The sequence below is a fragment of the Odocoileus virginianus genome, chromosome 10 (genome assembly GCF_023699985.2).
Source record: "Odocoileus virginianus isolate 20LAN1187 ecotype Illinois chromosome 10, Ovbor_1.2, whole genome shotgun sequence".
NCBI classification, from domain to species: domain Eukaryota; kingdom Metazoa; phylum Chordata; class Mammalia; order Artiodactyla; family Cervidae; genus Odocoileus; species Odocoileus virginianus.
Genome location: NC_069683.1, coordinates 7,596,724 through 7,719,322, shown reverse-complemented (window position 1 = coordinate 7,719,322; position 122,599 = coordinate 7,596,724). Strand labels below are relative to the sequence as shown.

The window sequence follows — 122,599 nt, the reverse complement described above, 5'->3', positions numbered from 1 at the left end:
GGAGGGGATTTTATCAGTGGGGATCAAGTAAAATAAGATTGCACAGCAAAGTTAAATAAACATTTACCAGGGAAAATTAGATGCCATGAGGTTCTCGAAATTGGAGATTTGGGAAGATCTCAGGACATATGTTAGGCAAATAACAGAAGTTTACTGTTAGCTTGTAGAGCACAAAAGTTATGTTAAATCACTTGTCAACCTAGCTGGGTAATTACTATCATGGGGGTAGGGCTTGGGGCAAAGTCAGGACTCCTTATCTATTTAAAATCTTCTAATGGACAACTCACACAGAACACCAAGTTCTTAGCAATGTACATCGTAATTAGGGAAGGGAGAGAATTCAGGGAGCATTCTTTGCAAAACCAAGAACTGTGCAGGCAGGGCAGGGTACATTGTCTTTATGAGCACAGCAGAGCTATTAGGCATTTATTTTCATCTTCATTTAATAGACTTTAAAAAAACCCTCTTAATTTTTATTTTGGAGTATAGTTGATTAACAACATTGTTTCAGGTGGACAGCAAATTGAGTCAGTTATACACACACGTGTATCTAGTCTTTTTCAAATTCTTTTCCCATTTAGGTTGTTACACAGTATTGAGCAGAGTTCTCTGTGCTATAGCGTAGGTTTTTGTTGGTTGTCCATTTTTATTTTTTAAATTAATTTTATGGAAGTATAGTTTCTTTATAGTTTGTATTATACAGACTCTTTGGAGAGCAGATCCAACGGGGCGGTGGGGGTGGGGGGGGCGGGGGTGGTGTTCTTGAAAAAGCCAAAGGTTGTATTAGGCTTTAAAAAAGGCTAGATCTTGCTTTTGGGGAGTGGTCTAGATCAGGCCCTGAGGTTCTCTTTAATAGAAAGAGAAGAAAGGTGTCTTTTTAATGTGATTACTTTCAGGATTTCCCTTCAGGTGAATTTGAAAATAAACTGACCAAACCACCTTTGCCCAATTTAGGCTTCTTTTGAGATTGAAAAAAAGAAAATGTGAAGACTAAAATAGAACAGGAGATTATATCCAAAGGAGATTAAGAGATTTCTGGCAACCGCTGCAGAGAACGAGGGACACACATGCACCGCTGGAGACAGGGAGAGAGTGGGACGCAGATCACACAGAGAGAAGCTCACGGCCCTGGAGTGGGAGGCTACACTATTGTTGGGAAGAGACGAAGTGTCGAAATTTCCTTGTAAAGGGACTGTGTCATGGAGGAACTGTTTATCTGATTAGGTCCCAGACCTTTCCCCGGTATCTTTCAAATCAGAAAAATATGCACAAGAGAAGGAAAAGAATTAAGGACATAGGTGATTTTATTTGTACTGCAGAGCCTTGGAGTCTCTTTGGACTTCTGAAGTCAATTCAGAGTGAACTGAACATCCCCTTTAGAGCATGCAAGTAAAAGAACCGAGCAGCGCCCTCTAGCTGGAAGATGAGAATGACAAGAAATCCACACTTTAGCTTTGGGGACTGTAAGTCATGGGATGAATCTTCAGTTTCTTGTCTTTTGGGGATCATTTCCCTATATCAGGTTGCTTTGTAGCTTTATATCAGGCAAGTTTACTCACTTGACTAGTTTGTTTCTCCTTCTAAGAATTTATGGATTCATGAAATCATCAAGTATTGCTATTGGATGCATCTCTTTCAAAGCTGGCAGCAACTGTTGCCTGGCCCTAACAGAAGCCTACTAACTCTATTGTTATCAGAGTTATATTGTGTTATTTTATCAATTTAATTTAATCAATTTAATTTTAATTTAATCTTTGTTCTGCCCCCCCCATTATTGAAGATGATTTCACGGATAGCCACTCACTTTCACCCCTGCTCTTAGAGACCCTGGGGTGTAAATCTTGAGGTTAATCTGACCTTCGGCCCAGACCTCATAGTAAATCTACTTCTTGGTTTGAAATAGCTTCTATTTGTTAAATAAAGGGGTGGATTACAGGGTGGGTATTTATTACATTTTATGCTTTGTTATTTATATGTGTGACATGCATTCTTTAATAAGTAGTGACAACTGCATAAGGAAAAAAAATGAAAAAGAAAGAAGAAATCTTGGGATATTTTCAGAAGAAGGAACAAATCAGTCCAAGTGTGCCAGGAAAACTAGGTGAGGTGGAAGAACCAGTCAGGGCTTTCAGAATAGAAAAAACACCCTCCTCTAACTTATTTGCCTAAGGTTATAATGCTTTGAAAACTTATTCTTTGACACTTAATTGAATGACCTTGACTAGAATCCTTTCCTCTTTTAGGCCTTAGTTTCCCCAACTGAAAAAAAAAAAAAAAGAAAAAAGTGGGGCCTGGAGTGGAAAATCAGGGTTGGTAAATGCATGCATATCAGCTCTAGTCCATGCCCATGGCAAACATGAGTAATTGATCACAGCACTCATTCTAAGTTGGGAAAAGATTTCCCAATTGTTTTCAACATAGAACTTCAGTTGTTCACATATAAAAAGAAGTCTAAAGTTCCTTCAAGATTTGTCATTCTGTATCCCATCCCTGCCATTCTGTTTAATCCTCCTAGTCTGGGAGCTCCTTAAAGGGTGGGACCCATTCCTTGTACCCAGTGGACACTAGAGTTTCAATAAAAACCAGCTTTCTCGAAAGTGCCATTTCTTCTACCTTTTGCACTATTCGTATCCTAAATCAAGAATGGAGCAAATCTTCCAGAGACCAGTAAGTGGAGTCTGGTTGTGAACTAAATCCATTCCACCCGCTAGGCCATATTCAAGAGGACCAGGATCTAGTCTCTGCTGGAGACTTGTGCAAAATGCAAGGGGGCCTGGAAAAGCCAGGTGAAGGAGAGAGCAGCAGAAGTGCACTCAGACCTGGGGGAAGAGAGGACGCGCTGTGAAGGTCTGCATGGGGCTGCTATCAAGGGGAGATGAGGGTAGTTGAAATGGCACCAGGCAGATTAAGGAGTTTTTTCTCTGTTGGCTAGCTCACACACCCGTCATCTGTTAACTCTGCCAAATGAGGGAGGTGGTTTCTCTGACGCTCTGATTCCGAGGCAGTGGACTGAAAATGAAGTTGTGAGCAAGAGAGCGAAAACCCAGAGGGACAGTTTACAATCAAGCACCGCACGCCCTCCAGTGGCAGAAAACCAGTAACTCGGGTGAAAATAAGCCCTCAATTATTACCTAAACTAGACTTGGAAGTAGTATAATTTTTTTTCTTTTGCTCTCACCTGGATACTTAGGATAACTATACAGATTTTTTTTTAATGCTTGAATGAAATCTATGAGTGTTATGTAATGTTATCAATATATAGAATGTCAGAACTGAAATTAATCATAAAAATAACATCCCATTTTTTATTAATCCTAATAAACGAAAGCTCAGAGAGGTAGAGAGACAGAACTGATGCTTCACCACCATCTTCTGGCTCCAAATTCAGTGCTTGCTTTACTCTTCATCTTGGCTTCTCTATAGCAGTATTTTTTCTTCTTTTGTAATTGTTCTTAGCCTTTATTTATGCTGTTACACATGTTATATGTTGTCACACATATACTATTGTGCCTTTTAAAGCTGAAAATACATTATATAATAGTCATGAATTTTTTGACATTACATACATAAAGAAGGTTTCCCAGGTGGTGTATTGGTATAAAGAATCCGCCTACCAAAATGCAGGAGATGCAAGAGACGAGGGTTTGATCCCTGGGTAGGGGAGATCCTCTGTAGAAGGAAATGGAAACCAATTCCAGTATTCTTACCTGGAAAATTCCATGGACAGAAAAAAAAAAAAAATTCCATGGACAGAGGAGCCTGGCAGGATATGGTCCATGGGGTCACAAAGAATTGGACTCGACTGAATGACTGAGTGCACACATGTAAAACCAGGAAAATGTATAACAGAAGCTATCATGACAGACCAGAGAAGGGCATTCAGTAGATGGCATATAATCTCAAATACTGAGTTTTTACATATTCTATTTCTCTATCTCCAAAAAACTAATTCTTAAGATTTTGTCTCAAACCAATGCCATAAATTAGTATATTGTATATTGAATTTTCATTTTTCCTTTTAGAAAAACCTCACATTAAAAAATATACCATCAACTAGCCTCTTGTAATACACAGGAAATGCATAACAAAATAGGTCCATGGTCCTGTAAAATTCGCAGTATTTTATGGTTTGGAAAATTAGCAAAGAAATTTCCAACTGATGAAGTTGATGAAAGGTTAAATGATAAAAGTTTAACTGCTGAAAAGATAATTTACTAAGCATACAAATGACTATTCATTGGAAGGACTGATGCTGAAACTGAAGCTCCAATACTTAGACCACCTGAGAAGACTCATTGGAAAAGACCCTTATGCTGGGAAAGATTGAGGGCAGGAGGAGAAGGGGGTGATAGAGGAGGAGATGGTTGGATGGTATCACTGACTCAATGGACATGAGTTTGAGCAAACTCAGGGAGATGGTGAAGGAAAGGGAATCCTGGTGTGCTGCAGTCCATGGGGTTGCAAAGAGTTGGACTGAACAACAACAATGAGAATGACCAAGTTCTGGATCTTAGCAGATCCAGAGCTCATTCAATAATTCTAATTTACACAATGATAAATGGAAGAAGAAATAGTATTTTTCTTTAACATTTGCCATGGACATGGCACTGTGCTAGGCATCCTTGAGGAATTATGATAACAGTTACCCATTACTGAGTCTTACTCTGGGCAGAGAGCTGTTCTAAGCAAGCAAGTCACATTAATTTCTTGTTAATTCTCACAACAACCTTAGAGATAGCAGTATAATTCTTATTTTGTAGATGAAGAAACTGAGGCTCAGTGTGATATTAAGGGAGTTAATAAAAGAAGTAGATGATATATCCCCACTCTTGTTGAAAAGATAGGTTTTCTTACCTCTGCTGAAAGAAAAGATACATCTATAATTAACTGTGGCTAATTTGTCTAGGACACAGAGTTTTGGAACCAGAAATTTAAGGCCTGAGAAAGAAAGAAGGTATTCCAAGTGGATTCTTTGCAATGTTGATGGATGGGACTTACATCAGCACTGCAGGACAAGGTGACCAGCAGTAGGTTTCAACTCACATAATCTTCCTTATTGAGCATTACCTGCCCTCAACTGCTTCTACCTGGTGACCCTATCTAGGCTCAGCAGGAAAGTGTGTTTGACTGACTAGTGATCTCTATTACAAGTAAAGGGATGTGGGCAGTTGGCATGAGAGCACATATTTGCCACAGTTGCTCCACAGGAACTAAATTCTACAAAACCTACACTTTCTGAAGGGTTATATGCAGGTGTAGAGGCATTGACATCACTTGGGAGCTTTGTAGAAATGCAAAAACTCAGATGTCATTCCAGACCCATTTTATGAGCATCTTCATTGTAAGTAAAGCCTGAAGTGACTTCTGTGCCCACTGATGTTGAAAAGTGTTGGGGTAAAGCTTGTTTACAAAGACAGCCATGCAATGTATGACAAAAACTACTGTAATTATGTAAAGTAATTAGCCTCCAACTAATAAAAATAAATGGAAAAAAAAAAAAAAAACAAAGACAGCCATGACATTCAGAAATCAAGGACTGTGTTCTCCTGCATATGATTCAGTGATGTGACTATTTTTTCTCTTTCCTCCTTTCATTAATTTTATTATTAAACAGTCATACAATAAAATGGACTCATTTTTGGTCTATAGTTCTATGAGTTTTAATACAGATACAGATTTGTAGAGCTTCCCAGTCAGCGCTGATAGTAAAGAATCTGCCTGTCAATGCAGGAGACAGATGCAGGTTTGATCCCTGAGTTGGGAAGATCCCCTGGAGGAGAGCATGCAACCCATTCCAGTATTCTTGCCTGGAGAATCCATGGACAGATGACCCTGGCGGGCTATAGTCCATAGCGTTGTAGAGTTAGATAAGACTGAAGTGACTTAGCACATAGGCTTGTAAGCCACCATCTGAATCAGGCCATACAGTTCATTCATCCCCCAAACTCTCTTGCTATCCCTCTCTGGGCTCACCTGCCACCATCCTGAACCCCCGGTGACCACTCAGTGAGTTTCGGCCACTACAGTTTTGTCTTTTTGAGAATGTCACATGAATGGAACCATAATGTGTAACTTTTTGAATTTTGCTTCTTTCACTCAGCATAATGCCTTTCATAACTGGATTTTGATAACACCTTTCTTTGTCTCGCAGCTGTAAAGAAAATAGTGTAGAATTCTGTGACTCCATAGAAAAATGGTGATTTCTCACATCAATGTTGACAGTCTAAATTGTTCTAGGAATATATCAATGTATTTGGCTCCATGTTCTTTCAAGTGTGAAACCACACACCAAGTTTACTTCCCAGATACATCCATCTGATGTCTTGAGTTAAACTGTCACTCAGTGTTTGCTCTATTTTATAAATGCTTTTTCATACTCACTTTATTAGGCTAACATTTCATTTCCCCCCCTTTTTCAAATAATATTTTTAAAAGGCAGTATTCCTTAACCATCTTTGTAAATTATCTTTTGGATGGAACCCATAAGTACATCCCTGCCCAATGCCACCAAACATTCCCAAATGGAACAGACTTTTAAAAATGTTTTGAAATGCAGAGTTCTAAAGTTTCCTTGGTAGGAGGACTACAGCATCAGAAAACAGGAAAGAAATCTACTCTAGAATATAATTGTCATCATCCTATTCCTCCTTCATGTTTGCAAATCAGTTTCCCATCCCTTCCCTGTTAGAGATCAACAGTCCTGGGAAATGCAGGAACCGAGCCAGCTGTTGTTACTACCACTCTGCAGACGAGGAAAGTGAAGACTAGATGGGGAGGCGAGAAGTCAAAGGTCACACAGCTGGCTGTGATAGAGCCAGAAATAGGATGCAAAATTCTGAGTTCTACTAGGCACCTGGTATTAATATTAGAGGATTTTTTTTTCTATTAGATAATCACAAAAACTATTCAATCTATTGCATTCTAGAAGACAGGGATAATTTCTTTACGCATGAAAACCCAAGTTTTCTAATCACTGTAATCTTCTAAAACTTCATGAATATTTTGGTAGGAAATCTGTTCTGTCATGCTATTTTTGTTTGACTGTAGTCACACAGAGCAACCTTGTTTGAGGATATAATTCACTTGTCATTGCAATCCCACAAATAGACATTTTTCTTTCTAGAGAGTAAAATTCTGAAGACTGAGGCCATTTTCTAGTTCAATTTCCCCTGCTTCCATTTTAAAGCTTTCTGAGGTTGGAGTCTATGATGAGGTAGGTCCTTTTAGGACATGAGACAGACCCCTTTCCTCCCTTGGAATTATCTGGTAGCTGCTGCTTTACATCCTCTGCTAAGATTTATTGATACATCTTAGGATCCAGGGAATAACTGATCATTTCAGTGGAAGTGGTCATAATTTTTAGTTCACATCTTTGGGGACACTTTTTAAGGCATGTAATCTGAAATGTGCAGTGCATTTGTAAAGCAGGAGTCAGAGTCTTCAAAGCTGTGGAAACTAAATCTGAAAGCATCTGCGAATTGTATTAGGATGGTTAAACTTCATGCACAAGGCTTGCATTCTATTGTCTCAGCCACTTTTTACCCAGCCCCATGCATGTCCTGCAACGCCCCTGATTAACACCAGTGCCCAGGTGTTGTGTGGCTCTCCTATGAGGATGACTTGCCAACATCCCATGCTGCAGACGTCTATTCAGAGTGAGCACCAGGCCCAGAATTCATTAATTAACAAGGGTGATGGGAAGTTGTAAACACAGCTGTCAGCTGCAGGCTCCAGGACCTGCCTGCATTCAACAAGTGAAAAAAAGTTGGTGGTAACATAGTCTCATTGTCTGGGGCCTCCTCAACCAAACTTGAAAGCAGGTCTCTGGCAGAGGAACCAACAGCATGCCTTAGTCTCTCCAGTCTCTCCAGAGATACCCAGAGACAGGGCTCTTTTTTGTCTGGAGTGTCTATCCTTAGAGCCAACCCATCATCAGATGTCAGAGTCTTAACAAAAGTGAAAGCAGGGAGAAAGTAGCAACCTTGTTACAAAAGGGCACATTTTCAGAAATTCAGCACTTTTGTTTTGGGTGAGTTCTTGCAGGAGACTTTGGCTTCCCAGGTGGCGCTGGTGGTAAAGGATCTGCCTGCTAATGTAGGAGACACAGGAGACACGGGTTTGATCCCTGGGTTGGGAGTATCCCCTGGAGAAGGGAATGGCAGAATCCCATGGACAGAGGAGCCTGGTGGACTATAGTCCATGGGGTCACAAAGAATAGGACACGACTGAGCATGCATGCAAGCAAGCAATAAGTGTAAATATAAAATATAAGTATCTTTTAGTATTTACCTATTTATAATTGGGCTTCCCTCATGGCTCAGCTGTTAAAGAGTCCTCTTGCAATGCAGGAAACCCCAGTTGGATTCCTGGGTGGGACGTCTGCTGGAGAAGGGCCAGGCTACCCACTCCAGTATTCTTGGGCTTCCCTTGTGACTCAGCTGGTAAAGAATCTGCCTGCAATGTGGGAGACCTGGGTTCTATCCCTGGGTTGGGAACATCCCCTGGGGAAGGGAAAGGCTACCCATCCCAGTATTCTGGCCTGGAGAATTCCATGGACTCTATCATCCATGGAATCACAAAGAGTCGGACCTGACTGAACAACTTTCACTTTCTTTCACTTTATTTATAATTGTTCTTTGCAAGCTACAGATGTATTCTATATATTATTATGTTAATTATATATTATTGTATATCTAATTCTTCTGATCAGTTTTATTGGGACATTATTTGGCTCCAAGTCACAATATACTATTGTGCATCTGTAGTTTGCAAAGCCCAATAGTAGAAGTTGAGGGGGTATCAGAAATGATTAACCAGGCTCCCTGCTTCTGTGTTGCTTCCAATCTCTAGGGAAAGACTGACCTGTTATAAGTAACTTTTAGAACAAGAGGCTGAAAGAGGCAAGTGCTATAACTGAATGAAAAGCTAAGTCTATGTAAGCAGAGGAGGGAGACCTCATTCTGATTGAGCTAATGGAAGACTTCAGGGAGAGGATGGACTTGTGGTGGGAAAGACACTTCGGACTCAGGGCCTGAGGAGCACAAACTGGGGTGTCTGCAATGTTCTATTTCACCAGGAGAATGACTGTAGGGTGAGGAACCTGTGAAGAGTTGGGAGCAGAGAAAGGGGGCCAGGCTTAAGGAAGAAAGGTCGCACAGGTGTTCAGATTTGAGGTGGGATTATTAGAGGTTTTTTGTCCAGGGGCATGGGAAGGCTTAGATCTTCCCCACCAGTCACTTTTTCTCCCAGTTGATTTCCCGGTAGGAAATACAGTCAGGAGTAGCAGTTAACTGGGATTCCAATTGACTTGCATTCGGGCGTATCCAATAACCCTCACCGTTACACTCTGGGCTGAATGCTGACTTTAGCTTAAAGACTAAGTTGGGCTTCAGGTCTCAAAAACTTGAATTTGGATCCTTCTAACCTGCTGAATTATGTAGAGGCAAAGGACAGCGGGCCTAGGCATGCATATGGAGACAGTGGCCTGCCTGGATGTCTACTTGCAGTCACCTGGAGAAGGTAAAGGGTTAGATGGGTCTGTACCTTCAGCACACAGGAATCTGACCCCAAAGAAAACGTGATGTGAAAAATGATCTAGAATTTTGATCAATCAGATGAATAACTCTTCCTCTTTTGAAAAGTTAGGGAGTGAGCTAGGAAGAGAGGGCAAAAGCTTGCATGATGGAAGGAGAGGGGTGGAAGTGTTCCCTCTCCTACAGGCAGTGATGGGTGGGTGGTGGATACAAAGTGGATGAGAGTCCATGAACCAGGAGGGCAGATTTTAGTTGACAGCACAAAACAGGAAGGCTCAAGTCATTGCTAACATTGAGGAAGTGGTCAAGTTGATGGAGCCCATGAATCAGAAAAGGGTGGATGATCAAAGGACCAGGAGGTTGACAGCAAATGAGGAGCAAAGCAAGATAAGTAGGAGAAGAAGCAAATGGCCCTGACAAGGAAAATGGAAGCACTGCTGTCTACCTGCCCACTTAACCTGTTGAGACCAAGTCCCTGGTGACGCTCAGGCAGTGGGGACCGCAGGTAGCTGACCTGGTAGTTAATGCAGCATCACATGTGGAGAGAGATCTGTCTGTGTGGTGGGAAGTAGGGGTGGGCAGGAGCCCCTTCAGCTTCGCTCCTCCAACTCTAACAACCTCTGCTGTGTTATATACACATGAGCAATGTACGATACTGTTTTCTTAAAGAGGTCATGTTCGACGTGTTTGGAAATAATCGGTATGGCAGAAAAGACTGGACTGGAATTTAGCAAGCAAGAGTTTTAGTCCTGATTCTGCTAGTTTGGCTCCTTGGACAATAATAAAAACTATAATAAAGACCACGATGATACCGGTAGTGTGCTAAGCTATATGTTACACAGTGCGTGTAATCATACCTTCTATGTGTTATTTTATCTGATCCCCACAATAACTCTACAAAATAGGCATATTATTCCCATTTCACAGATAAGGTGCAGAAAGGGAACTTAATCAGGGGAATACAGAACTGGTATCAGAGCCAATTCTCAAACTGAGGATTATCTGATATTAAAGACTATGATCTTCTAGCACTCACTTGACTGCTATAACTTCACTCTTACCTCTAATAGGTGAGTAAGTGTTTTTACCTTTGAAAAATGCTATAGGTGTTTTGATGGGGATTGCATTGAATGGTAGATTGCCTTGGAATTAACAATATTAATTAACAATTTTAATTATTTTATTTAATTATTTTAATAATTTATTTAATTAGCATTTATTCATTTTAAATTATTTTAAAATAATTATTTAAATTATTTAATTTAATTTTAATCACTAATTAACAATATTAATTCTTCTAATCTAAAAATATGGTGTATCTTTCCACATAAGTCAGACAGAGAGAGATAAATATGGTATGATTTCAATTATATGTGAAACCTATAAAATACAACAGATAGTGAATATAACAAAAAACAGCCACAGATATAGAGAATAAACTAATGGTTACCAGTGGGGAGAGGAAAGGAAGAGGGGCCATATGTAGAGGTAGGGGATTAAAAGGGACAAACCATTATGTATAAAATAAGCTACAAAGATATATCATACTACATAGAGAAGATAGCCAACATTTTATAATAATTATAGATGGAATATAAACTTTAACAATTGTGAATCACATAACCATTTACAATTGTGAATCACTATATTGTATACCTGTAATTTATATAATACTGTACATCAACTATACTCAATAAAAAAAAAATCCTGTCTATTCTCACATAGTATGATGGAATTTCAAATGAATAAATGCTTGTGACAAATCATTATAAGCTGAAAGTTCTCTAAAAAGGAAGCAATTATTATCCTACTCCAAGTCTGGTGCTTTTAAATGTTTGTTGAATGAATACAAATTGGAAATGCAATTTATCTATCTCTCTGTACATTTATCTCAGCTTTTTCTTTTTCCGTTCTACTTATGTGAAGAAGAATTGTTGTAAACTACCAGAAAAGATCTTATAGAAAATCTCTAAGTAGAAGGGCTGCTTTCTCAAGTTTGGTTGCTTTTAGAGGATTTAAAAAATGACTGATGACTTCCCTGGTGATCCAATAGTTAGGAATCCCCCTGCCAGTGCAGGGGACGTGGGTTCGCTCTCTGCACCGGGAAGGTTCCACAGGCTGTGGGGCAACTAAGCCCATGTGCTGCAACTGCTGAAGCTTGTGCACCACAACCAGGAAAACCACTGCAGTGAGAAGCCTGTGCCTCGCAACAAAGTGTAGCCCCCACTGGCTGCAGCTAGAGAAAGTCTGTCCATACACGGCATCAGACCCAGTGCAGACAATAAATGAAAACAATTTTTTTTTCTCGGGATTTTTTGTTTTTTTGTTTTTGATCTTGGGATACCCTTCATGAAGGGTTTCTAAGGTGGCTCAGTGATAAAGAATCTACCTGCCCATTCAGGAGACACAGGAGATACGGGTTCAGTGCTTGAGTTGGGAAGATCCCCTGGCGGAGGAAATGGCAGCCCACTCCAGTGTTCTCGCTGGGATAATCCCATGGGCAGAGGAGCCTGGGGCACTGCAGTCCAGGCGGTGGCAAAGAGTCGGACGTGACTGAGCGAGCACATGCACACCCTCTTGAAAGGAATCACAAAAGACCTCCTTCTGTTAAGCACACTGTATGTTAGGGATACTTCCTAATCCCATTTAATCTTCAAGTTGTGGGCATTATTATTTTCATTTTCTAGGTAAGGAAACTAAACCTCTGAGAAGTTGAGAAATCCACCCATATTTATCTTGCTCAAAGTACAATCATGAAGCCTGAAAATACTGGATGCCTTGACATAAGAATCTAGCTTTGAAGGCAAAGCTTGTGAATAACTTATTATGACCTTTAACTTCTTACCAAGTCAAGAAAAGGAAAAGGATTCCAGGGCCTATTGGAAAAGCTTTTCCCAAAGGTTTGGATAAACAAATAGCTTCAGCAGTCCTGTGACACTGAGGAGTGAGGGCCTGTTTCTCCCTGGAGCCCTGGGAAGAACCTCCAGCTCTTCACAGTAGCCTTGGCTGCCACACTCATCTGGCTAGAATCTTGTTTTCTTCTGCAGCAGAGCTGGGCTGCAGTTTTTGATAGTGTTTGACTTCAACAAGTTTCCACATGAACCTCTGATCTAGTCCTGGAACAAAGCAATGGCAGAGGGAGGCCCAGCTTGGAATGAGTCAGGTGGAGACTGATGCCTTGTTTCTTGTTAAACACTGTTCTCCCTCCAGGTATGTACTTTTCCCCAACAGTTGAACTCTGTCAACACAAGTCTGGGCTTCCCTCTCCCCACTAACGCAAACATTGTTAATAGCAGGAAAGGAAAAGAAATCCATGGCTGAAATGTGAAAACCTATGCTTTCAGGTAGAGGATCAAGAGCCCTTCACCTTGCCAAACATTATTTGAATTTTGTAGAACAAACACTGGAGTTTAAGTTACATCCTCGAATTCAATATTTGGCATAGGATGATAACCACTGCTGATCTCTCCCACTTGATGTACCTGTTAATTGTTTTGAGATAAAGTGACGAACCCCATCAGAGGATAGTGGGTTCAGTTGCCTTACCCCACCTTTTTTTTCTAACTAGAGAAGAAACTGAGTTTCAGAGAAGTTAAGTGATTCAGCCAGGATTATATAGCTCTTGAAGAGTTGGCTGCGTAGAAAGAATTGAGGGCTCCTAACTTGTATTAAAGTGACTTTTTAACCTTACTAAAATTAATTCTGTTTTTGTTAGTATCAATATCCACTGAGATAAAGCAATTTGTCCCGGATCAGCTTGAAACCATGTTCTTAAGAAGTCATCTGCTAGTAACTAATAGTATTTACTATTGCTAAATATTTTGATGCAGTTTGCCTGGCTTCCTAATGCTGTGATTGAGAGTAGAACTTCTGGGAGTCTGCCTTAGTTTGTAGGTCAACTGCAGCAGTTATTAGCTCTCTTGTGTGTGTTAGCTACCATGTCATGTCTGACTCACTTGTGAGTCCATGGACTGTAGCCTGCCAGGCTCCACTGTCCATAGGATTCTACAGGCAAGAATACTTGAGTGGGTTGCCATTTTCTTCTCCAGGGAATCTTCCCAACCCAGGGATTGAACCTGGGTCTCCCACATTGTAAGCAGATTCTTTACCATCTGAGCTACCAGGGAAGCCACCATTATCTTAGGAAATGTTTACCTCTTTGCACTCCCATTTCCCTTTTCTTAATGTGGGAATACTGACAACATCCACCTAACCCCGAGTGACTATGAGAATTAAGTGAAATTATACATATACAGAGGTCAGAACTGTGCCAGGCACACAGTAAATACCCAATAAATGTCAGAGATCCCTATTATTGTGTGGAACCTTAAGACATTTTAGCTTTGCTTCTCTCATTAACTAGCCTCATACTCCCTGTGCCTCAGTTTCCTCATCTGTGAGATAAAATTCTTATTGCTTCACCATTCAAAATAGATTGAGCTTATTTATATGCTTGCAGTGGAGACACTTATTCATCTGATAATTTATTCTTTGTTGAATGAATCTTTACTGAGTGCCAGCTGCGCTGGGCACCCTGTGAGCAAGACAGAGGAGTCCCCTGTTTCCAAGGAGTTTATAGCCTGTGAGGGAGATAGAAAACCATACAAGCAGTTAGAGTAATGGATGAGAAAGTTATGAGAGTGCGGTATGGGAGACACATAGCAAGGGTACTCACATAGACTTCTTGGAAGTGATAATTAAGCCAAAACTCAGAGGATGGGTAAGAGTAATTAGGCAAAGAAACAAAAAAGTGTTTTAGGAAGAAAATCCAGTGACTGGAAAAAAACAAGAGAATCAAGTGGTTCTACCATATTTCATCTACTTTGAGACACCATTCATTTCTAAGATGTGCTCTTATTTTACATCTGAAAAATTGTGTCTCAAACTAGATGAAATACAGTAGACCTTCAGAAGGGAAAAACACTGCCAGTCGAACTTCGACATAACATTTTAGCACTTATGGTTTTAATGCTGTTTGAAAGAATATATAAAAATGTTATTATACAGTGCTCTATCAAATATAACCAAATAAAAATATATGTGAAATAGTTGGCTTTCAGTATTCTTGAAACTTACTGTTAGAGTTAGGTTTTTCTGAAAGGTGTTTTGATTCAGAGGCATGGATGTCAAACGTTTCCAGTATGATCAAGAGCCATGGGCTTCCCTTGTGGCTCAGCTGGTAAAGAATCCGCCTGCAATGCGGGAGACCTGGGTTCGATCCCTGGGTTGGGAAGATCCCCTGGAGAAGGGAAAGGCTACCCACTCCGGTATTCTGGCCTGGAGAATTCCATGGACTGTATAGTCCATGGGGTCGCAAAGAGTCAGACATGACTGAGCAACTTTCACTTTACATTCACTTTCGAGAGCCTTGGTGATACAGTGTTTCATAAAAGAATTCATGGCTGAGCTGAAAGCCATCTGAACTGGGCTCTTTAGCAGGATTTGTGAGTCTGTGGGCTTAGCCGTCTTTTGCTTCCCACTTGGGAAATGTTGCTGAGTGCCTCTGATTCACCCCCTCCCACAGCATTTGATGAGTAGAGGTTAGAAGGGTGGCCTACAGTTGTTTCTGGGATTTTCTTCCAAACTGACACCCATTCTGACAGTTTTGAAACTGTGGCTTTTCATGTTTGTGCATGCAAGGCCAAAGCAATTAGTTAACAACTGTTGCCTGTTCTAGAATGATTTTCAGATGCAATCCAATCTCAGAGGGCGGGTGTTATGATGGGGGAAAAAAAAATGCATCTGTGAGCTGAGGAGGACCTCCTTAGAGAAATCTTGTGACAAGCAGAAATGGCCTGGCTCTAGTTCACTGCCATACTCATTCACTGGCTAAAAGCTGCCTGGGGAGGGTGTGGCCTTGACATGGATGCTATCACAAATGCCCAAAGTGCGTCTGCTGGAATCTATTGGCTAACTGTGCTACTCCGTGAAGTTTTTCTTTCTAAGGATGATCTTAGCAATCTTCCATGGCTACCACACCCTGTAAAGTATACGGAGAAGTTACTACTAGCCCTATTTTAAACAGGTTTCGTATAATTAAAGATGTTCAGTGTGACAGTGAAAAATTCCCAGCTTTCATGTGTCTTGTTAAGTGGATTTTTAAAATGTTTTTCAAAATCCTGTTGTGATAGATGGTCTTCAAAGACAGCCACCATCTATTTCTTTCATGGCTGTGGGTCAGTTGGCGCCTCGTGTCCAGCCCCTCCGCTTGCATCTGGGTGGGACTTATGCCTTGCTTTGACCAATGTAATGCAGTGATGTAATGCTTGGCAGGATTTAAGAGGACAGGTAATTTCTCTCTTTCCTTTTAGAAGCCAGGTATCAGGTGAGTAGTTTGACCCTAATTTCTTTCCAATTATGAGAAAACTGGTCTACAAAATAGCTGACTAGTACTTGTCAGAAGTGTGCCAAGACCATGAAAGACAAAGCTGATAAACTGTCACACACCGGAAGAGACTAAAGAAAAATTACAGCTGAATATAATGTGGGATCTTGGCTAGGATCTTTGGGTAGAAAAAAATTGTTAGTAGATCACCTGGTGAAGTTTAATAGTGTCTGTAGTTTGGTCAATAAGCATTATACCAAATTAGTTAGCTGTGGTTATGTATTAAAGTTGTGTAGGAAGTTAACATTAGGGAACCTTGGGTGATGGTGTGTAGGGACGCTCTCTACTATTTTTGTAACACTAAGTGTCAGGATGATCTGTGATGTATCAGCAGATAACCTGGAACACAGAAGAGAGGCAGCAACTTAGATCACACTGCAGGGCTCCTCTTGAGTTGAGGCTCTTGGAAAAAAATGTACTGATCTCAAGATTGGGAAGTTGGTGGCTTTTCTGTAATGTTATCTTAGGGGGTCAAATGATGTTTGGTTTCCAAACAACCTCTTCACTCATCTATTTTGAAGTTGAAATTCCTATTTTTCTGGTGATCCACTAATTTAAGGCAGGTATTATGAAAGTCATCTCGTGTGACAGAAATTCTTGGAGATTCATCACAAAAGAAAAATGTTTCACCAAATGTTGGGAAAATAATTGCATAACTTACTACTTCTTGAAGATTACTTATGAATATTGGTATATGAAAGGTTCTGAGAAATTCTGCAACAAGCTATGTAACTGTTCAGCTTAGCATTTATTCTCCAAATGTATCTAACCACATAATCCTAAATGTGTACATACAAATATTTTCCTACAGAAGACATTTTAGGGCATGCCAGATGAGAGCATTGTGGACTGCAAAGGATTTCAAGCAGCCAAAGTGAATCCCCCTTTCCTAGGAGGGATAAAAAGAAGGCTGAACATCAAGATTATTCTAAAAAGTTCTCTTACAGTAGGAGATAGTTCAAATTCATTAACCTCTAAATATCCTTTCCCATTTCAAAAGTCTATCAGTCAGTGGAGTGTTGCATATTAATGAAGATTCTCAGTAATAAATAAATAACAGAATTCACTTCAGGAATGGATTTTGTTATAGGACATTAACAGGTTTATTTCATGTAAATAAAGGCCAGGAAAATTTGTTTTGATGTTACGCAACTGGAAGAACACAGCAAGGAGAAACTTCCAGCTGCAATATGAAATCATCTAGAAGAAATTCCATTGCTAATAAAGACTGGTTCCAAATAGGAAAAGGAGTACGTCAAGGCGGTATATTGTCACCCTGCTTATTTAACTTATATGCAGAGTACATCATGAGAAACGCTGGACTGGAGGAAGCACAAGGTGGAATCAATATTGCCACGAGAAATATCAATAACCTCAGATATGCAGATGACACCACCTTATGGCAGAAAGTGAAGAGGAACTAAAGGGCCTCTTGATGAAAGTGAAAGAGGAGAGTTAAAAAGTTGGCTTAAAGCTCAAGATTCAGAAAACTAAGATCAGGGCATCTGGTCCCACACTTCATGGCAGATAGATGGGGAAACAGTAGAAACAATGGCTGACTTTATATTTCTTGGGCTCCAAAATCACTGCAGATGGTGATTGCAGCAATGAAAGTAAAAAACGCTTACTCCTTGGAAGGAAAGTTATGACCAACCTAGACAGTATATTAAAAAGCAGAGACATGACTTTGCCAACAAAGGTCCGTCTAGTCAAGCCTATGGTTTTTCCAGTGGTCATGTATGGATGTGAGAGTTGGCCTATAAAGAAAGCTGAGCACTTTGCAGAATTGATGCTTTAGAACTGTGGTGTTGGAGAAGACTCTTGAGAGTCCTTTGGACTGCAAGGAGATCCAACCAGTCTATCCTAAAGGAGATCAGTCCTGGGTGTTCATTGGAAGGACTGATGTTGAAGCTGAAATTCCAATACTTTGGCCACCTAATGTGAAGAGCTGACTCATTTGAAAAGACTCTGATGCTGGGAAAGATTGAGGGTAGAAAGAGAAGGGGATGACAGAGGATGAGATGGTTAAATGGCATCATCTACTTGATGGACATGGGTTTGGGTGGACTCTGGGAATTGGTGATGGACAGGGAGGCCTGGTGTGCTGCAGTTCATGGGGTTGCAAAGAGTTAGACACGACTGAGTGACTGAACTGAACTGAATGATGTCTGGTTCTTATCACTGGAGGTGCCAGAACTTTAGTTATAGCTACCCATAAGGACCGAGTGCTTTAGATCTGATCTCATGGAATGTGACCACTATATCATATTCCTTTATCTTGTGTCACTTTTGCTCTCCAAGGATTGAGTGGATATTTTGGGTTGGCAAAAAAGTTCTGGTTTTCCCATAAGATCTTAGGGAAAAACCTGAATGAAGTTTTTGGCCAACCCAATATTTCTTCATTGACTATAAGTCATATGAGTACCCGAGCTGCAAAGAGTTCTGGGAAATGTAGTATTTTCTACTTTTGCAATTATTGTTTAGGAAGACACTTGGGAAAGGCTTTTGAACAGATGTTGGGTAAACCAAATTGCAGCATTGATGCTGGTGAGAGATTTATTCATTCTTCATTTGATACAAACAAACGTGAGATGGATTTCATACCATTATTGTCATTATTTTCCATTTCTATGCAGGCCATAAAACTGTTACTAAATTCACAGATATAGAAAATGCTCTTGTGGCTGTCAAGGAAGAGGCAGGCAGGAGAGGGAAGGAGTAGGAGTTTGGGGTTAGCAGATGCAAACTATTATATACAGGATGGGTAAACAACAAGGTCCAACTGTATAGCATAGGGAACTACAGGATATTATTCAATATCCTATGATAAATCATAATGGAAAACAATATGAAAAATAATATATAAATATATATGTATAACTGAATCACTTTGCTGTACAGTGGAAATTAACACACTATTTTAAATCAATAAAATTTAAAAAAACTATTGCTAAAATACTAAACATGGAAACAATAATAAAATCTAGAGCTGCAAAGATAATTATTGCCATAAAACTAAAATAACAGTACTGAAATAATACATATAATACAGTATTAATAACAAGCCAAGCATTATAGTTGTACTAAAATTCAAACTATGGTAATAAAACTCAATACTAATAAAATTTATTACTAGAGTAAAATAAAATTCAGTATTGTAATGGCAATAAAACAGTATTTTTAATAGACTAAATAGTATGGGTTAAATATCAGTATTTGAACTTTGTTTTTTCCTCCTGGTGATTAAGAACTTGGATTCTGGAAACAGGGTATCTGGGTCAACACTGACTCTCTGACATTAGGTTAGTTAGGTAAGCAATTTAGGTCTCAGTTTCTTATGAACTGGACATAATGAGAATGCAATGAGTAAAAGCAGGAAAGTATCCTGCCCATAGTAAGCACTCAGTGTTAGGTTATAGTCAGGGGACATGAAAATGAACCTCATTCTCTTCTTCTCCAGGTTCAGGAAAACTACCTCTCTAATCTAGCTTTCTATGACAGATTCCCTGGGGTCTCCCAGTTAGCTATTTCGTGCTCATACCCACCACAACCTAGGGAAAAACCTTTTGTATTCTTTTACAAGTTAATCACTAAAAGGATGTTGCCTATAAGCATAATTTATGCATAATGGCCCATCTCTGGGAACCGTGCTTCCCAGGTAATGAGCATTAAGCTAAAGTACATTTGTTTAGCTCACAGCAAACATCCTGACCAGCCCCACCTGTGAATGACTACCAGGAGGAAGAAATTAACACATCCCGTCTAGGGGTCTGATGGGAACCAGGAGATGTCTGACTAATCCCTCCTCTTTTAGTAGAAAAGAAACTTAAATTCTAACTAAGGCAAGCTGGTTCTTTGTGGGGATGAGCCCATTATCTTGACTTGAGACTTTGCCAAATAAAGTCGTTATTCCTTACCCCAAATTTGTCTCTTGATTACTGGCCTGTCCTGTGGTGACCCAGTAAGAGGAGGATGTATCATCCACTGCTGAGTTGTGGATTGACCTCTTCTTACAAACATGGAGTTTGGGGTCTGCATTTTGCTATAGAAGCACAAGGTCCTTTCTAGGGCTCTATCTTTAGAACTAGCTTTTCCTCAAGCTCAGGGGTCTGCTGATATCTTTCACTACCCTTTCTTGGTTGTGGTTTTACAAAGAGAAAGTCTTTGGAGCTAGTCCTGGTTGGATTCAAATAGTATCCTCATCTCTTATTAGCTGTGTGATCTTCAGTCAGTCCAGTTCAGTTGCTCAGTCGTGTCCGACTCTTTGCGACCCCATGAATTGCAGCACGCCAGGCTTCCCTGTCCATCACCAACTTCTGGAGGTTACTCAAACTCATGTCCCTCGAGTCGGTGATGCCATCCAGCCATCTCATCCTCTGTCGTCCCCTTCTCCTCCTGCCCCCAATCCCTCCCAGCATCACAGTCTTTTCCAATGAGTGTGATCTTAGGCAAGTTATTTTACCTCTCTGAACCTTGGATTCACACATGAAATGGTGTTAATAAAACTTTTCTAAAAAGAAAAGTTTTTCTATTGTTATGAGAAACAATAAAGGATGCTGGATGATATCTGGCTTAGTTCTTAGCACAAAACAGGTACTTTGTACCCAGTATTCCACCCCTTCCCACTGCCTGCTCTCTGCTCTGCCCCACAGAGCCAGTATTCTTTGTTCTAATACAGTAACATGCATGTGGTGGTAGGGGCTGGAGGCTGGACCTTGACTTTGCTCTGACCCAGAAGACCTCCGGATGCTGTGATTATTGTTTTAGCTCAAGAGAAACAAAAATTCAGCTTGTTCCCTTGCATTTCCCCTCTTAAAAGCAGAACTCAGCTAAAATTCTGGGAACGGAGCGTTCAGGTTAACCAGGTTCTGCTTAAGAAGTTTTCCTATGTCTCTCCATTGAGTGAGTTTTCTGGTTTTCTTGCTTCGGCAGATATTTTACTGTCTCTTTACTTAATAGGTTAACAACATTTTCCTCGGAGACTTAAGAGACTTCATACAACTTCTGAGTCTCTACCTTGCATTTTAGTAAAACTGTATCATTTTCATGCAATATCAGTATAATTATTATCACAGTGTTGGTATTTACTATTTTGGTTGTATGGCAGAGATCTTGAGAGATTGCATTCTGGTGTTAGGTTCAAGTCGTAGGCTGACATTGAGAAAATTATATCAGAGCCTTTTGGTGAGACTTGAAAGGGGACCCTAACGCCCCTGGCTCTTCAGTGGCTGGGCAGGCCTACGGTGCCTGCGCCCCACTGGGGTCTTATGGCTGCAGAACCTATAACGGGCTGTACTCACTCTATCCTTTTTGGTTTGTGCATTGATGTGACAAACCTTGGGTTTGTCATCTGTTAAATGGTAACAATAATATCTACCCCAATAGGGTGCTCTAAGGATTAAGCTGATCAGTATTTGCACAGTGTCTAAGGACAGGACCTGCCACATAGTAATATATGTAAGCAATTACTGTTATTAACATTTTTTATGTAACTGTAATCTATATGATTACATACAGTTAGACATAAAGATGTATACACATAGATACATGGAGCAGTGGCTTCCCAAGTGGCACAGTTAGTAAAGAATCTGCCTACTCAATTCAGGAGACACAAGAGACACCAGTTTGTTCCCTGTGCCAGTAAGATCCCCTGAAGGAGGAAATGGCAATCCATTCTAGTTTTCTTGCCAAGAAAATCGCAAGGACAGAGGAACCTAGCTGGCTACAGTCCATGGGGTCACAGAGTCAGAAATGACTGAACATGCATGCATGAGAAACACAAATTTATGTGAGGGGGATTCATGAATATGTTTTGTACTTTGGGTCATAATCTAATACTATGATGAAATTGTTCTAGCTTCGGCCATTAGAAGCTCTTTCAGTTTGACTCCTATTTTTTTAAAAAAAGATTTTAAATTGAAGTATTTTAATTTATAATGTTGTGTTAGTTTCAAGTTTACAGTAGAGTGATTCAGTTACACACACACACACACATATACACACACACTCTTTTTCAGATTCTTTTCCCTTATAGGTATTATAATATATTGAGTATAGTTCCCTGTGCTATACAGTAGATCTTTGCTGAATGTATCTGATAATAGCGTGTATGGTAGTGTGTATCTGATAATCCCAAACTTCTAAATTTTGACATGCTTCCTCCCCCCCACCACCCTTTTTATTTCTGTTTCATTTTTATTTTGAGCACTTGTTTACTATCTGGCACTGCAAGTTCCTCCAGACTCACTTTATATTTCCCCTGCCCCGGCTCTGGAATTGGCTATTCCACCAGGAAGCCCTGCTTTTTTAATTGAATAATGGTATTAGAAACCAAGGGGGGGGGGGGACTAGGTGAGCCTCTAGATGTTGATCCAAATACTTCTGCTGTTTACGTTAATGACTGTTAAAAGAAACACTAATTTAGTTGGTCAGGCCCTGTAGGGAAGGGTATAAGATAATAATATGAAGCCAGTGTCCAAGAAAGAGGCTTCACTGGAGCTTGAGCATCTCCAAAAGGGCACATGCTGAGGGGAGTCTGCGGAATACACTGGGCATGTTTCTGTAGCCAGCGTGAGCCAGGTTGGCTGTGCAGTAAAGACTGCACTCTAGCGCTTCCCGACTGGCTCAGTACTAAGTCTCCCCTTCTGTTCCAACTCCTGCTGCTGTCTGCTAAATTAGTCCAGAGCTTAACATGGTGATCACTTTATTACGTCTCTCGGTTTCTGTAGGCTAATGACTCTGCAGGAAGGCTGTGCTGGATATTTCTGGATGGTTCTGAAGTCTTTTCTTTGGTTTCAGCCACTCGGCAACTGCAGCTGGAATCCTAGGGGTCTGAAAGCGGCCGGGGCCTGAAAGCTGGGGTCTGCACCTCTGAGCTGGCTCCCTCCCTTGTACCTCTCCTTCTCTGTAAATCCCGGGGCTTTTCCAGGTGCTCCCTTCACAAGAACTAGTTTGACTTCCTCATGAAATGGTGGCCTCAGAATAGTTGGGCTGCTTACACAATGATGAAGGCCCCTGTCACAGGCATTTCAGTGGATCAGGCAGAGGGGTGCTCACCTTTTCTGAACTAGCTTTGGATTTACCATCATGGCATCCAATTGGCTGTGAGTCACACACCACTCAAATTCAAGGGCAGGGGACATAGACCCACTTTTCTTTGGGTGGAATGCCAAAATCACATTTTAAGAGTCTGTGGAGTAACATTGTTTTGGTCATACTTTTGAAAAAAAATTATGTCACATATTCACCTCAGCTAAGCTGCCAAAATTTCTTTTTTTTTTTTTTTTTAGTTTTTTGTCGATTTTTTTTTTATAGGCTAATTACTTTACATCATTACAGTAGTTTTTGTCATACATTGAAATGAATCAGCCATGGCAAAATTTCTAACATTTAAAAATGTGCAATAAACTCACAAAAGCTGAAAGCCACTGCCCTAAAGCGGATGGGTTTTTAAAATCTGGTATCTTCCCATCTCTCTCTGCGTCTATTTTCATACTTTCATGTCTTCTTCCTACCCACTATCATTCATCTACTTTCCCATGTTGTGTTTCTTGATTCTCCCTTGATGAGCATGCTGCTGCTGCTAAGTCATGTCAGTTGTGTCCGACTCTGTGCGACCCCATAGACAGCAGCCCACCAGGCTCCCCCGTCCCTGGGATTCTCCAGGCAAGAGCACTGGAGTGGGTTGCCATTTCCTTCTCCAATGCATGAAAGTGAAAATTGAAAGGGAAGTTGCTCAGTTGTGTCCAACTCTTAGCATGCAGATTTACTTTACAAACACTGTTTGCTCTTAGTGTGGCTGAAAGGATGAATGTCAGATAAAGGAAGCACATATATAGAGAGAAAAAACACAAATGAATAATGGAAAACACAGGTAGATTCAATGATGGAGAAAACAGAATCAGTGGTCTTGAGTGTTATGTGAGGATACATGAAGAAGATGCTGAAAAACATTGAAGGCTGAAAGAAAGTAAGGAAATACTGAAGAACAGGGCAAACTATCCCAGTGCTAAGAACTGTCACAGGCCTATTATTTACAGAATAGCAAACCTAGAGATCTGGGGTGTTTTTTGGGGGGCATCCTTAAACCATCAAATTGTGTACAAATTATATACACATGAGAGAAGAAGATCCATAGCACTTAGAACTGCAAGAGGTAAGTGGCCAAAAAATTTTCAAAATATACTGATAGAGACTGTCAGAAGCTCAGCTGAGAAGGACATGATCACAGGCACACACAGGTAGGAGCAGGTGTGTAAGGACCGTTGTATAGTGTGTATAGTATGTTAGTCGTTCAGGCGTGTCCAACTCTTTGTGACCCCATGGATTGTAGCTCGCCAGGCTCCTCTCCGTGGAATTCTACTGGAGTGGGTTGCCGTTCCCCTCTCCAGAGGATCTTCCCAACCCAGGGATCAAACCCAGGTCTCCCACATTGCAGGTGGATTCTTTATCATCTGAGCCACCAGAGGGAAATCCCAAGAAGATAAGAGTGTTGGTGGTTTAGTTGCTATGTCGTGTCCAACTCTTGCCACCCCATAGACTGTAACCTGCCAGGCTCCTCTGTCCATAGGATTCTCCAGGCAAGAGTATTGGTAGGAGCAGGGAGTTCTGGCAATTCGAGGTCACTTACTCAGGACTATGAACCACCTATGTCTCAGCTGATTTTGGTCTCATTTTGGCCACACTCTGCTTCCCCATCCTGTGAGGCACCATGCTGTCCCATATCTGCACATTCGTGCACCTGCTTGTATTTCATTATCCATTCATTCATTCTTTAGTTGTTCTTACTGATCTGTATCCTACATCTCCACCTTTATCAATTACCATGGGCCACTCTGTTCCATAACCAAGCTCTTCCTCAGAACACCCCAACCCAACGCACATACATACACTACAGACTACAAACACAATATACACTCACACAGCTTTGTTCCTCTTGGTCATTAGAAATCACTTCTCTTGTGTGTGCCCAGAGGTAAACTGGATGAAATTGCCACAAACGGATAGTGTATGACAAAATCCAGAGGTTAAGAAAAGTTCAGTCCTTGGAGACTGAGAGACAGTGTTTGGTGGATTCATGGGGAACCCTGCCAGGCAATAAGATGAAAATCTATTTTTCTATTTTCAAAGTTTATACAAGGGAATTATGTGTGTGTGTGTGTGTGTGTGTGTGTGTGTGTATGTGTGATTAAGGCTGAGGGATAATTTTCAGGTCAAACCACTAGATGGAGGTCCTGCCTAAAGAACACACTCTAAGGCCCAGGCACTGCAGTCTGCAAGCTTCCTTTAGATGAAAACGTGAGTTGAGGGCATCTGGTGAAGCCCCAGTCTACCCAGAGGGCCCTGTGATCTTGCTTTGTTGTGGAACACACTTCCTCTTAATCTGTTTCAGTGCATCTCTCTTTTCTTACTCAGAAATTGCTCCCAATACGGGTAGCTTGGTGCCACAATGTCCACTACTCTCAGACAACCGTAGAAATGTTTACTTTTTCCCGTGTTTCTTTACTTTGAATGTCAAAATGGCCTGTTTTGTCTTTTATTCTCCATTTTATTAGCTGTAAGTGCTGTCTGTGAAGCGTTTTTGTTCTTTGAAAGGAAACCTCGCACACACAGATAATTCTCTCAATTTGGGATTTTTGAGTGCAAGCAAGGCAGTAAATAAACTCAGATAAATCTGAAGGTAGCTAGTTGAGTTTTTCTGACTGATACCAATTACGCCATAGCTAAGGAACTCAGGACGGACTTAATTTTTACTGCAAGGTTACTAGAAGCAAGTGTGCATTTACTCTGCAAATAAAACTCCCTGAATTTAAACATACTACAGATCGATTTAATGAACTATAAATTCACAAGTATTTGACGTTTTTGCCATCAAAAAGCTTCACACTTGAGATTTATGAGTGAACTGACAGTTCACAGGGTCTGTCTGTTTCCCTTTTGTGTGTTAGAAAGTGACAACTTTGCACTTGACAAAGAATGATTTGTTTTCTCGCTTAGCCTGGTGGAGAATTTGGCTACACTAATGTTAGTCTTAGGAAATATACTGAGTGGCTTCTGAATCCCTCCTTGCTGGGCTGCCCACTGTCACAATGGCTAAAAGACTATTGAGGGCTGAAGATATTTCTTTACACTGTCCTCAATATTCAGGTAAGGTCCATGCCACTGTTTATTCTCCCCCATCTTTTTTTTTTTTTAATTATTTATTTGCCTATTTGGCTGTACTGGGTCTTAGTTCCAGCATGTGCGACCTAGGTCCCTGACCAGGGATCCAGCTCAGGCCTGCTACATTGGGAGTATGGAGCCTTAGCCACTGGACCACTAGGGAGAATCCAAGTTTCGCTTTATCTCATCACTTCCTGCAAGTCAGCAGCAGGGGACAAGGTTGTCAGGTGTATGCTTGCCTCACCCACTGTCCACGACTGGGATGAGGGTAACAGGGTCCTACCATCCCAGCCAACTAGATGAGAGATAATTCCAGCAGGATCTACCAGAATAACTTAAGCCACTCTGAGTATTGAAGACATAGGAAACTCAACACAGGTAATTTGCTATATGGGCTTTCCTTGTGGCTCAGAGGTATAAGAATCTGCCTGCAATGCAGGAGACACAGATGTGATCTCTGGGTCTGGAAGATCCCCTGGAGAAGGAAATGGCAACCCATTCCAGTATTCTTGCCTAGGAAATCCCATGGAGAGAGGATCCTGGAAGGTTATAGTTCATGGGATCACAAAAGAGCCAGATAAGACTCATTGGTTACACAAGAGATGAAAGAGCTATGAAGCCTAAGAGGACAGTAAGGCAACCCAGAGATGAGCAATAGCAAGCCATTACTGTTCCCAGGCTGGAAGGGACAAAGAGAGAAGGTGATACCTGAGCCTAGGGGCTAGAATCACCAATCAGAATCTGGAGCCAGAGAAGGCTGACAAGAGGAATTGGAGACATGGGGAAGATGCATACCCTACCTGAGCTGCCACCCAAGGCTTTTGTAAAGATCTGATAGTAAACATTTTTGGCTCTGTAGGTCCTATATCTCTGTACAGAGGTCTATCTCTGTAAACTCTTAGGGTTAATTTGCTATTTTTTTTTCTTCTTCAGATACTTTCCCTCCTCCCCTAACCCCACCATGAGATAAGGAAATAAATGATTGCTCTGCTATGTAGTTGCAAACTCCTAGAGGACAAAGAACCTGTGACAGGCTTCATTTTCTGGCTTTTCCATCTGTCTGCTGAGTCTGCCTCTGAATTTAGTCCCACTGAGGACTTGATGTTCTAGAAATGCTTGTGGCTCCCTGCATTCCCCAACATCTTGGAGTTTCTTGGAGTTCTGTACCAGATCACCGTCTTTTTCTCTTCCCCAACCCCTGACCCATGGTTAGTATTCAGTAGTACTTGTAGGATAAAGAGGGCACAATCAGACCTTCTTGTTTTTAGAACATGAGATTCTTGTTGCCTTCCTAAGGATGAGCAGTTATGAGGTCATGGAGAGAGTGTTAGACCTCACTCCCATTATACTGCTTCCTAGCTATGTGATCTAGGCAAGTGTTCTTATCATTTTGGATTTCAAGTTTCTCATTGTGTAGGAGAATGATAATAGGAGTTGTTGTGGGAACTAGTTGAGCTCCTAGCAAAGTGGTGGCTGACATTGAAAAGATTCTTCTTTTTCAAGAGTCCTGCTTTTCTGTTTAAAAAAGTCTCACTGTTTCTTGGACAAGCCTTGTGCTGTCCTGGGGCTCTAGATGTCTTAGTGCTCAGACCCATATACCTAAGCAGGAGTAGAACCTCCTTTCCTCTAGGCGTAAGACTGAGTACCATGTACTTTCCTGTCTCCACATCTGTGTTTCAGCACTTCCCTTATCTTCAATCTCTGTTGATCAAAAATGCATGCTTTGGGAACTTCCCTGGTGGTCCAGTGGTTAAGATTACAATGCAGGGAGTGCAGGTTTGATCCTTGGTCAGGGAACTGAGGTGCCTATATGGTGTGGCCATAAATAAATACATAAAATTGCCTTTAAAAAGCTAGAAACCATAAAAATAAAAATTCCAATTTGAAAAAAAATGCACTATAAAAAAATGCATGTGTTCATCCCAGGTCTAGGTACGTTTCTCCTAGACTATGTTGGGTTCACTTACAACAGACCAAACTTCCTACAAAAAAATATTAGGAAGTGTGGAAAATGTTTTAAACTCTGTTGTAAGGGATCAGATTGTTACTAAGGCAGTCAGGACTCAAGAGTCAAGATGACAGAGAGCAGGGAATCCCATGTTAAGGATTCCCCTAATTCAGCATTCTAAATTGTCTTGCTCCTGGAGGTCTTTCCTGAGTTCTAAGTGGCCAGGTAGAGAGGTAGAGAAGGTGAGAGAAATGTGCACCTAAGGGTGTGGGTGTGAGGGGAGAGGGTCTTCCCAGGTGGCGCTAGTGGTAAAGAACCTGCTTGCCGACACAGGAGACATTAAGAGACGTGGGTTCAATCCCTGGGTGGGGAAGATCTCTTGGAGGAGGCCGTGGCAACCCACTCCAATATTCTTGCCTGGAAAATCCCATGGATAGAACAGCCTGACAGGCTACAGTCCATAGGGTTGCAAAGAGTTGGACATGACTGAAGTGACTTAGCATGCACGTACATGAGGGAAGAAGCACAGATGCTGGCAATCTTACAGTGCTGGTGCTGGGAAGACAGAAATGAGAAATCAGTCTGTCAAGGACTAACTGTCCAAAAAAAGTCCATATCACAGGAGAAACTGCATGGTGCTTGGGGATATTTTGACTTGGGATGAATCTTTGAAGGAGCTTCTAAATTTTAGTTGGGTATGTTTATATTCTGTTTCAAAATGGACTAAAAACAAGAAGACCTATAATTCTGTAGAATCTAAATTTGGTGATACATTGAAAGAATCAGAGACAAGTGTGTTGATAACTGTTGCCAAATGGCAACCCTCTGCAGTGTTCTTGCCTGGAGAATCCCAGGGATGGGGGAGTCTGGTGGGCTACCGTCTATGGGGTCTCACAGAGTCAGACACAACTGAAGCAACTTAGCAGAAGTAGCAGCAGCCTTATAATAAAATATCTATCAAATACAGAAGCAAGAATAAAGTGTCCTTGGGCACATTTGGGATGAATTTTTATAAATTTAATAAAAAACAAAATGCTAATGTCCTCTATTTGGCAGATTTTGCTTTGAGTTTTCAAGGAACCTCAGAACTTGTAGAAAAGTATTTTAAAATTAAATATATAATGACCAACTGGAAGAGTCAGTTAAAGCCATTATCAATTTATTAACCTTAAAATGCTACTTTGAAGTTTTCAGACAATTTTCTGAAAAAATTCAAAGTAAAATCATGTAAAACAAAGTGTTCAGTAGCATATTTCATGTCACAGGATTAGGCCCCTGTGCATATTCCAAGAACATCTTGTTCATTTTTTTAAGGTTCATATTATCAGTTTAAAGAAGCAAACAATTGTTTAATGTACACAGGTGAATGTTGTTTTTAAAATGAAATTAAATATAGTTTAAAAATTAATCTATTTTATAGATCCAGTAATGTGATGAGACCAATTTGTTGAACAATCAATAGGTATTAAAAATAATCAGACTCATTTTCCTTAAGAAGTGCTCTTTGCTGACTCTGAGCTCCCTAACAGCATCCACAGGGGAAGGCCGTAGCCTCTCATCTCATAATCCCCTTAATTCTAACAACTTGTGGACATTGAATCTCCATGGGAAGGGGATTTAAGTTCCTAGTTCTTAGAGAGACTCTGTATTGTACTTTATTAATTTTTCACCTTGAGAGCAGGAAGCTAGCAATTCTTACTGATATCTCAGAAATCACCCACCAAACAGATTGGTTGGTCCCTGGAGGAGAAAAGATATTCCACTTTTCTTGCCTGGACTCTGGGCTATTACTGCAGATGTGCTAATAGCCTTATGCTTTCCAAGTATATCTCTTTTGCGTGTACCCTTCGTCGCTAAGTTGTGTTTGACTCTTTGAGACCCCATAGGCTATAGCAAGCCAGGCTCCTCTGTCTGTGGGATTTTCCAGGCATAAATACTGCAGTGGGTTCCTTACCACCTGAACCACCAGGGAAGTCTCAGTTATATCACTTAAATAACCAGAAAGGGTAATGCCGGAGCCTGCCGGCAAACGAACTGGTCGAGAACGCAATTACCAGAGTACCTGAGAAAAATAAGACTTACTTAGACAGACTTAGAAAGACTTAGACAGACTTAGAAAAATGGGGTTGAGAAGGACAGTCAGCTTGCGTCTGACTCTGCCAACTTTATTGAAGAATACCACACCTATATATATGCTAACAGGAGTTGCTAATAGATCAAAGGTTTGCATATGTGCAGAGCTACAGGCACAGGTGTTTTAAATTCCTCCAGTTAAGGACAGTAAAGCATCACCTTAGCACCCAACTGAAATCAATAGAACATTAACTGGATAGAAAACAGACTTCAATCATGACGAGTTTATCAGCAACAGGTGAAAGATCGCTACAGCAATTTCCTTGAGGGAGGTGAGAAAGGCCAACCTGTGCTTTAATAAATCAGGGGTGGCGGGACAGAGAGGGACCTCTTGATCTCTCTCAGAGCCAAGAAGGAGCCTGAGCAGTCAGGCTGGCTCCCCGCATCTCCCCCTTTTCTTTTTGACTAATGGCCTTTATATCTCCCTCAAAGGAAATGGCTGCGTTTGCAAATGGGAAAACATCAACAATCTTTTATATATCATTTCAGATAGGCATTGACAAATGCAAGAACCAAAGGTTGTATTCACAAATCCATCAAGTGTTATTTGGGGCTACGCATCTTATACTAGGACTATTTTCCCAATTTGTCCCTGGCCATTTAACAGACTTGTTGGCATCCATTACAGTCTTACATTTTTGGGTAGGCAATAGTCCCATATGTTTCATCAGGTTTCCTGGGAGTGTTCAGCCTTCAAATGTTGGTATATGAGTCTTTTGCTCCCAGCAAATGTCAGTATTAAGAATGGGCCCGGGAAACAAAAGCATTGGCTTCAGGCTGAGGGAAGGCTTGATTATCGCACAGGCCAAAGTGAGCACAGTGTAAGCTAGGGCTTGTCGAGGTTGAGCCGTCTTTGCAGTTATCCTCCTTGCTTGAAGAATAAACTCATGCATCTGCTGATTTATCGGGAGAAGATTCCTCTGTTGAAGAGTCAGACGACTCATCTGCTGGTTTAGGGATCTCCTCCGTCTGGCGTACCAGCCTTTCTGGAAGCCAGCGCGGTACTTCGGCATCCTGTGGAAAAACACATACATAACCCCTCCCCCAAATTAATACTGGATCCGGACCATGCCATGAATTGTCTAATGGGTCTTTCCATACATCCATCTGCCAAAGGTGATTAGGTAAGAGTCCATGAGGGTTGACACCTAGATGAGGGACTGGAAGAAATTCAGGACTAACAGAACAAGATTAAACAAATTAAAAGGCTGTAAGAGATATTGAAAACAGACTTTGTGAACCACTGAAAGTTCGACTTCTTGAGCGAAGGTATATCCAGTCTGCCAGGAAAAAGAAGTATTATTAACCACAAAAGCAGAAAAACAATCTTTTAATTATTTTATAGGTTGCACGTGGTATCCCAGCAGGTGAGGGCAAGTTGGCCTGGAGTGGTCCCATAACCACCATAGTTTCATTAACTTTGCAAAGGTCTTGTAACAACCTCCACCTGCCGAACTTCTTTTTAATAAGAAATATGTGGGAATTCCAAGGGGAGCTGGATGGCTCAATATGTCCTAATTGCAACTGCTCCTGTATCAATTGCTCAGCTGCAGAAATTTCTTCTTTAGTCAGGGGCCACTGATCAACCCAGACAGGTTCATCAGTTTTCCAACTGATTGGGTCTGAAGTGCCCCATGACATTGCTCTGGGGTCTGAGGCTGGCCCCTCACCCAGTTTCCCGACTGTGGAGGAAGAGGTTTGCCTTCTATATCCATTTTTGATCTACAGTCCCTGGCCCAATGTTTTCTTTTTTTTTTTTTTTTTTGCATCTGGGGCATACATCAGGATTCTTTGTACTATCTAAATTATTTTTCTTAGGACATTGGGCCATACGATGTCCCAGTTGTCCATATGAAAAGCAACTGCTGGGAGGCCCTCCCTTTTTCACACTACCCTTGTTCTTAGTCTGTTGATATAGAACTTCCTTGACAGTTTTTCCCTGGATAGCAGCAGCCATAGACAATCCCTGAAGATAGGAAGGGCCAATGTCAGCACAAATTCTTATATAATCTGTTAAACCCTCATACTCAAAAGCCTGCTCTTCTAAATCATCTCGGTCTTCAGGGGAGAGTTCTGAATCAGAATCTTGCTCGAGAACAGTAGTCTCAGCATTTTTTCTAGGACCTGGAATTATTGGGGAGTCATATATGTGCTCTACTACCCTCTGGGGAATATTCGAACATTTGGGTGTTATAAGTTTCAAAGCTGTTTCAAGTTTCTTGCTTTCGAGTTCTGGGTTCAAACAAAGTCCATAGGGAATAAGCATCAAGAGGAACCCTATCTGGCCCATGGAGAGTATAAGCAGTTTGAATTTGTTCTCTCACCTTTGCCCAAGTTTCCAAGTTAACAGTTCCTTCCTCCGGGAACCAAGGACAAGTTTCCTCTATGAAAGCAAGAAATCTTTCCAGTTTCCGTTTAGACACCAAAAACTCCTCTAGCTTTTAACATAGAAACAAAGAACTATCTACTACTATTTTGCCCCATGAGTTTTACTCTCAACTATATACCCTCTCCACCCGCAATCATCCACAATGCCTGAACTCGCAAATACCTCCCGCGGGAGAACCTTCGGTCTTCGGGTGGCTGTACGCTGGAATCCGCCCACGTCCCTGTGCGGGCGCCACTCTTGCCGGAGCCTGCCGGCAAACGAACTGGTCGAGAACGCAATTACCAGAGTACCTGAGAAAAATAAGACTTACTTAGACAGACTTAGAAAGACTTAGACAGACTTAGAAAAATGGGGTTGAGAAGGACAGAGTCAGCTTGCGTCTGACTCTGCCAACTTTATTGAAGAATACCACACCTATATATATGCTAACAGGAGTTGCTAATAGATCAAAGGTTTGCATATGTGCAGAGCTACAGGCACAGGTGTTTTAAATTCCTCCAGTTAAGGACAGTAAAGCATCACCTTAGCACCCAACTGAAATCAATAGAACATTAACTGGATAGAAAACAGGCTTCAATCATGACGAGTTTATCAGCAACAGGTGAAAGATCGCTACAGCAATTTCCTTGAGGGAGGTGAGAAAGGCCAACCTGTGCTTTAATAAATCAGGGGTGGCGGGACAGAGAGGGACCTCTTGATCTCTCTCAGAGCCAAGAAGGAGCCTGAGCAGTCAGGCTGGCTCCCCGCAGGGTAAAACACAAAATAAATTGATTAGAAAATAAAAAAGAATGCAATTTACAATGAAAACAGACAGGATAAAACAAAACTGAATCATGATAAGATCCTAAAAAGAGCTAAGATAAAGCAGTAATAAGTAATGTTAAAAAAATAGATTAAGAACAATGAAAATACAGTAAAGAGTTAAAATGAAAGGAATAAAAGATTCAAAGAATAAATCAAGCTAATCAGAGATGGAAGCAAGGACAGGTTTAGGTGAAATCGATTTAAGATTGGATGTGGGCTTGGCAGCACCGAGTTCTTTGTCTAACCTTGCCATATGAAAACAATCTTAGCCTTACTGGCTAAAGCAGACCAGTAAATTCTAGAGGCCTCGAGAACTAAGTGGAAAGAACTCTTGGGCAGAGGGCCCCCACGGCTGCAAGCTGAATGCCGGAATGCAGCTTAAATCTATGAAGCAAACACTTTCCTTAGATCTAATTAACCATATAGGTCACAGATTAGGGTGTGGTTGGTAGATGTCTCCTACAGTTCATGGGGTTGCAGAGTCGGACTCGACTGAGTGACTGAGCACACAGGCATGCAGATGGCTCCTAAGAAAAACCATCTGGTCCCATCACCTTTCTACAAATGTGTGAACTAAGGCCTACGGCGAAGAAAGAGGCATAATTCCAATGATGAGGGTGGAGAGGTGGAGGCATAGGGAACCTTTCCCAGCCCCATCATCACAAGGCCTATCCAATTAAAGATCCTACTCTCAGCACCTTCCTAAATGACCCTCTTCCTTGTACCTGAAAAATAGAAATTGACACAAGCGTGTTTGCTGAGCTGCACAGCTGAGGTGGGTCCCAGAACAGGGGTTTCCCATTAAGGACACAGAAAGCCCTGCTGGCTTGGGATGCATCAAGGCTGATGCAGAGGCGAGGTCAGTCCTGCAGAGCTAGGGCTGGGCCGGGTTTGCTGGAGCAGAAGGAGACGCTTCCAGCGGGGGAAGAAAGATGTGGAGCCAAGCAAGATCGTGGGCAGGCCCCGGCTCCACTCAGCCTCTCTGTGGTGCCTGGGTGTCTGCACGGCTGCCTGTGTGCAGAGTCCACAAGCATAGAGCTGGCGGGCTGGGTCTGGCATCTACGGTAAGACCCGAAGGGCCCGCAGGCTTCTTCAGAGTTGCACCAGCTCTGGAGTGAGGGACCGAATTCCTCCCTATTACTGCTGTAACACATTACCATAGGCTTAGTGACTTAAAGCAAAACAAATGTGCTACTTTACGGGGCTTCCCTGGTAGTTCAGCTGGTAGAGGATCTGCCTGCAATGCAGGAGATCCCAGTTTGATTCCTGGGTAGGGAAGATCCCCTGGAGGAAGTATAGGCTACCCACCCCAGTATGCTGGCCTGGAGAATTCCGTGGACTTTTGTAGGTCTAGAGGTCAGAAGTCTGAAATGATTCCTTATGGGCTAAAGTCAAAGGGGTGTGGGGGTGGTGAGTTTCTTCTGGAGGTTCTGGGGGAGAATAACTTCCTTGCTTTTTCTAGCTTCTAGGGACTTCCTGTATTTCTCGGCGCCTGGCTCCATTCTCCATCTTCAAGGCCAACAACAGAGCATCTTCAAACTTCCCTCCTGAACTTTCGCCCCCTCCCCTTTTCTCTCTCCTATCTCTACTCTCTGCTTTAACCCTCTGGCCTTCCTCTTACAAGGACCTTTAATGATTAGACAGGACCCACTTGGATCATCCAGGATAATCTCCCCATCTCAAAATCTTTCATTTAATCACATCTGCAAAGTCCTCTTTGCCAAGTAAGGTAACACATTCACAGACTCAGGGGATTAACACATGGCACCTTTGGGGGGCTGTTATTTACCTTACCATCAGAGCGTTCATCCCATGTCATTTCAGCAGGTGGCACAGTGTCCTGGAGAACCACCCATACTGAAGACATGTGTTTTCCACCTTCTGGTCCTCGCCACTATTTTGGTGGGAGCTGAAGGCAGACACTGCCTGTTATCTTCATTAAATGATGAGTGATGGAGCGAGCTGCTTTAGAGCCAGCTTGTGGCTCCATTTCCTGTGAATTCTCAGAAGCCTCTGGGGATTAGCCTCTACGGCGAAGAAAGAGGCATAATTCCAAGGAGGATGAAGAGATGGAGGCATAGGGAACCTTTCCCAGCCACATCATTTGGTTACAGGCCTATCCAATTAAAGATCCTACTCTCAGCACCTTCCTAAATGGCCCTCTTCCTCGTACCTGAAATTTAGAAATTAACACAAGCATGTTCACTGAGCTGCACAGCTGAGATGGGTCCCAGAACAGGGGTTTCCCATTAAGGACACAGAAAGCCTTGCTGGCTTGGGATGCATCAAGGCTGATGCAGAGGTGAGGTCAGTCCTGCAGAGCTAGGGCTGGGCCGGGTTTGCTGGAGCAGAAGCCTCTGAGAATTCTCAGAGCCTCCTAGGCCTCTGGCTGCTTAGTAAGAAGAGCACTGAGGGGTGGGTGTAAACTTCTTAGTATCAGACGAATTTATTGAAAATAAAAGCATCCTCAGTCCTTAGGGGTACTTGATACTAGGCTGGGCAGCTGAACTTCATTGGTCAAAACTCCTGCCTTCAATCTTTCCCAGCATCAGGGGCTTTTCCAATGATTCATTTCTTCACATCAGGTGGCCAAAGTATTGGAGCTTCAGCTTCAGCATTAGTCCTTCCAATGACTATTCAGGACTGATTTCCTTTAGGATTGACTGGTTGGATCTCCTTGCACTCCATGGGTACATAACTGTTGACTAAGTCCCTTTTTGCTAGCCTGCCAGCACTTCTCACTTTTTTGGTAGATTTTATTAAATTTGGAGCCCTTTACTCTAATCTCTTTCTCCTCTGTATTAAGTCCAGATAGTTCCTGGGTAGCATTTAAGATCACATAAAAAAGAAAAAAAAAAAACCTTTCCATTCTGATTCTGTTAAGAGTTATGTTTTCTTTATTTTTTCCTTCAAAATAAGTTTTATAAGACCTATTAAATATAACACATGCTAGTTTCATTTGCTGTGATTCTACAGAGATTTCCTGACAAGACAACACAGATAAGGCACTGGAAAAACTGAAATTTGGCCTATATTTTTTCTAAACCCCAATATCACGAAAAAAGTCCTCTCCCATAAAGTTAGGATGTGACAATAGTAAAATGATTATTTTTAGGCTATCGAATTATAACCAGTCATAGAAGCAGGAGGTAAACTTACAAAAAGAATACTGAAAACTACATTTTCCTCCTTTTTCTCCTGCCCTTCCTTCCCCATTCTGTCCTTCTCTTCATCCCCATCTTCATTCTTCCCTGATGAGCACTGATGACCATACAGTAGCCTACACACCCTTCTCTGCTTAGAATTTCCAAAATAGAAAATCAGGGAGTACTTAAGGGATGCATTTATAAAGAATCTAATGATGGAAACTGTTCAAAACTTTTCCAAATAAAATTTAGTTTCTGATTCAGTCCAGATTCTTTTTCATTTAAGTGGTTGGATCAAAGTTAGGACCTCTTTAAATGAAATATTAAAAAGCAAAATCCTGAGAATTTAACAATACCAGAACCTGCTGTTTTTTGTCTTTCCATTAGTTCCACAGCCAAAGGAAGACAGCTGTATTGAACATGTAAATGTGCTTTGACAGAGAGAGTTTATGCCTATTTATCATTTTTTAAATTAGTAGACATTTTAAAGAGCTCTAAGTTCACAGCATAAGGGAGTGGAAAAGACAGCTCACTCCTGTACACTCCATGTGTTTACACACGAACAGCTGAAGTGTGCATTTGTGATCACTGATGAACCAACATAAACTCATCATCATCACTTTGGGTTGTATCTGCACATTATGGATTCACACGTCAGGACTCAGCACACCATTTTAGTCCTCCAAAGAGTGTTGATAATTTTTGTTCTAGTATGCAACTGATTTAGTTAAACTCAGACTGGAAAGTCTGTGTAACTGGTGGAAGTTAAAATCTCCAATCAGTTCTGTTAGTTTCAGATGAGTTGTTTGAGTGTATCCAGCATATATGATTTGGAGTTCTTACCCATAATTTATGGGTAAAGAATCAACCTGCAATGCAGGAGACACATGACATGTGGGTTTGATCCCTGGGTCAGGAAGATCCTCTGGAGGAGGAAAGTGGCAACCTACTTCAATATTCTTGTCTGAAAAATTCCACGGACAGAGGAGCCTGGCAAGCTACAGTCCAAAGGGTCACAAAGAGTTGGGTAATATGAAGCTCACACACTCTTCTTTAGATTTCTCCCATGCTCCTCACTTTCTGATGACTGTGACTTGTCTAGGAAGATTCCCTGGAGGAGGAAAATGGTAATCTACTCAAATATTCTTGCCTGAAAAATCCCATGGACAGAGGAGCCTGGAAGGCTACAGTTCAAAGGGTCACAAAGAGTTGGGCAGGACAAAACTCACATTCTCTTCAGATTTCTCCCATCTGAAGTTGCTCCTTACTTTCTCAGGTCCTCACATGAGCAGGAGGGAGGGCTTCCTATCAGGGGGTTACATTTTGCATCATGTAATGGCTATAACTTGTGACAGCCCAAAGGAGTAAAAATGGAAAAACTCATCCTATTCCAATCCTTTATCCCAAATTTTGATATCCCTTCCCAATTTTTCTGTTTATGCTGCAGACACCTCAGGTAGCTTTTCTGTTTTCCTCCTATCTTTTTCCCGGTGGTTATGGTCATCTGTTGGAGAATTATTTTGTTAGGGACTTATTCCATCACAAAGAAATGGCTCTTACCTCCATTTTGACTACATTAAATTATTTTTCTCCTCAAGAATTTACTAAATCACATAGCAGGTCCTGGGAACACCAAGGGGTACAAAGTTTAGGCATTGAAATATGGACTTTAGAGTAGAAAGACTGAGTTTCTATAGTGGTTCTCCACCTTAGTCATCCAGCTGGGCAAGATATTTAGCATTTATTTCTTTGCCTGTCCAGGAATAATCAATAAACATAATATGGAATGCTAAGTGGTGCTTTTCACTTTAGAGGTACACAGGTTATGTTAGTTTTCTCACTTTGTGTAGCCCCACCAAGTAAGGAAGTTTACATATATGAGATAAATATAATGCAAAGAAACAGATTTCAACACAAGGTTATACAAAAGAGCCATGAAGAAGGACTATCTCCCACAATAGGAAAAGAATTGGGAGAATTTACTGGAGAAGATATGTCCAAGCTGAGCCTCAGAGGATAAGTAGGAAGGACAGACTCGAAAGCACATGTTTGGGAGATAAAATTGTTACAGGGAGAGTATAGGAGTCATAAGTGGTAGGCTAAGAAGTAGAAAATGTGGCTTGGTTGTTCATTCAAGATTTGGGACTTCATTTAGATGTAGTAAAGAATCATCAGAGAATTTAAAAATAGGGAGTTGGGACTTAACTAATTTTGAGAAGGTGATTTTGTCACAATGGAACTAGTGAGTGATAAGGTTAGAGAAAAGGATATTAGTTAGGAATTTCATACAGTATCAATAGCTATCATATACTGAGCATTAAGTATGTATATTAATATAAATATTATGTATTTGTACTATCATAAGTATTCAGTTTTTAAAATAGTTGTATCAATCATGAAGATTGAAATGCTGGGCTAGTTTTCAAACATAATTTCACTTGTTTTTTGCATCATATCTAATTTTCACAATAATCTCTGGAGTTAAATGTTACAATCTTAACCTTGTTTCATAAGTGAGGAAATTTAGGTTCAGAAAACCTGAGTAACTTGCCCAAGATCACACAGCCAATAAGAAATCAGGGTAGAACTGAGTCAAGTTCTGACTGAAACCAGTAGTTCAGGTGAGAAATGACAAGGGCATGAATTAGGACTGACTGAAGGACAGAATCTTTTTTGTTTTCTGAATAAGGTTTGGTTTTGTTAGTCTCAGAATCATTCTTCCATCCTTCCTTCAATTCATAATGCCACAGAATTAAGCTACTGCTATTTAGGAATAACTGCCTAAGAACCACCATTGAAAAAGATGTGCCATTTATGAGAATTCTCACCTTTCCACTTCCTTCTCCAGAGGAAACCTCTGGCAACAATTTAGATCTTTTTAGTCTGTGTTTATATTCACACACATATACATATGTAATACATATATTGTTTATATATATGCACACAATTGTTGCTAAGCAGAGCTCATAGATATGATTATAGAGCAATGTTATTTTATTCCCAGTGGCCCCTCTGAGCTTTATATGAGGAGTTAGTTCTTCCCCTGCCCTGGAGGAGAACACATTTAGGTCTTGTCCCTTCTCTAGTCACTTCAAATCACAAAATATAATACTGCACTAATTACCATGCTAAATTGCAAGTGAAGTGAAGTTGCTCAGTCGTGTCTGACTCTTTGAGACCCCGTGGACTGTAGCCCACCAGGCTCCTTGATCTGTGGGATTTTGTAGGCACGAATACTGGGGTGGGTTGCCATTTCCTTCTCCAGGGGATCTTCCCAACCCAGGGATCGAACCCAGGTCTCCCGCATTGTTGGCAGATGCTTTACCAGCTACCAATAATACACAAATCTGGCTTTGATTTAGAGTTGAGGCTTCCTCCCTATTTCATTTTGGCCTTGCTTCAGGAAAGGAGGTATGGTAGATTTTATCCATCTTGCCTCATCTAGAACTTCTGCTTGTCCTCTCCCATCTCAATAGCCTTGTTTTTCTGACTCCTCTGGGTAAAAGTGTCCATTTCCTCACTTCTGACTCATCATTTGATGTCATTGTTCACAAAAGAATTCTGCCAGTCTGACAGACACAATATCTCATTGTTCTAATTTCCAGTTTCCCAACTACTAGTGAGATAGAGTATCTTTATATGCATATATTTATGTGTGTATATATATATATATATATATATATATATATATATATACACTAATCATTTTTTTGTTCTCTGAGCTGCTTGTTTGTGTCTTTTTTATCATTTATTTATTATTTTTTTTTTTAAAAATGATTGGTACTTTGTTATACTTTCCTATATCATTTGTTAAATATTTTGCAAATATTTTCTCTCAGTCTACCATGTCTTTGTATATGACAATGTTCTTATATAGAATTTTTAAATTTTGGGGAGGTCCAATAACTATATAAAAAAGATCTTCATGACTCAGATAATCATGATGGTGTGATCACTCACCTAGAGCCAGACCTCCTGGAATGTGAAGTCAAGTGGGTCTTAGGAAGCGTCACTATGAACAAAGCTAGTGGAGGTGTTGGAATTCCAGTTGAACTATATCAAATCCTAAAAGATGATGCTGTGAAAGTGCTGCACTCAATATACCAGAAAATCTGGAAAGCTCAGCAGTGGCCCAGGACTGGAAAAGGTCAGTTTTCATTCTAATCCCAAAGAAAGGCAATGCCAAAGAATGTTCAAACTACCGGACATTTGCACTCATCTCACATGCTAGCAACGTAATGCTCAAAATTCTCCAAGCCAGTCTTCAACAGTATGTGAACCATGAAGTTCCAGATGTTCAAGCTGGATTTAGAAAAGGCAGAGGATCCAGAGATCAAATTGCCAACATCTGTTGGATGATCAAAAAAGCAAGAGAATTCCAGAAAAACATCTACTTCTGTTCTTTTGACTATGCCAAAGCCTCTGATTGTGTGGATCACAACCAACTGTGGAAAATTCTGAAAGAGATGAGAATACCAGACCACCTGACCTGCCTCCTGAGAAATCTGTATGTAGGTCAAGAAAGAACAGTTAGAACAGGACATGGAACAACAGACTGGTTCCAAATTGGGAAAGGAGTACGTCAAGGCTGAATATTGTCACCCTGGTTATTTAACTAATATGCAAAGTACATTATGCGAGATGCCAGGCCAGATGAAGCACAAACTGGAATTAAGATTGCCTGCAGAAATATCAATAACCTCAGATACACAGATGATACCACCCTTATGGCAGAAAGTGAAGAGGAACTAAAGAGCCTCTTGATGAAAGTGAAAGGAGAGAGTGAAAAAGTTGGCTTAAAACTCAACATTCAGAAAACTAAGATCATGACATTTGGTCCCATCACTTCATGGCAGATAGATGGGGAAACAGTGGAAACAGTGAGAGGCTTTATTTTGGGGGCTCCAAAATCACTGCGGATGGTGACTGCAGCCATGAAATTAAAAGATGCTTGCTCCTTCGAAGAAAACCTATGACCAACCTAGACAGCATATTAAAAAGCAGAGACATTACTTTGCCAACAAAATTCATCTAGTCAAAGCTATTGTTTTTCCACTAGTCATGTGTGGATGTGAGAGTTGAACTATAAAGAAAGCTGACCACCAAAGATTTGATGCTTTTGAACTGTGGTGTTGGAGAAGACTCTTGAGAGTCCCTTGGACTGCAATGAGATCCAACCAGTCCATCCTAAAGGAAGTCAGTCCTGAATATTCACTGGAAGGACTGATGCTGAAGCTGAAACTCCAATACTTTGGCCACCTGATATGAAGAATTGACTCATTGGAAAAGACTCTGAAGCTGGGAAAGATTGAAGGTGGGAGGAGAAGGGGCTGACGGAGGATGAGATGGTTGGATGGCATCATCGACTCGAAGGACATGAGTTTGAGTAAGCTCCGGGAGTTGGTGACAGACAGGGAAGCCGGGTGTGCTGTGGTCCATGGGGTCACAAGAGTCAGACATGACTGAGCGACTGAACTATATCTTTCTTTATGTTCCAGGTTTTTATGTCTTGTCCAGGAAGGTCTTTACCCCTCCATGGTTATGAGATATTCTCCTGTAGTTCTTATTATATGTTTGTATTTTGTACATTTATCTTAACTCTATAATTTATCTGGAACTGATTTTGTATATAAAATGAGATTGAGAGGGTGAGGTTATCTAAATTTAATTCTTTCACAATGGATAGCCTTTAGTTTTTAAATGCTGTTTACTGGAAGTCCATCTTTTCCCCATTGATATGAAATGCCACTTTTATCAAAAGTAAAATTATGGATATGTTTCTGGACTCTATATTATACCATGAAATTGCCTTCTATTCTTGTGCCAGTACTGTGGTTTTCGTTACTGCGACACAGTTTACTTTGACATCTGGTACGGAAGAAGCCCCTTTTCCTTCCCTTACTCTGTTTTCAGAGTTCTTGGCAATTCTTTAACATTTTATCTGTACATGAATTTTAGAATTAACTTGTCACAGTGTATCTATGATCCAGCTGGAATTATGGCTCTGATTTCATTTTATTATAAATTTATTGATTGGAACAGAACTGACATTTTTATATTAAACTTTTACATCTAGCACCATGGTGTGTCTACAGTGTTCAGGTCTTTTAAAGCTATCTTAATCTTTCATGTTTATTTCTAGATTTATTTACACCTATATATTCTAGTTTCCTTTTAAACAGTCTTCTCTAGTTAGTACTGCCAGTCTTGTTTTGGCAATATTTTACTCATCTGAGAGGAAATAATTTGTTTGAGTTACATAAGATTCTGTCATTCTGAACAATGTGGTAACATTGATTCTAAGTATTGGGTTGGCCAGTGAATTCATTCAGGTTTTTCCTTAAGATGTTATGGAAAAATGCAAACAAATGCTTTGGCCCACATGATAGAAGAAAACATGCTAAAGTCACAAAACACAGGATTGCTCCCACAATTTATTATATATAATCATTTAAGGTTTTTTCGGTTCCTATTGTTATATCCTATATGTAAAATGGGAGCATTAATTTTGGCTACACATCTTTTCATTGAAACACTTGGGGGAAAGGTGAGTACACATTTTTATGGTCTTAAGAAACTCTGGAATTCAAATATACTTGCATTTTATAATCTCCTTGTAAGTTAAAGAGAAGTAAAAATATGTCAGAAACTTTTTAAAAAGTTCATTAGAACCACTGCATAGGTACATTATGAGAGCTCAGGCTCATAACAGCAATGAGCATCTTCTAGATTCTAGTCAAACCACTAAGCACTTTACATGAAAGCGAAAGTCGCTCAGTCATGTCTGACTTTTTGAGAGCCCATGGGCTATATATACAGTCCATGAAATTCTCCAGGCCAGAATACTGGAGTGGGTAGCCTTTCCCTTCTCCAGGGGATCTTCCTGACCCAGGGATTGAACCCAGGTCTCCCACATTGCTGGTGGATTCTTTATGACCAGAGTCACAAGGGAATCCCAAGGATACTGGAGTGGGCAGCCTATTCCTTCTCTAGCTGATCTTTCTGTCCCAGGAATTGAACCGGGATCTCCTGCATTGCAGGTGGATTCTTTACCAACCAAGCTCTCAGGAAAGCCCAGTGTTATACATATGTTGTTTAAATCTGCAAGGCAGGTATTATCTACATTTCAAAGATTCCTTCCTTCTTTCCTTTAGCTACTCATAGAGTCATTATGAGTATCCAGTGAGATATTATTTGGGAATATGAATTATATGAATGTAAAGGATTATCAGTAGATAGTCTTCATTTCAAAAGATTCCTTCCTTCTTTCTTTCAAACTTACTGAACAGTTGCGAGAGTATCTATGTCATATTAATTCAGATACTCCAAAAGTTAACATTATACTATATTTACCTCTTCATTTTCCTGTATGTGTTAAATTTTTAATATTGTACTATTATTTCTCAAACATTGGAGGATAATTTGAAGATAAAATGCCTTCTTACTCTTAAATGCTTCAAGGACCCTCTCCTGCAGAACTATGAGGCATCTATTAGAATCAAATAACATTGATCTAATATTACTATTGAAACCCAGGCCCCATTTAAGTTTTGCCTGTGGCTCTGTTATTGTTGCAGATTTTGGTGTTGAAGGGACAGGCCATGATTTTCTCAAAGTAACAAGCCTGAGAACAAGAAGAGAACTTGAAAGATTTTCTCCAGTTTTTCTTCTCACTGCTTTTCAGACCATCTTTGGCCAGAGAACTTGAAAGATTTTCTCCAGTTTTTCTTCTCACTGCTTTTCAGACCATCTTTGGCCTCAGGCTTCACTGATCTGCGTCTTCTACAACCCAGCCAAGACAGACATCATGCTCTCCAGGGCTTCTTACATTTTCTTGATGAGTCTGGAAATCCATATTTCCTTTTTATGTCTATGGTTTTATCCAGTTTAACACTTGGCAGGAAGCCAGCACCAACACTTACTGGTTTTCTATTCAGACAAAAAACTTTCAAAAACTTTTCAACGTAGTCAAATGGCTATCATTTTTGCTTTATACCATCTGGGTTTTTAATGCAGATTGTATGTGCCATTTCCTAGGTTTATTTTCAATATTTTATTCTTTTCAAAAAATGAAGGTTGTGTATCATCCATCTGTCCACCTATAATTTATGATTGTGGATGGTGTAAGATTAGCATATGGAGGTCTCTATTTTTATTTTTCAAGAAAAATAGTTGTTTTAATCATCACTTAAGATATTCATCCTTTTATTTCAGAATTGAGCTGTCATTTTATCATACAATAAATTCTTTCACATAGTAGGTTTTATTTTTGGATTTTCTATTCCATTTCACTGGTCTGTTTGGCTATTTCAGTACCAATGACATAATAAATAAAGCGGCTTTATTATTAAGCTCTTGACTCATTTGTGACTTAGCTGAATTTATTCTCTGGACAGTCTTATTATCAAAGATGAGTCTCATATCCAGAGTCACTAATGTTGATTGTGGTTTCCTATTTTAATTTAGAAATACTTGCTGAATCATATTTTTATATGCCAAAATATTGAAAATAAAATTCACCAATAATAATTAGCTTTTGATGATTCAGGTCACCTGGTTTGGTTGACTTGTTGATAGGCAAATTGTACCTTTTTCTGTCTTTCTTTTTAAATACTGCATTGTTTTTCAAAGTTAATTTAAAAGGCTACATTATTAATGGCTGCTGCTAAGGAAAAGCAGCTGGTATCTTAGATTGTCTTATTTAAGAGGTCTGCCAGTTGGATTCTGGTTCAGTTTCTTCAGCAGATAATCCCAGTGATATCACACCTTGGTGATAACGTCATAGGAAGGCTTCTTCAAACTTGAAACCATTTATTCCTTTGATTTCTGTTAAAGAAGATACATTATTTATCATCACCAGTACATCAGTTGTATCCAAGAAAGAGTGCAGAACTTTCCAGGAATCATTAAATGCCAATTTTCACAAGGGTTTATTTTAATGCTGATTGAACCCCACATTTCAAAGACACTGCCTAAAATTTGAAAGCAAATTGTATGGGGGATAAACAGAAACCACTAAATAAGGTTTCTTTGCATGGCATATTTATATTCATTGCATCCTGTTTCCCATCTGGCCTTGACCCATCACTGGTCCAAGAATTAAGTCTCTATGTATGTCTTAACTCTATAAACAACTAGGACTGCAATTTTGCCCAAGCGTATTATAAAGGAAATGCTTGATTTATGTGTTAAAATAAAACCACATATCTATATGAATTGCATCTTCTGTACCCTACTTCCTCACACCTAATTCCTTTTCAAGAAATAAGTTTCTCTGTATTGACTTAACCTAGAAAAACTCAGGTGGTAAGATCTGTAATTTTGCATAAATGTATTAAAAGAGAAATCTTGTGATTTATATTTTTAAAATATACAATGAACACTAAGCAGCTGGGTCAGAACATTAATATTTCTTGGAGAAAAACCATAGCAATATTTGAGCTCATCAAGCATCATTGACATATTTTCTGTATGCTTTCCAGGAAATGCAAAGCTTAGCTCAGTGCCACTACTTACATCATATATAAATAAGCCAAAAACACCCCTTTTGCACTCGTTGTAAATGTCTTCTCATTATATTGATTTCAGCAATTTGACATTTATAGCCAGTATCCTTCCGCCACATCACAGGAAGACTTTTGGAAACGCCACTTTCTCCAAAAAATTAAAAGGAAAGGAAAATTTTCCTCTCTTCTACCTACTGAGTGTGAAATTTGGATCATATTCAAAAGAGAAAAGTTTGTATCCCAAAGTGATACTTAGCTTGTGTCACCTGAGTCCCCTGTATACTGTGTTTTATGAGTGTAACAATGTCCAGGGAAAAACCCTGAATAATTAGTTATGCCGAAACCCTTGTATTACAGCTGTGGTAAATGTTTCCAAGGAAATGTTCAGCTTATAAGGACAATGTATGGTAGACGAGAGGCTGAGGACGAAAGACGGCTTCTTGGTACCGACAGACGGGAGGAGTTGCTGGCCTCTGCTAATGTAGATGAGGCTAAGGAGACCCTCTCTGTGATACTTTTTTGCTACTGGTGTTCCAGAGGAAAATGAAGGAAATCATTGAGCGAGGAGAGTGAAACAAGTGCAGATGCTGCCTGACTATCAAAAGTCCCAGAGGCCTCTTCAGTAAGGGTTGCAATTCTTCTTCTGGACCACGTGATCCAAACACTGTTGCTTAAAGTAGGATCCATGGACCACCTACCGCCAGTTCCCTGGGATGCTTGTCAAATATCAAGACTCCAAGACCTGGGCCTACTGAATCCAAATGGGTGTGTGTTGGGAGTCAGCATTCTAAACAAGCTTCGCGGTGATTTTTACATGCTCCATGATTTGAGAACTTTAGCACTCATGTCTATTAGACCCTCAAATGAACTTTGCATCCTTTTTGGTCTCTGAATCAATTCTGGGATAACTTCACAGAAAAAGGAGAGTAAAGCCATTGGTAGGATATCTGGAAGCAGCAAGGAGCCAACCTAATTCTATATGAAATTAAAATCTTCTCAGTATGGAAAAATAGAAAGAGACCTGAATGGGAAACCAAAATTCATGTTTGAACTCTGGCTCTATCACTCACTTTGTATGATCATGTAAAGTAATTTCTCCTCTCGCATTCTGTTTGCTTGTTAATAAGATGATCAGAATTTTCCCAATTTCAGTCAATGAAGTATCACCTTGTAAAGAGTGTCACTTATGTTATTAGGAATAGCTTTCTTCTAATGGTTTTTAAGCTTAATTAGAAAAAGGAACTTTACATCATTATCATAAACAGAAGCCCAATTATCACTATAATTAGAAACTCATAAGTATAAAATATATAACAATTAAAAAGTCTATCCCAGAAGCTCTAAAATAATCAAATCTACTTTTAATATTATTGTTACCATACTTGGGGAAGCAGTTAATTAAATGCTATTTAAGAGCATTTTCTGTTTTATAAATCTAAGTACTTATTGGAGTATCAGGCAAATGGTTATTTCATTATTTCTGAGACAAAAAAAATGTTTACACTTGAGAAGACAGTTCTGAAAAATCATCCTTGAGTGATTATAAGACAAAATATGGCATTTAATGCTACTCAACTACTTAATTAAATGTTTATACATCATTTAAGCAAGAAATATTTTCCTTAACAGCATTTGCTAGCTCCATCTGTTTCTTTTTTCAAATCATTAAAACTAGACTGGAATTAAAAAATATAGTAGTTTTAGCAGGTATAAAATTCCAAATATATTCACAGAATGCTTTGTGTATCATTTTTTCAACTTTATTAAGATGTAAGTGACATATAACATTGTGTAAGTTTAAGTTGTACAACCTAACAGAAGCAGAAGATATTAGGAAGAGGTGGCAAGAATACACAAAAGAACTATACAAAAAAGATCTTCATGACCCAGATAATCATGATGGTGTGATCACTCACCTAGAGTTAGACATCCTGGAATGCAAAGTCAAGTGGGCCTTAGGAAGCATCACTACAAACAAAGCAAGTGGAGGTGATGGAATTCCAGTTGAGCTATTTCAAATTCTAAAAGATAATGCTGTTCAAGTTCCTCACTCAATATGCCAGCAAATCTGGAAAACTCAGCAGTGGCCACAGGACTGGAAAATGTCAGTTTTCATTCTAATCCCAAAGAAAGGCAATGCCAAAGAATGCTCAAACTACTGCACAATTGCACTCATCTCACATGCTAGCAAAATAATGCTCAAAATTCTCCAAGCCCGGCTTCAACAGTACATGAACCATGAAGTTCCAGGTGTTCAAGTGGAGTTAGAAAAGGCAGAGGATCCAGAGATCAAATTGCCAACATCTGTTGGATCATTGAAAAAAAAGAGAGTTCCAGAAAAACATCTGCTTTATTGACTCTGTCAAAGCCTTTGACTGTGTGTATCACAACCAACTGTGGAAAATTCTTCGAGATGGGCATACCAGGTCACCTGACCTGCCTTTTGAGAATTCTGTATGTAGGTCAAGAAGGAACAGTTACAACAGGACATGGAACAACAGACTGGTTCCAAATTGGGAAAGGAGTAAATCAAGGCTGAATATTATCACCCTGGTTATTTAACTAATATGCAGAGTACATCATGAGAGATGCCAGGCTGGATGAAGCACAAACTGGAATCAAGATTGCCAGGAGAAATATCAATAACCTCAGATACACAGATGATACCACCCTTATGGCAGAAAGTGAAGAGGAACTAAAGAGCCTCTTGATGAAAGTGAAAGAGGAGAATAAAAAAGTTGGTTTAAAGCTTAACATTCAGAAAACTAAGATCATGACATTTGGTCCCATCACTTCATGGCAGATAGATGGGGAAACAATGGAAACAGTGAGAGACTTTATTTGGGGGCTCCAAAATCACTGCAGATGGTGACTGCAGCCATGGAATTAAAAGACACTTGCTCTTTGGAAGAAAACCTACAACCAACCTAGACAGCTTATTAGAAAGCAGAGACATTACTTTGCCAACAAAGGTCCATCTAGTCAAAGCTATGGTTTTTCCAGTAGTCATGTATGGATGTGAGAGTTGGACTATAAAGAAAGCTGAACACCAAAGAATTGATGCTTTTGAACTGTGGTGTTGGAGAAGACTCTTGAGAGTCCCTTGGACTGCAAGGAGATCCAAACAGTCCATCCTAAAGGAAATCAGTCCTGAATATTCATTGGAAGGACTGACGCTGAAGCTGAAACTCCAATACTTTGGCCACCTGATGCGAAGAACTGACTCATTGGAAAAGCCCCTGATGCTGAAAAAGATTGAAGACGGGAGGAGAAGAGGATGACAGAAGATGAGATGGTTTGATAGCATCACCAACTTGATGGACATCATTTTGAGTAAGCTCTGGTAGTTGGTGATGGATAGGGAAACCTGGCATGCTGCAGTCCATGGGTTTGCAAAGAGTCGGACATGCCTGAACTCAACTGAACTGAAGGTGTGCAACATATGGACTTGATACACTTCTATGTTGCCATATGATTGCCACCATAGTGTTACCTAACACATCCATCACATCACATAATTACCATTTATTTTTGTAGTGAGAACATTTATGATCTAATCTAACAACTTGCAAGTATATGATAATAATATGGTACTGTTATCTATACTCAGGCTTCCCTGGTAGATCAGTGGGTAAAGAATCTGCCTGCAATGTAGGAGACCCCAATTTGATTCCTGGGTTGGGAAGATCCCCTGAAGAAGAGATAGGCTACCCACTCCAGTATTCTTGGGCTTCCCTGGTGGTTCAAATTGTAAAGAATTGGTTGCAATGTGGGAGACCTGGGTTCGATCCCAGGGTTGGGAAGATCCCCTGGAGGAGGGCATGGCAACCCACACCAGTATTCTTGCCTGGAGAACCCCAATGGACAGAGGGGCCTAGTGGGCTATAGTCCATGGGGTCACAAAGAGTCGGGCATAACTGGATGACTAAGCACACACATCTATACTCACAACACTGTGCATTAGATCTTCAAAATTTATTCATCTTCTAATTGGAAGCTTATACTCTTTGATCCACATTTCCTCATTTCTTCATCCTCCCAGTCCTTGGTAATGCTCTACTCTCTCAGCATTATCTACTACAGCCAAAATATGGAAATAATGAGTGCTCATCAAAAGATGCATGTATAAAGACATACACACAAAGGACTGTTATTCAGTAACGAGAAAGAAGAAAATCCTGCCATTGACAACAATGTGAATGGCTCTTCAGTGTATTATGTTAAGTGAAATAAGTCAGATAGAGAAAGCCAAATACTGTATGATATAATTTATATGTAGAATCTAAAATAGCCAAATGTTTAGAAATGTAGAGTAGAATGAGAGAGTACCATATTATTATTATGTATAGAGAATAATTTCTCCTGAGGGCAGACCTTGTTAAGAGAAACAGAAAATTTTGGCATATTTTAAATGGTTCCTCCCCCCACCCCCACTGCAGGAAGAGCAGGGGATATTTCTCTGATATTCACTAATGAGAATGTGTATAGCTCCTGAAGGTAAAACTCATAAAAATGTGAAGGCCCTCCATGATTGGAGCTCCCTAGAGCTTTGCACTTTTAGACTTGTCCAAATTGAGTCTACAGCAATTTGTCAATTCAGTTCAGTTCAGTCCCTCAATCACGTCCAACTCTTTGCGACACTGTGAAATACAGCACGCCAGGCTTCCCTGTCCATCACCAGCTTTCAAAGCTTGCTCAAACTCATGCCCATCAAGTTGGTGATGCCATCAAACCATCTCATCGTCTCTTGTCCCTTTCTCTTCCCACCTTCAATCTTTCCCAGCATCAGGGTCTTTTCCAATGAGTCAGTTCTTCGCATCAGGTGGCCAAAGTATTGGAGTTTCAGCTTCAGCATCAGTCCTTCCAGTGAATATTCAGGACTAATTTCCTTTAGGGATGGACTGTTTGGATCTCCTTGCAGTCCAAGGGACTCTCAAGAGTCTTCTCCAACACCACAGTTCAAAAGCATCAATTCTTTGGTGCTCAGCTTTCTTTATAGTCCAACTCTCACATCCATACATGACTACTGGAGAAACCATAGCCTTGACTAGATGGACCTTTGTTGGCAAAGTAATGTCTCTGCTTTCTAATAAGCTGTCTAGGTTGGTTGTAGGTTTTCTCCCAAAGAGCAAGTGTCTTTTAATTCCATGGCTGCAGTCACCATCTGCAGTGATTTTGGAGCCCCCAAATAAAGTCTCTCACTGTTTCCATTGTTTCCCCATCTATTTGCCATGAAGTGATGGGACTGGATGCCATGATCTTAATTTTCTGAATGTATAAAAACCAATGTATTTGTCAATTATAAATTAGGTTTTCCTACCCTGGCACTGGTCCTGTGGAAGTTTCTGCCCTGATAAGTTGTGATTCTCTGTATTTGCTTGTTTGTCTCTAGAGTTTTGGGGCAGTAGTTTGCCCTGTGGCCTCACTTGTTTGACAGATCTAGGGAGTGTTATTGGTTTTTCAGTTTGTTCAGCTTTTACTTGTTAGGATGGAGCAAGGACTTTGAAGTTCCTTGCATGCTGATCTGGAAACTGGAAGTTCTCTGCTGGGATGTTTTAAATTGGTGAATGAACTGATCCTGGAAGGAAATGAAAAAGCTTTTGAAGCTAAAATTGGATATATGCATAGATAACATGTGTTATACAAGTGCAAGACAGAAAGTACAAGAGGTCTTGCCTGGCATAAAAACTGAGGTTTTTCTAGCTGACTGAAATTCTGGGGAAGTGACGTAGGTTCATCAAAGATGTAAAGTGGAGAGTACTCGTATGCCCTAACTTCACTCATTTATTCCACAGATACTGATATACTGGGGATACACAGATGAAAATATCTCTGTCTATAGAATTTGTAATTTATTGAACACTGTTGATTGGTTACTCAGCTTCTAGACTCATGGCCTTCACCTCTTTTTTCAAAGGTACTACCTTACTTTCCATGTCAGAGCCCTTACTCTTTTTACTCTGCCTCTATGCTCTCCTTGCCTGCTTTTCCCCTTCACCTAGGTAAGTGTCTCTAGAGAGAGACCAGAGAAGACGCTGGTGGTTGCCAGCATGTCAACTAATCTTCATCTTCATCGTGACATTTTAGTTATTTGCTCTTCTCCACACAACGTGTGCACCAGTGATGGACACTACATCCTAGCCAGAGGGAAGACCCTGACTCATTGAAGTTAAACATGGAAATTCCATTTTCTTTTGTCAAAAATTAGCTTAAGAGAGTTTATGTGACAGAGTTGTGATTGAGAAGACATGAGAGAAAGCTTGGAGGACGGGTTCTAGGAATGGTTTCTTTCCTTCCAAGAAACAGATGTGGGAAATGTCAGAATTTTTGTTCCCTTCCACACAGTCATGTCTGAATATGATGCCTGGAACTCTTGCAGCCATTTTAGCAGCTTGAGGCCGATGCACACACGTAAAATAAGGCAGAAGCAAGAGATCTACAGAGGAGTGGGACTGAGGAAATGTGATGTGGGGAGCCTGCCTCATTCTGGGACTTCAAGTTTTGTGAGATAAAAAATGTCTTTATTGTTAGATTAGGAGTTTCTGTTGATTGAAGTCAAAACTATTATTATTGTATATCATTCTTCATCAAACCACTCAAAAGTCAATTCCTCAGGGAAGGCTGAACACCACTCCCTCATATTAGTTCTGTTCTCTCATTTCATGCTTTTGTAGTTTCCTAGACTTTTCATATAGAACATTTATCACAATTTGTAATCATTTACTTCTGTGATTACTTGATCAATGCCTGGTATTACCATTAGAGAATTAGCTCTATGAGGACCCTTGTGTCTGTCTTGTTCACCACTGTATTACCAGTGCCCTGAATAGTGTCTGGCATGTAGTAGGTACTCGTGAATATTACTAGAATAAATAGATGAATATACAAACATCTATACTGTTCATGAGGTTCTCAAGGCAAGAATACTGAAATGGTTTGCCATTCCTTTCTCCAGTGGACATGTTTTGTCTTTTTGCCTTTTTGAGAGTGGAAAAACTGGTTTATAGCTCAACATTCAAAAAACTAATTTCACGGCATCCAATCCCATCATTTCATGGCAAATAGATGGGGAAACAATAGAAACAGTAACAAACTTTATTTTCTTGGGCTCCAAATTCACTGTTGGCAATGACTACAGCCATGAAATTAAAAGACGCTTGCTCCTTGGAAGAAAAGCTATGACCAACCTAGATAGTTTATTAAAAAGCAGAGACATCACTTTGCTGACAAGGTCTGTATAGTCAGAGCTGTGGTTTTTCCAGTAGTCATGTACAGATGTGAGAGTTGAACTATAAAGAAGGCTGAGTGCCAAAGAATTGATGCTTTTCAACTGTGATGTTGAAGAAGACTCTTGAGAATCTCTTGGACTGCAAGGAGATCAAACCAGTCCATTCTAAAGGAAATCAGTCCTGAATATTCATTTTAAGGACTGATGCTGAAGCTCCAATACTTTGGCCATCTGATGGGAAGAGCTGACTCATTGGAAAGATTGAAGGCAGGAGGAGAAGGTGATGACAGAGGATGAGATGGTTGGATGGCATCACCAACTCAATGGACATGAGTTTGAGCAAACTCTGGGAAGCAGTGAAGGACAGGGAAGCCTGGCGTGCTGCAGTCTATGGAGTTGCAAAGAGCTGGACATGACTTAGTGACTGAGGAACAAGAAAACAAACATTTATGTAAAGCTCAGTGGGAGCCAGGGGAAAGTTTTTAAGTCTGACTGGGAGAATCAGGGAAGGAGTCACAAGAGAGGTAAAAATACTAAATTTTAAAGGAGGAAGATGAATTTTACAAGCCTAGAAGTTGGTAGGGAAGAGTGGTCCAGACAGTGGGGAAGTATGTGCAGAGACACAGAGGTGTGTTATAAGCCACTACATCCAAATGAATCAAATTTTCATTGCAAGAACTTTTGGTTCAGATCTATTCTCAAAATGATATTTAACAACACAAAAGTGTATTTTTATTCATAAAGTCGTTCCTCTTTCTTAATTTAAATTCCTGGACAGAGAAATTACCCTCAGTGTCCATCAACTTTTCCACGGATTTCCTCTTTTTGCATAAATTCTCACTAACAAAATGCATTTATTCACCTTTTAATGGTCCGTTGGGGGAGAAATAAAGACCAACGAAGATATCTTGTGACATGTCATTCTGGTGACCTGTGGAGTTATTCTGATTAACCAGCCAAGACGCTAATATTCTACAAATCAAATCAGAGAAATAGAACAGACCATAAGAGTCCACACTGCCAAATGGGGCTAAATTCTAATCCAAGTTGCATCAGATCTATTATGAGTTTGGAGGAAAGTCAAATCTTTAGACTATTATATCCAGGAAACCTAGTCATCTTCCGTCGGCACCAGCTGCTGTAGCCCATAATATGTCATGTCCTATATAACACTTCAGAAATTGTTGCAACAGCATCCAATCCTCTGCCCCTTCTTTCCAGGGCAGAAATAATTTTTCAACAGAGAAGGAAACAGCCAGTCTGTAGGATGCCGGTTTGGAATGCTGTCTTCTAGTGACAAAATACAATATTTAAGTGGTCTAGCTGATTTTGAATATAAGCCACCACTGATTCTTTATGTTCAGGGTGTAACTAATTCCACAAACTAGGCCAATATCATTTGTTTATCATCATACCATGAGGCTTGTAATTTTGGTCACAATCAATAAATGTCTCCAGGAAAGCAAGTAATGATTTCATCCACTTTCAGATACTTTCCAAATGCAGATCGCCAATCCAGGTCTTTGTCCTGAGCAGTATGTATATATAGAGCCAATGGCCAAGTAGATCAGCTCAAGGGCAATCCAAGTTCAGTCTGTTCAAAACTGTATTCATTGTCTTGCTTACAAACTTGCTTCTGCTCTTGTGGCTTCTCTCCTTAAGCATGGAATCATAGTTAACTCATTTTTCTTAACTAGAAACCCAGCAGGCATTTTGAACACATCCTTCATTCTTTACATGCAAAGAGGCATCAAGTTCTGTAGATTTAGCCTCCTAAGTATCTCTTCATTCCCTCTCCCAGCATTCTAATTCAGTTCTTCTTAATTTCTCATCCAGCTTCCTACAGTAAGCAGATTTATAACCTCATAAGTAGATTTATATCTTCTAGCCTTGCTCATTTACAATTTCCTCTACACTGTAGCCAGAAGGAGCTTTAAAAAATGAATATCTGACCAAGGCACTCTATCGTTAAAAAAAAACCCTTTAAGTGGCTACTAATTGCTTTCAAGATAAAATATCAGCTCTTTAGTGCAACATTCATTTTGATGTTTCATCATAAGGACCTGGTCCTTATCTCTGTCTCTGGCATCATATATCTTGTCTCATCCTTGTCTGTTCTCTCCCTCTACAACCTCTGTTATTATCACTAACAATAGTTAGCATTTACTGAGTACTTACCCTCACTTAGGAACCATGTAAATGCTTTACATTTATATATTTTCTAAACTTCTCTGATGATGTCTATCACCTGGGATCTTTGCTAAAGATACAGTTCTTGGTTCTTAGCCCAGACCCATCGAATCGTAGTCTTCACAGAATGAGACTGGGAAATAGTATTAAAGGCACACACACAAACATGGCTCTAATCATCTGAGAATTTTGAGAAAATTCTGCTCTCCATGAACTTTTACTTAATCCACATATAATTTAATAAGATAACTATTCTTAGTCTCATTTATATCTAGAAATCTGAGGGTTAAGGGAAGAAGTTTTTTCAAAGACACGTAGTTAACTGATTACTATTGTTACTCTTTGAACCTAGGCATCCAAACCCAGGATTTACACCATTCCTATGTTCTGCTCTTTTTTTTTTTTACTTGTAAATCAGCACATGCACTGTGATCACTCTCAATTCTCTGTGCCTCTTCTGTCTTTTGAGCTGGAAAGTAATTTTCCTGTCTTTGCCAGGAAAACTACTACTAACCCTCATTCAACCTGGATGCCTTCCTATGAACCATTCTGTTAATGTAACACATCATCATCTACATCCTTATCTGTTTCCCTACTAGACCATAAGTAGGTACATCGCAAGTCCTTCTATGTCTTTAGTCTAGCAGTGTGCCTGACATATACCTGGTATGTGATTAAATATCTGTCAAATGAATAAAAGCATGACAACTCACTTTAGTGTTGCAAGTGCCTGGAGTTTAGGTTTTGTAAGTGGATGGACCTAGGGTTGCTCAAGAAGTGTATTTGTTTTCAGGTACTGATTAGCTATTTGTTTTTAGGTATTATTAGCTGCCCCTTCAGTTCGAGCCATGCCCCTACTGAACTTACCTATTTTCATTCTAGGAGCCTCTTAGAAGAGATGTCGTTGAGAACCCGACCTACTCCATTTGGAGTTTGGAAAAATCAAACATGCGTGGTGTACCATAGTAGCCCCGTCAAGACCAGATGATTGGGAAAGGGCAATGAACACCCCAGAAAGGGCCAGCATTACAAGGGAAAGAGGAGCCTGGGCTGGTGATGTGGACTTAATGCCAGAGTTCAGAAAACAGAGGGGCGTGCTGACGTGGGTCTCAGGCACTTTCCATCCAGATTCTCAGTGCCGTTGGCACAGTGTGAGTGTGAAACTCACGGATGGAAGTAATATTTTCATTTAGTTATAAACCAACAGGTAGAGCTCTCCAGCAGTGGCAGTGAGAAAGACTTTCAGAATAGGAGGCTTGATTAGGGTCCCAAGTGTGTAGACTAAAAATCTATATACTACCAGGATTTCAGCAAATGGAAATGCCAAGACTCCTTTTTTCAGGAGACATGGATAAGGACTGGGCACAGTAGGCATACTCAACAGGTACAACAGCTTTCATGGCTGGTGGTGACTCCTGTGTTCCACCACTGGGGACAAGGCAGTGGCCATAGAGGAAGCCAAGACCAGCAGGTAAAGCTGTCCACAGGTGAGCAGACATCATGTTCATTTATGGGTGTTGCGTGCATCTTGGTTCTACCTTTACTAGTTCTTAGTTGAAGGCAAGAAGTGAAGGGAACCGATCAACAGACAGGGGTATGTTATCCTGGCAGTCCTTAGGAGTATTTATTTGGGGCAAGAGGAACTTTGTAAGGGTAGGGGGCTATATTTTCTTTTAATTTGACATATTCTTGTGTCTGATGTCATAATTTAGGTATTACAAGAAAAGCTTAGCTCACCAGGTTGATGCGGGCTGGAAATTTGGGTCACAGAATTTGGTAATAAAAGTAAACAAAGAGATCTTTGAAAATATGATCCCAATATGCTATGCTTGTGAAAATAGCATTCCCAAGCATGTTAAAGACAGTTATATAAAGTCATGAAAAATGAGACCCTACAGGTAACAGAGCAGAAACATGTCTTATTTGAGACAAGTTTTATTTGAAATACAAACTTTATTTGAAACAAAGCTTTATTCAAAACAAGCCTTATTTGAAGAGAGAATTTGGTTTAGTACAAAAAGATTTGAAGGCATTCTGGAGACTCTCACAGATAGGCAAAAGAAATTAGATCATACATGCATCTGAACAGAAGAGATGCTTTATTTGGAAAAGAGGGAACATGGCTACAACATCTAAAAAATCAGCGTTGTATATGATTACAAAGAAAAGAGAACTCTTGTGAGAAAGATGACATGTTCAATGTTAAAGAGATTAATACATAACTGACATGGCTCATGGTCTGTGAAGACAAATAACCTTGTCATATCTTATAAAATACACTCATTGGAATCTTACCGAAGTTAGCAACAGGAGAGTCAGTTTCTATTCTGGACACTCTGCCTTAAGATACGTAGTCTTGACATGACCACATCCCAGTCAGCATAAGCCCCTTCTAGATGGCGGGATATCTCAGTTCCGGCTTCATAGCTTCGTCGGCCATGAAGTAAGCGCCAATTATCAAAGGTAATCACATCACCTAGACAAAAGATTTTTTACAGTGTGAATATAATCTTCCGTGTAAATGATTCGCTGCGCTAGAAAATGTGAAATGCAAAAACAGCACTGCCACGTTCACACCCAGAGACAATATGTTTACTTCTTTACATGAAATTACATATTTGCTTTTTCATAAATATCAGACCACTAGATGCTGATTGCTTTAGGCCTTTTGACATCTGAACTACATAGACTGTCAGGCCCCTGTAGACACTTTTATAATCTTACTTAAACTATTATCTCTATGCAAAACTTCTGAATTGTTCTTCCTAATTGTTACTTATCTCCTACTCAGAAGTATTTTCTTTAAATTGAAATATAGTTGATTTACAATGTTATGTTAATTTCTGTTATACAACAAAGTAATTCAGTTATACATATACATACATTCATTTTTATATATTTTTCCATTATGGTTTATCACAGGACATAGAAAAATTCCCTGTGCTATAGAGTGGGACCTTTTTGTTTATATATTCTATATATAATAGTTTGCATCTGCTAACCCCCAAATCCCACCCTATCTTGCCACCACCTTGGCAACCACAAGTCTATTCTCTATGTCAGAGAGTCTCTTTCTGTTTCATAGACAGGTTCATTTGTGCCATATTTTGGATTCTGCATACAAGTGATATCATATGACATTTGTCTTTCTCTTTCTGACTTAAGAAATTCTTATTTCTACTTTAACAGCTTCAGATAATTATAAGGATACTGACATTCTTGGTTTGTCTTTCATGTTCTTAGTATTTATGTATATTATTTCTAAACCTCATAAAAATCTTGAAATAAGAGTATTATCTCATCTTTTCATACATAGAAAACTGAAGCTCTGAGAAGTTGAAGCACTTTCAGAAGGTTTCTGCCATTAAATGGTGAACCTTGAACTCTAACTCTTGTTTTTTGAGTATTTTTCTCCCATTGCATTTCCATTTTACATGTTACTGCTCTTAAAAATCAATGTGGTGTTGACTGCATAACAGTGAATTTATGAAGATTCTAGTAGTACTTTACTAGATCAATTTAAAAAAAAAAGGCACAAGAGAAAAGTATCTTCTACTTGGCCCAGTCAACAGGAGGGAGAAATTAGGCCTTTTATTTTAGATATCAAAAGCCTTGAGTTTCATGTCACTTTATTAAGCAGAGATGGTGCAGAGAACCCACAATGCTTTCTGCTCCTTTATCCAAGTGGCTGGAATACTTCAGTATGACTTTGTTTCAGGTAGCAATATGCCTGCCAGATCAGATAAGTGCAGTGAGTAAACATGACTCATGAACTTTAGAGTGAGAGTCATGGGGATAATTTTATCTGTTTACCAAGTTAGAAGAATTAAGTATAAGCTTCAGTTTGTATTGATTGGCTATCAGAATAGAAAATATGTCATCAGTCTTCATATCAGATATGAGATTTTATTGGGCCTGTAGCTTGTCCTTCAATATTTATTCTTTAGGTTAGAGGTTATTAAATTTTGATGTGTTTAAAGATTACCTAGGAGCTTATTTAATGATGAGTATTTTAAAGTCAATTTAGAGCCAGGGTAGGAGCCAGAAGTCTGCTATTTAAGCAAGCTGGCTATATACCAAGACTCTGTTGTAAGTTGTTCCACTTGCCATGTCTGAGAAAAACGGCTCTAGATACTGTGCTCAATGCTTAAAATAGAAGAAAACCCATTGTTTCAGTTGTTTGAGGAGGTGAGTTCACTGACCTGGATTCATCTTGAAAGTAAACTTGAAATCTTTACAGTTCATGAGGTCAACAAACTCCTTCAGAGCAGCATAGAAAGGCTGAACTCTCTCGACAGGTACATCAAATATCGTGTCTCTAGTTGCATTATTGAAGTTGATACGAACCACTTGATCTTTATCGTCTAATCTATTTTTCAAAGAGAAGAAGTTAAAATATAGAAGTCATGAAGTATTCATTTGCATTTGTAAGGGTCATTTCATCTTGGAAGATGTTTCTGAAACACAGTATTAAAGAATCCAAACATATGTACAGAAAATATTAAGGTTATCTGTGATACAAAGTATTCATTGGCTTTTCATTTATTCATTTGGCAAGTGTTTTTGGAAATCTTACCACCAAAGTGCCAGAATGATTCAAATTACTTCAAAATAAATATTTCTGAGAAATTTAAGTTAAAATTTTTATTTGTTAGGAAAATGAATTCATTCTTCATTCTTTGAAAAAGAGTAGTTTTACGTATTAAAATATGTCTATGTTATAATTCATAGATCAATCAACTTATATGTCTTATCTATTGGGGTTTTAAGTATGATTTTATTGGATCATTATTGGGAAGAAAGACTTGTTTTGTTTTTTTGCTTTTTTAATTTATTTATTTAGTTTTTTTGAATTTTATTATTATTTTTTTATATTGTAGTGGTTTTTGCCATACATTGACATGAATCAGCCATGGATCTACACGTGTTCCCCATCCTGATCCCCCCTCCCACCTCTCTCCCCATCCCATCCCTCTGAGTCTTCCCAGTGCACCAGCCCTGAGCACTTGTCTCATGCATCCAACCTGGGCTGGTGGTCTGTTTCACTCTTGATGGTATACTTGTTTCAGTGCTATTCTCTCAGAACATCCCACCCTTGCCTTCTCCCAGAGTCTAAAAGTCTGTTTGTATATCTGTGTCTCTTTTTCTGTTTTGCATATAGGGTTATCATTATCATCTTTTAAAATTCCATATATATGCGTTAGCATACTGTATTGGTCTTTAGCTTTCTGGCTTACTTCACTCTGTATAATGGGATCCAGTTTCATCCATCTCATTAGAACTGATTCAAATGAATTCTTTTTAATGGCTGAGTAATATTCCATTGTGTATATGTACCACAACTTCCTTGTCCTACCTCAACATTCATCGCAACACTGTTTATAATAGCCAGGAAATGGAAGCAACCTAGATGTCCATCAGCAGACTTGTTTCTTTAAAAGCTTGAAATAATCTGTTCTAATTCAATCCCTAATTTATAGATGGAGAAACAAAATCACAGAGAAAGTAGAGTCTTGCTGGAAGTACATTCTTTGGATCCTTTCATCTATATTAACCATCTTAATGTATAGGCTTCGAGAAGACTGATACTGTATTTCACTTAATGTTGTATTCCCAGCACTTACATAGAGCCTGGGCATAATAGGCAGTTAAAAAATATTTGTTACATATGTAACTTTGTATATTTTTTAGTACATTTGGAGAGTACCAAGGTCTTTTGAGTATCTTGAGAGATTCTAATATTGTGATCTCTATAGTATTTCTTAGAATGTAAATCAAGACCATAATAATATAACATAATACTGTTTTTAATGTAAGAAATAATAGTCCTAAGTTTAAGTTTGTTGGTTATAATTAGCAAAGTATGAGCATTGTTTAGACACAGAGACAAAAGGAAGAAAGACTTTTTTAGCTTATTAGGAAGATGGACTTTTAGCCAGTTCTAAAATAGCAACCAACTTTATCTTTTCTTTTGGTAGAAAGAGGACAGATAGAGAAAACCTGAAGGTGGGCAAGGATGGTGATGAAGTGCCAAGAATTACTCCTGGGTCAGCTTAGGAGGTGGTAATGTGAGCCAATAGCTGACTGATGGGTCAAATGGAACAGACTCTGGTACATGTTCCAGGGCTTGGTGACACTGATTTGGGGTCTAGATTACACTTGGCTGGCTCCTCACACAGAGAGGACCAGTGGTATACAAAGTATGGCTGCCTGGTCCCCACACTTTGTATCTCAGATTAATGGTCAATCCTGTGAACCAATAGCAAGTGTAATGATAAAAGCTCTGTCTAGTCAAAGCTATGTAGTCTCTTTCCAGTGGTCATGTATGGATGTGAGAGTTGGACTATAAAGGAAGCTGAGTGCAGAAGAATTGATGCTTTTGAACTGTGGTGTTGGAGAAGACTCTTGAGAGTCCCTTGGACTGCAAGGAGATCCAACCAGTCCATCCTAAAGGAAATCAGTCCTGAATATTCATTGGAAGGATTGATGCTGAAGCTGAAGTTCCAATTCTTCGGTCACCTGATGCAAAGAGCTGACTCATTGGAAAAACCCCTCATGCTGGGAAAGATTGAAGGTGGGAGGAGAAGGGGACGACAGAGGATGAGATGGTTGGATGGCATCACCGACTCAATGAACATGAGTATGCGCAAGCTCCAGGAGTTGGTGATGGACAGGGAGGCCTGGTGTGCTGCAGTCCATCGGGTCACAAAGAATCAAACATGACTGAGCAAATGAACTGAACTGAATAATAAACTCTTAGAAATAGTCATTAACAGCAACTCTTTGCTAATTGAGTAGTGACTGAAAACTACCTATTGAACTCATATAAGGAAAGAAAGTGTAAGAAAGAAACAGGTTTTCAAAAAAGGCTCTTAGAACTTGAATTTATATATATTGATAAAAATACAAATATGACTGAATAGGCAATGAAGTGCTCTCCACTGCTGCCCCATCTTTTCCACATAGATAAAGGATGCTCTATAGCCTGCAGTTTGCAGCTTCATGAACAAAGAATGAAGGAAGAGGTCAGTCAGCAGAAGAGACTGTGGATCTTCAGGTTTGAGTAATACAAAGCACAGAGCTTGAGACCTTTTGATTGATGTGTTCATACTGCTGGTTTCAGACCACTTTCACAGTTTCTGAGGACCTTTTGCCTTTTCACCTTATCTTTAAAATTCTAGCCTAACTCCTCCTGACACACATCCCTTCCTCTCCCCCTGCATTATTTTCTGTGAATATACCAATGACGGGCTTCCCTGGTGGCTCAGATGGCAAAGAATCTGCCTGCAATATGGGAGACTCGGGTTCGATCCCTGGGTTGGAAAGAGCCCCTGGAGGAGGGCATGGCAACCCACTCCAGTATTCTTGCCTGGAGAATCCCCATGGACAGAGGAGCCTGGTGGGCTACAGTCCCTGAGGTTGCAAAGAATCGGACACGACTGAGCAACTAAGCATACAGATCAGTGACAGCCTTTGCGTCATCCTTCGTGTCACTGACAAGGAGGTGACACCTTTGAAACTTCCCTTGGGACTCTTGCATCCCAGTCGCTCTGCTGATTTGTTTCTTTTTCCTCTAACACAATGTACCATGGGATACTCAATGAAATCAGAATTTCATATTTCATGGTACATTGTATTAAGCTTTCATTTCTAAGAGTTCATCTTTTGCTCAGATGCTCACTTGTGTCTGACTCTTTGCGACCCCATGCATTAGAGCCTGCCAGGCTCCTCTGTCCTTGGGATTCTTCCACCAAGAATCCTGGAGTGGGTCACCATTTCCTCCTTCAGGGGATCTTGGAGACACAGGATTGAACTCAAATCTCCTGTGTTGCCTGCATTGGCAGGTGGATTCTTTACCGCTAGCACCACCTGAGAAGCCCCTAAGAGTTCATACATGTGGGCAAAAATAATCAATTCCTCTCTCTCTCTCAGTCTCTGTTTCTTTTAACCTGGTGTTTACTTTCTATATGAGAAAATAAGAACAAATTTGTTTTTTAGCATTCTAAAAAATGACCTAAGGGGAAATAATAAGTAAATTTAGTTGTGAGGTGCAGAGAAGATGTTATTCTGAGGATGGAACAATGTTAGAGGAGATGTGTGCTTGGCATCATGAGGATCAATTAAAATGCAAAATTGGATCTTAGTAAGCAGGATATGCTATAGGTAAAAAGAGGATGAAAGGAAAGTCTTGATGCAGGATTATATGCTGTTCAGTTCAGTTCAGTCACTCATTCATGTTCAGCTCTTTGTGACCCCATGAAGCTGCAGCACACCCGAATTCCCTATCCATCACCAAATCCCGGAGTCCACACAAACTCATGTCCATTGCATCGGTGATGTCATCCAACCATCTCGTCCTCTGTTGTCCCCTTCACTTCCCACCTTCAATCTTTCCCAGCCCTTTCCCAAGGCTTTTCCAATGAGTCGGTTCTTTGCATCAAGTGGCCAAATATTGGAGTTTCAGCTTCAGCATCAGTCCTTCCAATGAATATTCAGGACTGATTTCCTTTAGGATGGACTGTTTGGATCTCCTTGCTGTCCAAGGGACTCTCAAGAGTCTTCTCCAACACCACAGTTCAAAAGCATCAATTCTTCAGGGCTCAGCTTTCTTTATAGTCCAACTCTCACATCCACACATGACTACTGGAAAAGCCAGAGCTTTGACTAGATGGACCTTTGCTGGTAAAGTAATGTCTCTGCTTTTTAATATGCTGTCTATATTGGTCATAGCTTTTCTTCCAAGGAGCAAACATCTTTTAATTTCATGGCTGCAGTCACCATCTGCAGTGATTTTGGAGGCCAAAAAATAAAGTCTCTCAGTGTTTCCATTGTTTTCCTTCCTATTTGCCATGAAGTGATGAGACTGGATGCCATGATCTTAGTTTTCTGAATGTTGAGTTTTAAGCCAACTTTTTCACTCTCCTTTTTCACTTTCATCGAGAGGCCAAAGTTCTTTGCTTTCTGCTGTTAAGTGTGGTGTCATCTGCATACCTGAGGTTATTGATATTTCTCCTGGCAATCTTGATTTCAGTTTGTGCTTCATTCAGCCCGGCATTTCACGTGATATACCTTGCATATTATAAATAAACAGGGTGACAATATGCAGCCTTGATACACTTCTTTCCCGATTGGAACCAGTCTGCTGTCTAGTTCTAATTGTTGCTTCTTGACCTGCACACAGATTTCTCAGGAGGCAGTTCAGATGATCTGGTATTCCCATCTCCTGAAGAATTTTCCACAGTTGGTTGTGATCCACACAGTCAAAGGCTTTGGCATAGTCAATAAAGCAAAAGTAGATGTGCTTCTGGAACTCTTGCTTTTTTGATGATCCAATGGGTGTTGGCAATTTGATCTCTGGTTCCTCTGCCTTTTCTAAATCCAGCTTGAACATCTGGACATTCATGGTTCACATACTGTTGAAGCCTGGCTTGGAGAATTTTGAGCATTACTTTGCAAGTGTGTGAGATGACTGCAATTGTGCAGTAGTTTGAACATTCTTTGGCATTGCCTTTCTTTGGGACTGGAATGAAAACTGAGCTTTTCCAGTCCTGTGGCCACTGCTGAGTTTTCCAAATTTGCTGGCATATTGAGTGCAGCACTTGTACAGCATCATCTTTTAGCATTTGATACAGCTCAACTGGAATTCCATCACCTCCACTAGCTTTGTTCATAGTGATGCTTCCTAAGGCCCACTTGTCTTTTGTTCCAGGATGTCTGGCTCTAGGTGAGTGATCACACCTTTGTGGTTATCTGGGTCATGAAGATCTTTTTTGTGTGGTTCTTCTGTGTATTCTTGCCACCTCTTCTAAATATTTTCTGCTTCTGTTAGGTCCATACCATTTCTGTCCTTTATTGTGCCCTTCTTTGCATGAAATGTTCCCTTGGTGTATCTAATTTTCTTGAAGAGATCTCAGTCTTTCCCATTCTATTTTTTCCCTCTATTTCTTTGCACAGATCATGGAGGAAGGCTTTCTTTTCTCTCCTTGCTATTCTTTGGAACTCTGCATTCAAATGGGTATTTCTTTCCTTTTCTCCTTTGCCTTTAGCTTCTCTTCTTATCTCAGCTATTTGTAAGGCCTCCTCAGATAGCCATTTTGCCTTTTTGCATTTCTTTTCTTGGGAATCGTCTTGATCCCTGCCTCCTGTACAATGTCTTGAATCTCCATCCGTAGTTCTTCAGGCACTCTGTCTTTCAGATCTAATTCCTTGAATCTATTTGTCACTTCCACTGTATAATTGTAAGGGATTTGATTTAGGTCATACCTGAATGGCCTAGTGGTTTTCCCTACTTTCTTCAATTTAAGTGTGAATTTGACAATAAGGAGTTCATGATCTGAGCCATAGTCAGCTCTGGTCTTGTTTTTTGCTGACTGTAGAGAGGTTCTTCATCTTTGGCTGCAAAGAATAAAATCAATCTGATTTTAATATTTACCATCTGGTGATGTCCATGTGTAGAGTCAGTCTTCTCTTGTGTTGTTGGAAGAAGGTGTTTGCTATGACCAGAGCGTTCTCTTGGCAAAACTCTGTTACCCTTTGACCTAGTTCATTTTGTACTCGAAGACCAAATTTGCCTGTTAGTCCAGGTAGATCTTGACTTCCTACTTTTGCATTCCAGTCCCTTTTAATGAACAGGACATCTTTTTATATGCTGAGGAAGGGTGAAAAGCCCAAAGCTGGGGAATAACCAGCTATATACTAGCTATGTATGCAGGACAAGCATTTAAACATAAATCAGCAACATCGTGACTGCAAACTAGCAAATGCAAAACCTCTTCAGAGATGCCCATAAAAGAGCCCAGTGAAGACTGGTGAATCATCTATAATTCAAGTGGGGTGCTGTAGATTCTCTTCACTAGTTAAAATATTATTTCTCATTGAGAGTGATATGATGTGAATGTGTTGTGAGAATATTACTATGGTCTTGCCTACCACATCATGTTTTATGCAAGAAAATTTTATATCTTAAGAGCATCTTGCAAATTCATTATGTTCCTGTCTTGCTTTGGTCATTAGAAACTCAGAGCTGAAATTAAAATCTATCACCAGTAAATAGGTTGGATTATGAAAATGATAGCTAGTTAAAATTTATTCTGCTCTTTCTGAGTCAGGCATTGTGACAAGTCTGTCTGTATATTTTCTCTATAATTCCCACTGCAGTTGTTATGTGGTAGGTATTAACACTGGCTTCCTAGGTAGCTTAGCTGGAAAAGAATCCACCTGCAGTGCAGGAGACCTCAGTTCGATTCCTGGGTCAGGAGGTTTCCCTGGAGAAGGGATAGACTACCCACTCCAGTATTCTTGGGCTTCCCTGGTGGCTCAGATGGTAAAGAATCCACCAGCAGTGTGGGACACCTGGGTTCAATCCCTGGGTTGGGAAGATCCCCTGGAAGAGGGCATGGCAACCCACTCCAGTATTCTTGCCTGGAGAATCCCATGAACAGAGGAGCCTGGCAGGCCACAGTCCATGGAGTCACAAAGAGTCAGACACAACTGAGTGGCCAAGCACAGCACAGCACAGGTATTCCTATTACTCCTTTTTTTTTCTTTTTACTGACAATTATTCCTTTCTGTGGCTTAGCAAGCATAAGTCATTTGACCAACAGCATACAGACAACAAAAGAAGGAGTTGTGTTCATGTGACTGGATTTGTAACCACTAGGTTGCACTGCTACAGCTTAATCGACAAATATTATTATTTTTTTAATCACCATTATTATTTTTATCCTGGTTTATTTATTTATTATTGATTGTACTGCATGATACTTAATTTTCTCAGCAGCCTCCAAGATCTTTTTGTATAAAATAGGGAATAAGCATATCAAAAGAGTGAAAAGGTTTAACCACTAGGAAAATTAATCCAAACAATCAGAATACTGAAACCCTTGATTAACCGAAAACTCTGTTTCATCTTCTGTTGCTAAAAACAGATTTTAAGTGAATTAATGTTAAACACTTGACATTCTCTAGGGATATCTCTGAGACCTTGATAATGACCAAAGTCTGGAATTTCATTACAAAAAAAATAACAAAGCCAAATTATGATTCAGATGATGGCTATTTGGTTAACCTCACTGAATAGCTAAGTTTTTTTTTTTTGCCTCTGCTCACTAGCCTTGCAGAATCTGTAATCATATTGTGTCATAACAAAATGACAATTTGTAATGGTCTTTGAAATATTTAAAACTATCATGTTAAACCTAAGAAGCCTGAGAGTTATTCCTTCTCTTTTCCATTCTTGATGACTGACCTCTTGGATGATGTTACTTTGGACCAGGATTTATTTTTTTAAGTCTGTCTTCCTCTCAGACCTTTCATCCAATGTTTCATGGAAATATGCTGATTAAATATGCAAAACTATTTCCCAAAGAGGACTCTTCTCCACCCTGCTGCTGTCACCACCAGGACCACTTATGTTCGAGGTACCCTCGGCTCTGACCTGCAGTCCCATAGGAGCTCCTTAGCCGGACTTCTTATTCCTGCCCTTGTTCTCCTACACTGTACTGAGCACAGCGGCCAGGGTGATCCACTAAAAATGTCAATAACTTTATATGAATATAGATGTCTCTCTTTTGGTCAAAATCTTTCACTAAAAGTGAAAACCAGTGTTCTTATGATGGTTAACACAGCTTTATATGAACTGACAACCGTCTGTCCTCCTCTCTTAACACTCTGCCCCACAGAGTGGCTTCTTGTGGTTCCTTGACCACACCAAGCATCTTCTTAGGATCATCCTAGGATCTTTGCTCTAGCTGTTTCTGGAAACTGCTCATTTTCTGGACAAACTCCTTTACTCTTAAGTTTTGCTCAAATATCACCTACTCAGTAAAGCTTGTCCTTGAAACACTATTTCAGTTCAGTTCAGTTCAGTTCAGTCGCTCAGCCATGTCCGACTCTTTGCGACCCCATGAATCGAAGCTCACCAGGCCTCCCTGTCCATCACCAACTCCTGGAGTTTACCTAAACTCGTCCATCGAGTCGGTGATGCCATCCAACCATCTCATCCTCTGTCATCCCCTTCTCCACCTGCCCTCAATCTTTCTCAGTCTTTCAGGGTCTTTTCAAATGAGTCAGCCCTCACATCAGGTGGTCAAAGTATTGAAGTTCAACTGAAACACTATTTAATGATACAAATTTTATCCTCCCCAAGTCTTTGGCTCTATAGGCTCCCCTAACCTGCCTTACTTTTCCTTGTTTCTTAAACACTTAAAATATCTTAACATTCATTTCAATTTCCTCATTTATTTTAAAAATTTCTAATTCTCCCCTCCCCCATTAGTAAGTAAGCTTCATGAGGACAGGAAACTGTTTTGTTTACCAGTGTATCCCATGTACCAACAAGAGTGAATGGCCTCAGTAAATATTTGTTGAATGAATAAATGACGACCATGTGTATATTTAAGAAAGCTGAGTTAGTATATTGGGGATTTGATTATTTATTAGATGAGTTTATTTCATATTATTTGGTTATTTCTCCTAAAAGAAGAATACAAATTCATTTGTAAAACTGAAACACCTCAAAATTCATTAAGGTCAGATAAAATCAAATATGTCCTAGAAAAAACAATGTAGGTTAATTCTCAAATATAAGGATACTTGGGTGGCCTTTGTAGATACTCTCTTATGAAATAATGCTAAACAAAAAAAGAACACAAAAAGTTCTGTGTAGGGAACATAAGATTTTTTTGTCATCAATCTGGGGAGGTGTTATCGTTTCTTTCTCTGCCCTTGTGGTACAGATGAGGCTGACCTTTCTTTGGAGATGAACATGTGATCCAGGGACAGCCCATCAGAATTCTCTGACTTCCTAGCCATGGCAATTCTTCAAGGATAGGCTTAAACACGTTCTGGGCAGCGAGTCTACATCTTTGCTGTAGCTATTGGAAAATAAGTTTTTTTTGTGTGTCCTGTCATTACCAGCTCTAAGAGCAATGAAAACTTGGAGCTTCTACTGATTATCTTTAAAAATGAAGCCAACACAGAGGATGTGTTGGCTAAGACGTGAAGGAAAAAATAAAAGATCAATATCAGATGATAGTTTTCAACTCCTAGACTACCCAGCTTGAGTTATATTCTTTTACTTCTGAAAGGGTCCTGATTAGTACAATCACACTGACTATAACTATGCAGAATTTTAAAAATGTTAGTTACTTCTATCGATTAAGAACAGAGATTCCATGGAGTTTGATTTTTTTTAATTTTTATGGTGAAAGGGTTCTTTTTTTTCCTCCTTCATTCGAGAACTGGGCTAAACAGTTAATATAAAGTAAAGTTCAGAAATGAATTGGGTTTTTCTGTTTAAGCTTTAGGTTAATGAAGCTTTTGCTGTCACTGTTTTATTGAGATGAGAAACTTAGAAACAGTACTTACTCTATAATTTTGTGTTTGGATTGTACAGAGAAATCACAGTAATCCACTCCAATGTCTGTAAAGTCCACGAAGGTGGAGGACAGAATCTGGAATGCTCGAGGATTTTTTTCCTTGAGCTTTTGGCATACGTTGAACCCATCTACAATTTCTGATTCACCCCCAGTGACGGTTTGCTTTATGCAGTGCAGAAGCTGAACCTAGAAATAGAAACAGAGAACCATGTTTTAAAATGGCATGCACCTACATTTTTGACAGCTTTAAAGAAAGATTCATAAAGGTAATATACTTTTATATCTATCACTTGTGTCAACAGAGAAAGAGGTTAGGGAAAAAAGTTGCTTCAAATCAAAAGTTTGCTGTTCAAATAGTGTTACAGTTTAAGACAAGGATGCAATCAAACAATGTTTGTTTGTAAACAAAAAGCACAGATTGTAAGAGCAGTAGGGAATGAGCACTTCCTGTTGGCTTTACAGAAGAAGTGGAATTTAATTTGGGCAAAGTAGAAGGGATAAGATTTTGGATACATAGACTAGAACAGCGAGAGCAAATCACTTGGCAGTGTTGATGGATGTGCAAAAACGCACACTTCACTGGGTCTCAAAATATCTGGCTTCAGTAGAGGGTTACAACTGGAAATAGTAATCCACTTGGAAAGGTAATTTGGGATCTAGTTAGGGGAAGTGTTGAATGTCAAATGAAAGATTGGACTTTTTTTTTTTTTCATTTATTTTTATTAGTTGGAGGCTAATTACTTCACAACATTTCAGTGGGTTTTGTCATACATTGACATGAATCAGCCATGGAGTTACATATATTCCCCATCCCGATCCCCCCTCCTACCTCCCTCTCCACCCAATTCCTCTGGGTCTTCCCAGTGCACCAGCCCAGAGCACTTGTCTCATGCATCCAACCTGGGCTGGTGATCTGTTTCACTATAGATAATATACATGCTGTTCTTTCGAAACATCCCACCCTCGCCTTCTCCCACAGAGTCCAAAAGTCTGTTTTGTTTTGTACATCTGTGTCTCTTTTTCTGTTTTGCATATCGGGTTATCATTACCATCCTTCTAAATTCCATATATATGTGTTAGTATACTGTAATGTTCTTTATCTTTCTGGCTTACTTCACTCTGTATAATGGGCTCCAGTTTCATCCATCTCATTAGAACTGATTCAAATGAATTCTTTTTAATGGCTGAGTAATATTCCATGGTGTATATGTACCACAGCTTCCTTATCCATTCATCTGCTGATGGGCATCTAGGTTGCTTCCATGTCCTGGCTATTATAAACAGCTGCGATGAACATTGGGGTGCACGTGTCTCTTTCAGATCTGGTTTCCTCAGTGTGTATGCCCAGAAGTGGTATTGCTGGGTCATATGGCAGTTCCATTTCCAGTTTTTTAAGAAATCTCCACACTGTTTTCCATAGTGGCTGTACTAGTTTGCATTCCCACCAACAGTGTAAGAGGGTTCCCTTTTCTCCTCACCCTCTCCAGCATTTATTGTTTGTAGACTTTTGGATAGCAGCCATCCTGACTGGTGTGTAATGGTACTTCATTGTTGTTTCGATTTGCATTTCTCTGATAATGAGTGATGTTGAGCATCTTTTCATGTGTTTGTTAGCCATCTGTATGTCTTCCTTGGAGAAATGTCTGTTTAGTTCTTTGGCCCATTTTTTGATTGGGTCATTTATTTTTCTGGAATTGAGCTTCAGGAATTGCTTGTATATTTTTGAGATTAATCCTTTGTCTGTTGCTTCGTTTGCTATTATTTTCTCCCAATTTGAGGGCTGTCTTTTCACCTTGCTTATAGTTTCCTTTGTTGTGCAAAAGCTTTTAAGTTTCATTAGGTCCCATTTGTTTATTTTTGCTTTTATTTCCAGTATTCTAGGAGGTGGGTCATAGAGGATCCTGCTGTGATTTATGTCAGAGAGTGTTTTGCCTATGTTCTCCTCTGGGAGTTTTATAGTTTCTGGTCTTACATTTAGATCTTTAATCCATTTTGAGTTTATTTTTGTTGTGCACAGAGAGGAATTGGTAAAGGCTTTTTGAAAATTATTAGTCCAGTGGTGTTAACAAGGGATACAATTTTTTTAAGGGAATAACTTGTAAGAGAGTAACTACTTGAGGATCTAATGCAATGAAAGTGAAAGTCACTTTCATGTGTCTGACTCTGCGACTCCATGGACTATACAGTCCGTGGAATTCTCCAGGCCAGAATACTGGAGTGGGTAGCCTTTCCCTTCTCCAGGGGATCTTCCCAACCCAGGGATCAAACCCATGTCTCCTGTTTTGCAGGTGGATTCTTTACCAGCTGAGCCACAAGGGAAGCCCAAGTCACAGGGGAGGTAGTTAAGTATAATGATAAAGGAATGAGGTAGGATGAGGCTTTGAGGATGAATAAGCCCAAGAAATAGTGGGAATGAGACACCAAAAGGATGGTAGGTGTTAGTTACTTTTACTAAGATTTAGAGAAAAATGCATAATATGATTTCATTTTGGAAAGCTAAATGTGGTAATATTTTAAATAATATCCTTTTGAATGGAGTGTGGTTATGTGATTCCTTTTAGTAAGTCAGCATGGGTGGGTGATTTTGAATATCTAAATTTAGACTGTGATTTTCTGCATAAAGAAACTAACACTCTTCAGCTGTGAAAACTTCCTTCTTCATGAAATAAAAATAAAAACCAATGTCTGACAATTTTTATAAAAAGGGAGAGGCAAATACGATCAAATACACAGACTAGGGGGATACCAGCATAAGTGGGAAAAATATCCATTTAGCTTGCCTAACTCTTAACTTGGCTAACTCTGAGGATTGCTAGGGCAAGTGTTGCCCATTAGAACTTTCTGTGATGATGGAAATGTTCTTCCATGAGCCCAATGTAGTCATCCCTAGTCCTGCATGTGTATTGTGCACATGAAATGTGGTTAGTTTGTCTGAGAAACTTAACTTTAAACTTTATTTAATCTTAATTAGTTTAAATTACAACTTAATCCTGGATGACTAGTGTCTTCTGTATTGGATAGTGCAGATCTAAAATACAAATCCTTTTTAAAAATTTAATTTTTTAAATTTAATTTTTATTTTATATTGGAGTATATTTAATTTTACAATGTTGTGTTAATTTCAGGCATACAGCTAAGTGACTCAATTACACATATACATATATCCATTCTTTTTCAGATTCTTTTCCCACATAGATTATTATAGAACATGATGAATGTTTACAGGTTTTTTTTTCCCCCCCAAAAGAATATTCTATCTATTTTACTCTCCCTCTGCCAGCAAGCCACTCCCTCTGTTGGAATGCCTGCCTCTAATCTGTGCCTGACTGATCTCAGAACTTCAGAAACTAGTTCACTTCTTCCCCGAACAGCCCCCATTCGGCATGACCCAGGCAGCATTTGGTATCTGTGTTTATTGAGGAAGCTCTTGCCCTGGTGCCGATTCTGCTTTTTGGGGACAGAATCTCCTCTGGCCCATCCCTTTGTAAACTGTGAGCTCCTGGAGGGCGGAAACAATATCCCCTACCCCGCTTTGACTCTTACAGAGTGCCTCATCTGTAACAGCTATACAATGAACGTGTGTTCAAAACAAACTGAATGTGTCCGTCCGAAGAGGCCACAAGTGACTTCTCCCAACGTGTGGCTGTGGGAAATCCTGCCTCCTTCCAAAACCATGCAGAAGTTCTATTTAAAATCTAATATACACTTGGTCTTAAACTATGGTGTTGAGCTGGGGGAGAAGGAGGAGACAGAGGATGAGATGGTTGGATGGCAACATCTACTCGATGGATATGAGTTTGAGCAAACTCCGGGAGATAGTGAAGGCCAGGGAAGCCTGGTGTGGGGGCAGTCCCTGGGGTCCCAAAGAGTCAAACAGGATGGAGTGACTGAACAACAAATGCTTATTTATTCATTCCCTACAACAGTCCTTAGAATTTGATAGTTTCATTGCCATTCTGTAGAGGAAGAAACTGGAACTCAGGTGTAAAAACTGGCCAGCTGGTAAGAACTCTGCTAATATATGGCAAAACTAGTGTTCAACCTTGGCCTTTGTGCTTCAAATCCTCAGACAGCAAGTTCCTTTCCTGTGAAGGGAGAAGTCCCTTTATAGTACAGTTAGTAATTCAGTATTGTGTGGTGTGTGTGTTGTGTTTGTAAACTTAAACTTCTATTTTTAGATTGATGACACCTCATTTTCAGCTATTATGAGAGAACTGACCTAAATGAATAATTAATCATCCTTAAATTGATGTCTTCTTTTTGATCTTGAAAATATGTGCATCAACTGACCAAGTCATTATAGAAAATCATCTCATTGCCAAGGCAATGAGGGGTGAAGCAGCATGATTAAAAAGAATATGAAATGGAAATATCAACCTCAAGTTTCTCAAACTCCAAGAAGGCAAAGCAATAACATAACTTGGTCTGTGGTAGAGTCTGTGTTCTTCAAATCCTTTTTAGACTCTGCCATAAAGAAGTCACAGAATATTTCAAATGTAAATCTCTAAAACAAAGGTCAACTGATGTCTTTTACATATGGCAAGGCCAACTAATAATCTTCTTTTGTATATGTACATTTTAATGCAATCCTATGAAAGAAAAAAGATGAAGGACCCAAACAACACTTTCATTGCACATTCAAAAGGTAAATATATGCCTGGGGTGTATAAAGCCCAATTTGATGTCATGTAAGTCATTCAGAACCAAAAATATTTTCTTTTTAAATGTTACTTTATGGCAGCATGTGACTTTTGGCCCAGAGACAGTGAATGAAACAACATCTGTGTTTCATTAAAGATATGTCTCCTTATCCTGCCCCATATGATTGAAATTGATTAAACTGAACTCTCAACAGGTAACTCACTATCCAGATCATTTCATCTGTACTGAAAAGAATATTGATTTATTCTATTTGTTATAAAAGAACTCAAACTTTGGTTCAGAAACCTTTGAATAATTCCAAGTGGAAACAATAGCACAAGCAGGTACCTGAATTTCAATCATTATTTTACCAGAATCTAAACATTTCAGGAATCATTTTTTATTTAAAAAATATATCAGTTTATTTAGATTTGGACCTTTCACTTGCTGGTAAGGATTGGTACAACTTTGTGGCATTTTAAACTTCTTTTTAGCATATTCATTAAGTCTCTATTACATCTAAGGTATTGGGCTAAGTTTTGAAATAACATGGAAGTAAAAGATTCAATTCCTGTATTTCATGTATTTGTAATGTATGACAATGTCTATAAATAGTCAGCATGTTACAGAAATTATGGTAATTAGAAAGTCCAACTCAGGATCCCTATGATGTGGTTAACAATTTTGATGGAGGCCTTGTTTCAAGTTCGAGTTCTCTATAACTCACCCTGTGAAAGTATTTAACCATGCTGGGTACCTTCATTTAACATAAAAAGACATGATTGTTTCTGTTTAACTTGAAGGAATGCTAAGAGGCATCAAATAAAGCAATATAAGTAAAAATGCTTTGAAAGAATATAAAATACAGAAAGTGTAATATAAAATACTATGAAAATGTCAAACTTTATACTTCAGGAATGTTTATGAAGTCACTTGATCACTTTTCTGTAGGCTTTCAATTTTAACCCTGAAACAAAACATAAATTCATAAAAAATCAGGTAATTTAAAAATTCAAATAGAATCTAGTTTTCTAGTCTAATTTTAAGAACTTTATTCCCTTTGACTGCTTCAACTTGTCTTTGGCAAATGAACTGAGATGATTAGTTTGGGTTTTAACCCCAGGGTTTTAGAAAATTTGTGGGCCACATTTAAAACAAATCATATTGTGTGTCTTCCCTTCAACCCATTCCTGAAAAGGTGACTATTGAGGGTCATTCCACTGTCGCATTTAGTTCCAAGAAATCATGTGGTATTTTACAATCAGCAAAGTAATTTAAAACAGGTGAAGTAAAATACTAGCCTAGCTTAGTTAATACTGATGACGACAATGGGTAACAAAGGCATGAAGACAGTGTGTCCAGTTAATATGATGAAAAACACAGATGAATTTTGATTTTCCCCCATTTCACCTTCGTTAGCTAGAGAATTACCCCAAATTTCCACTTTCCTTATCTTTGAAGATACAAATTTCTGTGGGGCTATTTTCTTTAGTTGCATTTAGCTCTAAAAATAGGAACAAAATCTCTTTTCAAAGATAGTTTTCTGACCATTAATTTCTTGGTTTAGCAAAATGATGCTTTTGTAAAAATGCAGCTGTTTAGTAAGATGGTAATGTTGTAACAAGGTAATAGACGGGGAGGCTTCGAGAAAATCTGGAGGATCTGTGCTCCGTGGTGAACATCTCCCTCCTTGATGAAGAATCGGACAGATGGGACAGTAGATGGTTTCCCAAAACAACCAAAGTTATTCTGCTTCTTGCATTCACACCCCTTTGTGGTATGTATTTGCAGCCTCTCCCACAAAAGGTGGCCTCTACTTCTTCAGCCCTTGCTGCTGCTGCTGCTAAGTCACATCAGTTGTGTCCGACTCTGTGCGACCATATTCCTAGGATTCTCCACCCCTTGAGTCTAGGCTAAAACCTTCGACCAAAAAAGCATGAAAATGTGGCAGAGATGGACACTGTGCTGATTGCTAGCCTAGGTCTCAAGAGGCCTTGTATGTTTCAGCATGCTCTCTGGAGACCCTGCTACCTGCTATATGCATAAGCATGGGCCACCCGGGGTGCGGGTGGGGGGAGATGATAGATCAGATGGGGCAGGGACAAGTCATCTCGGCCACCACCTAGGTCAACCAGTCCCTTGCAGACTCAGCAGCTGCAGAACTACTCAACTGAATATAGCCGAAATTGTGAAAACATAAGTCAATGACTGCGCTTTTAAGCTGGTAAGTTATGGAGTGGTTTTGTTTGTTCATTTGTTGTTGCTGTTTTTTACTGCAATAGTTAACTGATAGGAATGGTAGCCATGTGACTTTGTGGGAAAAACTCTACATTGTGTCCCCTGGTTTTATTTTCTTTTTCAACTCTCCAGGGAATGTTAAATGTTCAAAAAGAGCTCAAGATATACTGCTGTGGTAAAATGTCTCTGCAAAGTAGTAAGTGCCAGTAGTTATTTCCAGGGAGAAATGAAGAAATGTAAAAAAAAAAAAAATACATGGAAATCTCCTATCCCTTGTGAATGTGAGGCTGTTAAAGATTTAGGTACAGAGATTTTGTAAGCTTGGATTGTGTTTGGAGAAAGATCTACATTAAGACAAATTAGCTAGTGAAACATACAGTTTTCTAAGCTCAAAATACAGGAGAATATTGGTCCTTGGCCTGCCTTGTGGAAAACATGTTGAGGCTCACCTTACCCCAGGTGGATGATGGAGGGCTGGATAATCAGTATGAAAGCTTAGCTTCCCAGTTGTGTAAGCCACATTGTTTGCATCGATTTTGTCTTGAACTTGCCAAGTATGTCTGTAAAATACAAGAAACATATGTTTAAATAGTCTGTCACTAAGCCAGAGGAAATGTGTTAGAATGAACTTGAGACACGGGAGAAATGGAAACTTCATCTTATGAAATAATTACCATAATGACTATGAGCCAGGAAAAGAGTCTGACCTTTCTTTGTCCAAAGTAGCCTTCTCAGAATCAGCTTCTCCTCATTTCACTTCTCCTCTCCAAAAAAAGAGTGCAGAGTTTATGAAGAGGTGTATATGAGATTGTGGGCTTCCCAGGTGGTTCAGTGGTAAAGAATCCTCCTGCCAAATGCAGGAGACATAGAAGACCTGGGTTCGATCCCCGGGTCAGGAAGAGCCTCTGGAGGAGGAAATGACAACCTCCTCCAGTATTCTTGCCTGGAAAATTCCAAGGACAGAGGAGCCTGGTGGGCTACTGTCCATGGGGTCACAAAGAGTTGGACATGACTGAATGACTGAGCATGCACGTGTGCATATGGGATTGTAGGTTATGTTTTTAATAACTTAATGCATTTTAAAAATGAATTATTGAGGCAAAATTTACAGAATATGAAATGGCCATTTTAAAATGAAAACTTTATTGGCATTCAGTGGCATTCAGAACATTTACAATGCTGGTAACAAATGCCTCTGTTTATATAGTTTCAAAACATTTCCATCACTCCAAACTAAAACCTGCTACTCATTATGTAGTTTTTTTCCACTCTGTCCTCTTCTCAGTCTCTGGCAAATGCCCATCTGCTTTCTATCTCTATGAATTTAAGTACTTTTGTATATCTAATATAAATAGAATCATACATGTGACTCATGTGCCTGGATTCTTTCACTTAACATAATACTTTTGAGATTCATCTGTGTTGTAGCAGGTATCAGCACTTCATTCTTTTTTATGCCTGAATAGTGTTCTATTGTATGGATATATCACAATGTGTTTATTCATTCATTATTTGATGGACATTTGTGCTGCTGCTACTTTTTGGTTATTGTGAATAGTCCTGGTATGAATATGTGGATTTTCATATACATGCATTTATTTGAATAACTATTCTCAATTTGTGGAGGGGTGATATGAAGGTGTAGAATTATGGGGTTATATCATAATTCTATCTTTAAGTTTTTGAGTAACCATCAAATTGTTTTCCACAGCAGCTGAACCATTTTACATTGTCACTGGCAATGTGTGAGGGTTCCAGTGTCTCCACATCCTCACTGTACTTGTTTTCTGTTTCTTTTTTTTTTTTTGATTATTATAACTATCTTAGTGTGTGAAGTGGTAGCTCATTGTTTTGCTTTGTAATATCCTTATGGCTAATGATGTTGAGCAACTTTTCCTTGGAAGATGGTAACACTGGGTAAATGGAAGGAAGCTGTGTCTCAAAATAAACCAAAGTTGGTCACTATATACACATGCCATTTTATTGTTGTTACAATGTCCACTTATTGTATTATGTTCATGAGTGAGTGAGTGAAAGTTGATCAGTCATGTCTGACTCTTTGAGACCCCATGGACTATAGTGTCCATGGAATTCTCCAGACCAGACTACTGGAGTGGGTAACTGTTCCCTTTTCCAGGGGATCTTCCCAACCCAGGGATTGAACCCAGGTCTCCTGCATTGCACGTGGGTTCTTAACCAGCTGCGCCACCAGGGAAGCCCTTATGTTTATAGTCGCCAAATCATTTCCAATAACTATTTATTGAGCAAATCTATTCGATTCCAGGTATTGTTTTAGCATTAGAAATATAGTTGGGAACAAAAAGGACAAACAAGGAAGTACCAAATCTAATATCAGATAGAGATAAGCGCTATAAAGAAAATAAAGCAAGCTAAGGAGACAAAGATTGGGGCCAGAAGAATGTCACGGTAGAAATGATGCTTTGGGAAGTACTCTAGAAAGAGCTGAAAATTTTCATTGAGGCCTGAATTAAATAAGGCAAGGAGAATGTGAATTTCTGAGAGAGGTATTTGAGGCAAGGAAATGTGAAATGAAAAGGTTGGGCTTCTTCCCCATTCTCTGAGATTGAGGATTAAATTTAGCTATTTTGGTCTGTTTTTTTTTTCTCTCATTTAAATCTAGGGTGGAAAGCCTGGTGTATCTTTCATTAAAGATTAAAGAGCCATCTACATGTGGCCATGAACTGGAAAGAGACCTAGTGAAAGGAGAAGTGGGTATATATAGCCTGCTGCAGCTCATTTCAAGTATGAGTCAGGCAATCCATTATATCGTCATGACTATAGCCAAGAAATACATGTTCTCTATGAAGTTCATGTCATTCCATGGCCCATATATAATACAGATTCAGACTATTGTCAACATCAGCATTCCAAGAATAACCAACATGTAGGAAGGGATTTAAGGATACAAAAAAAATAATTGTATCAAGTTGTAAAAGACATAAGGTCGTCTAAGAAGATGATGTTGTTGACCCAGTCAAGAGGAAATGATTTTATTTAGATTTTCTCCCCTAGAGTGATGATGGTTTTGCATTGATCCATCTACATTCTCTTTCCTGATTGCTCCTATGATCAACGGTAGAGGAACCAAGTTTTTCTGTGGCCAGAGCTGGCTGAGATTCAAGGTGTGAACTTCAGCCAGGGAACAGATCTTTTCTTTGACACTAACTGGCTTCCACAGAGATGAGGCTTGTGACTTGGCCTCTTCAGAGCACTTCTCCAGCCCCCTGAGCTAACTGGCAGGGGATAATAAACATTTTTTAGCCCTTAGGTGTCTTAAGCACGGTATGGGATGTATAGCCTAAAAGTCTGCACTCACACATAATGATAAATCCCAGGAAAGGAGTTTGCCAGTCCCAAGCATAAAACATTCTCTTAATAGTTATAGCATAAGTCTGGAAAAATCTTAGAAATGTCATTTGATCTACCTTTCTACCTCCTTACAGAGATGAATCATTCCAGGAAGGCTGCTGCTGACTGTCTACGACGCTAAGCTTTCACTTATCCTTTTCAAATCCAAGTCTCCAATAAAGCACAGTAGAAATAAATGCAAGCATGACCAATTGGCCTATGTAGAAAGCAGTTTTTAAAAGCCCACTTGTGGGCCTTAATGAGATTAGGGTGTACCTATAAAAGCACCTCGCATTAGTGACATATTCTTCGGATTCTAAGTAAGGAAACAACTAAAGCAGATTATCAGGAGTTATCATGCAATAGAAGTGAAGGACCAGATTGTTCTAAAGCTGGGGAAGCAGGCTCAGTGTAGCATCTAGATCCAGTGGTATAGACTTGGTTGGCATTGCCCTCGGGCAGGTAATTGTCACTGAACAAATAATAATGTTTTTTGCCAGAGACTACATTAACTATACCTGTGTATTTTCACTGAGCTGCTTATGTCATTCTAAACATTTGTTAATAATTAGAACTTTCCCTTACATTTTTTCATCTATTCAAGAGTTTGTAAAAAGCTTCTGTACATTAAAGTCATGATTTTAAGACAGTATTTCATGAAATTGGTTTGAGTGCTAATTTACTAGATTTACCCTAATTTAAATGACCATTCATAGATACCATGGTATTTCATAATATTAATAGTGTTTTGTGATGAATTTGAATCCTTCAATATGTATGGAATACTGAAATTTTGCTTTTGGTAGATTTTTTTTCTTTATACCCTTGGTGATGAATTTATACTCTTTTGGTTAGTGGTTCATACTTGGAAAATCAAGCTGAGTTCATTTGTAATGTTTTTCTTTTTTGAAGTAGTACTTATATGAAGGGATGTTCTAAACCTGCCTAAATTTATTGTCCCTAGCAACTACAACCTCTAATACAGCAAGTTCCTCTGGTCAGGTTAAGAAAGAATGTCCTTTTTGGAACATCATTATATATCCCATTGGGTCAAAAATATAATGGTCATGTATTTTTTTGTTTTTTAATTTTTAACATGGAAAATGCTCTTCTAGTTAAAACAAACTGAAAAGTTGTATAGTTAACCATCCAAAGAACATTCTATTGCTTATTGTTTCTAACTATATTTGTGACATTTCCACATGTGAATTCCTGGATATAGTCACTCATTAGACCTCCAGTTACTTATATTTCCAGTAATATTTATTAGGCACATACTAGTGGCCAGGAACTGAGGATATAGAATTGAATAGACTTGGTACTTGCACCTCATGAAACTGATAGTCTGTGGGGAAGACAAATTAGTGTGATTTATCTTCCAGAGTTAACTTACAGGATGTTATGAGAGTAAAGAAATGACCATCAAGTAGAGACATGAAGATTGGGTAGGATTTACCTAGAAGCATAAGGGTCATCTATGAACAAAGCTAGTGAAGGTGATGGAATTCCAGCTGAGCTATTTAAAATCCTAAAAGATGATGCTGTGAAAGTGCTGCACTCAATATGCCAGCAAATTTGGAAAGCTCAGCAGTGGCCACAGGACTGGAAAAGGTCAGTTTTCATTCCAATACCAAAGAAAGGCAATCCCAAAGAATGCTCAAACTACTGCATAATTGCATTCATCTCATACTAGCAAAGTAATGCTCAAAATTCTCCAAGCCAGGCTTCAACAGTATGTGAACCATGAACTTCCAGATATTCAAGCTGGGTTTTAGAAAAGGCAGAGGAACCAGAGATCAAATTGCCAGCATTTGCTGGATCATCAGAAAAGCAAGAGAGTTCTAAAAAAACATCTATTTCTGCTTTATTGACTATGCCAAAGCCTTTGACTGTGTGGATCACAATAAACTGTGGAAAATTCTGAAAGAGATGGGAATACCAGAGCATCTAACCTGCCTCTTGAGAAATCTGTATGTAGGACAGGAAGCAACAGAACTGGTCATGGAACAACAGACTGGTTCCAAATAGGAAAAGGAGTATGTCAAGGCTGTATATTGTCACCATGCTTATTTAACTTATATGCAGAGTGCATCATGAGAAATGCTGGGTTGGATGAAGCACAAATTGGAATCAAGATTGCTAGGAGAAATATCAATAACCTCAGATATGCAGATGACACCACCCTTATGGCAGAAAGTGAAGAAGAACTAAAGGACCTCTTGATGAAAGTGAAGGAGAAGAGACAAAATGTTGGCTTAAAGCTCAACATTCAGAAAACTAAGATCATGGCATTTGGTCCCATCACTTCATGGCAAGTAGATGGAGAAACAGTGGAAAGAGTGGCTGACTTTATATTTTTGGGTTCCAAAATCACTGCAGATGGTGGCTGCATCCATGAAATAAAAAGATGCTTACTCCTTGGAAGGAAAGTTATGACCAACCTAGACAGCATATTAAAATCAAAGACATTACTTTCCCAACAAAAGCCCATCTTGTCAAGGCTATGGTTTTTCCAGTAGTCATGTATGGATGTGAGAGTTGGACTCTAAAGAAAGCTGAGTGCCGAAGAATTGATACTTTTGAACTGTGGTGTTGGTGAAGACTCTTGAGAGTCCCTTGGACTGCAAGGAGATCCAAACAGTCCATCCTAAAGGAAATCAGTCCTGAACGTTCATTGGAAGGACTGATGTTGAAGCTGAAACTCCAATACTTTGGCCACCTGATGCGAAGAGCTGACTCATTTGAAAAGCCCCTGATGCTGGGAAAGATTGAAGACAAGAGGAGAAGGGGATGAAAGAGGATGAGATGGTTGGATGGCATCACCAACTTAATGGAGATGAGTTTGGGTAGGCTCCGGGAGTTGGTGATGGACAGGGAGGCCTGGAGTGCTGCAGTCTATGGGGTTGCAAAGAGTCGGACATGACTGAGTGACTGAACTGAACTGAACTGATAAGGGTCATCACAGCCAGAAAAAAATAGCTTATGAGAAGGCCCAGTAGAGGGAGAGAATATGGTCTATCAGAGGATGAGAAAGAGGATGTCAACTGGGCTAGACCAAGAGGATTTGCTCCTTGGCTTCCCTTCATATTTCTGATTCCCTTATAGCCCTGCAAAGTCTTACAAAAAAATCTCATTCTATTAGGGTATAGAGATGGACCCTCCAAAGCCATAATACACGGTATCACCAATTATGTAGGAGGAAGCAGAGAGAAGGAACTAGATATCTGATGGATCTGGAAAATTTCCAAGTCACAAACATATTCAGTGGAAAGTGCAGTAGGGCAATTTGAGAATGACAATTAAGTCTGAGAAAGAATTTTCACATTCCAGCATGGCTGAATACAAGAGGTCTGTGGTAAGGAGTTGGAATAGTCTGGGTCCCATAAACTCTAAAAACTTACCAAACTCCCTTCTTCGATAAAGCTCCCTTCTGAGAAAAAGACCCTAAATGAATATTACAGGGACAAAGGAAAAAGATCTGGATGAAAGGAAAGGAGAAGGACTGGGAGAAGGAGAAGAAGAATATTATCAGCCATCATTGTGAAATCTGACATAAACAATAAATTACAGAAATTTTCTGAATCACATCCCCTTTTAACCATTAAGAAAACAATTTTTTTTTATAAAAATGAACAACATAGAGATGATTAAGGTTTAGTTTCATATTTGTTTTTTAAAGGGAAAGAATAAATCAAAATAACATACCCACAGACAATATGTACCAGAAGAATATGACCCCAAAAGATGAGCATAAAATATTATAATTATCCCTATTTCTAGTTTGTTTTCTACATATAGTTACTTCTAATTAATCCAGAAAACTTTGGTACACTACATGGAAGAATAACTTGCATAAGAATTATAAACTAAAAATGGGGTGATATACTCAGAAAAGAAAAAAATTAAAAATTGTTTTAAAAATGAAGGCTAAATTAGAAGAAATGCAAGATCAAATAAGCACAACAAATAATGCCTTTAGATAGCTAGGGGATGAAAAGGAGAAGAATTTAAATGTCAGAAAAAGGGAAGAGATAAGTATTGGAGAGAAAGTAACAAATTAAGAGGATAGGCAAAGAAGATTAATATGTACATAATAGATGTCTTCAAAAGAAGAAACCCAAATTAAAAGACAGCAAGTTCTAAAAATGACAATTTAAAAAATTCTTAAAATTAAAAAAAATTATATTTGACACTTTAAGTTGAAAGCTCAGTCCAAACACTCTCTGAAAAAGTTGCCTCAGAGCAACCAACACCAAGACATAGTCTGTAAAATCAATACTCTTGAAAGAAAAAATCTGAGGGGATCTAGGTAGAAATACCAAATTACTTATAAGGAAAAGAAATTACTAATAAAATCATATGGACATGTTAGAGATGCTATAAGTCAAGAATTTGATATTTAGCCAAGCTGATTTTCAAGTATAAAGTTCTTAAGCTGCTTTCAACATGCAAGAATTCAAAGAATATTGTTCCCATGAGTTCTTCCAGGGAAATTTACAAGAGAATGGGCTTCAGGCAACTAAAGTGAATAGAAATACATTGACATAGCACTGGTGCTGATGAACAAATTTATATTTACAAATAGAATCAATTGATAGGTAAGGAAAAAAGACATCAAAACTAAAAAGTTGGGAAACCAAACTTTAGTGATAAGGGAGTCACACTGGGGTGATCATACTTTAAACCAGAAAAATATGTAAGTAAATATGGTAGTGAATACCTTAAAATTCAAGGGAGCTATTACATGGGGGAGAAAAGGAAGTTTTGTGATTGGTTAGGACTTGTGGGTGGGTTGTAGAGTGGCTGGCGGTGTTCTATTTCTTGACCTGGATGGTATTTAAGAGTGTTTGCCTTAATAATTTGTTAAAATATACATTTGTTTTATGTGATTTTTCTCTATCCATATTATATTCTACCCTGAGAAGTATTTTTTTATAATCTATTTTTAAAGGTTAATAATACTCTCAGCAATCAAGTTGAAGATGGGCTTCCTAGGTGGCTTAGTGGTAAAGAATCTGCCTGGCAATGAATGAGATGAGGGTTCGATCCCTGGGTCGGGAAGATCTGTGGAGGAGGAAATGGCAACCCACTCCCATATTCTTGCCTGAAAAAAAGCCCATGGACAGAGGAGCCTGGCAGGCTGCAGTCAATGGGGTCATGAAGAATCGGACGTGCCTGAGGACCAAACACATAAATGATAGGAAGATGACAACTACCTTTAAAAACATAAACAGTTATAGCAGTTTGCTCCAAAGTTCAAAAGGTCTTCATTATGAAAAACTTAATTGCAGTCCATTGCAAAAAAGTCTATCAGAATTCCATATTAAGCATATTTAATGGTTTTTTTTGAGGGATTGGGGGGAGGAAAACTGCTTAATTTATTTCACCAGAGCAAGAACTGGATGATAGTTTAATTAATAATGTGAAAGATTAAAATATAAACTTCATCTTTTCTTGTAACAAGTTATCTGATTCTTTGTCAACTGTCATTTTCCCTTTGCATAAACAGTTGGCTATAATTTGAGCTTAATAGAGGAGAAGGGAATGAATATTGATGCTGTCATTATGGTTTAGTTTGAGGACTTTCCACATAAGCCTGTCAAATTACTTCCCTGCCTCTGGGCTTGCAACATGAGTAGAAGCCACATTTGATAGTCAACGATTATTATGGCACCAGAAACTATGAGAAAATGTTAATAGCAACAAACCACCACAGGGGCATGGTGTTCAGGCAAGACTGCAGACTGCCGAGTCAAGCAAACCTGAGTTAGTAACTGATCCGCTTCAGTTTCCTGACCTTTAAAATGGGGATAACGATTCTTATCAGAAGTGTCAAGATTCAAGTCATGGCGTAAAGCATGCAGTTCAATACTTAGCACATAAAAGGTGCTTAATGGAAAATGATTTTCTCGCATCCCAGTAACAGCAGCTGCCGGTCTTGACACCATAGAGTATTACCGAGGAGGTAACGGGGATCGGAGGGCTTGTGGAGAAGCAGCCGCTTTATTAGAGTAGCTTATAAATTTCCTCAAGTGATTTCTAGAGGAGCATGAGACACAGAAATTATTTTTCCTTTCATTCATGAGATGACCTCATACTCAAGTGGTTTTGTTGGCATTAACTGCAAAACCTAATATTACAGAAGGAACTCCAGGGACTCACTCTTGGCTGATAACACAAACTGGGATTCACAGTGGCTGAAAGAACATAGCATGCTATCCTGCTTAGGAAACCCTAATACTCAGAAGAGTACACATTTTAAATACCCTCCCTCCCATCCTTAAATACTGTGCTAAATTTAAAACAACTCACTAAGAAATCTCAGTGCAAATTTTTCACAAACTAGGATGAAATTACAACTCAATTCAGAACTCAGACAAGTTTTCTTTGTTTTCTTCTCAAGTCTGAATTGCTTCTAGATTGGTCTTTTCTAACTCAGAAGCCATTTTTATTCAAGAAGGGTTGTGTGGTTTTCTGAAGCAACTGCTTGGCTAGAAACTTCAGCAAAATGGGTAAACTTGTTTTTCCTTTCCCTGTTCAGTCCCCACACTTTAGAAATGTTTTCTAGTAACATGTACATCAAGCAAGTAGTTGTTTCAAAGTCAGATTTGGAGGAAGTACTAATGGTAGGAGTAATTTCTAAGGGGCCAGATGCCAAAGAATATAATATTTTCACTCATACATCCTCAATCGCTAAACAAATTAATGTGTGAAATGCTGCTGGGCTGGCTTACAGAAATGCTAGCAGAAATCCAGTGAATGCTGGATGGGAGATATACTTGTTTTCCCCAGAGGCCATTTCAATATTGCTAATTCTTAACTGGCCTGGCTGGTGTGTTTGACAAACAGCCCAATAGAAACATTTGCTGTTTGATATTTTTTTGATTCATCTGATGAAGACTGCATGCAAGGCTCTCATGCAGATGCAAATGTCAACAGTAATAGTAGCATTTTACATTTTTTCCAGCAACTTTTCATCCAAAGGCCTGGAAGAGCCTGATAGGTATTAAAACACTCCCTTAGAAAAGAGAAACAAGTTCTCACTAGAAGAGAATGATAGAACTCTGGGAAATTACATAAGTTTAGACCAGCTTCTCACCTACAAATAGGCAGTCGTGAAGCCATGATTAAGCTCTGTTTCCTTATTGGTCCTGTGGGCAGCTCTCTGGGCAGTAAGGCAATACAGATGGTCTGGGGTATTCAGTCCTTAATTCTTTCCTAAACTTTTTGAAATGAAGTGTTTCAAATATTTATATTTTTCCACTATAATTTGTGATCTTATAAGTTTTATTCAATATTTATATCACTTTCATGCTTGTCTCCACAAGATAAAATTTGGTTACCACTAAAATCTAGAAATTTCTTTTCTCTCATCTCTTTCTTACCATCTTTATCTTACTCCTGATGTTACTGTTCCAGAAAAACATATTACTATTCTTATTAGTCTAATCCTTGTTGCATGTGTTACTGCATCTTGCTTGTGCTAGAAAATAAGATTAGGAAGAAGAAAGAACTGAACTTCTGAGCTCTGATCTGGAAAGAAATCTTGCTAGCTAAGGTTGAAATTTGTGTTCTCTTCTGCCTGACTTTCTGGTGAGTTGTTCGTGAGGTTAATTTTCTAACTGAGGACTGATAAATGTTGATAATGCTAAAAAAGAATTTTTGATGTCTTGATCAAATGGAATTCCTTAACATCATAGCTTATATTCCCTTTCATTAACATTTCCTGAGAGATAAATGTGTGTGAGGCACCAAGCTAGTTCTAAAGAAAAATGATGGCCTGATCAGGCCACCATTCCTACCTGCAAGTTCAATATGACAGTAGCAATGGCAATGAGATAAACTTATTGTCAAAGGTTGTCTTGGCTAGTAGTAACAGCAAGATAACTAGTTAACACACGATGCTAATGGTAAACACTTTAAAAAATATGATGTTTAATCCTCCTCCCCTATCCCATCTCTGTCACACACACACACATTAGCCGTCCAACTAATTAGAGAAGGAACTCTCAGGTTATGGTTTTGCCTTTTTAGGGAAGATCATCTGAGTTTCTCAGTGTTGTCATATATTTTACAGTTTCAAAAGACAATGACCAGCAAACATTACTACAGTCCAACAAGCAGTAGTGATATCTTACAACAGAATAGTTCACTTTTTTCTACACTATATGCATTATCTATAAAAATGGAATCTCTTACAGGAAACAGAAAAGTGCCTAACTAGATGCTATGAACATATGGGAGAGAGGAGCCTTTTCAACTTTCTTTTCTGGATAAGCCATTCAGGATGCAAAACTGGCTCCTAGAAAGTGGAATAAAATTCTTATTAATATTTGGTTTTCTTATAATGCCAAGGATTGAGCATCAGGTGCTGGTAGAGCTGAGGCTGGGAAAAGGGTTCTCTTCCCTAGAGTCCTAGAGGCTGCTGGGGCAAGGGAAGATGTAGTGTGAGTGGTGGTTAGAATAGAGGAAGAGAGAGGTGAGCAGGCCAAGCAAGAAGGGCATGAAAGACCAAACAGGAGCCAAAAACAGAGGAGGACTTGGAACAGGTTGTTTGTAGACAGGATTAAGGCAGGGAGATGGAAAAGTGAGGGAGGTGCACGCCAGAAAGAAGGTGAAGTAGGAAGGGGGAAAAGTAATCCTAGCAAATCGAGAAAAGAACTATGGTTGTAGTTGTTCCCTTGCCAGCTTCTTTGGTGGATAAAATGGCTTGCATATATGTTGAGTTAGCTTGTGGTGGGGAGAAGGAGCTGTATGAAATTATACAGTTGTAATTAAATATGTATGTATCAATATCACACCTATTTATACACTGGTAGCCTGTGTAAGTTTGAGGAGCCCTGGCTTCCTTCTCTCCAGTTGCCATATTAATAGCTGAATATCACCCCATCATCACCGTGCTTTCAGCAGACCAGGAGAGCACCACCCTTTAGCTCTGTGCTACCTTTTAACTACTGTTGGCATATATTGCCTGTCTTGTTCCCTCATTTGTAATGCCGAAAGTCAAGGACTCCTTGATAGTTTATTCCTTGGTCTTATGCGATATGTACGGTTCTATGTGCTTCCCTTGTGGCTCAGCTAGTAAAGAATTCACCTGCAATGTGGGAGACCTGGGTTCAATCCCTGGGTTGGGAAGATCCCCTGGAGAAGGGAAAGGCTACCCACTCCAGTACTCTGGCCTGGAGAATTCCATGGACCTGTATAGTCCATGGAGTCACAAAGAGTCGGACACAACTGAGCGACTTTCACTTACTGTTCTACATTATCTAGATGAAGTCAACTCAACTATTTGCATTCATCCACATACAAGAATTGGAGAAGGAAATGGCAACCCACTCCAGTATTCTTGCCTGGAGGACCCCATGGACAGAGGAGGCTGGCAAGGCTTTAGTTAGTCCATGGGGTCACAAGAGTTGGGCAGGACTGAGAGACTAAACCACCACCGCCACATACAAGAGTTGCTAAAGATAATTTTGCATAAGTAGAAACCCAAATCTGGCTCAGAACAAAATGCTGGCGTGGTGGTTTGCACATGGCAAAGTATTCAATTGTTGCATGGATGTGTAGGACAATACCACCAACCAAGACATTCTCTTTCACTGATTATACTTATTTTCAGATTTACTCTGTGGGATGCTTCCTTGAATGCTTTATTCTAACTTGACAGTGGCAGTGGAGTGTAATTTACAATGATTATTTCCCATTGGGTTAAATTATGTTATAAATTCAGATAATTTCTTCAATAAAGAAAAGATCCAGAAAGCTATTTTTGTTCCTTTGGAGGTGGGCGTCAGGGACATGGAATGAGGTTTTTGGCCTTACTTTGTAAAAACTATGTTGCTCCAAGTCAAACGTTTAAATCCTCCTGAAAATGTTATCTTTTTACACACTGCTCCGCATATATATATATATATTTGACAAAACTGATAATGGGAGTTTCTTTACCAAATCTTATTCTTTTCTCCCAGGAAAGATTTCATCATTAAGGCAATAAGGTTACTGAGCATTTCACATGGCTGCCTGAAAAAAATATCACCTAGATGATGCACAGTTAAAAAAATGACAAGTATCTGAGAAAATACACATCTGGAACATGATGTAAACTTTACCCTCAAAGCTATTGCCCTTTTGATTTAGGTGTATATAATTTTATATTATGAAATCCTCTAGTAATTATTGCATTCATCTACTGCTTTACAGTCCTTTTAAACCTAGGTGAGAATTTATTCAATAAATATTTATTCCTTGCCTACTATATACTAAGACTACATGAAGTTCTGGAATCTATTATTTTTATTTATCCAGCCAATCATATAAGAATGGAGATGACAGTCAGAACCCAAAATCAGATACTATAATTCTCAGTTTAGACCCATGCAATTCAAATTTTCTGAACTAGTAACTCTATTTGAAAGGAAAAGTACTAGGTGGGTATTAGTTTCCCAAGGCAAGCAAGTGTGAAGTAGCAAGCTATTATTGTTTTTGGCATGTGAGTAAGAGTAGAAACCAGGCTCCTTGAAAAGTCTACCCGGAAAGCAAAGTTTACCTTTAACATTCCCCATTTTCCTTTCTCTGTCCCACTTGTACTTTTGGCAGTCCCTTGTCTCCATTATTTATTGCCTTCATTTATGCTTTCCATTCACTCACCAACCAGTTATTTTTCAAACAAGACTAAGGCCAGTAGAGAAATAAAGATATGAAAGGGAGAGACCTTGTATAAGGCAGCTACTGATTATGTTATAAAGTTAAGTCACGTCCAGGCATTACCACAGTACCAAGAAGAACATGACAACTGCTGTTTAGTTACATAATTGTGAGAATTCAGAGGTTGTAAAGAACCCAAGCTCTATATCAACTGAGACCCGCCTTCTCTTGAACTACCCTTCCTCTCAACCAGAGGCTTAAGACCCTTGATGCAAATGATTATCACCTGCTGAGTTTTAAAATTCCTGCTACCCAGGCCAAATCCAAGTCTTGTTTTTTTAAAAAAAATCTCTGGAGATGGGACTCAGATTTTTTTTTTTTAATTGGCTATTTCACTGTGCAGCCTAGGTTGAGAAACATTGTCCTAAATCTCTCTCCTTTTTAAAAATCTCATGTTACCCTAACTTCAATATAGAAGAGGCAAATAACTTTAGGGAAAACATTCAGTTTTCTCATTCTGTTGACAACCCCCTTCCCAAAGCAAATAGGCAAACGAAATCTAAGCTGAAACAACAATAGCAGCAACAGCAAAGCTGTTTTCTGTAAGTTCTTCAAGTTGGGGATTAGAAATTACCAAAAATAAAAAACAAATAAAAGAGATTTTGGTTATCATTAGTGGAAGAAGAAGTAAGTTAGAAAGAAAGTCACGTCCTGGAGTGTGATATAGTTGGAGAGATATAGGGAAGAAAGCTGCTGAAAGGGAGATTTAGTAGGCAACCTACTTGGTCAGCAGCTTCCCAGGTGGCGCTAGTGGTAAAAAACCTGCCTGACAATGCAGGGGATATAATAGATGCAGGTTCGATCCCTGGGTTGGGAGTATCCCCTGGAGGAGGGCACAGTAACCCACTCCACTATTCTTGCCTGGAGAATTCCATGGACAGAGAAGCCTGGTGGGCTACAGTCCATAGGGGACTTGCATGGAGTCGGACACGACTTTGCACACACACAATTTGGTCAGATGCAACGATCTTGGACAAAGGAGGTAGAATAGTAGTAGGAAGTCTGATTTGTTGACAACAAACCTTTAGCATTTATTCCAGTAAATTGCTCAATATGAGATCAGTGGCTGAGTTATTAAGACTTTGACAAACAAAACAAAACACAAGTCATAAATCAGGACTAAGAATCTGACCCTTAGTGTGATGGATGGGGGTGGAAGTTAGGCAAGCATAACAGAGCCCCCAAATTTGGCCACTGTAATGAAATTATGCAATGTGTTGGCATCAATGCAAAAGTCTGGTGTCAGCAAGTAAAAATGAAGTAAAACAACATAGAAAAGATTGGTTTTGAAGTGGTCCGTTTACCTCCAGTGCCTGAAAGCATCTTTTCCATGTTCTACTTTCATATTTTATTGCTAGTGAGGTAGATTAGGAAGCCCAGGGCTTGAACAGACCCAGATTCTAGCTTTGGTTCCTTATTTACTATCTGTAGGACCTTGGGGGTATAGTTTAATTTTCTGGGCCCCAGCTTCCTCTTCAGTGAACTCAGAGATAACATCTATTTTAAAAAGCTGTGAAATATAAAGAACAAATAATACAGTCGAAGCTCTTAATAATTTCAAGACTCTTTCTCCTTTGTCTGTTTCAACTGCTGTTATCTCTAAAGTGAAGTCACTCTGTTGTGTCTGACTCTTTGTGACCCAATGGACTGTAGCCTGCCAGGCTCTGCCATCCATGAGATTTTCCAGGCAAGAATATTGGAGTGCAATTCCAGGAAAGAATATTTCCTTCTCTAGGGCATCTTCCCAACCCAGGGATAGAGCCTGGGTCTTCCACACTGTAGGCAAACTTTTTATCATCTGAAGGCGCCCGATCTCATCTGATCTCAGAAGCAAAGCAGGGTCAGACCTGGTTAATTATCTCTAAAGGCACCTTCAATTCTTGCAGATGTAGAGCAGATAAAAATTTTGTACAACAAGCTTGCTGATAGTAAAAGTAACTTCCTGGGGTAGGAATGGAGACTAGGTAATTCAAGCTTAAACATGATAGTCCTTCTGCCATGAATAAATTTGTTCAAATCACTGGGAACTGAATATTTTAAAAACTTTTTAGTTTGTTTTATTTTTGGCTGCTCTGGGTTTTCATTGCTGTTCATGGGTTTTTCTGTAGTTACAGTGAGCGGGGGCCACTCTTTGTTGTGATGCATGAGTTTCTCACAGCAGTGTCTTCTTTTGTTGTGGAGAACGGGCACTGGGGCACACAGGCTTCAGCAGATGAAGCACGTGGCTCCATGGTTTCAGTTCTAGAGAGCAGGCTCAGTAGCTGTGGCACATGGGCTTCGTTACTCCATGGCATGTGGGATCTTCCCAGGCCAGGGATCAAACCCGCGTCCCCTACATTGGCAGGCAGATTCTCATCCCCGTACCACCAGAGAAGTCTGATTGGAGATTTTTGACCTTCTGATTACCTGCAGATGAGGTCTTGCCCTCGATTAGCTGACCTAGGGGCAAAGTCAAAGACTGGCAGGGACTTGCAGGTCTGAGGCAGGAGTGGGGACAGAATGTGTGAAACTGGAGTGTGAGAATGTGTTCACTTCAGGATTCAGCCTTTTTTTTTTTTTTAATATCCTGCAGGTTATTGGCAAGCAGGGGGTTAAGCTCAGTTGTTGCTATATTTGATTTTTCAAGAAAAGTCAGACCCATATTTAATGTAAACTCTCCCAGTTTTTGATGGGAGATGACTAATTTCATTTTCTTTCAACATTATGTGGGCCAAACAAAACACATCTGAATACTGCCTGTGTGCTACCAGCCTGCGACCTTTGCCTTTTGGAGGTCCTTTTTGCTTTTAGTGCCCTCTACTCTGAGCCCAGGAATAAGTGTATTCATCTCAAATGACAGTCTTACCCTAATGAACACACCCACTTCCAGATAAGTGTTTCCCGTTGTTAGTGTTTTATTATCCATAATTAATGTTACCTTCCAGGCAATTCTTTTGCAAATGGCCTCTTGTTCCAAAGTTAAAATCTATTATAATATTTCCTGTTACTTGCTAAAGTGTGTAGACTTAATTTTCTGCTGGTTAGTTTTATCTAACACATCTGCTGGCTGGTTTCACTTCCTCAGGGCCCAACTTAATTTTGCACCAACTCTTGGGAGGTAAAACTTAATAAACTTTCACTTTTGTAAAGCTGAATATTTTAAAAACACGTTGCAGAAATAGTCTTCTACTTCACCTGTTATGGACTGAATAGTGTCCTCCCCAAATTCATATGATGAAGTGCTGACCTTCAATGTGACTATATTTGGAGTAAGAGCCTTTAAGGACGGATTAAGGTTAAATGAAATATTATTTTTTTGGACCAGGGATTGAATCCAGGCCCTCTAAAGTAAGAGTGTGGAGTCCTAATCACTGGACTGACAGGGAGCTCCAGGTTAAATGAAATCTCAAGGATGGAGCCCTAGTCCAATAGGACTGATGTCTTTATAAAAGGAAGAGATACCAAGAGTGCAGATACCCAAAGGAAAGGCCATATGAAGATACAGTGAGAAAGTGGCCAACTGCAAGTCAGGAGGTGAGTGTTCACCAAGAGCCACACCTGCCAATGTACATGTGTGCTCAGTCACTCAGTTGTGTCTGACTCTTTGTGACCCTGTGGAGTGTTAGCCCACCAGGCTCCCCTGTCCATGGGATTTCCCAGGCAAGAATACTAGAGTAGGTTGCCATTTCCTCCTCCAGGAGATCTTCCCAACCCAGAAATCAAACCCAAATCTGCTGCATCTCCTACACTGGAGGTAGATTTTTTACCATTGCATCACCTGGGAAGCCCATAGCTGCCAAGACCTTGATCTTGGACTTCGGCCTTCAGAACTGGGAGGAAATAAACTTCAGCTGTTTAAGCCACCCAGTCTGTGATATTCTGTTTTGGTAGCCTTAGCAAACGAATCTTCCACCTTTAACTACTGTATCTTTGGTGTCTGATGTCATTCCAGTCATGCTCAGAGAAATCCCACTTTTTAGACTCTCATCTTGCTTCCTGTTCAAAACAGTGTAGACATTTTTATATCATCAATCAAAAGAGTCCCCTGCCTGAAAAATATATCCAACTCTCTCTGTCATGGCAGAATACCAACTATTTGGTGACTCACCCATAAAATGTGAGATAAAGGAAACCAATCCTTTTCCCGAGTTTTAAAACTTCTCCTCGTTTGTCAGCTGCTCCTGTGAGTCGCACGATGCCAACCTTCTTTAGGCTGGAGAGCCACCTGTATGCGTGCTCATCGTCTTTTAAAACATCTTCGAAATCCAGAGTAGGCAGCTGGAACTCTGAGCCCCAGTACTGACACTCTGTGAGTTATGAAAAAGGAGAAACCAGTGTTAAAAACACTGTTTTAACATACAATGAAAACTTCAGAGAAGGAACTAGTTCATTGAAGCTGACCTTTGATCTATCACGGAACAGACTAAAGTTCAATCATATTAGAAATGCCCAAATTACCAGCTCTTCTTCCCTGGAGCTAGGCCAGTGTACTCAAGCTTTCTGCCTGCCACTGTGCAAAACCCATGACTGGTGTTCACTATAGCACTTTGTCAAGAGAATGTTTATCTTGTGGATGGTTCTTGATACTTATATCCTTAGGGCTTCTCTGTCTGGACATTGCTTAGAAATAGCCTTGAAATACTGTGCATTTTTAACAGCCAAGTTAAATTACTCAATTCCAAATAGAGAGAAAATGAGAATGATGTGTTAGAACAGCTTATGCCTATCCCTGGGGGTTGGTGGGGTGGGCGGTGTTTGTCATGGTAGGAACCGCCCCTCCTTTCTCTTATTTCAACTGATAAGAAGCTTTCTCTGGGGTCAACTTGTTCATGGGAGTCAGCAAAAGCTGACTGGAGAGGAAAAGATGGGCCATGTTGTTTTGCCAGAGCAGGCTGATTAAAGTGGTAACAATGAGATTAGAACAATTTGGAATATACTCATAATTTTTTTTGGGGGGTGGAGGGTGTAAAACACGTTGTTGGTCTTTCTTGATTCTATTAGCTACCCAATAATTTTTTGTTGGTTTATTTTTTCAATAAGCCTGATGGTGGTATTTGGTGGTAGTGGTTTAGTTGCTAAGTTGTATCTGACTCTGCGACCCCAAGGACTGTAGCCCACCAAGCTCTTCTGTCCATGGGATTTTTCAGGCAAGAATACTAGAGTAGGTTGCCATTTCCTTTTCAAAGGGATCTTCCTGACCCAGGGATTGAACCTGGGTCTCCTGCATTGTGGGCAGATTCTTTACCGACTTAGCCACCGGGCAGTAAGTCTTTAGGAACTCGTTGTCTATGGAAGATTTGGACATGGAAGGTAACCATTAAAACACAATATGTTGTAAAGTAACTATAACAAAAATTGATAAAAATAAATAAATAAGAGCAGTAAGATAGTGAAGATAAGCCACCTACAACAGTATGGATTAGACAGACTCATAGGTGACAAACCAAACAAAAGCACACAATTTGTTGGATGCTATAATTGCAGTACATTCAAGATACTGTGGAGATATCAGATCTTCTGATCCCTTATTAATGCTCCTTCTATGATGCCAGTTATTCTTTTAAACACATGAAGTTCCCCATGTCTGTCCCTCATGCCTCAGCTATTTCTTCTAAAATCAAACAGAGCTGGTTTTTATGGGCCCAGCATGCTTGCGCTGTACCACTGATTTATATGAAAGAAGTTCTATTCAAGAGCAGATCTGCTTGACTTTTGAATATTGGATTTTATGGTTTTTTGCTTTGCCACTCCTATTTGCCCTTTGCATTTACAGTCTCCAGATTGTAATATTTGATACCCATCATAAAGGCCTATGAAAAGAAAGTGAAACATGTCATAAATACTGCTTATTGGCCACCTGGATAGAAAAGTCATTTGGCTTCCCATAAAGAGAAAAGTTTCCTGGGCAACGTACCAGTGTTAAAGACAAAAATGATAAATCACTACCTCCTCTTTCCAAACCTTACACCTAAGTGGACTATACCTAGAATCTTAAAAAATATTGAAAACAACTTTAAGCTTATTGAGCCCCAAATGAAAACTGTAAGTCCACAGAACCTTAGAGGTAGATGAGATTTTCACATTGACTTTAGGATATCCCATCACTATGGGTTCTTATTATTGGATAGAAAGGTCAACTAAACTATGGCTGAGGAGTTCTCAGATCTTGGGCACTGTAATAATCTGGCTAAGGGCAAATTTTTCATTCCTGTATAGACTGCTAGATGGATTAGCTGTGGTCTACATGGTCATGTACTGCAATGTGTGATGTCTTTATTAAAAAGGGTTAAGTAATTTATTGATGAGCCTTGTTATAATACTTAAAAGAAAAATTTCACATCTTATTGAGAGAAAACCAGCCCGGAGAGATAGTATGGTCCAGACTGCAGTGTTGTCAAGTAGAACTTTCTGAGATGCTGGAACTATTTTCTTTCTGTACCATCCAGTACTGTAGCTGCTAACAATATGTGGGTATTGAGACCTGGCATATGGATAGTGGAGCTGAGGGACTGAGTTTTTTCCTTCATTTAATTTAAACTGACTTAAACTTTGATTTGGGCTTCCTAGGTGGCACAGTGGTAAAGTATCCACCTGCCAATGCAGGAGACACAAGAGACACAGGTTTGACGCCTGGGTTGGGAAGATCTCCTCGAGTAGGAAATCTCAACCCACTCCAGTATTCTTGCCTGGAAAATTCTATGGACAGAGGATACTGGTGGACTACAGTCCACGGACTAGCAAAGAGATGCAACTGAGCAAACACACACAAATTTTAATTTAAATAGCCACATGTAGTTGATACTATATGAAATAGGACATGAATAGAATAAAGGACTTGGAGCTAAAGAGACTTGGACTTGAGTCATCATAATGTCCCTTACCAGCTTGTTTCTTTGTCTTTTATCTGATATTCCATCCCTAATAAAATAACCATACTAATATTTGCCTTGAAGATCATATGTTAACCATGCAATGAGTTTATGCAAGGAGTCTGGTATAGTGCATAGCACATAGTAGACTAAGAAAATACATAATAAAACAATTGATATTTGCTGAATACTTTCTAGAGTCAGCTGCAATCCAAGGTGCTCTCCATACATTATATTTTGAAAATCCACAATAAATATACATAGGAATACTGTTTACAGGAATACTGTGATTGTTTCGTATTCCCATGCTACAGAGAAGGGAACAGAGAGCTGAGTCTAGCAGCTAACGATTTGCAGAGCTAGTTAAGCAATTTCAGGTGACTAATTCCAAAGTCTGTAATTTTAGCAACTACACAGAAAATAAGCATTTGATGCCTTGAAATATTGTTGTCACATGTATTTTTAAGTCCTATGTCTGAATGTTCACAGCTTACTCTATCCCTTACACAGAAAATCTACTTTCTGGATGAAAAGTAAAGCAGGGCAAGTTACAATTAGGAACACTTCGTCTGGACATGTTCAAGCATGAGTGTTTAAAGATAAACCTTGGCTCCCAGTCAGGACTTTCAATGCAGAAAAAACTTTACAGCTAGGTTTCATGGCACAACTCTACAACAACATTGCTATTCATTGCTTTTGTGAAATGAACCAAGGCTTAAAAATCAGCTAGCTTCTTTTCAAAAAATTTATGCCAATACAAGTCAGTGATCCATGCCAGTAGTTTTACTTAAGGCCATTATCATTTTCCAGAGAGTTTTGGTGACTGTGTAGCAGGGAAATGTAATAAATAGAGATGGAAAAAACACTTTCACAAGATATAAATGTTTTAAAAACTTTTGTATTTTGAACACTTTGTGGATTCAAGAAGGACTGCTTAGGGTACACACTATATACATCGAAATATATTTATAGCATATTTTAATGAATTTTTGTTTCTACATGAGTTGTTTTTCTGTTATAGAGTAACACACACATGCTCTCAAACACACATGGACATACAAACACAATATCCAATATTATCATCTAATTCATAGAGAATGAATTATATTCTTTCAATAAATATGTTACTCTTTACATGTGGAAAGTTAACCATATTCACATAAAGACTAAAGATAAAGCAAGGCTGTTAATATAAACATCAATCTGTACTATAAATAATTTCACATTCATAGGATTTTACTATCAGGGGTTGGTCACAGTACCTTTCAAGTTCTACAAAGTTTATAGTGTTCCAACTATAGCTCATATTTTGGTGGGCCTAGACAGCTGCTTTGCAAAAATCAGTGACCAAGGGCCACAGTCCATCATAGAATCTGTGTCCTAATATGAGCCACTGATAGACTCGGTAAAGCCAAGTATAATTTTCAAGGATAGCATTGTGACTAACCCGTTTCCAAATTCAGCATAACATCCTCAATATAAAATACTCTAGTTTTCCAGGATAAATAAACTTCATCTTAATAAATCCAACCAATAGGATCATTCTATGATCCATGTGTAGAGCCTATGATATCTGAACAGAAACTCTGATGTTGAAAAGGTAATTTGGAAGCATTTTCCCAATCTCCCCCAGCCACAAAACCTCACCACCAGGGACCATATGAAAACACACTGGCCTAGAAGAAATCATTTGTCAGGTGAATAGATTGAAAGTAAACTTAAATTTCACACTTGGGTCTGGATACATAAACAGTATGGAAAATGACAGGAATATTTAAGGCATGACCCACCCTTTCTAATTTAACTTATGGCCTTACTAATAAATACTTCCTTGAACATGTGCTTCACACATCATAAAATTTATGCACAGGCTACACGCTGGCTTTCAAGGAACCATTTGTTCAAGGCTTGCTTTTCAGGGTTAAACCTCACATTCCTGAATCCTGACGTGTATTTTAAAAAAGGAAAAGACACAAAGAAGCTCTTCAGTTGAAGATTCATGAATGCAGTGTGCAGGGTTGCAGTGTGTTATTTCATGAATCTAGGACCTTCTGTTGACCTGTACAGAACTGTGCCTGAAACAACTGTCTGAAACAGCTCATCTCATGTGCTGAGAATCAACTGATGGCTTACTATCTTTTCCTGTAGATATCTTGCAGGGGCCCAGCCATAAACCAAATCTGACCCCCAGGAGAGGAAAGACACCTGAGTGGAAATAGGGCTTTGATTCTCTTTTCTGTACTGAGGACATGCTGCCCTCTTTGGAAAGGGCATCCTTGTCTCTTGTCTAGTGAACTCAACCTGCCTTTCAAGATCTTGGTCATTTGTCCTCTTTTAGATCAAAATCTTCCTGAAGCTGACCTTAAAATGAGGATTTGAGTGCAAGCAACTTACTAAGATGAGAGTTGGACCATGAAGTGCCAAAGAACTGATGCTTTTGAACTGTGGTGCTGGAGAAGATTCTTGAGTCCCTTGGACAGCAAGGAGATCAAACCAGTCAATCCTAGAGGAAATCAGTCCTGAATATTCATTGGAAGAACTGATGCTGAAGCTCTAATACTTTGGCCACCTGATGCAAAGAGCTGACTCATTAGAAAAGAACCTGATGCTGGGAAAAATTGAAGGCTAGGGGAAAAGGGGGCAACAGAGGATGAGATGGTTGGATGGCATCATGAACTCAATGGACATGAGTTTGAGCAACCTCTGGGAGATGGTGAAGGATAGAGAAGCCTGGCGTTCTTCATTCCATGGGGTTGCAAACAGTCAGACATGACTGAGCAAATAAACAACAAGTTACTAAGGAGGTCTCCCTGGAGGCACCAATAGGAGGTGGGGAAGTAAAACAGGGAAGCAGGCCTCTGGATTTTTTTTTTTTTTTAACTTTTTATTTTATATTGGTGTATAGCCAAATAACAGTGTTGTGATAGTTTCAGGTGAACAGGTTAGGGTTTTGCAGCCGGGACTCAGCACTGCTGGACCTCATGGCAGTGCTATAGACTATACTTCAGATACCCAGAGGCAAGGAAGCAGAGATGCACAGGCTACACATACCCACCGCTTATTGGTTGAGAGCTGTTTCTGGGGATTCATTCCTGGATCTCCTGGCCTTCCCTGTGTGTTGGTCAAGCAGGCTCCCTTAGGCAGAGAGGACCCTCCAGGAGCATGGCAGGCTTGTGATAGGAAGCTGTTGGCCCGTATGAGAAGAGTGCTGAGGAGCACTGACTCGGCCGTGACAGCTTCTGCGAGGCCCTCCTTTGGGATCTGCAAGACTGGGCTAGGATGGCTGTCTTCTGTGGCGCCCAGCACCATACACACCTCAGTTCCAGTTCTCACCACATTGTGCTGAAAGGATCTTTCACTTACTCTGTACGTGTTTGTTGAAAGCCTTGGCTATGTGAAAGAGAATGTGTTAGTGAATAAAAATAGATGTGATCGCTGCCCTTGGGAGGGAAAAGGTGAATAAATAAGGAAGCAAAGACATAAATACATAAAACTAAACACTGTAGCAAGTGCTATGAGCATAACTAATGGGGTATATTGACAAAAAATCACTGGAAGTGGGATGGAGATCCTATTTAGACATGGCAGATAAGAAAGGTCTAACTGAAAAGATGCTGTTTAAGCTGCATCGTGAGGGGTGAGAGAAGTCAGTCATGCAAAGGGCAGAGAAAGTGTCCAAATAGGAAAGACAATAGGAAGAGGAGTGATCTCTTAGATTATTGGAAGAACTCAAAGTCACTGAGGCTAGGACACCCTAGACAGACATGGGTGTCGCAGATGAAGTATAAAAGTAAGCAAGGGTGGGCTAGGTGGGTCCTCATCTCTCTCTCTCTCTCACTAGACTGCAAGTTCCTTGCAAACTACAGGGATCCTGTCATTTATCTTTATTTCCTCCTGGCTATTGCCCCTAACTCTTTCTCCCGCTGGTGTACTGCGCAGGTCTGGCACTCAATAGATTTTCAGAAGACTACTATGTTCTGTATCCTAAATAAAATATTTGCTTATTGAGACAGGCATCAGTATCTTAGGTAAGTGATGCAACATCACACAGCTGATGTTAAGTCAGAGCTGGGATACTATGTGAAGAACTGGACTCCGGATATTCAGAAAAAAATTTGTTGAAGGATAACAAGCACTGAAGGATGTCAGGAAGGAAGATTAATATCTCAGACTTCCTTTGAGTTGGCAGTGCAAACCGAAAATTCAATTTTACCCTCTGTCATTATTTTAACTGTCCCCTTTGACATCCTTGAAAAAGTTGTAGAACACCCTCTTGATGGCTTTTAATTGCACAACACATGTCTCACTATGGAGCAACCCACTCTGGTTCTAGTCAGCTCCAAATGACACAATCTTCTTCCTTATACAAAGTCACATCTGCCTCTGTCACCTTTTTTGAGGCACTAATTCAGTGCTCCAGAATCACACAGAATATGGCAGTCTTGGGGAAGGTATAAAGACAGTTACTGAACTGAGTTTTTCTTTCCAAGGCTAAATAAATAGCCCCTTTCTCACCCATACGTTTCACGTTTTCTGGCGCCCAAGCCCCATACCATCCTCTCTGCTCTCCTCTGGTTGATGCTTTCAAGTTTGCTGATGCCCTATAACAGCCTGGGTGTCTCAAATCAGGCATAATACTATAGGTGTGCTCTGGCCATACCTACACAGTGGGCTCGCTACTACATTTTTATTCATGCAGCCTAAATCTGATTAACCTTGTTTGGGCAGTCTCAAGTCTGTTGACTCAGCTTAACTTTTCAGTCAGCCAAAACATGTAAGAATTGCCCCTCAGCCAAGTCCTCATTTCCAAAGCTAGTTCACTGAGAATGTACTAAGTACTTATGTAGAAATGAGATGCAGGTCCAATTTGATAGGGACTTAGTGTCAAAAGTTTGAGGGTGACAGATCTGGATTCAAGTCAGAATTTTGACACTTTCTGTCTGCATGACCTTCAGAAAGTGATATCTTCCTTCAGTTCAATTTCTTTACCTGGAAAATACAGGGTGGAAATAACCTGCAGGATTGTGGGGAAATTTAAATGAGATGGTATCTTGAAAGAACTTGACATAGCACACCTAACTGCACTTGAACCAGAGCAGCTGAATGTGGCTGGATGAAAACATACCATGATGACCGATTTTATTGCATACTCCTTAATCTATAGTTAACTCTGTCCCATACCCCTAGCTGACTGTTTATCATGTTCTCTATCCTCAGTCTTCCCACACTTCCTCCTTCTACTCATGCTTAGCTGACAGCTTTGCTTCCTGTTTCAGTAAAAATTAGGACTCAGAAGAGACTTCCATTCACCTCCATCACCACATCAAACAACCTGCCTGTATCTGTGTTCTTATCGTCTCTTGATGTGGTATAAATAAGTTTGTAAATTTTGTGATCTCATTCTCTACCAAAAGCAAATTCCTTAAGGACAGAATCTTTTTCTGTTTTGTTCATCACCGCATCCCCAGCACGGAGAACAGCGCCTGGTACAATTCTGTAATGCATGGAAGATATTCGAAAAATGGTACCTGTTATTAATATTAGTTTTTTCTCTTGATTCCAATCTTCTAGTGAGGCAGACAGTCAAATACACAGACATTGGCCCTTGAGTGCAATAATGGCAATGGCACAGAAAAAGCATGTGTGCGAGCTTAGTTGCTTTAGTCGTGTCTGACTCTCTGTGACCTTACGGACTGTAGCCCATCAGGCTCCTCTGTCGGGGGATTCTCCAGCCAAGAATACTGGAGTGGGTTGCCATGCTCTCCTCCAGGGGATCTTTCTCACCTAGGGATTGAACTCGCGCCTCCTGCATTGTAGGTGGACTCTTTACCACTGAGCCACCAGGGAAGCCCAGCGTGGAAAGAGAAGCTGGCACAAATTGCTACAAGCACACAGAAGAGGAGGAGGATGACAAAGGAATCTAATAAAGAAGATGCTTTTCAGTCACATCTTGGCTCCATTACTTCTTCATCTCTTTTGTTTTGTACTAATTAATTTTATCAACCTCATTTTCCTCATGTGTAGAAGGTTGTAAAAATGTTGCCTTTGTAAAGTTGTTGTTAGGATTAAATACAGCAATACATATTAAGCATTGAGCTCAGTGCCTACCAATGCTCAAAAATATGAAGAAGGAAGGCTGGCAAAGGAGTAGGGGAAAAGAAGGGAGAAAGAGGGTATATGTTGCTTATTCAGACGGAGGGTTGGTGTAGGAGATAGTGAGATGTTAATGGATTCTGTATTGTTTTGGCAATAGGGATAGCAGATTTTCTTGGCATGTTGGGTGTGTGGTATAAGAGATAATGAAGAGTCTAGATTTGTATTAATTTAATTGGAGGCTAATTACTTTACAATATTGTGGTGGTTTTTGCCATACATCAACATGAATCAGCCATGGGTGTACATGTGTCCTCCCATCCTGAGCCCCGCTCCCACTTCCCTCCCCACCCCATCCCTTTGGGCTGCCCCAGAGCAGAGCACTGACTTTGAATGCCTTGTTTGTGCATTGAACTTGCACTGGGCGTCTGTTTTACACATGGTAATATACATATTTCAATGCTATTCTCTCAAATCATCCCACCCTCACCTTCTCCCATATAGGCCAAAAGTCTGTTCTTTATATTTGTGTCTCTTTTGCTCTCTTGCATATAGGGTCGTAGTTACCATCTTTCTAAATTCCATATATATGCATTAATATACTGTATTGGTGTTTCTCTTTCTGACTTACTTCACTCTGCATAATAGGCTCCAGTTTTATCCACCTCATTAGAACTGACTCAAATGCATTCTTTTTTTACAGCTGCGTAATACTGCATTGTATATATACCACAATGTTCTTATCCATTCATCAGCTGATGAACATCCAGGTTGCGTCCATGTCCCAGCTATTGTAAACAGTGCTGCAATGAACACTGGGGTATGTGTGACTCTTTTAATTCTGGTTTCCTCAGTGTGTATGCCCAGCAGTGGGATTGCTAGGTCATACGGCAGTTCTATTTACAGTTTTTAAGGAACCTCCACACTTATCCATAGAACAGTGTACTAGTTTACATTCCCACCTACAGCATAAGAGGGTTTCCTTTTCTCTACACCCTCTCCAGCATTTATTGTTTGTAGACTTTTTGATGGCTGCCATCCTGACTGGTGTAAGATGGTACCTCATTGTGGTTTTGATTTGCATTTCTCTGATAATGAGTGATGTTGAGCATCTTTTCATGTGTTTGTTAGCCATTTGTATCTCTTCTTTGGAGAAATGTCTGTTAGTTCTTTGACCCACTTTTTCATTGGGTCATTTATTTTTCTGCTATTAAGCTGCATGAGCTGCTTGTATATTTTGGAGATTAATTATTTGTCAGTTGTTTCATTTGCTATTATTTTCTCACATTCTGAAGGCTGCCTTTTCATCTGGCTTATAGTTTACTTCCTTGTGCAAAAGCTTTTAAGTTTAATTAGGTCCCATTTGTTTCTTTTTGTTTTTATTTCCATTACCCTGGGAGGTGGGTCATAGAGGATCTTGCTATGATTTATGTCAGAGAGTGTTCTGCCTATGTTTTCCTCTAAGAGTTTTATAGTTTCTGGTCTTACATTTAGATCTTTAATCCATTTTGAGTTTATTTTTGTGTATGGTGTTATAAAGTGTTCTTCTTTCATTCTTTTACAAGTGGCTGACCAGTTTTCCCAGCACCACTTGTTAAAGAGATTGTGTTTTCTCCATTGTATATTTTTGCCTCATTTGTCAAAGATAAGATGTCCATAGGTGTGTGGATTTATCTCTGGGCTTTCTATTTTGTTTCATTGATCTATATTTCTGTCTTTGTGCCAGTACCATACTGTCTTGATGATTGCAGCTTTGTAGTATATTCTGAAGTCAGGCAGGTTGATTCCTCCAGTTCCATTCTTTTTTCTGAAGATTGCTTTGGTTACTTGAGGTTCCTTTTTTTGTGCTTCCATACAAATTATGAAATTATTTGTTCTAGTTCTGTGAAAAATACCATTGGTAACTTGATAGGAATTACATTGAATTATAGATTGCTTTGGGTAGTATACTCATTTTCACTATATTGATTCTTCCAATACACAAACATGGTATATTTCTCCATCTATTTATGTCATCTTTGATTTCTTTCATAGGCGTTTTATAGTTTTATATATATATAGGTCTTTTGTTTCTTTAGGTAAATTTTTTCCTGAGTATTTTATTCTTTTCATTGCAATGGTGAATGGGATTTTTCCTTAATTCATCTTTCTGTTTTCTGTTAGCACATAGGAATGCAAGCTTTCTGTGTCTTAATTTCATATCCTACAACTTTACTATATTCATTGATTAGCTCTAGTAAATTTCTGGTGTGTCTTTAGGGTTTTTTATGTGGAGGATCATGTCATCTGCAAACAGTGAGAATTTAACTTCTTCTTTTCCAATCTGTATTTCTTTTCTTTCTTTTCCTTCTATGATACTGTGGCTAGGACTTACAAAACTATGTTGAATAGTAGTGGTTGACAATGCTGCCTGACAGATGGAGTTGCCATCAACCAAGACAGGAAAGACTATCTGTGAAGCAGGATTAGCTAAGACCATCTACTCCCATCAGAGGATTCATCTTTCCTCTGATCTTCCTCCTTTTTTCTTATCACTCCAAGTAAATCACTTTATAAATCCCCCCCCCCTTTTTGTCCATCATGATTATGATTAATCAATCTATTTTGGGCTAGACACTTCTGTTCCTGTGTGCATGTGTGCTCAATCATGTCCAACTCTTTGCAACCCCATGGACTATAACCCGCCAGGCTTCTCTGTCCATGGAACTTTCCAGGCATGAATTCTGGAGTAGGTTCCCATTTTCTGTTCCAGGACATCTTCCTGACCCAGGGATTGAAGCCACATCTTTTGTGTCTCCTGCATTGGCAGGCAGGGTTCTTTACTACTGGTACCACTGGGGAAGCCCAGACACTTCCATCATGCCTGTTTGAAGTCAGAGCTTAGACACTCTGCTTCCTCCTTTATGAGCACATGGTTTTCTTCAGATACCTTTCCCCATCTTCCTTATTAATATTATCGGTTTTCATATGGTCATGAGACTGTATCTAATTTGGGTCTGGAATTTTTTTTTTCATCCAAGTATTGAGGTTTGTACATGAAATATATCTGCTGAGTGTTGGTGTCTTCATCAGTAATGATCCTTAACTAACCAGTAGATAACCCGTCACTTTTCCCCAAGTTTGCTGATCATCCTAGCTTCAGCAAACATTTTTACAGGCTTGATTGAAATAAGGGTCAAAGTTGACCAGTCTTTTCACTGCCTTCCTTAGTTTTATTTAAAGAAAACTATCTGTTAGATAGAAAAAATTTAGCCCAGACTTCAAATCAATGTCTAATGAGTAAAATCCTTTTCATGGCAATAATTCCTTCTGAGTCACTCTCAAGTGTTTAATCGGGATTATAATATGATTATTCTTCAAGTAAGGGGAACTCATGCATAAGGTGTGATCATGATGCTGTTTCTCTCTCTCCTTTTGTCCTTACTCAGATGTTCTTTATTATGCCTCTGCTATGTCCATGGATCTTTGTGTAGGAGAAGAAGGGGAGGGAAAGGACCTAACAGGATTTGAGTAGCCACAGTATGCTAGGCACTGAGCTAAGCACAGCACTTAGTTTTTTCCACTTATTCTTCACATTCCACAGCTGAGAGGCATCGCCTCTTTTACATATGGAAAAAGTGAGAGTCAGATCACTTATGACACAATTCAGGTTCACAGAGCAGAAAGACAAAGCCCCTCTGCTGATTCCAAAGCTGTTCTCCTTTCATAACATTGTGCTGTTTTACAGGGGAAGCATGTTCTTGGCATATCACTCTCTTTCACTTTCTCTCCTAACAAATTCTAACAAAATTCTTTTGGAAAAATGTATATGCTTCCATTGTTATATCACAGCCTTGCATTTTAGTGTTACCAGTGAAATTATGTCCAGTTTCTGGACTTGCTTGCTTTCTGATCTGTATTTTGTAGTTTGATTTTGTTGTTGTTGTTTAGTGGCTAAGTCTTATCTGACTCTTCTGTGACCCCATGGATGGTAGCCCATTAGGCTCCTCTGTCCATTGGATTCTCCAGGCAAGAATACTGGAGTAGGTTGCCATTTCCATCTTCAGGGGATCTTCCAGACCCGAGGACTGAACCCAGATCTCCTGCATTGGCAGGTGGGTTCTTTACCACTGAGCCAGTTTGTCTCAGATAAATATAAATCTAGGGTGGAACTGTTGGTAAAGGCGTCGACTGGGATGTGAGTTGGATCTTGCAGGATGGGGAGGTGAAGTTTGGCCAGGCAGAAGAATAGAGTAAATGATTGGGGAAACAAGCAGAATTTGGACAAAAGTAAGAATCCACATGCTTGTAGAGGGGGCTCTAGACTGCGGGATGATTAGAAAGTCCCAGGGAAGACTTTGGACTGTATTGTGCTGCAGAGAATCACCAGGGCTGGGGGAGGGAAGATAATGATGGGCATCCAGAGGATAACCCAGCAGGGTTGTGCAAGCTGGGGGTGAACACAGAGGCCATGTTATTTCAGTAACTCAAGTATGAGATAACAAAAGACTTCGACTAAGTGGTTAGCAAGAAGGACAACTTATACAATCTTTTCCACCTATTGCTTTTTGAATGTCAGTCTTCTCTGGGCAAACAGGCAATGAACATGGAAGCTTGATAGCTGATGGAAAAAAAAAATAGGACTGTACTCTTTTTTTTTTCTTTTTCTGTAAACTGATATACTATTTAAGAAGGTCAAGAAGCCTCTCAAGGCTGTTCTCTATAGCTATCAATATTTACAGCTGCTTTCAAGGGAACCTTCTGAAGATGAAGTGAGGTTGTATGTAAAGTGAGACATCATTTTTCACTCAGTGTGGTGCTATTCAAGGCTGTAAGCAGGTCCCATCTCCACTGTGCAGATAAAGATTTGGGAACAAGAAAGGTTAAGAAAATTGCTCAGGGTCACAGATCTAGCAAAACTTAGGTTCTAGAGTACTTTTAATTCAGTGCTATACTGTTCTTTTGATTCAAAGCAAAGTTACAGATTGGGAAAAATACAGAATTTTGAGCAAAAGGTTAAAGTTAGAGAAATTGTTGAATGGAATAGAGACTAAAAATTATTTAACTAATTTGCTCAGCTAGAAAGTAGACAAATCAATAGAATGGGTGAACAGCAACATCAAAATTCTTTTCAAAAATCTTTTTTTTTTCCCTTATGGGGATAGAAAAATTTAATAAGAAATTAAAACTAATTTTTTCCATGGACATATTGAATGTTCGGAACTGGAATCTTAAAGAAATTTAAGTACGATGAAGATATCTACTACTCCAAACTATGTTTGTTCCACTATGTTCCGCCATCTTGAAGAACAAAGTAGAACCAGAAGTGAGAAGTAATAGTTTTTTAATCATAATCAATTTTCCTCCCTCCCCTTTTTTTTCCTGGTTGGTGAATCTCCTAATGTGTAGGCACCAGCAGAAATGACATTAAATTTATTACTTATGTGCCTATATGTAGGTTTGGTAAAAGTGAAGCCAGCATACAAAGCAATCCGACTTCACTTCTTGAAATTGCCACACTTTGGAATTTTCTTAATTTATAAATTCTAAATTTGCGGTCCAATTGCCAATGTTACAAAACTTATTCCCATGATGCAAGAAAAAGTAAGTCTTGTTTGTGAGAAATGGAAGTTTTTCACTCATTGGAGAAAGCCCACTCTACTTTTTCCCTGTTTGAAAAAAAAAAAAAAAAGGAAGTAAAAGAAATAAATTTACTTTAGTGTAACTCTAGATAATTACTTTTCCAAGGATAAAGAAGTTAATATATTTTCCTTAACTTTCAATGTGGTAGGTATACTGAAAAATTATGAAAAGGGAATAGACTATAATAATTCTTCCTTAAAATAGATTTACTTTAGGTTCTCAAAAATAGCCTCAAAATTTTTTAAGGCTTTTAAAGATATCAACTTTTTGAAGACACGAGCTTTTCAAAGTCCTATTTTGCACTAACATTGGATGATGATATGATAGTTTTATCTTATAAAGTTGTTAAATAATAAAAATGATTTTAAAAATATAATTAATGTTTCTTACCTAAAAATTTTTAAAAAGTAATAGATGTAGTGCACAGGACTTTTCCCCCTGTATTTCTGTAATGTGTCTAGCTACAAAACAGACTTTATCTTTAATACTTTAATACATATCTTTGAGTATATGATTATGTGTTTTCTAGCTGGAAGTATGGATGGAGATGAGAAAATGCAAAAGAAAAAGGATCTGACCTAGAGTTTACAAGTAGAAAAGATGGCTGTGGGAACAAGCTCTGGCCTGGGGGCTTCTGTTGGGTACACAACACTGCAGGATGCTTCTCAGGCTGTCAATCTCCCATCTTGGACTCACTGACTTATAGTCCACAAGGGATGTTAGACCCTTCAGATATTATGCCCTCGTTTATCAAGTGCAATGCAGATACTGGGTTTGATAGCAGATGATACGTGATTCAGAAAAGCACAGGACATATTGAAAGTCATCACTATGGCACAGAGAAAAAGGGCAGCAAAGTATGTGTTTGTAAACTTACAAGCATTTAAGATACCTGTATTCATTTCATCAAAGCCCCAAACACATTTCTCTGAAACTTGATAGGTTCATTTCACATATGGCAGGCAAAATAGAGACTTTCTTCTTAAACATACGAAGGCTTTGGACCACACCTGTGCATCAGAGTGTGGACCTGAGTGACCTCAGGAAGGGACTTTTACTAGGTCTTTCTTGGGAAGGTGATATATATGGCAATGTGACATGGTGGCTTGATTGCTCTGATGCAGCTGTTTTAACAGAGCTCTTCTGAAGCCATTCTGACTGGTAGTTCCTATACAGTTGGAACATTCTAAGATAGTTTGGAAAAAAACCTCCCAGTCCTTGTTATAATTACCAAGTAATAAGTGAAACAGATATCTTCACTCCATCCCTGACTTGCACTGCTAATTCCCACCTCTGGGGGTTTAAGAATGGACGAAGGATGGGGCAACACTTAGGGACATGGGTAAACTATTATGTGGGACTTGGGCATATTTATTGTGTACATTACTTGTTCATTTTTAAAAAAGATAATAATTTTTGCTTTGGGGGCAAACTTCTATAAACATAGGCTGTGTAGCAAACCAACTCTATTCTTTGTACTGTAATACAAATCTTCATCTTCAAGGACACATATGGCCCTCTATTAGAAAGGGGGAGCTCTGTTTGTTTTTTTTTTTTACCACGTGCAAGATCCCCACAGAGATCTTAGAGAGCCCTTAGAGCTACTTGAGAGTTTTCAGTTCCTCTTGTGGCATATTCCTTTTGAAACAAAGAAGGGAGTCATAGCTATGGACCAAAGGGTTGTAATCTGATAAAGTACATAGGTGAAGGCTTGCTCTGATAGAAGAGGGACATATGGAAATGAAGGGAAATATTCTTTTCTGACTGTACAATGTACTTAGTTTCTGGATTGCTGACAAAACTAGCAGATCGCTTCTATGGAACAAAGATTTTCTTCAAATTAGCACCTTTAAAGTTTCAATTTGTGATAACAAATAATACTGATGTCAGAGACTAATACACAAACATTTCAGTACTAATTCAAGGAGATAACTAGGAAAACAAGCATTCATTCTGCCACCATGTGTTAATAAAAAGAACAGATATTTAGGTTCATATACAAAAGATCACATTATGCATTGATTCTTTTCTATTTTATTCCTATCAGTTTTATTATGGGAATTTTGCATCTTAAAGTTAGTCACCAAAAATGAGTATATAATTATGACAATTTCTCATGAAAGCTAAAAAGCAATTTCATAAAATTCTTCATATTTCCAATGTCTTATTAAAACCTTCAATTCTGTCCATCTATTTGGAAGCATTCACATGCTAGGCTTGGTTTTAAATGGGTAAAGATTAGAGGGCAAGAACCTCCTGTCCTCCAGGTTAATATCTGTTTCTCTTGAGTACAAATACTATCCCTGTGCTCTCTGCTACTTCCCTAGTTTAAGTTCTTAATGTTTCTTACAGGATGATTTCTAGATCATGCTATGGTTACCCTGCTCCTGAGGATTCCCCACACCAATCCATCCAGCCCAGATGACCATGACCAAGAGTTTTCTACATCACAGATCTGATCTCTTCACCCTCCTTAATAAGATAAATACAAACCAAGAACCAAAGGGGTACACTGGAGGAGGAAAGGGTAGAATGCATTAAGAACAAAAAGAAGCTAAGGAGACATTCACAACCTCATAGGCACTTGAGAAATTATATGCATTTGGTAAAAATCATCCTAAATGTAAATGCATCCTAAAAAATGAAAATGTAAAATGCATCCTAAAAAAATAGATAAAGCAATTTTCTTCTTAAATTTATAAATAATCATTTCTCTGGCCTTATAAGAAGAGAATCAGCCTGAAAAACTAACAGAAGGAAAAATACTTGACTTTGGTGCTAAGCAAACTTCCTTGCCTTTGGGTTTAGGACTGAGCCTCTTAGTCGGGCACCTAAGCCATTTCCTTCTTTGTTGCCTAACAATTGTAGCTTCATCCATATTAAACTGATTACAGTTTCCTAAGCCTACCCTGCTCTATTATACTTCTTTGCTCTTTTCTCTGTTGAGAACTTCCTTACTTTCTATCTTTGTCTAACAAATGGGTTCTTCAAAACCCAGTTCAAATATTAGGAATTATTTGAGTCTCATTTTCTTGTCTCTTCAGAGTCCTTCTGCATTCTAATAAACCTTCTATGCACGTCTTCATGAACTTAAAAATGTACTATACTTATTTGTCTCCATGGCTGGTGTCCCCTCCTAGGTGGGATAAATCCTCTAGGGCAGAATCCATGTTTTTCTAAAAAAAAATTTAATTGGAATATAATTGCTTTATAATATTGTACTAGTTTCTCCTGTACAACAATGTGAATCAGCTCTAAGTATATATATATATATGCATATATACATATGTATATATATCTCTTCTCTCCCTCTTGGTCCTCCCTCCCAACCCTCTTAAGTCATCACAGGGCATCTAGTTGAGCTCTCTGTGCTATACAACAGCTTCTTACTAGCTATCTATTTTACACATGGCAGTATATATATGTCAATGCTACTCTTGCAATTCATCCCACTCTCCACTTCCCCACTGAGTCCACAAGTCCATTCTCTACGTCTGTGTCTCTATTGTCGCTCAGTTGCTCAGTTGTCTTCGACTCTTTTGTGACCCCATGGACTGCAGCACCCCAGGCTTCCCTGTCCTTCACCATCTCCCAGAGATTACTCAAACTCATGTCCATTGAGTTGGTGGTGCCTTCCAACAATCTCACCCTCTGTCATCACCTTGTCTTCCTGCCTTCAATGTTTCTCAGCATCAGGGTCTTTTCTAATGAGTCAGCTCTTCACATCAGGTGGCCAAAGTCTCTATTGCTGTCCTGCAATATGTCTTTTTAAAATTTGGTATTTCCTTACAGTTTTCAGCACAAGATAGGTGCAATTCAATAGAAATGTATGAGAGGATGATTGTTATCCATGTTTTCCAGCTGTGACTGTCCCATGACAAGAGCTTTTTCTGGCGGATGGTCTTTGCATTTCTGAGTGCAACATCTAATGCCAAGGGAAGATTAAGGAAAAGTAATCTGCATCTTGATACCAGATTTTAAAAGTCTTTCTTCACTCTAAGGAAAGAGCAGCAGAGAAAACACTGCCACTGAGGACTAAAAACAAAGCTCTTTCACAAGTGTAACTGAGTTTGTTTACTTGTTCTGAGTATGAATGTTTGAAAATACACAATGGCAGGGAAATAAGGTGTCAAATTCTACAGGCAAAAAGCCACAGAAGCAATATTTCAAAAATGGTCCATTAATTTCTTCTTTTACCTACCAACCACACAGCTTGAGAATATATTTTAAAAATCCGATCTTGTTTTAAACCATTAAAATAGTTTCCATTGTCTAAATAACAGCCAGTTCTCCTTATATTATTCCTGTTTGCAGCCTGTCCGTGTGACCTGTTTTTTCCACTGTTGAACTGAAAGTGGTGTCATTTCCATCCTGCTACTGCCTGATAGTACTGAGAAATGCAAGCTATAAAACTGCGCTTGTCAAGAAATATTAATGGAGGGGGTGGCCGTATACTTTTACAGTGCTTAAAAGCTTAAGCTCTAATAATAAAAAGTTGGCTTTTGTTCCCTGAGATCATCAAAAGAACTTGAAGGAAATGAAAGTAAAATCCAACGGGATTACAAAATTAAGGCAGAGTTAAGGAAAAATATTTTCAGTACCAGAAGAAATCTAAAATAAATAAAAAAAAATACACTTGTGATATTGCTATTTGACCCAGACAGTTTCCATTCAGTTATGTAATTGGAGACTCTTTGAAGAATCTAGCCATGAACTCACTGGGGGAAGGCAGGAAAAACATCTTTCCTTGGATATCCATCTGGATTCCACCAGCTAGCTTGACTAGATAAAGAGGAAAATGGGTTTCTGATGGTTTAGACAGAAAGCACTAGAGCAAAACTTTGTCAAATGTCAGAATGGTAAGATCAAGAGATGGAGGCCTATCCTTGAACAGGAAGAGAACCACATCATACCCTATCGATAACCATGGGACAAGGTGAAGCTGTAGGGTTCAAGTGGGCAGATTAGTAATCTCTCCACACCTAGGACACTGTTGTCAGTCTAGCACTGAAACCCATGCAGAGTCACTATACATGTTTGAGAATTTCAGATTTGAAAGCAATAAGGTAAAAATCTGTATCTCGGTATATGACCCAGAATCCCCAGAAGAGATGTGTTACAAAATCCAATAAGGCCGATCAGTTGCCCAAAGGGACAGTGGTCCAATATATCTAGTTAACAGTGGAAAAGAATGTTCAATGAAACTTACCTTGGTAGTGTATTTGTGCAAGTCAAGATTCTAGTAAATACATAAGAATCAGCATGTTCTCAAAAGTTGCCTTTGACCACATCATCTTATGACATAAATCTTCAAAATGCATAGAGAATAGAGTTGTAATGGCTTCCCAGGTGACTCAGTGGTAAAGAACCCACCTGCCAGCGCAGGAGCCTCAGGAGATGCGGGTTCAATCCCTGGCGCAAGAAGATCCCCTGGAGCAAGAAATGGCAACCCACTCCAGTATTCTTGCTGGGGTAATCTCAGGGACAGAGGAGCCTGGTGGGCTATAGCCCGTGGGATTGCAAAGAGATGGGCATGACTGAGCATGCACAAAGTATTACTACTTCCTACTTCTCCCCAGCCCTTCTGATTGAGCTGTATTATTGCATATCTCTGAAAAGTCGTATTTAAAAGATAATTTTCCATCTTATCAAGTACTTATTTCGTATCTCAGATCAAGATTAAAATCTTGTTTATAGAGAACAGATTCATAGTTTCTAAAAGGGAGAGGGGATTGGAGGAAGGATGGAGTAGGAGTTTGTGGTTAGCAAATACAAACTATTATATATAGAAGAGATAAGCAAAAGGGCCTACTGTATAGCACAGGGAACTATATCAACATCCTGTGATAAACCATAATGGAAAAGAATATAATAAAAATGTATTTATATGTATAACTGAATCACTTTGCAGTACAGCAGAAATTAACACATATTGTAAATCAACTATACTTCAATAAAAAAGAAAAAAGACTGAAAGGAAGGGTTTTTTTTTTTTTTTTTAAGGAATGAAGTCTTCCTTTTTGACTGTATCTGTCTAGTGGAGATTTTCTGAATATTTCTGTGGTCACAGATTCCCTTGAGACTCATATAAACTCTCCCCAAGCAATTTGCTCTGCACAAGCCTGACACACACACTCACATGCACATTCAATGCTGTGTATACTATTTCATGAGGTTCATGGATCACATAATTTTATCTGTGGATGCCAGTTTAGAAATTTCTGCCTTGTTGATCCTGTGTTTTTCTGGCCTCAGATAAAACTTTTAAGGACAAATGTGCTTTTGATTCATCCTGCTTCTTTGCAGGAACACTTATGGAGTGTCTGTGAAGTGAACTTTTTTGTGTTAGATAGCAAGGATACAAATTTGCTAAATTTCTTTTCTTTTGAGGTGGAAAATTCCAAGTTCTAGAATGTCTAGAACTGCTCTATGTTTCTTTCCGTCTCTACGTTAATCATTAAACATTCCACATAAATTACAATAATATTTTAACCAGGGTACAAGGGTTTTAATTTGCTTCTGAGCAAGTTTTTTTTTTTTTAACTATATGAGTTTTAAAGGTTAAAATCTGAAAACCATAGCAAGGTTACCTGGCAAAAACAATTCTTTCTGGAGTCTTTCTCTGGCCTGCTGTGAAAAGCATCTTTTCTTCAGCCAATCAGCTTTATATTCACTGTAGTGGTCATTTGGCCACATGATATGAACCTTATAACACAGAAAGCAAATATCACATAAACATATATTATGCTTCTAAGTACTTTGGTTCTCTACTATTGCTGTTGCTGAAAGTTATTTAAGGTTATCAGAGAATCAAATTAGCTCTTGCTTTATTACCTTCTGTTTTTTAACTTATAGACTCAAAAGCATAGAATAAACTTTTGACAAAGAAAGAAACTGAAAGCCAAGGAGATACAACTGAGGTCTGAAGCCCCTTAAATATCACTCAAGAAACAAAACCTGGCTAGATCTGAAGTTCTTGTTTTATATTCTTAAAACCTGTGGTCCCTGAACTTCCTGTGATGATTTGAGGTCAGAGATCAATTAAGATTCCTGCCAAGAATATCAGAAATAGTAATGATGATGACGAGGTAGATAATAATAGGAGGAATAACGCAATTTTGAGTGCATACTACACAATGAGCACTATAAATATAACTCACTTAGTCCTCATACAACTTGTGGGAGAAGCTATAACTAATATTCACATTTTCAGGTGAGGTAAGTAAGAGGAAATAACATGGTTAAAATCCCACAACTAGCAAGCAGTGAACTCTGGCAGTAAAGTCCTTGATTTGAGACGAAGACAGAAGTCGGGGTGGATGACCTTGCTGATCACACTTCCTCTTCTGATAGCCAGCCTAGCAAATTTGGAAAGGAGAAGCAGGCTGGGGCCATGTCTGCTTTGTGGTTTTTGAGAGCTGAGCTTTCAGGAATCCTATATGAAGTCTTATACGTCTACTCACAAATTTGACTAAAAATATTAATCAATACAAGCTTTTGAGTGCTCACTGTATGCCAGCCACGTGCTAACTAACATTTTACCCATATTATCTCATTCAATCTTCACATCATCTCTAGGAACAAATCTTGTTAGTATCCTTCATTTCTAGATGACAGTAAACTGAGGTAGGGAGCATTCCTTGTATTAGAGAAATAGTTTGTACCTTCAAGGCTGCCACTACTGAAGGAATAATGAGTAACTTTGTATATTTTATTAAAGATAATAGCAGTAGTAATAAAAATAGTAACAATAATAGCAGAAGCTTTCACTTGGTGAGCATGCTTACTTGGCACCAGACACTATGCAATCATGTTTTTTATACATGACTCAGTGTTAAAGAATCTGCCTGCCAATGCAGGAGACACAAGAGATGTGGATTTGATCCCTGGGTTGGAAAGATACCCTTGAGTAGGAAATGGCAACCTACTCCAGTATTCTTGCCTAGAAAATTCCATGGACAGAGGAGCCTTGTGGGCTATAGTCCATGGGATTGCCAAGACATGACTAATTGAACACATTTCTGACTCTGATATATAATATATACATACATTAAATAAAATATAATTCATTATTTGAATTATTTCAGTCTAGACCTTTTATTTAAGTTGAGAAAGCAGGGAGAGATAATTTGGAGATAGTTACCTTTTTCTTGTCAAACATCAAGTCTTTGATCCCAATGTACACATCAAGAGCTTCGATAAGAAGTTTCCGAGCTTTTGCTGAATCAAGATAGCAGTCAGGACACTGACAGTTGTCCCGGAGCCACACAGCTGGGTAGATAGAGTCTGCACCATCCTGCCAGATGATTCGCATCAAGTGAGCTCCATCCAGCACTTCTGCTTTTTGGATGACACAGTCCATGTTTCTGGTCCTTGAGGGTAAACCTTGTCAGCTACCTGCTATGACAAATCAGTGTTAAAAGGACTCTCAGGAGGATCGGGTCTGAACTTGATTTCTAACAATTCAAATGGACTCTGGCTTCTGCTTTTGCTTGGGTTTGCAGTTTCACTTATCAGTGCTGGGACCTTTGTTCTGATGAGAGTATTTCATGAGCTGTAAACAGAAACACAGTGACTAAAAGTAAACAAGATAAATGCTCTGTCATGATCCAGACAGAAAGAATTCCTTGTTTTCTCATAGCACTTTTAAATAATAATTTCAGAACCAATGGCACAGGCACTTTTAAGCTTGCATAAAAGCTCCAGAATTTTTTTAAGGGAGAAAAATACCCCACAAATTGAAAGTGTAACTGTCACACCTGTGCTATTTTAACTGATGCCCAAATTCACTGGATCTAGCCAAACCAGGAGCTTTCAAATCTCAGTTCCTAGACTCATTCTGCCCCCATTGCTAGGGATGACCTTTCACAAACTTTTCTTTTCATGAGCCAGGCTATCTGTATCCTGGTGATCTGGCAAATAGAAGCTTAAATAAGTAAAGAGTTTGTTTTTGTTGAATAAAAAGAAGTCCCAATGTGACTGTCCATTACTGGTAATGTGATTTCACAGAACCATGGGGAGCCCAGGCTACTCAGAGAGTTTATCCTTCTGCTTGTTGCCCCATGTTTGCAAAATGACTGCTCCATCACCAATACCACATCTACATTCCAGGGAGGAAAAAGGAAAAACATCATGTGGCACTTAAGTCTACCTTATTTTCAACTCTTCCCCATCTAGCAACTTCCAGTTATATTTCATTGGCCAGAATTATATCACAATCTAACTTTAGCTATAAGGGAAGCTGGGAAATATAACTGTTTACTAGTTACATGCTTGCTCTTCAGAAATCAATGTTTAATTAGTGAAGATGGAAAATAAGATGGGCTCAACATGTATCCAGCAGCGTTGATCACATCCTTTAAGACTTGCTCATATAGATATCTTCTTTAAACAGGCCATCCTGTGGCCTCTCAGACAACTACCAATGTCACTTATGCCCAGCCTTCCTTATTATTATTATTTTTTACTTTCATAATTATCTCCTTTATTTTCAAGTCTGGAACTTCCAAGTGATCTTTGTATCCTCTAGTGCAGCAGGCACATAGAAAACATTTAATATTGGAATGAAAACTTTAACTTGACACATGAGGAGGAAAAAGAAGACTCTTTTCTGTATTTAAGTAAGATTGTACCTACTATAGTAAAAGCATAACTTACATAACTTCATCAAGGAGAGGAAACTGCCTGTGGGTCAGATGTTTTTATACAGTCCAAGAGGAAAGAATAGTTTTTATATTCTCAAAAGGTATGAAAAAGAACATGCAACAGGGAAAGTATATAGCCTGTAAAGCTGAAAATATACTGTCTTCCCTTAAAAAAAAAAGTTTGCCAACCTCTGAGATAGAGAAAAATTGACTACATTTACTCTTTTTCTCCTTACACGTCTAGTATGATTTAAGGATCTGGTTATGTTATCCCAGATTAACTGGAATCATCACTGTCCAGTGAAACATCTACGGCAATTACCCAGGTAAGCAGCAAGAGAAAGAGGCTGGGAAATACCAGAATACAGGTGATACCATCTTAAGATCTCCTAAGAAGTAAGACAATTAAGTGGAAAAATCCATCTTATTTATTTTTTTCAAACTTTCATGTGTATTGGTATATATTTGAAGCTTAACTCATTGTCAATGAAGTGCTGATTAATAAGCTTGAAGGGCTTCCCTGTAGTTCAGTTGGTAAAGAATCTGCCTGTAATGCAGGAGACCTGGGTTCGATTCCTGAGTTGGGAAGATCCCCTGGGGGAGGAAATGGCAACCCACTCCAGTATTCTTGCCTGGAGAATCCCATGGACAGAAGAGCCTGGCAGGCTGTAATCCATGGGGTTGTGAAGAGTTGGACACAACTGAGCGAGTAAACCACCACCAATGTTGAAAATGTTTTGTTTGAAAGGATTTTCATAAAAGTTGAAATTTCACACATTAATTCTTAATAGATACATTGTTTGAAGGGTGCATCTTCTGCCATAGTAAACACTGTTCTGTACTCACCCATGGCTCTGTGCCAAGTCCCACTAACTGTTGAAGTGATCACACCTACAGACATAGCAACACCAACAAACACTTGCTCCATTCTAACCTGACATTTTTGCTTTCTCTGCCTCTTTTTCTTTATCTGTTTTTTTTTTCTTTATCTGTTTTTTTTTCCTTTTTCTACCTAGCAAGTTTGAATTGGAGAGGGAAAGTGCATTTCCAAGTATTAGGGGCACAGGGCTTGCCAGGTGGCGGTAGTGGTAAATAATCTGCCTGACAATGCAGGAGACTCAAGAGACGGGTTTGACCCCTGGGTTGGAAAGATCTCCTGGAGGAGAAAATGACAGCCCACTCCAGTATTCTTGCCTGTAAAATTCCATGGACAGAGGAGCCTGGCGGCCTACAGTCCAGCGTGTAGCAGAGAGTAGGACACGAATGAGTGACTGAACACATATGTGTACACAGACTCTTCCCCACCCCACTCCTCTTGGTCAAATGGATGTTCTGGGAAGGGTATCCTGAGAGAGGAGGCCACTCAGGACGGTGGCTGATGGAGGCTGCCTGAGCCAACCGCAAGAGAGTGGCAGAACTGGAAAGACCTGGGTGTTGCTAAAGTGAAATTGTTTGGGTATCTATGAAGGAACTTGGCAGGTTATTTCCATGCTTCACAATCCCTTTCCAAACTCTATGACAAATGTGAATGGTAATCCGAACAAAAGAGGGGAAAGGATGGGAAAAGAGTTTCCCTCTTTAACTTTTCTTGATTTATTTAAAGCTTTATTGGGATAAGTGGGGTGAAAATGGAAACGGAAAAAAAAAAATCAATGGACATTGTACTTGAAAACAAATTCTCTCCTGTAATGTATAGGCTTGTACGTGTGTGTGGCTTGTTAAAATCCATTTTTCAATTTGACTTGTTAAAATTGAGCTGTGTTCATGTGGCTGATTCATGTTAATGTTTGGCAGAAACCAACACAATTCTGTAAAGCAATTATCCTTCAATAAATAAATAAGTAAATATTAAAAAAAAAAACAACTGAGCTGTGTTGAAGCATAGTGACCATTTAGTTATTTGATAAGTTGTTGTGTTTCTCTGAAGAAAAAAGAAAAACCAAAACATTTGATGCTCATAGCTATATATATATATATATAGAGAGAGAGAGAGGCTTCTCCGGAGGCTCAGATGGTAAAGAATCTGCCCACAATGAGGGAGACCCAGGTTGAATCCCTGGGTCAGGAAGATAACCTAGAGAAGGAAATGGCAACCCATTTTAGTATTCTTGCCTGGAAAATTCCATGGACAGAGGAGACTGGCAGACTACAGTCCCTGAGGTCGCAAAGAGTCAGACATGACTGAAAGACTAAGAACTCAAGCTCTCCTCCTGGGGACCTTAGAGCTGAGTGCTGTGGCAAGCTGTCCTCTCTCTCTCTGTCTATATATATATATATTTCTCAGTGAGACATTTTTGCTGAGTTAAAATGGTCCTATAAAATGAAAATATTTATTTTATACTATTTTGCCTCTTATTATTCACAATTATAATTTAGTTCATGAAATATCACCTGAATTTGGTGGGAGGAAGTCATGTTAATGTCCTGAGAAAGACTTTGGATTGATGTCAGGGGGCTTACTATCTAATGGGATAAATTTCTTTTCATTTCATCCCATCACTTGATGTGTGTGTATGTGTTGTCATCTTCCTTGCTAACTCACCATATTTTCCCCCTTCAGAGTTATAGACCTTTGTTTGGGACTCCTGTTTTGCTCAATAAATTGTTTTAGAGATTATCTTACTTCTGTCATGGGTGTGGTTTTTGTGTTCTTTAAAGTTTTACAAACTCAAAATTTCCCAGTTGGCTTGGAAAATCAAGAAAGTGGCACTGAAAGTTATTTTATGTGTTGGTCTTGGGAATAACATAAACTTAGAACTGGAGTCCAAAAGAAAAATCTATGCTATCATTGGGTTGAGTGATTTCATCTGATAGCAAGGAAAATGGAAGCTCAGAAATGCCAGGTGTGATTTGTCCAAGCACATAGTGCTGCCTGATGGGAGAGGTTGCCCCAAACCTGGAATGGCCAATCTACAGTACACATATAAAAGTGAATACCTTCTAGTTCTAATCCAAGGGAGTGCAAAAATTCCTCAAATGCTAATTGCAACTAATTTGAATTATAGGTTTTGGGTAGGATTCTCAAGAAATTGACACAGAAACTGCATAGCTACTATATATAAAATTAAAATTGATGGAGGTTAATAATATATATCAGCAAAGGCTGATTCATCTGCTAGGTTACTCACCGTTCAAAATAAAAACTGTCATTTTTCAACTGTTTTTCTGTAATGGAAAACTAGATAGAGAAGACTCATGTTATCAAATGTCAGAATCTGTTAATGTCTTTTTCCTCTTCCTCAGGAAGTCATCAGGCCTGCTGTGATAGAACAGGATTTTCTGTGTTTGACCTTCTGTCTTTAGGTTTTAGGATTTGAAAAAAAAAATCAAAATGCAAGAAACAGGCAAATTGCATGGGTAAGTATATGAGATGTATGTATTAAACCATGTATTCAGCACTTTTTATGTGGTAGCTGCTCTACTGATGCTTTCAGTTGAATAAACCTTATGTAATCCTCTGGAAAACATTGTTAGATCCCTGCCATCATTCCCTTTTACAGATGATTGGAGATTTAAGAGGTAAAGAAACTGACTTGAAGGCAGAGGAAACAGAAATCATGGCCACTACACTTGACTACCTCATGGAGAATCTATGGTCAAATAATTTTCCAGGCAATAACTTCAATTTAGCAAAAATTG

General features: G+C 39.3%; 1 protein-coding gene across 1 annotated transcript; it reads right to left on the bottom strand.

The window, feature by feature from the left end:
* Window positions 1-57,342: 57,342 nt before the first annotated feature.
* On the bottom strand, window positions 57,343-117,814 carry BBOX1 (gamma-butyrobetaine hydroxylase 1). Its single transcript, XM_070472967.1, has 7 exons — window positions 117,460-117,814; window positions 115,907-116,021; window positions 94,841-95,039; window positions 77,135-77,240; window positions 69,791-69,987; window positions 59,626-59,792; window positions 57,343-57,899 (listed from the first exon to the last, which is right to left on the bottom strand). The coding sequence occupies exons 1-7, from the start codon at window positions 117,676-117,678 to the stop codon at window positions 57,739-57,741; spliced, it is 1,164 nt and encodes a 387-aa protein (XP_070329068.1). The 5' UTR covers window positions 117,679-117,814; the 3' UTR covers window positions 57,343-57,738.
* Window positions 117,815-122,599: the final 4,785 nt, after the last annotated feature.

Bases quoted from the DNA above. Each gene is read 5' to 3' on its own strand.
- BBOX1 (XM_070472967.1), bottom strand. From the start codon at position 117,678: ATGGACTGTGTCATCCAAAAAGCAGAAGTGCTGGATGGAGCTCACTTG. The intron at 69,988-77,134 runs GTAAGGTGAGCC...TTCTATTTCTAG, and splicing joins CCCTCCATCATCCACCTGGG to GTTCAGCTTCTGCACTGCAT. The intron at 57,900-59,625 runs GTCAGTGAACTC...TCTTTTGTCTAG, and splicing joins TACTTTCAAGATGAATCCAG to GTGATGTGATTACCTTTGAT.